We start from the raw sequence: 144,179 nt of genomic DNA, 5'->3' as shown, positions 1-144,179 counted from the left end.
TGAAAAAATCCTAAGGGGAACCATTAATGATCATAGAGAAATTAGTTATGGAGAGGAACTGCCAAAAAATATCAAGGACCTTAAAATAAAAACCAAAGGTCTTAAGCACCTTAAAGAGTAACTGCCAACTGACTCGATCATAAGCTTTTAATAGATCCAATTTGAGAAAAACACTAGAATTCTTATTACTTCCATGAGAGTAGATATTTTCATCAACAATAGTAAGAGAGGCCAAAATTTGGCAACCAGAAAAAAAAAATTATTTTACTAAGTTGGGATAATCACCAAAAGGAAATTTTGAAGACTGAGAGCCATGGATATAAAAAAGATCTTATAAATTGAGTTACATATTCTAATTGGTTTGAACTTGTAAAAGTAATTATCCCTAGGGATCTTTAGTACAAGCACAATAAAAGTATAAAATCAGTTCTTTAAGAAGAAGCCTTCTTTTGAAGAACTCCTTAGTAGCATTAGAGATATCCTTAGTGACAATGTCTTAAAAGATCTGAAAAAAAAAACATAAGGAACCTATCTAGGATTGGGGATTTATTACCTTCAAAAGATAAAATTGTTTTTTGTATCTTAGCATCAAAGGGGATGGCCCCCAACATCCTATTATAATAATCCCCCATAAGATTGGGACTAACATTGAGGAAGATCTCCTCACAATTAGCATCAAGATTACCTTCAATTGAAAATAAATAAGAGAAGAAATCAGAGGTTGTCTCAATGATATACTCTTCCTTAAACAATATACAACCATCCTTAACAATTTGGGTAATTTTTTTAGAGGATCTATGTTCCATAGTAGAGGGATGGAAAAAGAAATTGTTTTTGTCCCCACTTAGTAGCTAAATATATCTTGACCTCTACTTCCTTTATTCCTCCTCACTTGATATGACATAATGGAGTTGGGTAAGAATATTATTTTCCTATGATTGAATCTGATCATTATATCCATTCGATTGAATAGAAATTTTGATAAATTTTAACTCTCTTTTGATATAAAATGTGACCAAAGGAGGAATTATTCCACTTCACATTATATTTAACAAAGCTAAGTTTTTTAACCATTATGTATATAGAAACACCATCAATGCTAATGCTCCATCATTCATTAATCCTACTTCCGAGATCAGGATGCTTGAACCACATATTTTCAAAATGAAAGGGAAATAAATTTATCCTTCCCAAAAGATCCACCTTTAGAACAATAGAGAAGTGATCAGAATTAATCCTAGACAATGTTGTAAGAGAGTGGGAATATAACATAAGAAACTCCAAAGTTATCATAGCATGATCCAGTTTCACCTAATAAGATCAACTCTGACATGCCTGTTTGACCAAGTAAAAGTAGCTCTCTGAATATCCAAGTCCAAAAGAGCTTGATATTGAATAAAATCTATAAGATTAAGATGATTGTCTAAAATAGTTTGAGATCCTCCCATATTTTCATCTTGTTTAAGTGCCAGGGTGTTGAAATGTTCAATAACCATCCAACCAGAATCAGGATATGAAGATTTAAAATTAGATAGCTTAGACCAAAGTCCTCTTCTAGATGAATAATTATATTTGGGGCATAAATATTGATATGAGAAATAATCATGTAAATTATTAAACAAAGAATCAACATTGGTTAGAATCCTCAAGGAGAGGAGAACCTTTACTAATTCTAGGATTCCAAAAAGTAACAATCCCACCTGAAGCATCATCAACATGAGCTATGGAAACTACAATATTTGAAGAATAAATTCTTGAGTCCTTCTATCTTGTAATTCTACAAATTAGTTTCCTATATCAATAGGTTATCTAGTTTATGATCTCTAATTAGATTTGATGCAAGATCTTTTTATCAGGGTGATTTAAAGCTTATATATTCCAAGATATGATTTTCATATTTTTCTTTGAGGTGTGCTCTTCAAGCACATCTTTGGAAGAGTCTTTTGTATGCTTTCAACTATCTCCATTTTTTTCTCCCATTCCTTACTTTGTTGTAGAGAGGGTTTACATTTTCCCCTAGATTCACCACAATAAAAAATTTACCTATTTTTGGTTGTCACTCCTTTAGATGACAAAGGAGAAGTAGGCTTTCTTCTATTCCTATATTCGATCTTAATAAAAGGAGCACCCTCATCTTCATCAATGCACACACCATCAACCATTTTAGGTCCTACCATTGAGATTGACTCCATCAACCCCTTGAAATACAAAGAAGCAAGGGATACTTGCTCTGCATCCACACGTTCATGGAGAATATTCACCTTGGATTCTTCCTAATCAATATCGACTAATGGCATCCCATTACACTCAAAAACAACAATCTACAAGGGATGACCAATAACATCATCTAAGAGTATATAATTAGGTGGGGGGAGATCCCCCTTCAATAAAAAAATTTTAGAAGACAAATCCTTATGAGGAGACATATCAGACACCTCTTATCACAACCCAATGAGATCCAACTAGGAGAAGACTGAGGAATGAACACTATAGAAGAAGGGATAGCTAAGGCAAGAATCTTAGAGTACCCATGAGACAAAATCTCAATAGGAGGAGATGACGTCTAGGGTATATAATCACCCTTAGGTAGAATCACCATAGGGTCCTGATTACCTTTCTCACAACCCTTATGCAAAGCCACTTTTGGGTCTCTAATAGGTTAATCCTTCCATACCTTCTTTGGGAGTTGGGGTTTAGAAGGGAAGTTCTTAGCTGAGTGTCCAACAAATTTTAACAAAAAACATGCAAAGGGTAGAGATTCAAACTTAACATTTTGGACCCAAACATTAGCAAACCGCTCCACATTTACACAAATACAAGCAAAGACGGACCTCTTGTGGGAAGAGGTTATTTCATAAATAATCCTAGTTGACGAAAGGAACTTGCTATACCTTTAAGAACCTCTTCCATTTAAAAAAAACTAAGTTCAACTTGCCAATAAACCAAGGACCCCCACATAAAATAGACCATAAATACCCCTCACAAGAAAAAGAGAAAGAGAAGAAGCCCCTAGCCATAGTTGAAACATCAACTTGGCCCTTAGTTTTCCATTTGTTCTTTGTAAAAGATCAAAACGACACAATATTAAGGAAAGGACCCAAAAAATTTCCCACAAGAGAAATTTCCATTAAGGAAACAGTCTTATCAATTAAACTATTTGGAATAGAGATAGAAAACTCACTAGCCACTAGGTTAAAAAGGTTTTGAACTAGAGAAAAAGAGCTATTGTTCTTACGTTTAATGCCAAAAAAGGCAAACCACTTGGAATCTACACCTACACATCATAAAAACTCCTGACCAAAAGAGACCCCACTAGGAAGAGGAGCTTTAGGGTGAGAATATCTTGAAGTGCAACACAAATGAAGATAGGCTTGAGAAGAACCTCTAGGACCACAACTTGTCTCATCACATGCATTATTTAGGCCCAAGGGAATAGAGTTCTTGAGAACTAGGTTCCAATCCCCCCTGACAAGACCTCAACAGGAATAACACCACCCTACCCAATGCCAATATTAAGGCCTTTACCAACCTCACAATCCACACCATCAACACTACCATTCAAACTACCCAAATTTAAAATCATGTTTCTCACTCCTTCTTGATTCTGACATACCAATCCACCTAAGAGACCTCCATGTTTCTCATATTTTACTATTTTTATTGTATTCATTTCATAGTGTTGGTGCAACTCAAGAAATTTTTGTTATTGTAGTATTATTAAAACTATGGTAATTATTTTTTGATAGCTACTTAGATATTCATTGCCATTAAATTTAGTGTTTATGTTTGAATATTGGTTTGAGGTAGGCTTCATCCTTTTATGTGAAAATTTAAGTGGCATCTCTTTGGATGGGATCTTATCTTTTGTTCATTGGCATGATGGAGAATGAGGGAGTTCTTGTTTGAGATGGTGCTCACCTTGATTGTTGTTGTATGCATCTTGATGGGGCGTATAGAATACATGGATGTTCTAATGTTGCATGTTGTTTGTAGGGATTATTCCCTTGATTTTTGAATTTATTTTTAACCCATTATGTAATTTATACACATGGGAGAATGTTGGAAAAATGTGTGTTGTCCATCTTACATAATGTAATTAATTTGAAAATTAATATAATTTGTGGTGCACTTAGGGGGTCTAGAGATGTTTACACCACATAGAATAGACATTCTTAGGGCCACTTTCTATGTTGTATGCAACATTGAGATAAATATTTAATGTGGTTATATATTAGAAAAATATTTAATATTAAAGAAATTTAATACTTAATACCAAAAATTGAAGAAGGGGGATATGGTTTTGTAAGCTCATGGTATTAGACACATGGTTTATATAATACCACTTGGTGGTTTTATGCAAGCCTATTTCTATAAAAAAAAAAAATGAGTTGTTGTTGAGATTGAATATATTGATTATCATAACCTTTGGCTTGTTGGATAAACTTGGTTTGATCATCTCTTGTAAATTACATATGCAAGAGGAGGAAGCATCAATTGGGATGTGTAGTTATATGATTCTCATTTACATATTTAGATAAAATACAAGTAGGGAGCTTGATGTTTCACAACCCTTGAATGAAGAATCTACAAATATATTATAATATTTGTTTCAATGATAATAAACTAAGTGTGTGAGTGCTTTTAGAGGCTAATTTTTATTCATGATATTTTTCCCAAGGTACATCTTGGATCATCTTGATGGTATGTTTGTCTATTCTTTTTTATAGTGATTTTGAATACTTTTTCAAAAATTTATCTCTTATAGTTATGTGAGAAGAGCTCATTAATTGACTACAATTGCTGTTAGAAATGAACAATAAATTGTACAAAACACCAATACTAGGTGGGGGGAAACTTTTCAATAGAAACCCTTACAAGAACATCATTTCTTTACTAATAAAACCTATATAAACTTATTAAAAAACTCCAAAACTTGGCTTTCATTTTATGCTCTACTTTTGAATGTAGGTGTCAAATTTCTCTTGTAGATTTTTTCTAAATATAAAATCATATCCAATGATATTTTCCTATAGTGAATATTTCTTTATGTTGGCATTTGATCATTTGAACTAAACCGGTAATGTGTGTTTGCTTGATGCAACTAGTATATGTCTGTTAGCATAGAGATTAGATTTATGTATGATGACTATTTTGTATGTTGTCATTGATGGCAACTATGTTTCTTTGAGTCATCTTAGTCCTACAGTTCAATTAGCTAAACTTAACCAATAAACCAAAGATAGTTTTATCATATTAGGATTTCAACCAGTAAATAATAGACAGTGTTACATTCTGATAACCGGTACATGAAAACAATGAAGATTGAGATGATGTGGTTTTGTAGCAGCATTGAAGACTATCAGATGAAGATATGTTCATGACCACACGTGTTGAATCGATCAGATGAATGAGATTTGTTTGACATAACAGATTAGCTGATGGAGACTTAACATGTAGTGATTAAAATCATGCACATCGGGTAAAATGACACATAAGTGGATTTGTTATGTCGGTGGAAGACATAACTAAACAATACAATGCAACATTATCTAGGTACATTGAACCTAGGGAATTATAACAAGGTTCTAGCTAAGCTAGGTATGATAGTGTGAAAAGTGATGAGTGAATTTTGTATTTTTGATAGTGCAAAGATCAAAGGAGTTGAGAGATGAAGTCTTTGTGATGTTATAATGTTATGAAGTGGATCTTATTAGGCACATAATGTTTTATAATGAGATCATTTGTACTTGTTGTCTCCCTAATAGTTGCAACAAGAAAATCCTCTTACAAGGTCACTCCTAACAGGGTGTAGTCAAATCCTAACAGTTCTGATCAGTAAATCCTCTAACTAGGTGACACGTTAACTTGTGTTTGCAAATCCCATTTACTTGGGTAGCTCCTAACAGGGCTGGTCCTTACATGCCTTTTTGTAAAGCTCTTAATTGGGATTAGACACTTCTAACAGGGTGTGCCCCTAACCGGGTGTTGTACACCTTAACCGATCAGATCTCTATACTGCAGATAGTGGACCTTGTGGGTACTAACTCCTACTGTGGATTTTCCCATTTGGGTTTTCCACGTATAAACTCTTGTGTCATGTGGTTTATGCTTTGTGTGTTCATTGCATACTTGGCTTTATTTCTTACATGTCTATTGAGTTTTAAGTTGGTAAAATTGATATGTAGATTTTGATGGTTAACTATCAAAATCTGAATATCAATTTTACCAACTTAAAATTGTGTCATGTGGTTTACTATCACTGATTCACCCCCCCCCCCCCTCTCAGTGCCTTATAAGTTCATCAAATGGTATCATAGCCTAACTTCCTTAAGGCTTAACCACTTGGAAGGGATCTCTAATCCTAAGGCAAATATGGGTAAGGAATGAGCTATAGAGAGATGGCTAGAGAACTTGTTGAAACCAAGGATGAGTTAGAAACCCTAAGAGGCAAGTATAAGACATCACTAGCCAAAAGAAAGGAATTGAACGAACAATTGTTGGAGATCTCTAACAACATCTCTTCAAATGAGGTGAACATTTATGCATTGGTTGAAGAAGTGGAGAAGCTGAATGGTGAGAAGACTAACCTGAGAAGAGAGCTGGAAGCACTTACAATCCGAATGAGTGAGGAGCTTGAAGCTAGAAGAAAGGATGAGGATCAGATCCAAGATAAAGAGCATGAAATCTTTAAGATCAAGCAGGAGAATGCAACTTTGTATGAATATTGGCATGAGGAGAAAAAAGAAAAAGAAGCATTACAGTCAGATCTTGAAATGGCAATGTCTCTCAGAGAGACCCTCATGAAAACAAATGAAGATCTTACAAAGGAACTTGTTGAGGCCAATGCGAAGCTTCATAAATTCAAGAAAAACCCCTCTATGCTAGACGAACCGATCCAATCTTAGAGGATGAAAGGTGATACATTTGGGTTAGGATACAATACATCTAAGAAGGGAGAACCTTCTCGTACCAAGAGCAACACATATGAAGGTAAAACGGCTCCTAAGGCTCAGAAGCCTACCAGTAAGAAAGTTTACAAACATGTTTTCTTTAACTATCATAAACCAGGACATACTGCTAATGTTTGTAGAAGCAGATTTGATGCTAATATTGGTTATAGACCTAATACTAGATATGTGCCTAGGAGATTTGAAGGTTATTGTTATACATGCAACATGTATGGGCATAGATCTATTGAATGCAGATATGGAGCAAACAATCTAGCATCTCACATGAACCCAAGACCTATTGGTGATTGGAGAAGGAATTTCATTGACTAGAGGAACATAAATTGGCAAAAAGCCTATGTTAACCAGTTTAGTCCTTACGAGATGGAAAAGATAGTCAATGTGGCTTGTTCAATCATCAACAATTTTGGACTTTTGGCAGTGAACTACATAAGAAGAATAGGTAGAGGCAACTCAGGACCTTGGAGAGCATCTGGAATTGCATGCTATCATTGCAACAAACCGAGACACATTGCCAAGTTTTGCAGAACACAGAAGAACCAACCAATGAATTATCCTATAGACCGGAAAGGAAAGCAGAAGATTGATATTGAAGAAACTAGAGATGAGATGAATAAGACCTAGAAGAAGAAGAGTGATGACAAACCATCTAAGGAATCAGATTCTTCACCTAATGTGGAGAATCCATCTCTAGCAAACTAAGTTGTTTCTACAACTTGGGGTGAGCTTATTGTCAAATCTTGAGTTGAACCCCTGGATGATGTACTATAAGTTAAATCTGCATATTCTGATACATTTTTATGTTTTGATGTGTTTTTGGATCATAAACGGTAAATATCATTGATTTTTTGCTATGGTTAATATGCTTTAGATTATTTTAAGGTGTTTTAGGGTATTGTCGATAAATGCATTTATGGCAGTAATTAAAATGAAAATAAATAGAACTTTTTTAGTTTCATTTGTCACTTTGTGTCTTGAGAACTTTTGGTGAAGCGAGCAGAGAAAAGATAAGTTTGTGCTAGAAACATTCAGTCCATTTACCAGCAATCTAAGGCAATCGAAGTGAAGTTTGAATAAGTGATTGAGTATTAAAAGTTTTTGACGGTTGGAAACCCTGGTACCGAAGCAGAAGAGGTATTTATCTAAGAAATTTTACTCTTTACTTGGTAATTTGTATATTTGAAATGGATACACCTCATCTTGTCGATGTGACTAAGAGGGCAAGACTAGAATTCAAATGACATCCATACAAGTCGAAGGAAACTGACCCTGTCGGTGCCTTATCTAGTGTATCAAATGGTGTTTTTCATGTAGAGGATGTAAGATCCTTTTAACATTGCAAAATTGAAGCCTTGGGAGTTGCAGTTATTTATGAACAATAGAGATCTCTGTGTAATGAGTAAGGAAGATTGAAATAATAGTTCAGAAGTGTAGCCGATAAAGTTTTTCATCATGTGATCAATTTCATTGATGATTTTGATGATGTTGGTGAGATTTGTTTTGAGCCATATTCATGATCAATTCATGTGGTTGGACATGCCTCACAAAATCACTAAGGAAGCAATCCATGTTGTAACTAGTTTATGCTCAACCACTAAAATGTTATTGCTTAGGTCTATACCTAAGAATGATGTTGAGAAGTTAACTGGATCTAGATGGGATAAAAGAGCCATGACCATGAATGATATTAATGATGTTGCTATTAAATTTGCATCTATGGTGATTGGCTGTAGAATTTTCTATTCAAGCAAAATGAACAATATATCGACAACAACAATTCACACTGCATACCAGATGATTAAGGAAAATATGGACTATGACTTGACTGAATCTCTAAGGAGTTAATTAGTGGCAAATGTGGAAGCAGTCAAGAAGGACAAGAAGATTAGATTCAAGTTTGGACATCTTATCATGGGCTTATACTTTTATTTCCAAAACTTTTTCCTCAGTATTGGTGATGTACAATGGATAACTGAGACACCTGCCCTATTATAGATGAAGAACAACATTAGGATACTGAAAACCAAGTTTGATGATATTTCATGGGGATATTTTAAGAAATTTCAGAAGGAAATGCATGCTAGGGAACACATACCGACAGAGGTAGTCAATCAATATGAGGATTCTGTCTATTTTATGGTTGACATAGATACATGCTTGATGGAAGTTGTTATTCCCAAGACCACATGGGTAATGCCCATGGGTTATGATGTAGATAAAGATCTACTTGTTGCTTATGTTGATTATTTTGTTAGCTCAACTGATCGATACCACTGCTGAGAGGTTTGGAACCTACAAGGAGAAATCATTGAAAGTGCACTCTGAATTATAGGAACTGGTGATAGCAAAGAAAGTAAGAAAAGAGATAGAGGCCTTTGTTGAGCAGGCCAGATTCACAAAAGAATAGATAGCTACAACAAGAGCCAAATATGAGGCTCAACAAGGTGGAACCTCCAGTGTACCAACCAGTACACCCATCGGTAAGACCAAAGCAACCAAAGCAGCTGAGAAGAAGAAAGAAGAAGAACCTAAGGTGAAGCCTACTAAATCCCAAAGAGGGACACCCTCTAAAATACAATTCCAAAGGAAAGGTAAAACTGTTGAACCTTGTATTGTGCCTGCCCAAACCAAAAAAGGAAAGAATGAGAAAGCTCACAAACCTGTGACAAATATAGAGGAAATGGAATCGGAAAAAGATAAGAGAGCACTAAGGGAAAGTGCTAAGAAGCAGAAGACTACTCAAAAAGGTAAAGCAATGACGAAAAATATTGACACTTGAAGATTCTTTCACTAGAATGGCTAGAATTATTAAGGAGTATGGTATTTACAAAGGTTTAAACATACTGTTTACTCACCTGTCTGAAAATCAATGAAGGGAGATTGAAGATGTAGTCATCTTCAGTATGAACAAGTTTAGTATAACCCTCATTGAATTACAAGGGCAAATTCCAAATTCCTTATATAATTTGATTGATGCTAGGTGGCAAGGGGCAATTAGCCTAGATAAAGAATTTATTGATTGTACACTTAAGCATTTGCAACCAGAAGCAACTAAAGAGGAAATTAAATAGATAAAGTTTAATACAAAATCTTTTTTCAGATCAAAGAAGAGATTAAAAGGAATTCTTGTTGTAGAGACCGAATCAGTTCAAAAGGAGACTGAGATTTTGGTGAAAAAAGCTTTAAGTCTCATTCCCAATGAAGAAGAGGAGAAAGATGAAGTAATTGAGATTACCGAGACACTGTTGGAAACATGGGACACTAATCTTAAATAGTTGAAGTTTCATTACAGTGATGTTTTCTTGAGAATTGCATTGTAAAGACCTTAACACTTTTATTTCTATATATACATGCAGTTTTGTTGACAAATTTTGATGTAATGTATGTATTTTTATTCTTTATTTGGCATTGTTGTCAAAGGGGGAGTACAAATAGTTAAGAGAACAGTCAAAATTTTGTATGTACTATTAAGGGGGAGTAATGATTTCATTTTTATAATGGCATGCAATTGCTAAGGGGAATTTAATTCATGAAGTTTTTTTGTTTTGCACACTTGGTTGACAAAATTTTCCTAAGTGTTTCCATCAATGCCAATGGGGGAGATTGTTGGCATTTGATCATTTGAACTAAATTGCTAATGTGTGTTTGCTTGATGCAACTGGTATATGTCTATTGTGCATAGAGATTAGATTTATGTATGATGATTGTTTTGTATGTTGTCATTGATAGCAACTATGTTTTGTGAGATTTTGCCAAGATCTACAGGCAATGGAAAGCACAAATAAGAGAGAACAAAATATATGATAGGAATAAACTATATTCTATGAAGATGAATATACTGATCAACTGGATCATCAATCATTACATACAATGAATATGAGCCTACTTATATAGGCAAGGCTATGTGGAATATATGTGAGCACACAAACATGACATGTGGCTCAATAAGAAACAAGGGTAGATAGGAAATAGGTGTGGGTAGGTAGGAGAAACAATATAATATTCCACATGAGGTGGATCACCCACTGAATGTGGAGTGTAACAACAAGATCAACACCATAAAAGGTGGAAATTCTCCTACACACACTATCCCAATGTGGCACAAACACCCAAGTGTCTCATACCCAAACTACTATAACATGCATTTCCTATGTAAACTTAAGTAAGGTGTAATAATATCCAAGATGAATAATAATTTACACCAGCACCCCCCTTAAGTGCAACTTAGAGTAATGCACTTAAGTCTACAATGCAACTAAGAAATGCAAGATGGGTCTCGGCTACTAGGCCATGTTAGGTACCCATGTACAAATGCATGCAAACCAATGCAATGAAATCTCTCGCAAAGTGGGGAAAGAGAGAAAAACCCAATGGGAAAAAACCCTCCCCCCAAAAAGAGATGAAAACTAGATATAAAGAACTCTCATAGAAGTGTGTGAGGAACAAAATCCCATGTGAGGAAAAAGTCCCCCCCATATGAGAGAAGAAGAAGAGAGACTAGGAATCCCCCCTCAATGTGGAATCTGCACCAATGATAGAAGCTTGATGATGAATGAAGAAACTGCTCCATGAATCTTGAACCACGTTCCTCCCCTTAGGAAGAAACAAAACCAAAGGTGTATCCATAAAGTATCCCTAACCATGAAGGGAAGATGTAGGAAAAATACTCATGATGAAAGGAATCTTTGAAAACTGCTCAAGTGTCCCCATGTCGATGCTAAAGGTTACCCCCTCCAAAGGTGGTAAACTGCTCTACACTGCTGAAAAAGGCACTCCAAGATCTAGTGGAGAAGAATGTAGAACAATATCCAAAGACTCATATGTCTCCTCAAAAAATAAAGAGACCTCCCCCAAGTGTTGTACAAAAGTATCCACAATCATGTCAACCTCTAAAGATTGATCATGTAGAGAATGCACAAGAGGCTCAGAGTGTTCCCTCGCAAAAATTGAAGAAGGATCATCTTCATCAAAGAGAAGATGAATTTCATCAATGATGTATCCCAAATTTGCAATGTAGGACTCCACAAACAAATCTGCAATGTCTGTCAAGTAGGCATCCCAATCAACTGAAGCTAGAAGACATGAAATATCCTACTGCATTGAATCAAAAGAAGGCAAAACTAATGCACCAGCTGCATCATCAGGTGCAATAGGTGGTGTGATATCAATAAAAGGAGATGATATGCAAGTCTCAAGAACGGGGTCACAAGTGAGAATCCCCAAGTTCAAATGCCCAAAGTTCTCCTCAAAATCTGAATCATTAATAGGACCAAAATCTGAAAAAGAGTACAACCGAGATGAATGATCAACCACCCCAGTCGCAATGATAGCTCCACTCTCCAAGTCTCTAATGATAACTGAATCAGGTGTGAACTCCACAGTTTTCCTAGTTTCCCCATGTGTGATTTGATAGATGGAAAGAAGATTATTTGTCAAGTGGGGTACACACAACACATCACTAAAGGAATTATCCCCAATGGCAATAGATCCTTTGCCAATCACATCCATGTATGTATGATTGCCCATCAAAATATGTGGCATGTGGCAAGGCTCAAATGTACAAAACATAGATTGCAAAGATGTCATATGATGAGAAGCCCCTGAATCTAGACACCTTCTCCCTGAATCATGACTTGTAGTAGCACAAAGAGCTTGTCCCTTTCCTTTATCTATCCCAAAAGAGTGATCCTTTCCTTTATCCTTGGAAGAAGAAGCTGATGGAGACATTCTAGAAGGTAGGTTGATTCTATTCTTCTCAAGAAGATTCTTCAACTCATCAATATCCTTCTTATAACAATGATGTTCATCATGTCCTGACTTCCTACAATATCCACAAAAACAATTGTCTTGATATGATTTCCTCTTAGGTGAGAATGATTCTTGCCTTTTCCTTGATTACTTTGATTCCCTTTGTTAGCCACCAAAGCTTGTGACTTTGAAGATTTGAGAATCCTCATCTTGGTCAACTTAGATTGCTCCAAGTATCAACATCTCTATGAATGAATCAAATGAGGGAGAAATATATGAGGAACCTTGAGCTAATGTATGGGTGTGAAAGCTAGATACAAAAGCTACATACTTTGAAGGAAGTTTGTCCAACAAGTTATAAACCAATTGAGCATCTTTTTTGTCAATTCCACAATCCTTTAGCTTTTCTCTTAGCTCATTTGTTTTTGTGACATAATATTTGATTGTATCAAAATCCTTGGGATCTAAAGTTGTGAGTTCACTATCAATATTGTAGCCCTTAATCTCATCAACTTGATCATACAATTTCTTAAAAATATCCTAAGCCTCTTTAATTGTGGTACACTTATCAATGTGAAAAATGAGGTCATTTGATACATACTTTCTAAGAGTTTCAATTTCCATAGCATTTTTAGCGAGCCATTCAAGTTGAGCATTAGGATCAGCCTTAAGATCAGGTGGTGCTATAATAGTTTGATTTACATAATGAATGAGTCATTTTTCCATTAGTTTACTCCATGCCTTAATCTTCCATGATGCATAATTATGAGGAGTTAAAAGTGGAAATTTAGGAGAATCCATGGCACCAAAATAAAAAGACACAAGATAGAGAGAGGCACAATCACACAAGACAAACCCCCCCCCCAAAAAAATAAAATTACTCAATCAAGAAACCCCCCCAAAATGGTGATTTGACACTTTATACTTAGTGCGTATACAATGGGCCACTTGCAAAACAAGGCAAAGTGGACTTCTGATTTTAATTTACAACTTGTCAAAATGAGATCTAAGAGACTTCAACAAATACTGCTAGTGATCTAAACTAAGATCCAAGCAAAATGCAAGTACCAAATAGGCCAAAAAATGACCAAATACTAAAAGTGCAATTTCTACTCAAAATCACTGCAAACAAATGGCATATTATGAAAGTAGATGAAAAAATATGCACTTTCAAAAAAAATGGCACTTGAAAAGGAGTCCATATGAGCCCAAATGAACCCTCCAAAGTTGTAAAAATCGGGATTTCACGATTTCCGAAAAACCTGTATCCGAAAAATAGAAACCTCCTGTACCATTGTACAGTTCACAAAATTCTACCCCAAAACAAAAAAAAATTGCTCAAAAAAAGGAGTCCAGATGAGTGAGATATCAATATTTGAAAATTGCCTGCAAAAATATAATTTCTGGAAAATTTCCGCTGCAGCTTCAAACTTCAAATGCCTCTAGATTTGGCCTCTGAAGTCCAATTGGGATGAAACAAAAGGCAAAACTAACTTTCTTGGACCTCCTCAATCCAATAGTGACCTCATATTTGACCCATCAAGCTTCAATAAAAACCTTCAATAGAAATCTCAAAAAATGCAAACCCCAAATAGCATCAAATTTCTCTCAATTAGCAAACCAATGGCACTCTACTAGATCTGATACCATGTGAGATTTTGCCAAGATCTAGAGGCAATGGAAAGCACAAATAAGAGAGAACAAAATATATGGTAGGAATAAATTGTATTCTATCAAGATGAAAATACTGATCAATTGGATCATCAATCGTTACATACAATGAATATGAGCCTACTTATATAGGCAAGGCTATATGGAATATATGTGAGCACACAAACATGACATGTGGCTCAATAAGAAACAAGGGTAGGTAGGAAATAGGTGTGGCTAGGTAGGAGAAACAATATAATATTCCACATGAGGTGGATCACCCATGGAATGTGGAGTGTAACAACAAGATCAACACCATAAAAGGTGGAAATTCTCCTACACACACTATCCCATTGTGGCACAAACACCCAAGTGTCTCATACCCAAACTACTATGAAATGCATTTCCTAAGTAAAGTTAAGTAAGGTGTAATAATATCCGAGATGAATAATTATTTACACCAACAATTGCTTTGAGTCATCTTAGTCCTACAGTTCAATCGGCTAGACTTAACCGGCAAAGCAGAGATAGTTTTACCAGAATCGGTAATTAGGATTTCAACTGGTAAAAGACAGTGTTACATTCTGACAATCGTAACATGAAAATAATGAAGATTGAGATGATGTGGTTTTTCAGCAGCATTGAAGACTATCAGATGAAGATATTTTCATGGCTGCACGTGTTGAATCGATCAGGTGAACGAGATTTGTTTGACATAATAGATTAGTTGATGGAGACTTAACCGGTAGTGATGAAAATCACTCAGATCAGTAAAATAACACAAAATTGGATTTGTTATGTCGGTGGATGACATAACTAAAGCGTACAATGCAAGATTGTCTAGATGCATTGAACTTAGGGAATTTTAACAAGTTTCTAGCCTTATGATGATTTTAATTATGTGATGAGGTATGAAAGGATATATATATATATATATATATATATATATATATATATATATATATATATATATATATATATATATATATATATATATATATATATGAGCTTTATAGTGTGAAAAGTGATGAGCAAATTTTGTATTTTTGATAGTGCGAAGATCAGAGGAGTTGAGAGATGAAGTCTTTGTGATGTTGTAATGTTCTGAAGAGGATCTTATAAGACACAAAAGGTGTTATACTAAGATCATTTGTGCTTGTTGTCTCCCTAACAGTTACAACAAGAAAATCCTCTTACAAGGTCACTCCTAACAGGGTGTAATCAGATAATTCTGATCATTAAATCCTCTAGCCAAGTGACACATTAACTTGTGTTTGCAAATCCCAGTTACTTGAGTAGCTCCTAACAGGGATGGTCCTCACAAGCCTTTTTGTAAATCTCTTAACTAGGCTTAGACACTTCTAACAGGGATTGCCCCTAACCGGGTGTTGTAGACCTTAACCGGTCAGATCTCTATACTGCAGATATTGGATCTTGTGGGTACTAACTCCCACCATGGTTTTTACCATTTGGTTTTTCCACGTATAAACTCTTGGGTTATGTGGTTTATGCTTTGTGTGGTGATTGCATACTTGGTGTTATTTCTTACATGTCTATTGAGTTATAAGTTGGTAAAATTGATATTCAAATTTGTATAGTTTTTACTATCACTGATTCACCCCCCCTCTCAGTGCCTTATAAGTTCATCACTTTAAACATAAGATGGATGTCATCATCTACTACGATTTGGTGGTTTTCTCTGTTTATTCAAGTATACACTTAATAATTAATGTAATAAATTTTATATTGCATTATTGATTAATTAATCTACCTACCTTTATACAAGGCTTATAATATCATTATATATAAACCTAATCCTTACTTCAAGTAGAACTTTATTAATTTTATTAGGACCACTCCAAATAAGTGTGGTCTCTCCATAAATATTATATTTTATTGATTTCTTTAATACTTGTGATTTCAAAAGTAAATACATAATGAATATCTTTAAATACCATGACATAGAAAAATTATGCATTAAACATGTGGTATGTAGGCTTATAAAAACAAATAGAAATAGATGATAAAGTTCGTATTTGAACTTGAGGCTTTGGGAATTGATAAAATAAAAAATAAAATAAAAATTATGGGATGGACCAATCAATCCAAAGCCACATGAAAGTGATTACTAAGAATAGTGTAGCAACTCAAGAATGGGAATGAGCATTTAAAAATAAATGTAAGAGAGAAATAATAATATAGAATCTCAAACTAAATGCAAATTATACTATATTATTACATTAAAATGTCCCCACCAAAATAGTTACAAAATTAAATAGAAATAATATCATGGATGTGTTAATTTCTCCATTATAATTATATTAAATAAACTTGAAGAAAATCTCAAGGAAAATCAACTTTCATAAGAGGAAATGAAGTTGGCAAAATACTGTGACATATGACATAGAAATATGTTGCATTTTACATGTGTTATGTAGGTTTATAATGACAAATAGAAAGGGATGAGAACCTTTATGTTGTATTCAACAACCTTTTTAAATATTTCTTGAGATTGACTAATCAATCCAAATCCACATGAAAGTGATTACAAAGAATAAGGTGACAATCTCAAGAATAAAATTGAATGTTTAAAAAAAAGTGTAAGAGAGAAATAATAATATAGAATCTCAACTAAATACAAGTTATAGTATATTATTACATTAAAATGCCCCCATCAAAATAAGTACAAAATTAAATAGAACATGTCATGAATGTGTTAATTTCTACATTGCAAGTATATTAAAAGAACTTGAAGAAAAACTCCAGGGAAAGCAACTTTGATTAGATGAAATGAAGTTGGAAAAATACTATGACATAGCAACATGTTGCATGAAAAATATGTTATGTAGGAGTACAGTGACCAATAGAAAAGGTTGAGAAATTTTATACTTGAACTTGAGAGGCTTCGGGATTCAATGATTCTTTTCATACTTCTTTAGATTGACCAATCAATCTAAAGTCACATGCAAGTGATTATTGAGAATAAAGTGGCAATCTCAAGAATGAAAATGAAATTTTAGAAATAAGTGTAAATAAAGAGATAAATAATGATTTAAAATCCAAAATTAAACATAAATTACATTTTAGTATTACATTAAAACATCTCACCCAAAATAAGTACAAAATAAGATCGGAAATAACATGAATGTGTTGATTTATCCATACAATAATATAAAAAAGACTTAAATAAAACCTTAAGGGAAAGTAATTTTATTTTGCTTGATTAAAAACAATGTAGTCACTATGATTATATAAATATAAAAAGAGATACAACAAGGTTGACACTAAAAAGAAACAGGAAATGCAAAAATTGCATTTCTGGCATCAATTATAAATGAGGGAGAGTCCAAAACTAGACAAATAATTTTCCAAAGATTGACAAAGGGAGATCCAACAAGGAACCAAGTTAGCAACTAAAACTAGAACTCATTATGTCTAGAGGGGGAATAGAGTTAATAGGAGTATGTGTACCCAAATTCATACAGCTCAAAAGGATATGCAATGAAGAAAACTAGACTGTAGCATCCATGACAAACTTTGATAAAGGAAAATGAAGTTAGAAAAATAATGTGGCATATGACCTAGAAATGTGTTGCATGAAACATGTGTTATGTAGGCTTATAATGACTAATAGAAAGGGTAAGAAAGTTTATACTTGAGGCTTTGGGATTCGACAATTTGTTTTACTCTTTTTTGAGATTGATGAATCAATCCAAAGTCACATGAAAGTGATTACTAAGAATAAGGTGGTGATCTCAAGAATGAGAATAAATTTAAAAATAAGTGTAAGTAAATAGATAAATAATTATAAAAAATCACAAATTAAACACAAATTATACTTTATTATTATATTTAAGCATTCCCACAAGAATAAGTACCAAATTAAATAGAAACTATCATGAATGTGTTGATTTCTCCATTACAATTATATTAAAAAAACTTGAGGAAAACCTTAAGGGAAAGCAACTTTGATCAGACAAAATGAAGATATTGTGACATGGCAACATGTTGCACAATACATGTGTTATGTAGGATTATACTAATTGATAGAAAAGGGTCAGAAAGGTCATATTTGAAGTCAAGGCATTGGGATTCAACGATTTTCTTCATACTTCTTTATATTGACATAGCAACATGTTGCGTGAAACATGTATTATGTAGGCTTTGAATGACAAATAGAAATGCACAAAAAAATGTGCATTTGAACTTGAGGCTTTTAGATTTGTCATTTTATTTTTTTTCTATTTCTTGAGATTGACCAATCGATCCAAACCACATGATAGAGATTACTAAGAATGAGATGACAATCTCAAGAATGAGAATAAATATTCAATAATAAGTTTAAGTAAAGAGATTATAATGATAAAAAATCCCAAACTAAACATAGATTATAGTAAATGATTTCAATCAATCGCCCCCACCAAAATAAATATAAAATTAAATAGAAAATAACATGAATATGCTAATTTCCCATTGCAATCATATTAAATAACTTGAAGAAGAAAACCTCAAAGGAAATCAGATTTGACCAGAGGAAATGAAATGAAGTTTGGAACCCACTTTTTTTCTTATCATGCCTACCAATCTCTCTTCAAACATGAGGAAATTCCCAAGAAATATGGTATTAATTTGGGTGTGGATAGAGGTGCAATGGTTTAAACAGTGAAGTGACAAAGGTGAGATGAGTGTGTGAGTGCTTTTAGAGGCTAATTTTTTTTCATGAGATTTTTCCCAATGTATATCTTACGTCATCTTGATGGTATATTTGTCTATTCTTTTTCATAGTGATTTTGAATAATTTTTTGGAAATTTTTCTCTTACGGCTATGTGAGAAGAGTTCATTAATTGACTACAATTATTTTTAGAAATGAACAATAAAATTGTACAAAAGACCAATATTAGGTGGGGGAAACTTTTCTATATAAACCCTTACAAGAACATCATTTCTTTACTAATACAACTTATATGATCTTATTAACAAACTCCAAAACTTGGCTTTCAATTTATGCTCTAGTTTTGAATGTAGGTGTCAAATTTCTCTTGTAGACTTTTTCTAGATATAAAAGCATATCCAATGATATTTTCCCATAGTGAATATTTCTTTAAACATAAGATGGATGTAGTCATCTATTACAATTTGGTGATTTTACATGTTTATTTAGGTATACATTTAATAATAAGTGTAATAAAATATTATATTGAAACAAAATATATAAACATAATCCTTACTTCAAGTAGAACTTTATTAATTTTATTGGGACCACTCTAAATAAGTGTGGTCTCTCCATAAATATTATATTATATTGATTTCTTTAATACTTGCGATTTGAAAAGTAAATGCATAATAAATATCTTTAAATACCATGACATAGAAAATTTATGCATTAAACATATGTTTTGTAGACTTATAATAACAAATAGAAATGGATGAGAACATTCATATTTGACCTTGAGGCTTTTGGATATGATAAAAATAAATAAAAACTCATGGTATGGACCAATCAATCCAAAGCCACATGAAAGTGATTACTAAGAATATTGTAGCAACTCAATAATGGGAAAGAACACTTAAAAATAAATGTAATAGATAAATAATAATATAGAATCACAAACTAAATGCAAAATTTACTATATTATTACATTATAACGTCCCCACCAGAATAAGTACAAACTTAAATAGAAAAATGTCATGGATGTGTTAATTTCTCCATTACAATTATATTAAATAAACTTGAAGAAAATCTCAAGGAGAATCAATTTTGATCAGAGGAAATGAAGTTGGCAAAATATTGTGACATATGATATAGGAACACATTGCATGTTACATGTGTTATCTAGGCTTATAATGACAAGTAGAAAGGGATGGGAATCTTTATACTTGAACTCAAGGATTTGGTATTAAACAACCTTTTTAAATATTTCTTGAGATTGACTAATCAATCCAAAGCCACATGAAAGTGATTACTAAGAATAAGGTGACAATCTCAAGAATGAAATTGAATGTTTAAAAATAAGTGTAAGCGAGAAATAATAATATAGATTCCCAAACAAAACACAAGTTATAGTATATTATTACATTAAAATGTCCCCACAAAAATAAGTACAAAATTAAATAGAACATGTCATGAATGTGTTAATTTCTACATTGCAAATATATTAAAAGAACTTGAAGAAAAACTCAAGGGAAAGCAACTTTGATTAGACAAAAAGAAGTTGGAAAAATATTGTGACATAGCAACATGTTGCATGAAAAATGTATTATGTAGGACTATAGTGACTAATATAAAAGGGTGAGAAAGTTTATAGTTGAACTTGAGGCTTTGGTATTCAATGACTCTTTTCATACTTCTTTAGATTGACCAATCAATCCAAAGTCACATGCAAGTGATTACTAAGAATAAAGTGGCGATCTCAAGAATAAAAATGGAAGTTTTGATATAAGTGTAAATAAAGAGATTAATAATGATATAAAATCCAAAATCAAACACAAATTATACTTTATTATTACATTAAAACATCCCAACCAAAATAAGTACAAAATTCAATTAAAAAAAATAATATGAATGTGTTGATTTCTCCATTACAATAATATTAAAAAGACTTAAATAAAAACTTAAGGGAAATCAAATTTATTTTTCTTTCCTCCACTCCCCTCCCATCTAACTTCTTCCCCCCACCACCGACTACCCCTAACCCTTCCATCCCCCCCCCTTCCTCCTTGGCCCCCTCAATGGCTATCTCTATCATGAACTACAATAATGCTATTAAAGATGCCCTTTTCACCGCCCATCCCTCACCCTTCAACCCCTCTAGATTTGTTGATAACCCCAAATTTCTCTTAGGTGTGAGATCCCAGAATGCTCAACAACTTGTGTTGGAAAAATTGAGAAGAGCTGTCGAAGCTAGGAAAGTTCTTGAGAAAGACCTTCATAAGCAGAAGTTGGAAATTGAAGCCTCCTCATGGCAGATGCCTAGCCTTGAGGACATGGATAGGGGTGCTCCACTTATAATAGATACAATTAGCAGTGCCTCTAATCAGGGCCTTGAATTATCTGCATTTAGGGGTCTTACTAAAATTAAAACTAATGAGATCTATCATTCCACCCTAGATATGAAAGTTGGTGGTCTTAACCCTACTGTGAATGAGATCTTAGTAAATCCTCTAGGTGCATCCAATGGCTCAGAGGCCTCTGGATGAGACCCTGGTATTAGTACCTATTGTACTTCTAGCACCCCTATTGATGCCCTAAATGTAGAGCAAAGTATTACACAAGACAAGGGGATCAACATGGGCCCCTTCACTCCTGGATACACCAATTTTGAACAAGGCTTGGTAGATACACAAGAAGGGTTTACTATGGTCAAACACAGGAAGTCTAGAAGGAAGAGATCCTCGAAGAATAGTAAAGATAGCACCTCTAGGAAGGAATCCCTTGGCCCTGAACAGATATCTAAGGCAAGGAAAAAGAGAGGTAGACCCTACTCCTCTATTGCATTTGATGCTAGCAATATCACAAATAAAGAGGAGTGGCCTAAATTTTTTGAGGGATTTAAATCCCAAACAGACCCTGTGCAGCAAAGTGAGACATGCTAAAAACAATCTCTTGGAACATCAAGGGCCTTGAGGCTTCTGATAGGAAACATATAATCAAAAGATTCCTTAATGGACATAAAGGCATGGATTGCCTCCTTCTTCAAGAGCTAAAAGATGTTGGCCTCACCTTGCAAACCAACCTTAAATGTATTTGGAGGGAGGCTACATCCTTCCATACTAATCATACCAAGGGTAAAGGTGGTACAACCATATTACTTAGTCCTATATGGGCTAGAAAAGTGATCAATTGGGGGTAATCCCCCTATGCCAGGGCTATCTAGGTTTCTATTCAGCTAGATGACCAAAAGTTTGGAATCTGCTCTGTATATGCCCCTAATGACTATAGAGAGAGGGGGGAACTGTGGAAATGGCTAGCAGGATTATAAGACATCCCTTGGATTGTGGAGGGTTACTTCAATATGATTGAATTTTCCAATGACAAAAAGGAGGCAACAAGTTTGAATGGAAGGGTATGGAAAGGTTGCAATGGGACAAAATGATCAATAAACTACATCTTGTTGACCCTATTGTTGGAAGGAAAGGCCAACTGAACACTGTATGGTTCACTTGGTGTAATTACCAGTAGTTGAATAAGAGAATCTATTGTAGGTTGGACATACTTTACTTCAATAAAAACCACTTTGGTATTGGTAAAGGAGCTAATGGAGATCACTACTCTATCTCCCCATCCACACTATCAGACCACCACCCCATACTAATGGGAATAGACCTCTCCCCCTTTGGTCACCCCCCCTCTTCCAGACCTCCTTCCTTCACCTTAAACACTAGGCTCTTCGAGGATGAGGATCTTTGCTCTACCCTGACCTTCATCAGACTTTTTAATATGAAAGAGCAGAACCGGCTCTCTAATATTGATAAATGGAATCTGAACATTAATAGCTAGACCACCCTCTACCAAACAATAGGGAAAAAGAAAGCAAAGGATGTCAGGTGGGTTGAAAGGATGCTTGAGGAAGATCTTTGTAACACAAAGATGAATCTTCAAAACTCACCTAATGATGAAAGCCTTACTAACACCCCGGTGTCAATCAAAAACCACCTTAGGAAGATCCAGAATGAGAAAATTAGAGGGTTGAAAACCAAGACCAAATTAAAATGGTTGGACTTCGGAGACAAGGGCGCAAAATTTTTCTTCCAATTGCTTAAGGTCAAAGAGGTAAAAGAGAAAATCAATGATATCTGGGATAACAATACCCATATTACAGACTCAAAGGAGATCCTAAAGGGCTTCACCCAGTTCTACCAAAATTTATTCACTATTGAAGAGTTAAATGATGAACATAGGGCTGCCAGGGTGCTCATTAAGGAATTGATCCCACCTAAGCTTAATGTGGAGATCTCAAAAGAGAAAATTGAAAAGGCCATTTCCTCAATGGGCAATGACAGATCCCCTAGACCAGACGGCTTTCCAGTGGAATTTTACAAGAAGAACATTAGGTGGATTGTTGGTGACCTCCACAACCTATATCAGGAAGCTATTAATAAAGGAACCCTAGGCAAAAAAATCAACCAATGGGTTATCAAGCTCATCCCTAAGGAGGGGGACAAGACATTTCTAAAGAATTGGAGGCCTATCATGCTATTAAATGTCTCCTATAAGATATTGGCCAAAGTGGTGGCTAATAGGCTAATTAAAATCCTTCCAAAGATAATCAGCCCCACCCAAACAAGATTTGTTAAAGGAAGATATATTCAAGAAAATTTGGTAACCTACTGGGAATCTCTCAAGTGGGATAAGGACTCGGGACAGAACGGGGCCATGCTATTGATTGATTTTGAAAAGGCATATGATAGGATAGAGTGGAGCTTCATAATTCAAATGTTAGTAAGTTTGGGGTTTCCGGAGACATTCTATAGGATAGTTCAAACATTACTCTGTGAGGCCAATGTTGTTGTTGATGTAAAGATGGGGCTTCCCACTTGCCCCGACCTTATTTGTGTTGGTTGTTGATGCTATGCACTATGTTCTTAAGGATTGCAATATAACCCCAGGGTCAAAGGCATATCTCTCCCTAATAAAGAGGAAATCATCAATGTTCAGTTTGTTGATGATACAACTATTCCGTTAACCTTGGAAAAGGAGAACTTATCCTCTCTATTGTACAATATTGAAATCTTTTGTAACGCCTTAGGCAACAAAATTGCTCTCCATAAATCTACCTTGCTAGGATGGACTAATTCCCCTCCTAACTGGATGACTAAATTTGGCTTGAAATGGGGAGGATCGAACATGATCATTAGATATCTGGGTATCCCTTTCTCTCTCTCCCCAAATCTGAAAGAAATGTGGGAGTGGTTCAAGAATAAGGTGGATAAAAAACTCACCAAATGGAACAAGAACTTCCTCTCCCTAATAGGTCAGTTTCAGGTCTATCAAAAAATCTTGTCGTCATATAACATCTATAGCTCCGTAGCTTGGCTATTCAGTAATACCAGTTCAATTATCTTCAAAAACAAATCAAGAAATTTCTATGGTCAGATGGGAAGGGGAACAGGAAGCAGCATGTTATAAAATGGGAGTGGTGTGTTATATCTAAGATGCATGGGGGGTATGGGCCTCAAAGACCTCAAAATTTAGGGCATTTCCCTAGCTGCCAAGTGGATTTTTAAAGCCCTTGATGGCAATGAACCTTGGAAAGTTCTAATCAAACATAATATACAGTGCTCCACCCCTAAAAAGGAAAATAATTGGAAGAACTTTCCCATGTGGGACCCGATTGCTGGTAATTTCGAGATCTCTCCTACGGGATCACAAGTCTTCAAGTCTATATGGAGGGCTTGGAACCATGTCATACAATTCATCAGTAATAGGGGCATTGTTGATAATAAGGGTTCTCTCAACTTGGGCAGATCTATATGGTGGAATACTTTACATAATGGAAAGTAGTTGGCTTGCCTTCAAGGATTCTCTACCTTGAAGTGGCACAACTTAGGACTGGCTACTTTTGAACACATCTTGAAAGACGGTTCATTGATCTCTTGAGATTCCCTTAGCTCAAAATTCAACCTCCCTATTTCCCAAGCTAGAACCTACAATGTCCTCAAGACTGCACTCAAACACATCCTCTCCTCACTATCCCCTTCACTCTCCCCAATCTCCTCCCTTTGTTGGGGCGATGGCACTCCCCTCCCTCTAATGAAGGCCAAACTGATCTACTCTACCCTTTCTGACTCTGAAGATATCCTAACCCATCTCAACAATATCTGGAACCTCACCTGGGATTCTAAAATGTGGTACTCTAATCTCTTGAGATTCTGGTATGCTCTGACTGAACCAAAAAAGGTCTTTGCCTGGAAACTTTTGCTTCACAAGCTCCCTCTTAAGGACAATAATGGCAACCCCCTATTTTGTAATTTTTTTCGTCTCCCTAAGTCTATGCTACATATTTTTTTTTAATGTCATTTTTCCAAAGAGGTGTGGTAATTGTTTGGTTTTTCAGTTGATAATAAATGTATTTCTATTGATGAGGTGGTACTTGGTTATATTAAAGGTGGCAAGAAATGTGCTAATCTCTTTTGGTTTGTTCTCTCTTTGGAAATTCTTTGGATCATTTGGAAATCTAGGAATGATGATGTGTTTATTGGAAAGGGTAGATACCTCACTAAGTCTCTCAGGAGATTCATTCGTTACCTTGTTTCTATGCAGGTCAATGTGGTTCTATGATTTAATGAGGACAAATTTGACAGATGGTTGAATGATAGAACAACACATGTCTTCATCCGAGAACTTTCCCATGGGCTCAAATTGGGACCGAATGGGAAGCAACAAGTCACACTTTGAGTAGGTGCTAATGAGATTTATGTAGGAGATGGAGGCAAGATAGCAGAGAGTGGATTTCATTCAGATGGAACTGGAAGGACTGCCTACCCACCCCTATAGAGACCAATTCACCAAAGGAAATGTACTAGTGTGGTGCAAGGGAGATTTAGGATGGACTGCATGGCTCCCCCCCTTGGGAGATAATATTGATCCTGACTCCTCCTTCCTCTTTAGTTAGCTGACAACATGTTTCCTCTATGATATATTTTGTATATGGGACATCCAACTCTGTAACTTTGTGATTCAGCCACAACCCGTGTATAATGGTCACATGATATGGCCCATTGGCCTTCGTGCCATGGTTTTTTCTCACTATGAGGTCTATCTACCAGCTGGCAATGTGTTTTTCAGCCTGATCTGCTAAATTTTATAATGATATTTTATGATACTTAATACAAAAAAATATTTATTTTTCTTGATTAAAAACAATGTAGTCACTATGATTATATAAATATAAAAAGAGATACAACAAGATCAACAGTTAACACGCAATAGGAAATGCAAAAATTGCATTTCCAACATCATCCATACATGAGGGAGAGTCCAAAACTAGACAAACAATTTTCCAAAGATTGACAAAGGGAGATCCAACAAGGAACCAAGTTAGCAACTACCACTAGAACTCATCATGTCTAGAGGGGGAATAGAGTTAATAGGAGTATGCGTACCCAAATTCATACAACTAAAAAGGATATGCAATGAAGAAAATTAGACTGTAGCATCCATCACAACCTTTGATAAAGGGAAATGAAGGTAGAAAAATAATGTGGCATATGACATAGCAACATGTTGTATGAAACATGTGTTATGTAGGCTTATAATGACTAATGAAAATGGTAAGAAAGTTTATGCTTAACTTGAGGCTTTGGGATTCGATAATATTTTTTACTATTTTTGAGATTAATGGATCAATCCAAAGTCACACGAAAGTGATTACTAAGAATAAGGTGGTGATCTCAAGAATGACAATAAATGTTTAAAAATAAGTGTAAGTAAACAAATTAATTATAAAAAAATCAGAAATTAAACACAAATTATACTTTATTATTATATTTAAACATTCTAACCAAAATAAGTACAAAAGTAAATAGAAAATATCATGAATGTGTTGATTTCTCCATTACAATTATATTGAAAAAACTTGAGGAAAACCTTAAGGGAAAACAACTTTGATCAGACAAAATGAAGATATTGTGACATAGGAACATGTTGCACAATATATGTGTTATGTAAGATTATATTGATTGATAGAAAAGGGCGAGAAAGTTCATATTTGAACTTGAGGCTTTGGGATTCAATGATTTTCTTCATACTTCTTTAGATAGACGTAGCAACATGTTTCGTGAAACATGTGTTATGTAGGCTTTGAATGACAAATAGAAATGGATGAGAAGATATGTATTTGAACTTGAGGCTTTTAGATTTGATGTTTTGTTTTCCTACTATTTCTTGAGATTGACCATTCAATCCAAACCCACATGAAAGCGATTACTAAGAATGTGATGGCAATCTCAAGATTGGGAATGAATGTTCATAAATAATTTTAAATAAAGAGATTATAATGATATAAAATCCTAAAATAAACACAAATTATAGTAAATGATTACATTAAACCACCCCACCAAAATAAATAGAAAATTAAATAGAAAATAGAATGAATATGATAATTTCCCATTGCAATCATATTAAATAACTTGAAGAAGAAAACCTCAAAGGAAATCAGCTTTGACCAGAGGAAATGAAATGAAGTTGGAACCCACTTTTTTTTTCTTATCATGCCTGACAATCTCTCTTCAAACATGGGGAAATTCCCAAGAAATATGGTATTAATCTAGGTGTGGATAGACTTACAATGGTTTCAATAGTGGAGTGACAAAGGTGAGATGTATTAGCTTAAGAAATGAATGACCAAAGGAGGACTTATTCCACTTTTTCACATTAGATTTAAAAAAGATGTTTTTTAACCACTTTGTATATAGTAGTACCATCAATGTCGATGCTCCACTATTCCTTATACTACTTCCAAGATTAGGATTATTTAGCCACATCTTTTTAAAATGAAAAGGAAAGCACTTCATCCTTCCTAGAAGAACCATTGAGAGAACAATAAGGAAGTGACGAAAATGAATCCTAGACAATGTTGGAAGAGAGTAGGAACATAACATAAGTGAGTTTGGAGTTATCAAAGAACGATCTAGTTTCACTTGAATCATATGAACACCAACACGTCTATTTGACCAACTAAAAGTAGATCCTTGAATATCCAAGTCCAAAAGGTCTTTGATCCTGAATGAAATCCATAAGATCATGATGACTATCTCAAAGAATTTGAGATCTGTAAAGTAGAAAATCGCAATCGAACCCTAGTTGCACTCCCCTCTTCCAACTCCGAGGAGAGAGAAGGGAGGTTCGCTAGGATTCGATGGTTTTCACTTAGGGGAGAGACTTTACATTCAAAAGAGGGGTTGAAACCCACAAGATCCAATCCCACGCAATGCAAGATTGGATGCTAAATGTGTTTCAAGGGTTAAGACAGCAAGGCTACCCTCTTTCGTAAAGAATGTTGTTAAGGAAATTAAGCTAGGAATGCATAGAAAGTCATAAAGATTTGCTTATAAACTGAGTTTGGGTTATAGGATGAAGCTGCGGACCTAGAATTAGCAGTAAAATGTCGATACGGCGCTGTCCTGCAAATTTGAGCAAAACTTGTCGAGACGATGGCGCCCGGCGCCATGGTCCTCCGAAAAATCCGCGAAACGAAGGGGGATTTGTTCGTCTCTGCACAAGGATTCCAGATCTTCAATTTCAGCCACGTACCTGCAACCTACACACAGAAAAGCGAAGGGGGGGTTAGGGATTAGGGGTTTGCCTTTAGGTCAAACCCCGGTTTTGGAAATAACCAAGAAATGAGCAAGTGCTGCAAATGTAAATGTATGTAAAACAAGTACTAATACCTTGTTCTAAGGATGTTTGTATCCTTATGTGCGAAGGTTTAGATGTTGTATGTTGTATGTTGTATGTTGTATGTTGCATGTTGTATGTGATCTCCTCTTCAATGGTTGAATCCTTGTCTTGAATGCAACACTTAGCCTTGAATGGAGACTTAGAAGGAATGCTTGAATGCTTGAATGCTTGAGTATAGTTTCCATGCCTTTTTCATCATGTATATCTTCTATCTTTTTTCGTCCCAATGAGAGAGAAAAAATGTAGTTTATATACTTGTCATTTAGGGCTGATAGACTGATTTTCCCAACCTTAGGCCGACCAGGAAAGTTAATTTCCAATTTGCAAACAAAAAGACCCGAGACCCCTTAGGAGACCGGGCCCAAAATAGGACCCAGGGACCAGGGCGCTGGGCGCCATGGTCCTGGGGACCAGGGCGCTGGGTGCAAGGAGGTTCAGGCCAAGGTGCTTGAAAAATGCAGTTTTCAGTGTCGTGAGCAAGTTTCAGGGTCTCCATTCAGGTTGCGTGTTGCGTCGCCATCGTGAAGACCGAAATGCAGTCGAAATTGCAAGTGTCGCAATTTTAGGACGCTACATTTAGCCCCCACTTTAGCGGGAGTATGTATGCTCATACTTTCGGTAAAGTACAAGGAAACAACATTGAAAGACTTTCACCACGTCAAGGAGGCAAGATACACCAAGCCCCCAGTGGACTAAGGATCTTACGACTTCGATTGACAAAGTAAAAGGGAAGATCGCGAGGAAGAACCATGACTGTCAGTAGTAAGGCTCCCTCACTATGAGTCATGCAAGAAAGATATCAAAAATTTTCAAGGCAAGGCTAAATTTGCCAAGAAATTTTCAAGTATCTTGAAAAGATATGAACGGGATGTATGCCCCCCTACGTTAAAGCGATCGCACATGCCTCACCGGGGGTGATTGTTTTAACGTAGTGATACACATAAGAAATGAAAAAGGAAAGGAGCATGTTATTGCAAGGATTTAGCCCCCAAGTGTGAGATAAACACAAGGATAATAGACACAAAACACAAAGCACGAGGTGACTTCGCTTTCCTCGGGGTCAGTATGCTGTATGATAATTCATGTATATATATATCATATGTATGTATGCATAATTGTTCTTCATTCCCCAATCAAGGAAGGTCACCTAGAAGAAGGGAACACATGTGTCTTTTGAGTCAACATGAGAGAGATCGAGAGATCTTAATACTTTCCATCGTCCTCAAGTAGACAACACCAAGGACAACAAATAGAAGAATGAGAATAACATATAGAAGAAGTAACAAAAGAGAGGAGGAGAGAATCTGCTATGCTAATGTAACTAGTCTAGCATGTCATCTACCCCCCGATCTTGCTGATCAATGTTTCGGGAAGGCAGGGAACACGCTAGAGGAGGAACATCCAACACAGCAGATGGAGCTATCACAAGATCCAAACAAGGGCTATGTTCATGTTCCGAGCCACATTGTTCTTGTCTAGGAGCTAGGATAAGTGCTTTAGAAAATTCATTAGATAAATGGTTATCGACATCAACAAGTTCATATTCACTATCAGAAGCAAGAGGAGTAACATTTTCATCATGAATAACATTTTCATCTATATCATCATCAAGATTTATAAAAAATAGGATCTTTAACTCGCACCGGATCAAGACCATCATGCATCTTATGTTTAGGAGATTTAGGCTCAATGTCCGGATGAGGAGAAAATGGAATAATGCTTGTTGAAGGTGTTTTTGGAGATTGTAAAGTTTGAGCTCTAAGACGACGCTTTCGCCGGCGTTCACGTGCAGAACGATTTCATCTAGTCTTAGTAGGAAGTGGAGAAGATTGAGGAGGAGGAATGTTCTCATCCTTAGCACTTGGGTGTTTAGGTTGTGGTCTCTTAGGCTGGATAATAGGAGAAGAAGAAGGTCTCTTCTCTCTATAAAAAGAAGGAGGAGGAACTACTCCATATAAAGGAGGAATATTTGGTTTAGGGAGAAGACCAAGTCCATCATGACGAGGAGGTATAGGTCTACTCTTAGGAAGTTTATTAGGTATAGACATAGTCACATCCATAGGGATGGGTTGAGAATCTTCTTGAGGAAAGACATTAGTTTTATCTTTCAAAGGAAGAACTTCCTTCTCAAGAATGATAGGAATATCAAGTTTAGGTGCTCTAGGTTCACTTAGAGATAGGATCATATCTGTTTTCCACTTTTGATAAGATTTGAAAAGATGATCACTTCGCGGAGGAAGAGATTGGAATTGTTTAGGCCAAAAGTAATCAATAGGAACACTAGAGGTTCTTTCAGCTGGTTTAAAGAGACTATGATTGACAGTAACAACTTCACCATTATGGGGAAATTTCAAACACTTATGAATAGGAGAAGCAATAGCTTTCATGGAAGATAGCCAAGGATAGCCAAGCTTCACACGAAATTGTTCGGAAGATGGAATAATAGCAAAGTTCACATCAAGAGATTTGTTATGGACCTCAATAGGCAATGTAATAGAACCAATTGCAGGAGAAGAAAATGCATCAAATAATTTCACAATCACATCTGTTTTGTCATATATCACTTGATTCAATTGCAAAATAAAAAGAAATTCTTCAGTAATAACATTAACCATGCACGAAGGATCAATAAGCACTCCACGGCAAGGTGTATTCTTAACTTTTGCAACTATGTATAAAGGACCATCAGGTGCCCTAATGGTTTCACTGGAATCAAATGTGATGGAAGGTTCTTTAGGGATTTCTTGCTGCTCTACAAAGTTAATCATATTCGGAGTCATAGACACAAGACCATCAGATGAGAGAGAGGAATCATTAGCCTCAATTGCATTAGAGGTATGAGAAGGCAATGGATCAGTGAAAATCTGAAGATTTTGGTTAGGAGGAGCTACAGATGTGTTGCCTTTATCATTCACTCCAGAAACAGAGATAGTATTGTTATCAATCAAATCTTGAATTTTACCCTTTAAAGAAAAACATTTTTCAGTATCATGCCCAGGCTGACGATGAAATTGACAAAAAGCTTTGTTATCAAAATAAGGTGAAGTAATCTTTGCAGGATCAATTTGTCTTATAGGAGGAAGAGTAAGCACATTTTGTTCCAATAACTTATTCATAATACTATGCAATGATTCATTCAAAGGAGTATACTTTCTTTCTTTCTTGAAAAATTTAGAAATAGGAGGCACACCTGATGCTGCATTCACATTGTTGTTGATGATATTTTCATTGAATTTGATGGAATCTCTGTTCGGTTTAAACTTCCCAAATGGTTCTTGACTACTATCACCCTTATCACTCGGAGCCATAGGATGTGATTGTTCCATTTGACTCACAGTTAGTTGATAGTTGTGAAGAGTTGCACACAACTGTTGGAAAGAAGTAAACTCAGAAAACAGAAGTTTGTCTCGAATATCTTTTTGTAAATTAGAAATAAAGATTCTTTGAATATCATTGTCAGGCACTGGAAAAGAAATTTGAGCATACAAATGCTTATATCTACCAATGAAATCAGTCACTTTTTCTTTAACACCTTGTTTACAATGCATTAAATCAATCAAAGTAACTTTAGGACTTATATTGTTTTGAAATTGTTGAATGAAAGCATTTGCAAGTTGTTCGAAAGAAGTAATAGAATAAGAAGGCAACGAGCAATACCATTGTAGGGCTTTGTCTCTTAATGTTCTCGTGAATAGTTTTGCAAGCAACCTTTGGTCATAAGCAAAATCAGTACATATTGTTTGAAAAGTCTTAACATGTGTTAGAGGATCTCCTTTACCATTATAAAGTTCCAAATGCGGGATTTCAACATGTTTAGGAGGGATAGCTCGAACAATGTCAAGAGAAAGTGGGCTCGCAACATCAAATGTGGGCACACTAAACTTAGATTGATTCATAGAGGCAATTTGTTGTTGTAAAGAAGAGACAGTTTGTGCAAGATTGTTAATGGTCACTTCGGTCGAAGGGTTCATATTAGATGTGTTAGATTGAGATGGAGGTGTTATGTTATTGAAAGAAGGTAGAGAGTAAGGTGGTGGGACTCTATGATAATTAGTCATAGGAGATGATTGGACAAGAGGAATACTACAAGGAGGAATGGAATGGTTAAATGAATTGCCCCCTTGCGTCATGTTCATTTGTGGAGATGTAATAGGGACACTCATTGAAGGAATGAATGAAGAAGTCGGATTGAATGAAGGAAGAGGGTTAATTGAAGAAGAAGGGTTGCCCCCATGACTAGTAATCATGGGAGGAATGTCTTGTATAGAAGTAACCATGATGTTTGATGTAAAGGTAGGTATACTAGCAATAGGAGTTGTCAAAGGAATAGAATGATTGACTTGTGTAGGAGGTTGTGTATAACCTAAATTTTCAGCACAACTTTTCATAGGCATCACATTCGAATTCACAATGTGTGAAATACCACGCAAAATATCAATTCCATTCTTATCACTTTGAAGCATACGTTTTAGACCCTCAATTAAAGGAAGAGCTTGACTATCAGGGTATTCTTGAGACATCCATTGTCGAAAATCGTCAAATTGGTTATCCAATTTCGAAAGTTGTTCTTCAGAAACCTCATGGAGAGCTTCTTCATCATTAGGAGGATTAGAGCAATTACCCATGTCCTTGTTAAAAAGGCTATTCAAATTAGGTTCCATCTCCTTAGTAGTTAAACCTCGGAAAGACTTAATTCTACGGCTTCGTCTAACGGGAATAGTGTAAGTAGGGCTTATTGTTGTAAAACTCATGCACTAGAAAGAGAGAGAAGATTTTGAATTTAGAGGTAGCAATTTTCAGTAAAATCAGCCAATCTTCTGGATTTAAGCTGTTAAATGCAATCACAACAGTCTCCCGAAATTTCAGAAAAAATGCCCGGGACCGTGGCGCCCGGAGTGCAACACGGTCCTTGCAACTTTTTTCAAAATTTGCAGGGATGAAAGGTATGATGATTTTAGAGCTAATCTAAAAAAATTGAGTAATTTTATGATCTGTAGATAGGCCAAATTAAAGTTGTAATCTCAAAATTGAACCCTATCAAGATTGTCGAAAAATGCAAAATTTGAATTTTGAAAAAGAGAGGGAAACTTGAAATTTTGAATTTTATGATTTTAGAGGGAATGTCAAGAGCAATGTAAATTTTGAATTTTGAAAATTGACTCAATTTCACGCAAAATTCAATTTTGAAAGCGGAAATCAAAGTTGTTGTAATTAAGCACTTAATTTCAAAAGTCACAAAATGCAAGAATTTGAATAAAGCACTGAAATTTTTAATGAATGATAACACACTTTTCAGATTTAGGACAGTAAGAACACAATTTTGACACAAAATTTCAATTTCAATGATTTTTAAATGTTTAGAAGCCTTAATCCAAGCAATCACAAGACCAACTTTGACTATTATTTTGAAGGTGTTAAAATTGATAAAATCAGCCAAAATTCTGGATTTTAGCAAGAAAATACAGTAAGATCTCGCTCCCGAAATTTCGGAAAAAATGTCGGGGACGATGGCGCTCGGCGCCACGGTCCTCGCAACTTTTTTCCAAATTTTCAGGGATGAAAGATATTGTGATTTTATTGCGGAATCCAAAGTTACAGCTAATTTGGAGATGTTTTGATCAGTGAAATTGTCAGACAAAGGTTGAATCAAGAGGGTTTCAAAAATTAGGGTTTTGACACTTAACCACTTAATTTTCAGAATTAAAGCACAAATATGAATTGAAAATTTGTAATAGAAGGGCAGATCTGAAACAGGCATTAACATTTAGACATTTCGCAGGTTTAATTACTAAAAAGAAAATTTAGGGTTTTTATGCAATCACCTCTAAAATTTTGTAAAAGATCAAACATGGAAATGTAATCAATTTTTTTTTCAGATCTAAGCATGAAAAATCAGAAAGGATGTTCACGTCGGGTTCACCAAAATGTAAAGCGGAAAATCGCAATCGAACCCTAGTTGCACTCCCCTCTTCCAACTCCGAGGAGAGAGAAGGGAGGTTCGCTAGGATTCGATGGTTTTCACTTAGGGGAGAGACTTTACATTCAAAAGAGGGGTTGAAACCCACAAGATCCAATCCCACGTAATGCAAGATTGGATGCTAAATGTGTTTCAAGGGTTAAGACAGCAAGGCTACCCTCTTTCGTAAAGAATGTTGTTAAGGAAATTAAGCTTGGAATGCATAGAAAGTCATAAAGATTCGCTTATAAACTGATTTCGGGTTATAGGATGAAGCTGCGGACCTGGAATTAGCAGTAAAATGTCGATACGGCGCTGTCCTACAAATTTGAGCAAAAGTTGTCAGGACGATGGTGCCCGACGCCACGGTCCTCCGAAAAATCTGCGAAACGAAGGGGGATCTGTTCGTCTCTGCACAAGGATTCCAGATCTTCAATTTCAGCCACGTACTTGCAACCTACACACAGAAAAGCAAAGGGGGGGTTAGGGATTAGGGGTTTGCCTTTAGGTCAAACCCCAGTTTTGGAAATAACCAAGAAATGAGCAAGTGCTGTAAATGTAAATGTATGTAAAACAAGTACTAATACCTTGTTCTAAGGATGTTTGTATCCTTATGTGCGAAGGTTTAGATGTTGTATGTTGTATGTTGTATGTTGCATGTTGTATGTGATCTCCTCTTCAATGGTTGAATCCTTGTCTTGAATGCAACACTTAGCCTTGAATGGAGACTTAGAAGGAATGCTTGAATGCTTGAATGCTTGAGTATAGTTTCCATGCCTTTTTCATCATGTATATCTTCTATCTTTTTTCGTCCCAATGAGAGAGAAAAAATGAGTTTATATACTTGTCATTTAGGGCTGATAGACTGATTTTCCCGACCTTAGGCCGACCAGGAAAGTTAATTTCCAATTTGCAAACAAAAAGACCCGAGACCCCTTAGGAGACCGAGCCCAAAATAGGACCCAGGGACCAGGGCGCTGGGCGCCATGGTCCTGGGGACCAGGGTACTGGGCGCCCTGGTCCTGAAGGACTAGGGCACTGGGTGCTCTGGTCCCACCTCCCGGGATAGCAGGGTGCAAGGAGGTTCAGGCCAAGGTGCTTGAAAAATGCAGTTTTCAGTGTCGTGAGCAAGTTTCAGGGTCTCCATTCAGGTTGCGTGTTGCGTCGCCATCGTGAAGACCGAAATGCAGTCAAAATTGCAAGTGTCACAATTTTAGGACGCTACAAGATCCTTCTATCTTTTCATCTTCTTTAAGTGAGGTGTTGAAATCTCCAATAACCATCTAGCCAGAATTAGGATATGAAAATTTAAAATCAAATAGCTTAGACCAAATTATTCTTCTAATCGACTTACAATATTTGGGGCATAAATATTAGATATGATCCAAGAGGAACCATCATGCAAATGAGCTCTTGCTCTTAGGTTTAACACCAAACAAGATAAACCACTTGGAAGCTACACCAATGCATCCAAAAAAGTCTTGACCGGAGGACACCTTATTGAACACTTACCGGAATGCTAAGAGGAGGGATGAATCAATATAAACAAAATAAAACCAAATTAAAGTGATTCATCATTCATCCATTAAATGTAATAGTAGAAATTGCAGACACCTAAAATTGTCTTGTCTAATTAGATAAATATTTATTTATTTAATTATTTTATCCTAAATCCTCTATTAATTAAATAAATCTTTATTTATTTAATTAATTCATTTATCCTCTTCTAAGCCTATCCTCATTTAAATAAATAATTTTATATATTTAAATTGTCCTTTTCCTAAATTAAATAAATATTTTATTTATTTATTTAATTGATCCCACTTCCTCTATTGATTAAATAAATCTTTATTTATTTAATTAATTCATTAGCCTTTTCTACCCATGACACATGTCACTCATCTCTTAATTCCTACACCACCTACCCGGTGCAGGAGTACCCTTCTAAGGTCTTCCTCCATTTGGATTTTGTTGGGATTTTGCTTCTTTAAGAAGCCATGTAAATGTAATAAGAGCCAAGAGCTCATTGGTCTTGTTTAGGTCCTAGTTTAGGTCCTAGGTTCACAAGTCTAGGTTTGAGTTTTCTTTTGGAGTAGAGGGTATGTGTGCCCATTGATGAGTTTCGGGTCCTTTTAGCATGGTTGTGTCCATAGGATAGCCCAATGTAGGCCTAAAAGTCACGAAAAGCAACATTGCAAAAGTTGCTCAAAAGTTGCAAAAAGTTGCATGACAACTTGTCAAAGTTGTCATGCAATTTTTCCACCAAATAGTTCATAACCTTAGCTTGGCATTGGGAACCCTAACCATGGCACACAAACCAAGGCAAAGAAATTATAAATTGTTGCAAACCCTAAAATGATGGGTTGAATGTCAGATTGTACGACCAAAGGGTAAAGACCTTGACTATGACTGTGTTTTTATTCCCAGTCAGCACAAATGGAGCATTAAAAGATTGACAATGGATTGTTTTGGAGACTAAACTGTGTTGAGAGTCTTGTATTGTGTTTATACTTTCATTTTGAGAATTTAGGTTAGGTTTGTTGTGCAATTTTTGGTGTGTTTGTAAATACTTTGCAAATTTCTTCTTTACTGTCCAGTTTTGGACTATTTTGTGTAAATGGGTTGACAACTCCTATCCCCATTGTGGAAACACCATGAAACTATGGGGAATAGGAGCACAAACCTTGTATAGTATCTTAGAGGAAGCATCACCCTTGAAGATGTAGGAAGGTCTTTCAAAGACCCACTCCTAGGCGAGACTAGACTATGCCCAGCTAGGAAGGGTTAAGGTTGCAGAGGTCCGTGAGAGAAAGGAAGGACAAGGAAGGAGGAACCCTTTGTAGGAGTTGTAGAGGTGTGTGTGGAGCATCATTAGTGAGAAGGAGGAGCTTCCACCAATTTAGACAATGTGGTGAAGACAATAAACCATCACTGTGACCCTGGCAGGCCTAAAAACCCTCATAAAAACCCTCAGAAACCCCTAAATTCACCTAGTGTAGTGTACGAACACTTGGAGGCCCAAAACTAGGAAAATATTTGAGCCTTGCCAAATTAATAGGAGTCCCTTTGGGAAGTTTCACAAGTTTGGGCATCATTTGCAAGAGGGAGCCCTAAAAGCCTGGAATGGAGGCCTAATTAGGGCACATTCCTTGTAGCCCTATTTTGTAGGAAAGAAGCAAAATAGTGAGATCGGTAACAAGTAGGAAAGTCTAAACCTCTTGGGGGAACATGAATGGATGGAGAACTATGTCAAAGACGTATCCTATCTTTGCTAGGACTTGAGAAGGTGTAGGAAGAGTTAAACCCTTATTAGCCTATGTGAGGGTTTTAAGCTTGTGAGTAGGTGAGACCTTAGGAGAAGAATCACATGTTGTTGGTGGGTGGATTGGGCAAGGTCAAGGGATTCCACAAGAAAGGGAAGTCCTAGAGACCCTAGGGTGTGGTTGGAACACCTGGTGATCCAAGGATAGGATCAAAGAGCATAGACTAGGCTAGTCTATCCCATACCCTTTCCCATCAAATTGGTATCAGAGCAAGTTAAAGATTTGGTGGACCATGCATGTCTCTATATTCTAGTGAATCAATAGGGGAGAACATAATGGTCACTAATGCAGAGCTAGCTAGGGAGGTAGAAGAACAAAAGGAGAAAAATAGACTCCTTGAAGATGCTATGAGTGAGATAAGGGACAAGTTGCAAGAAGTTGTTGATCAGAGGGCACAAGGACTCTGGGGTGCGAACACCAATGATAGAGGCAAGAAAGCTATTGATCTAGATGACATCATACCTGAACTAGACCCCTTAATCAATGAAGAACCTTTTGTAAAGGTCATCAAGGCTTTGAATACAAAAGCTTTTGAAGGATTGCCACATTTCAGTGGAAGGATGGATATTGACATCGTCATGGAATGGATTGAGGGTATGGAGAACCAGTTTGATTGTGAAGGTGTGACAGAAGCTTAAAAGTTCAAGGTTGCTAAATCAAGACTAAGGGGAGAAACCTTGACATGGTGGAAGTACTTGCAAGAGGAGAGAATTAGCATGGGGAAGCTACCTATTGCAAATTGGAAGGCCATGGTGAGTAAGATCAAGGAGAACTACTTGCCAGAGGATTATGAAGTCCAACTTCATAAGAAGAGACAGGGATTGAAGAGAAAGATCTTGATGTGGCCTCTTACACAAAGGAGTTTAGAAGCTTTGTCTTATATCCAAAGTCCAAGAAGAGGAATCTATCAAGGTGGCTAGGTATCTAAGTGGCCTAAAGTGGAACATCCAAGAGGAGATAAGCCTATGGACTTCTACCACTATCCAAAAGTGTCATCAGCTTGCTGCTAAAGTGGAAGAGAGGAACAAAAGGAAGGGAGACACTAACAATAGGGGTAGAGGCAGAGGTAGAGATCAAATGAATCACCGAGGTGGTTACCAAAGCAAGGCAAGTGAGCAAAGGAATCAAGGAGAGTCCAAGTTAATTGAGCATAACAGTGAAACCACTCTTAGAGGAGGCCATTCTTGAGGAAGGGGTGCACAAGGGGGCCCAAATAGGGGCAGAGGTACCAGCAGGGGTAATTCCTACTTTGCAACCATGAAATGCTACAATTGTGGTCAATTGGGACACCCGGCCTATAGATGCCCTAACAAGCCTACCTCATCAAACAATGGAAAGAGGATTGCTTATGCCCATGAAGACACATCAAGTAGCAAAACACCTAAGGTGGACCATATTGAATCAGAAATTGGGGAAAATCTGATGTTCAATAGGGTCTTGATAAGACAACCGATTAAGGATGAACCTAAGCATAGGAGAGCATTGTTTAGGGTAAGATGCAAAATCCTTGGTAAGGTTTGCAAGGTGATAGTTGATTCAGGGTCAACTGATAACATCATATCAGATGAGGCAGCCAAGAAGTTGAAACTCATAAAGATGCCCCACACTAGCCCTTACAAGGTGACATGGTTGAATCAAGGACAGAGTGTGCTTGTCAATGAACAGACTTGGGTAGAGTTTTCTATTGGAGGATACAAGGATAAGATCCTTTGTGATGTGTTACCTATGGATGCTTGTCATCTGCTATAGGTAGACCCTGGCAATTTGACAGGAAGGTGATCTATGATGGAGAGGAGAACTCCATTTCCTTCAAGAAGGATAGCAAAACCTTTAAGATTCAGTCTCTGACAGAGAATGATGAGGGAACCTCAAGAACACCTAGTGTCTTACCTAACACTAGTAAAGAGTTCTTACATCTATTGCATGAAAAGGAGATAAAGGGATGTGCCATCTTTGTGAAGCCAAAGGAGGAGGAATATAAGTTGTAGACAGAGGTACCTAAGGAGGTAAAGCAAATGTTGCAAGAATATAAAGACATAGTGAGTGATGGAGCACCTGCAACACTTCCACCAAGAAGGTCTATAAGCCTTCAAATAGACTTTGTCCTCGGTGCATCCCTGCCTAATAAAGCAGCATATAAGCTCACACCTAATCAAAACAAGGAGGTGGCAAGGCAAGTGCAAGAGTTGTTGGATCAAGGATAGATCAAGAAGAGCATCAGCCATGTGCAGTCTCGGTAGTACTAGCAACAAAGAAGGGAGGCAAGTGGAGACTTTGCACTGATTCAAGGGCAATCAATAGGATCACCATAAGGTACAGATTTCGTATTCCTAGAATAGAGAATTTGATGGACTATTTAGTATGTGCCATGTATTTTACTAAGTTGGACCTTAAAAGTGGTTATCATCAGATTAGGATTAAGGAGGGTGATGAGTGGAAGACCGCTTTTAAGACCACAGAAGGGTTGTATGAATGGATTGTAATGCCATTTGGATTTACCAATGCCCCAAGAACCTTCATGAAGTTGATGAATGAGGTGTTGAAGGACTTCATAGGGAGATTTGTGGTGGTGTACTTAGATGACATACTCATCTATAGCAGAACCAAAGAGGAGCACATAGAACATTTGAGGTTAGTCCTAGAGAGGTTGCATGAAGAGAAGTTGGCAATCAACTTAGAGAAGTGTGACTTTCTGAAGCAAGAGTTAGTCTACTTGGGGTTTGTGGTGTCTAAGGGAACCTTGAAGATGGATCCAAGTAAAGTGGAGGCAATCTTGAATTGGCCTACCCCTAAAATAGGGACTGAATTTAGGAGTTTCCATGGTTTAGCCCAATTCTATAGAAAGTTTGTGAGAAACTTCAGTGGCATGTGTGCATCGGTACTTGACACCATAAAAGGAGGCCTTAAAACTAAGTTCAAATGGATTGAACAAGCTAATGAATCATTCCAACTATTGAAGCAAGAAATAACCACAAAACCCATCCTACTCTTACCTACTTTTGACAAGCTATTCACATTGGAATGTGATGCAAGTGGAATTGCAGTAGGGGGTGTGTTGAGTCAAGAGGGAAGGCCTATGGCATTTTTTGGTGAGAAGATTAATGAGGCAAAGAAGAGTTATTCAGCATATGATCTAGAGTTGTATGCATTAGTTCAGTCTCTCAAGAAGTGGAGGCATTATCTACTCCCAAAAGAATTTGTGGTGTTCACATATAACCAGGCTTTGAGTTACATTAACACTCAAGAGAAGCTTAGCAATAGACATTTGAAGTGGATGGAGCACCTCCAATCCTTTACCTCTACCATCAAGCATAAAAAGGGGCTGCTCAACAAGGTGGCAGATGATTTAAGCTAGAAGTTATTGATTGTCTAAGAATTACAATTACAGAGCATAGGGATAGAAGGTTTCAAGGATCTCTATGAAAAAGATGAGGACTTCTCATTAGCCTATTAGGTCTGCAAGGAGTTTGAGAATCATTTTAATGGTGAGTATGCAAATTACACTCTTGAAAATGGTCTCTTGTTCAAAGGCAATTAGTTATGTGTGCCTAGAGGATCGATGAGAGAAAATCTCATACAAGAGAAACACAATGGAACTCTCAGTGGACACTTTGGAATCAATAAAACTTTGGATCTAGTACAGAGGTACTACTATTGTCCTAGGTTGCCAAGGGATGTGAGAAGGTATGTGGAGTAATGTGGTGTGTGTCAAAGGGCAAAAGGAGGATCAAGCAATGCATGCCTCTATCAGCCATTACCGATCCCAAATAGGCCTTGGGAGTGTGTGAGCATGGACTTTGTGGTAAGACTCCCCAAGACAAAGATAGGTATGGATAGCATCTATGTGGTGGTAGACAGATTTTCTAAGATGGGCCATTTTATTCCATGTAGAGCTACTCATGATGCTAGTTATATTGCACATCTCTTCTTTAAGGAGATTGTAAGGATTCGTGGACTTCCATTAAGTATTGTTTCAGATAGGGATAGCAAGTTCATGGACCATTTTTTGCAAACCTTGTGGAGAAGACTAGGGACTAATTTATCATTCAGCTTAGCTTACCATCCACAAACTGATGGTCAAACTGAAGTTATTAATAGGGTGTTAGGCAACTTGTTGAGGTGTCTAACCAAGGAGTATGGGTAGACTTGGGATCTAGTTATTCCACAAGTTGAGTATGCCTACAATGACAGTGTAAATAGGACCACTGGAAGGAGTCCTTTTGAGGTTGTCTATGGTAGACATCCAAGAGGGGTGTGTGAACTAAGAGAACTTGGTTCAATGGAGATGAAGAGTGGGCAAGCAGAGGACTTCACTCAAACCATGAAGGAAGTCCAAGAATAGGTCAAGAGAGCCATCCCAGAGTCTACTCAAAAACTGAAAGCTAAAGTGGATGAGAAAAGGAGAGAGGTTCAGTTCAAAGTGGGTGACTATGTGATGGTCCATTTAAGTAAAGCTAGAATGCAAAGAGGCAAGCCTACTAAACTACAAATGAAGAGGATTGGACCTTGTAGAATTCTATCAAAATATGGTGAGAATTCCTACAAGGTGGATCTTCCTTCAGATTTGGCTATATCACCAATCTCCAATGTTGCTAATCTGATCTTATACAAAAGTGAAATAGTAGGGCAGACTGAGAATCAAGCCAAGGTACTGCAGGACTTGGATGTGAATGCCTTGCCTCAAGTGAAGCAGCCCATAGTAGAGGAGATCTTGGAGTCAAGGGTGAAGAAGTCTACTAGACACCAGGTCTACATGGAACACTTGGTGAAGTGGGCAGGTCAACCTGAGTCTGAAGCCACTTGGGTTGAAGAAGGCAGGTTCAAGAAACTTGGTATTGACTCGGCTCTCATCTCTCCCCTAATTCCTTAATTTTGTAAAAAGGGGGAGTATGGTGCAGGAGCGCCCTTCTAAGGTCTTCCTCCATTTGTATTTTGTTGGGATTTTGCTTCTTTAAGAAGCCCTGTAAATGTAATAAGAGCTAAGAGCTCATTGGTCTTGTTTAGGTCCTAGTTTAGGTCCTAGGTTCACAAGTCTAGGTTTGAGTTTTCTTTTGGAGTAGAGGGTATGTGTGCCCATTGATGAGTTTGGGGTCCTTTTAGCATGGTTGTGTCCATAGGATAGCCCAATGTAGACCTAAAAGTCAAGAAAAGCAACATTGCAAAAGTTGCTCAAAAGTTGCAAAAAGTTGCATGACAACTTTTCAAAGTTGTCATGCAACTTTTCCACCAAATAGGTCATAACCTTAGCTTGGAATTGGGAACCCTAACCATGGCACACAAACCAAGGCAAAGATATTATAAATTGTTGCAAACCCTAAAATGATGGGTTGAATGTCATATTGTACGGCCAAAGGGTAAAGACCTTGACTATGACTATGTTTTTGTTGCCAGTTGGCACAAATGGAGCATTAAAAGATTGACAATGGATTTTTTTTCAGACTAAAATATGTTGAGAGTCTTGTATTGTGTTTATACTTTCATTTTGAGCATTTAGGTTATGTTTTTTGTGCAATTTTTGGTGTGTTTGTAAATACTTTGCAAATTTCTTCTCTACTGTCCAGTTTTGGACTGTTTTGTGTAAATCGGTTGACAACTCCTATCCCCATTGTGGAAACACCATGAAACCATGGAGAATAGGAGTGTAGACCCTATAAAATATCTCAAAGGAAGCCAGGCCCTTGAAAATGCAGGAAATCCTTTCAAAGACCCACTCCTAGGTGAGACTAGGCTATGCCCGACTAGGAAGGGTTAAGGTTGCAGAGGTCCGTGAGAGCAAGGAAGGACAAGGAAGGAGGCACCCTTTGGAGGATTTGTAGAGGGGTGTGTGTAGAATAATTGTTGAGAAGGAGGATCTTCCACCAATCCAGACAAGGTGGTGAAGACAACAAACCATCACTATGACCCTGGCAGGCCTAAAAACCCTCATAAAAACCCTCAAAAACCCCTAAATTCACCTACGGCAGTGTACGGACACTTGGAGGCCCAAAACCAAGAAAATATTTGAGCTTTTTACAAATTAATAGTAGTCCCTTTGGGAAGTTTCACAATTTTAGGCATCATTTGCAACAGGGAGCCCTAAAAGCCCGGAATGGAGGCCTAATTGGGGCACATTCCTTGTAGCCCTATTTTGTAGGAAAGAAGCAAAATAGTGAGATTGGTAACAAGTAGGAAGGGCTAAACCTCTCAGGGGAACATGAATGGATGGAGAACTATGTCAAAGACCCATCCTATCCTTTCTAAGACCTAAGAAGGTGTAGGAAGAGTTAAACCCTTATTAGCCTATGTGAGGGTTTTTGAAGCTTGTGAGTAGGTGAGACCTTAGGAGAAGAATCACATGTTGTTGGTGGGTGGATTGGGAAAGGTCAGGGGATTCCACAAGCAAGGGAAGTCCTAGAGACCCTAGGGTGTGGTTGGAACACCTGGTGATCCAAGGAGAGGATCAAAGAGCATAGACTAGGCTAGTCTATCCCATACCCTTTCCCATCACTACCCTCTTATTATTTTCTTATTTCCTCTACCTACCCTTTAATCCTAGCCGACCATTTATCCTCTTCACCTCTCAATCTTATCCCTTCATTTCTTACAATTTTCTTCTATATAAGAGGATGCCATCTTCATTATCAACCCTGATCATCTACTCACCTCACAATTGCATCAATCAAGTCTTCTTGCAATCAAGCTATCAACCACAATATGTTCTTTGTTGAGCTCTTATGCACACATATAATCTGAGAGCAAATATATCAAACAAGATCAATGGAGATTGAAACCCTACTTGACATGTGAATGGTAATATTATTTTATTTAGTTGATTTACATGATCTTAGGTATCTCTATTAGTATTGGTGAATGTTTCATTGTAGGACCTAGATTGTTTGTGGTTGAATCTTTATGGTTTTACAATAGTTTATCATCATTTTTAACCATATACATTTTAGCACTACTGGTGGAACATGGATTTTTGTTAGATCTATGTTTTTTGCAGGTTTTTCTAACCCTATAATGTTGTTTTGTAAAACAATTTGGAGAATAACCTTGTCCAGCTAGGGTTTTGGACACAAGATTAAGATTTTGGAGAGATTTGATTAGATCTCAAAAAGGGCTTGGAAGTTTTGCACCAAATTATTTTTGTATGCTAGGGACAGTATCAAGAGTGTTCAATCCAAAATTCAGATTTTTTGGATCCTATTTGAATTTTCTATGAATTTTTAATGATTTTTCATTAAAAAATAGTTTTGAGAGAAAATTAGTGCATTTTTTGGATTTCTTACATTTTTGGAAAGGTCTCATAATTATACAGGGGGTCTTATTTTCGTTATTTTAATTTGGGTGCAAAAAAAATCGTGAAAAAACAAATCTTTAAAAATTAGGGTTTTGCAATGATTTGATCCGATCTCACAAACAACATAGAATTTTGGCTTGCCCCCGGGGCTCCTTTCTATAGTAGGGCATCATTTGAGCCCCCCTATGACTCAATTTTTTAATAATTTTTCATAAAAAATTAATTTTAGAAGTAAATTAGCATATTTTTTGGATTTTCTTATATTTCTGGAAATTTCTCATAATTCTATAGGGGATCTATTCTTTATGAATTTAATTTTGATGCAAAATAATTCATGAAAAATAAAATCTTTAAAAATTAGGGTTTTGATCATATCTTACAAACTTCTTGGAATTTTTGTAGAAATTTTTTGTTTGCAGGTTGGGAATTGTATCAGAAGTTTCCAGTACAAAATTCAAATTTTCTAGATCAAGTTTGAATTTTTTATGATTTTTCTTTAAAAGTTAATTTTGGAAGCAAATTAGCAATTTTTGTCGATTTCTTACATTTTTAGAAATATCTTAAAATTATACAGGTTGTCTATTCTTTATGAATTTAATTTTGATGCAAAAAAACTCGTGGAAAATCAGATCTTTGGATTTGTCAAAAAATGTATTGTCGAAGGCCCCTATTTCACAAAGTCTTTTTGGATTTTTTTTAAATTTACTTAACTTGTGTGCTTGCAGGAGGGGTATTATTTCACAACTACTAACAAGTTTGGTGCAGGACCTTTGGCAAAGATTTGATTTTGAAATTGCTTTCTTTGTCTTCTTTAGTCTAGCAAAACACTTCAATTGGTGCTCTAAAATTAACAAGTGTCTTTTGTGTCTTGAGAAATAGGCTCTTTTTGTTTTACCTTTTAGAGGGTTTGGCTCCTAAGTAGCCCATAAGGCCAAGTGAGAGGGAAAAACCCAAGTGGTAACAAGCTAAAGCCAAGCTCTTCCAAGCCACTATAAATAAAAGTGTTTGTGATGAAATTTGCAAGCAACGGGTGTCACATGTTGCTATAACGGTGTTATGAGTCCCCATAAACCCTATAAAGTGCAACCTCTATAAGCTGGGAGGTCTTCCATTTAATGAAGCGTAACACATTACTGATTATAGCCACCCGAATGGATGCCCTTACTAGACACCATTTTGTGTTAGAAGCCAAAAACCTTCTAGTTGTTGGCGCAGGAGGTCGGACCTCTGAAGCGGTTCACATTCTTACGGTTCTTAGTAGAGATACAAAGTTTTCCATGAGGAGTTTTCATGGGGACTGTATCTTGGCTGCCCCAAAGAAGTGAGTGTCAAGGGTGGAGCAAGTGGGGTCAAGCATCTAAGTATCTGCCCTGAATCGCATAGCTTGGGGTAACCTCCCAAGAGAGATTCAACAACTATTGTCCCAGCCAGCCTTAGGATTTGTGCTTGCATGATCAAAACACACAAACATTTTCAATCAAAACAAAGAAACATTGTGTCTATTGTGTTTTCAATTGTATGCAAAAACATTTCATATTATTGTAAAGCGGAAAATCGCGATCGAACCCTAGTTGCTCTCCCCTCTTCCAACTCCAAGGAGAGAGAAGGGAGAGTAACTCTAGGGTTGATGGTTTTCACTTAGGAGGGACTTTACATTCAAAAGAGGGGTTGAAACCCACAAGATCCAATCCCACACAATGCAAGATTGGATGCTAAATGTGTTTCAAGGGTTAAGAAAGCAAGGCTACCCTCTTTTGTAAAGAATGTTGATAGAAGAATTAAGCTAGGAATGCATAGAAAGTGACAAAGATTCACTTATAAACTGAGATAGGGATATAGGATGAAGCTGCGGACCTGGAATTAGCAGTAAAATGTCGATACGGCGCTGTCCTACAAATTTGAGCAAAATTTGACGGGACGATGGCGCCCGGCGTGCACATGGTCCTCTGAAAAATCCGCGAAACGAAGGGGGATCTGTTCGTCTCTACACAAGGATTCCAGATCTTCAATTTCAGCTGCGTACCTGCAACCTACACAAAGAAAAGTGAAGACGATTGGGGGGTTAGGGATTAGGGGTTTTCCTTTAGGTCAAACCCCGGTTTTGGAATTAACCAAGAAATGAGAAATTGCTGTAAATGTCAATGTATGTAATGTAAAACAAGTACTAATACCTTGTTGTAAGGATGTTTGTATCCTTATGTGCAAAGGTATAGATGTTGTTGTTTGTTGTATTGTTGTATGTTGTATGTAGCATGTAGTATGTGATCTCCTCTTCAATGGTTGAATCCTTGTCTTGAATGCAACACTTAGCCTTGAATGGAGACTTGAAATGATCAATTACTTGAAGGAATGCTTGAATGCTTGGATGCTTGAGTATAGTTTCCACGCTTTTTCCCTCATATGTCCTTCTTACTTTTTTCTACCCAAATGGGAGAGAAAAATGGAGTTTATATACTTGTCACTTAGGGCTGATAGACTGATTTTCCCGACCTTAGGCCGACCAGGAAAGATAATTTTCCAATTTGCAAACATAAAGACCCGAAGTCCAAAAGAGACCGGGCCCAAAATAGGACCCAGGGACCAGGGCGCTGGGCGCTCTGGTCCCACCTCCCGGGACAGCAGGGTGCAAAGGAGGTTCAGGCCAGGGTGCAAGAAAATGCAGTTTTTAGTGTCGTGAGCAAGTTTCGGGGTCTCCATTCAGGTTGTGTGTTGTGTCGCCATTGTGAAGACCCAAATGCAGTCGAAATTGCAAGTGTCGCAATTTTAGGATGCTACATTTAGCCCCCACCTTAGCGGGAGTATGTATGCTCATAGTTCTGGTAAAGTACAAGGAAACAACATTGAAAGACTTTCACCACATCAAGGAGGCAAGATACACCAAGCCTCCAGTGGACTAAGGATCTTACGACTTCGATTGAAAAAGTAAAAGGGAAGATCACGAGGGAGAACCATGACTGTCAGTAGTAAGGTTCCCTCACTATGAGTCATGCAAGAAAGATATCAAAAATTTTCAAGGCAAGGCTAAATTTGCCAAGAAATTTTCAAGTATCTTGAAAAGATATGAACGGGATGTATGCCCCCCTACGTTAAAGCGATCGCACACGCCTCACCGGGGGTGATTGCTTTAAGGTAGTGATACATATAAGAAATGAGAAAGGAGCACGTTATCACAAGGATTTAGCCCCCAAGTGTGAGATAAGCCCAAGGATAATAGACACAAAACACATAGCATGAGGTGACTTCGCTTTCCTCGGGGTCAGTATGCTATATGATAATTCATGTATATCATATGTATGTATGCATAATTGTTCTTCATTCCCCAATCAAGGAAGGTCACCTAGAAGAAGGGAACACATGTGTCTTTTGAGTCAACATGAGAGAGATTGAGAGATCTCAATGCTTTGCATCATCCTCAAGTAGACAACACTAAGGACAACAAATAGAAGAATGAGAATAACATATAGAAGAAGTAACAAAAGAGAGGAGGAGAGAATCTGCTATGCTAATGAAACTAGTCTAGCACGTCATCTACCCCCCGATCTTGCTGATCAATGTTTCAGGAAGGTAGGGAACACGCTAGAGGAGGAACATCCAACACAGCAGATGGAGCTATCACAAGATCCAAACAAGGGCTATGTTCATGTTCCAAGCCACGTTGTTCTTGTCTAGGAGCTAGGATAAGTGCTTTAGAAAATTCGTTAGATAGATGGTTATCAATATCAACAAGTTCATATTCACTATCAGAATGAACAGGAGTAACATTTGCATCATGAATAACATTTTCATCTATATCATCATCAAGATTTATAAAAATAGGATCTTTAACTCGTACAGGATCAAGACCATCATGCATCTTATGTTTAGGAGATTTCAGCTCAATCGTCGGCTGAGGAGAAAATGGAATAATGCTTGTTGAAGATGTTTTTGGGGATTGCAAAGTTTGAGAAGCAGCTGCCTAAGCTGTAAGATGACGCTTTCGTCGGCGTTCACGTGCCGAACGATTTTGTCTAGTCTTAGTAGGAAGTTGTGAAGAGTGAGGACGAGAAATGTTCTCATCCTTATCACTTGGGTGTTTAGGTTGTGGTTTCTTAGGTTGAACAATAGGAGAAGAGGAAGGTCTCTTCTCTCCATAAGAGGAAGGAGGAGGAACTGCTCCATATAAGGGAGGAATATTTGGTTTAGGAAGGAGACCAAGTCCATCATGACGAGGAGGTATAGGTATACTCTTAGGAAGTTTATTAGATATAGGCATAGTCACATCCATAGGAATGGGTTGGGAATCTTCTTGAGGAAAGACATTGGTTTTATCTTTCAAAGGAAGAACTTCCTTCTCAAGAATGATAGGAATGTCAAGTTTGGGTGTTCTAGGTTCACTTAGAGATAGGATCATGTCTTTTTTCCACTTTTGATAAGATTTAAAAAGATGATCACTTCGCGGAGGAAGAGATTGGAATTGTTTAGGCCAAAAATAATCAATAGGAACGCTAGAAGTTCTTTAAGCTGGTTTAAAGAGACTATGATTGACAGTAACAACTTCACCATTATGGGGAAATTTCAAACACTTATGAATAGGAGAAGCAATAGCTTTCATGGAAGATAGCCAAGGATAGCCAAGCTTCACACGAAATTGTTCGGAAGATGGAATAATAGCAAAGTTCACATCAAGGGATTTGTTACGGACCTCAATAGGTAATGTAATAGAACCAATTGTAGGAGAAGAAAATGCATCAAATAATTTCACAACCACATTTGTTTCATCATATATTACTTGATTCAATTGCAAAGTAAAAAGGAATTCTTCAGTAATGACATTAACCATGCAAGAAGGATCAATAAGCACTCCACGGCAAGGTGTATTTTTGACTTTTGCAACTATATATAAAGGACCATCAGGTGCCCTGATAGTTTCACTAGAATCAAATGTGATGGAAGGTTCTTTAGGTTTTTCTTGCTGCTCTACAAAGTTAATCACATTCAGAGTCATAAACACAAGATCATCAGGTGAGATAGAGGAATCAGTAGTATCAATCGTATTAGAGGTATGAGAAGGCAATGGATCAGTAAAAATCTGAAGATTTTGGTTAGGAGGAGCTACAGATGTGTTGCCTTTATCATTCACTCTAGAAACAGAAATAGTATTATTATCAATCAAATCTTGAATTTTCCCCTTTAAAGCAAAACATTTTTCAGTATCATGCCCAGGCTGACGATGAAATTGACAAAAAGATTTGTTATCGAAATAAGGTGAAGTAATCTTTGCAGGATCAATTTGCCTTATAGGAGGAAGAGTAAGCACATTTTGTTCCAATAACTTATTCATAATACTATGCAATGATTCATTCAAAGGAGTAAACTTTCTTTCTCTCTTGAAAAACTTAGAAATAGGAGACACACTTGATGCTGCATTCACATTGTTGTTGATGATGTTTTCATTGAATTTAATGGACTCTCTATTCGGTTTAAACTTCCCAAATGGTTGTTGACTACTATCACCCTTATCACTCGGAGCCATAGGATGTGATTGTTCCATTTGACTCACAGTCAGTTGATAATTGTGAAGAGTTGCGCACAACTGTTGGAAAGAAGTAAACTCAAAAAATAGGAGTTTGTCTCGAATATCTTTTTGTAAATTAGAAATAAAGATTCTTTGAATATCATTGTCAGGCACTGGAAAAGAAATTTGAGCATACAAATGCTTATATCTACCAATGAACTCAGTCACTTTTTCTTTAACACCTTGTTTACAATGCATTAAATCAATCAAAGTAACTTTAGGACTTATATTGTTTTGAAATTGTTGAATGAAAGCATTTGCAAGTTGTTCGAAAGAAGTAATAGAATAAGAAGGCAATGAGCAATACCATTGTAGGGCTTTGTCTCTTAATGTTCTAGTAAACAATTTTGCAAGCAACCTTTGGGCATAAGCAAAATTAGTACATATTGTTTGAAAGGTCTTAACATGTGTTAGAGGATCACCCTTACCATTATAAAGCTCCAAATGTGGAATTTCAACATGTTTAGGGGGAATAGCTCGAAAAATATCAAGAGAAAGTGGGCTCGCAACATCAAATGTGGGCACACTAAACTTAGATTGATTCATAGAGGCAATTTGTTGCTGTAAAGAAGAGACAGTTTGTGCAAGATTGTTAATGGTCGCTTCAGTCGAAGAGTTCATATTAGACGTGTTAGATTGTGATGGAGGTGTTATGTTATTGAAAGAAGGTAAAGAGTAAGGTGGTGGGACTCTATGATAATTAGTCATAGGAGATGATTGGACGGGAGGAACACTACAACGAGGAATGGAATAGTTAAATGAATTTCCCCCTCGCGTCATGTTCATTTGTGGAGATATAATAGGGACACTCATTGAAGGAGTGAATGAAGAAATCGGATTAAATGAAGGAAGAGGGTTAATTGAAGAAGCAGGATTGCCCCCATGACTGGTGATCATAGGAGAAATGTCTTGTATAGAAGTAGTCATTATGTTTGATGTAAAGGTAGGTATGCTAGCAATAGAAGTTGTCAAAGGGATAGAGTGATTGACTTGAGTGGGAGGTTGTGTATAACCTAAAGTTTCGGCACAACTCTTCATAGGAATCACATTCGAATCCACAATGTGTGCAATACCACGCAAAATATCAATTCCATTCTTATCACTTTGAAGCATATGTTTTAGACCCTCAATTAAAGGAAGAGCTTGACTATCAGGGTATTCTTGAGACATCCATTGTCAAAAATCGTCAAATTGGTTATCCAATTTTGAAAGTTGTTCTACAGAAACCTCATGGAGAGCTTTTTCATCATTAAGAGGATTAGAGGAATTACCCATGTCCTCGTTAAAAAGACCATTCAAATTAGGTTCCATCTCCTCAGTAATTAAACCTTGGAAAGACTTAATTCTAAGGCTTCGTCTAACGGGAATAGTGTAGGTAGGGCTTATTGTTGTAAAACTCATGCACTAGAGAAAGAGAGAAGATTTTGAATTTTAGAGGTAGCAAATTTCAGTAAAACTAGCCAATCTTCCAGATTTAAGCTGTTAAATACAATCAGGACAATCTCCCGAAATTTCAGAAAAAATGTCCGGGACCGTGGCGCTCGGAGTGCACACGGTCCTGGCAACTTTTTTTGAAATTTGCAGGGATGAAAGTTATGATGATTTTACAGCTAACCTGAAAAAATTGAGTGATTTTACGATCTGTAGATAGGCCAAATTAAAGTTGCAATCTCAAAATTGAACCCTACCAAGATTGTCGAAAAATGCAAAATTTGAATTTTGAAAAAGAGAGGGAAACTGAAATTTTGAATTTTATGATTTTAGAGGGAATACCAAAAGCAATGCAAGTTTTGAAATTCAAAAGTTGTCTCAATTTCACGCAAAATTCGATTTTGAAAGCGGAAATCAAAGTTGTTGTAATTAAGCACTTAATTTCAAAAGTCACAAATTGCAAGAATTTGAATAAATCACTGAAATTTCGAATGAATGATAACACACTTTTCAGATTTAGGACTGTAAGAAACACAATTTTGACCCAAATTTCAATTTCAACAATTTTTGAATGATTAGAAGCCTCAATCCAAGCAATCACTAGACCAACTTTGACTATAATTTTGAAGGTGTTAAAATTGATAAAATCAGCCAAAATTCTGGATTTTAGCAGAAAAATACAGTAAGATCTAGCTCCCGAAATTTCGGAAAAAATGTCGGGGACGATGGCGCTCGGAGTGCACACGGTCCTCGCAACTTTTTTCCAAATTTTTAGGGATGAAAGATATTGTGATTTTATTTCGGAATCCAAAGTTACAGCTGATTTGGGGATGTTTTGATCAGTGAAATTGTCGGACAAAGGTTGAATCAAGAGGTTTTCAAAAATTAGGGTTTTGACACTTAACCACTTAATTTTCAAAATTAAAGCACAAATATGAATTGATAATTTGTAATAGAAGGGCAGATCTGAAACAAGCATTAACAATTAAACATTTCACAAGTTTAATTACTTAAAAAGAAAATTTAGGGTTTTTATGCAATTAACCTCTAAAATTTTGCAAAAGATCAAACATAGAAATGTAATAAAGGAATCCAATTTTCAGATCTAACTATGAATAATCAGAAAGGATGTTCACGTCGGGTTCACCAAAATGTAAAGCGGAAAATCGCGATCGAACCCTAGTTGCTCTCCCCTCTTCCAACTCCGAGGAGAGAGAAGGGAGAGTCTCTAGGGTTGATGGTTTTCACTTAGGAGGGACTTTACATTCAAAAGAGGGGTTGAAACCCACAAGATCCAATCCCACACAATGCAAGATTGGATGCTAAATTTGTTTCAAGGGTTAAGAAAGCAAGGCTACCCTCTTTTGTAAAGAATGTTGATAGAAGAATTAAGCTAGGAATGCATAGAAAGTGACAAAGATTCGCTTATAAACTGAGATAGGGATATAGGATGAAGCTGCGGACCTGGAATTAGCAGTAAAATGTCGATACAGCGCTGTCCTGCAAATTTGAGCAAAAGTTGACGGGACGATGGCGCCCGGCGTGCACACGGTCCTCCGAAAAATCCGCGAAACGAAGGGGGATCTGTTCGTCTCTGCACAAGGATTCCAGATCTTCAATTTCAGCCGCGTACCTACAACCTACACACAAAAAAGTGAAGACGATTGGGGGGTTAGGGATTAGGGGTTTGCCTTTAGGTCAAACCCCGGTTTTGGAATTAACCAAGAAATGAGAAATTGTTGTAAATGTCAATGTATGTAATGTAAAACAAGTACTAATACCTTGTTGTAAGGATGTTTGTATCCTTATGTGCGAAGGTATAGATGTTGTTGTTTGTTGTATTGTTGTATGTTGTATGTAGCATGTAGTATGTGATCTCCTCTTCAATGGTTGAATCCTTGTCTTGAATGCAACACTTAGCCTTGAATGGAGACTTGAAATGATCAATTACTTGAAGGAATGCTTGAATTCTTGAATGCTTGAGTATAGTTTCCATGCTTTTTCCCTCATATGTCCTTACTTTTTTCTACCCAAATGGGAGAGAAAAATGGAGTTTATATACTTGTCACTTAGGGTTGATAGACTGATTTTCCCGACCTTAGGCCGACCAGGAAAGATAATTTTCCAATTTGCAAACATAAAGACCCAAAGTCCAAAAGAGACCGGGCCCAAAATAGGACCCAGGGACCAGGGCGCTAGGCACCATGGTCCTGGCGGACCAGGGTGTTGGGCGCCCTGGTCCTGAAGGACCAGGGCGCTGGGCGCTCTGGTCCCACCTCTCGGGACAGCAGGGTGCAAAGGAGGTTCAGACCAGGGTGCAAGAAAATGCAGTTTTTAGTGTCGTGAGCAAGTTTCGGGGTCTCCATTCAGGTTGTGTGTTGCGTCGCCATCGTGAAGACCCAAATGTAGTCAAAATTGCAAGTGTCGCAATTTTAGGACGCTACAATTATATTTCACATTTGGGAAACACTTTATCATTTTTGGACAAAAACACCTTCACACATTGTGTCTTCATTGTTTGTTGTTCTTTCTTGTCACTAAAAGTCAAAACACTGAGATTTGGTCACATTCAAAAACTTCACAATTGGACATAATTGCAAAAAAAATTCAAAATCATGTATGGGTTCACTTAAACTATGTCTATGTTCAGAACTAAGAAATTGCAAAAGATTTGTCAAGAGAAAAAGGACTTAAGTTTTCAGATTCAAAGACCTTCTATGGTTGCTTCCTATAGGGCTTCATTCTTGAATCAAATTGTCTTGGTCACACAAAGTCAATCATTTTCCTTCACTTTCATTGCCCTCATACATATTTTCTGAATTTGAGTCAAAAGGTTAGTTTTCTTGTCCTCATCAAACTTTGCAAACATACTACAACACCACACTAGGTGATTCCTGCATCAAGATCTATCATCTTAGGGTCTCATTTGGTCTTCTTGAGTCAAAGTCAACTTACCTCATAAAGAGATCCATCATCTCTTTGGAATCCACACCTTACTCTAAAAACATGCATACTTTGGTATTACACTCTTGGACATTGCAAGTTTACTCTAGATTCGTCTACACTTCATACACCTCTTGGTCTTCCATAGTCTTTGAATTTTCATACTCCCTTTCATTTTGGTCAAGACTTTATTCCATGGTTGAAGCCCATTCACAAAGGTCTAGAAGGAAAGTCGAAGACTGTTTAAGGTCTTCAAACATGAGTACTTATGAATTTTATGGAGATGGATTTTACAATCCATTTGAAAATCGTAGTAATATACCAAACAATGACAATGACAACAATGAGAACAACAATGGAAATGATAATGACAATGACAATGACAATGCATCTATGGATTCTGCAGAAGTTGAGGAAACTATCATGGATCCCCATTTTAATAAATTAGTTAAAGAAACCATGAAGAGGGATAGACAATATTTCCTACAAGTTATGGCACAAAGTGGAACAAGATTATCCCATGATTTTGATGTGCCACAAATTTTGGAGGATGATCCAAATCAAACAAATCAAATTAATACAAGGCGTAGGAGGCTCGATAATGGTGGTAATAGAAGAGAGTGTCCCATGATTCAATCACCTTCCTCCCTATTTCAAAAACCTAAAATTCCAAACACATACACTCATTCTCATGCCAGTTATGATAGAACCTCTCATGAACAACCCCGCAGTCATCCTTTCCCATGGAGAAGAACTACCACCACATATGCTCATGATGATACCCAAGATCATACCATTGCATACAATTACAATCAAGCGAATATTCAAAATCATGACACGGGGAGACCCTGTGTCAAATTTGGGGGCAATACTCAAGATCACTCTTATGATACCTCCCATCTTCATGGTCATGACATGTATCGACCTAGACCTAGTGCTCCTAATTACAACAGCATACCAAGTGGTCCATATACAAGCTATAACTATGTTCCTCCTCCATATGAACACATCTATGATCAATACCATCAATATATGCATTATATCCCTCCTCCTCCACCTAGTGGATCAAGCATAGGACTAGCTCAAAGAGAAAAGACACCACCCAAGAATGACTTGCAACAACAGATTAAGGATTTACAAAAGCAAATGGCAGACATGAATACACCAAAGCAACAATACACAATGAAATATATATGTCCTTATCCCTTTGATAGAAGCATTCCAATGCCTCCATTCCCTCCACATTTTGTGACACCAAAGTTTGATAAATATAAAGGCAAAGGGGATCCTAAGGAACACATAAGATAGTTTTTCACAGCTTGCATTGAGGTAGCAGTAGAAGAAACATACTTGATGAGATTGTTTCCCCAAATCTTAGGCGAACAAGCAATGGAATGGTTCTCCCAACTTCCACCTGGAATTAAGTCATGAGGTAATATAGAAGAGGCTTTTATAAACATTTCTCATACAACATTGAAACATATGCGTCAGTAGCCACCTTATGCAATACTAAGCAGAAACATGGGGAATCTTTTGCTTCATTTTTACAGCTATGAAGAGGTCTTTCTAGTCGATGCTCCTGTGATATACCACAAAATAAAATGGTAGAAATGTTCAAACAAAATGTCAACATGGATATAAGATATGAGCTAAGAAAAGCATTTTTGTCAACCTTCAAAGAGGTCATTGAGAAAGGAATGACAATACAAACAGTCCTTATTGAACAAGGTATCATCAAGATATTCAAAGAAAATAAAGAAGAATCAAATGGGAAACAAAAACCCTGCTTTTAGAATAAGAATAAGAACATAGTCAATGATGGGGTAGTAGATGCAAATGTTGTTAAACCTAAGATAATATTCCCTAGTGCAAGTTCTTCTAATACAAACAATTAAGTGAGCAATGAAAGGCAATCAAAACCCCAAAGAAAATACAATCCATTGGGAGAGCCAGTTGAAACAACATTTAAGAAGTTAGTGGCAAACAAGCTCATAACACTACCAGATAATCCACCATATCAGCCGAAAGTAAAACCAAATTGGTGGAATTATGATGAATATTGCAAATATCACAAGAGTAAAGGGCCTTTAACTAGTAATTGTCACATATTGAAGAATATCATACAAGATCTCATTGACAGAGGTGGCATAGAAGTTGATGGTCACACCTCCAATGAAGAGCATGCAATGTTTAAGGAGCCATTTCCTAAAGATGACAAGGTAAAATCCAAAACTACAGACAATCAAGCTAATTATACCAGGACGCCCTATGATTATGATTCTTCTATTAATCATATCTTAATGGATAATCATGTTTCTACCATCATCATAAAGGAAAAAACTCCTAAAGGTCCTACCCAAAGGAGTAAAGTTATTTTAAAAGGTATTGGACCATCTTCTTCATCTTCTAAAAATGAAACCTGTGAATGTAATGTCACAAACCGTCAAGGTAAAGTCACCTAGCAAGGTGTTACACCCAAGACCATAGCCTCATCATCTACCAAGAATGAGTATGACCTTGTAGATCAGTTAGGGAAGATACCCGCTCTCATTTCCATCTTGAGTTGTTACGCATATCCCCTTCACATAAGGCCATCCTTTATAAGACTTTGACAGAAACTTCCTGATGCAGGACCATCCCTAGTTCATAGCAGTCTTGCATCAACCAAAAACATTTTCCTTTGTGTTTGCAGTTTCAACTTTTATTTTTGTATGTACCGGTTTTGGCTCATCGGATCCTATGGAGTTGGATTCTACTTGAACACTTGATCATCTTTCTTATTTCCAGACCACATCACATTTGGATCATTTTTCGGCAAGTTATCGTTGTTGGTTTCCTTGACAGTTTCCTGTTATGGTTGACAGTTTCTTGTTACTGGTTGCCTGGACCTATTTTGGTGATCTATTAGAATCCCTTCCAAATCTTGTGGAGCCTTGGGCGTTGATTTCGATGTTCCTTGGCATGTGGAAAACCTTTTCCCACTATCTACACTTCATCCTTTGTATTTTCTGGAGGAATCTCTTGTTGGAGGCCGACCTTGTTGATTTTACACATTAGGTCTTGTTCTTTGGGTTTTGATCCCTTTTTGGGCCGACTAGATCCCCTTGGATTGTATATATAATTGTAATTGTGCATTTGAATGTAACAATAGAAGAATCAGGTAGCTAGACCTAGTGTACACGATAGATCTTAAGATTAAAGGTCTCGGTTGTGACCTATTGTGTACTTTGAGCATGTTCTAATAGGCTAGTGACCTGGTTATGTTGCAACCTGGTTGTTACAGGTTGGTTGTAATAAATTTTTATGTTATAATACAATCTGTTCTACATTGCCTCCATCATATCTTTGTGTTTTTGTTGTCTTTACTCTTGCTAACCAGTCTTGATTGATCTCTTTGAGGTCCCTCCTAACCGATAACTGCTTCAAGTGGTATCAGTGCAAGTTTTCATTCTGGAGGTTTCATGTCATAAGATTTTCGTTATAGGGTGGTGGATTTTGGATCTAAGCTGCAGCTGCAGAGGACTGGCATGAACAATGGCACAAAGAGGAGCTAGGAATGGTGCAGCGTGTGGGAATACAGACCCTATTGTGATGGAAATGTTGTGAGGCATAGTAGCCCATTTGGAAGCAATGGAGACAACCCAGAGAAGAGGTTGACATATTGAAGATGTAAGTGATGATGAAGGATAAGAAGCCCCGACAGAACAAGTAAACCCACTAGTGGTTGATCTGGATGAGGAAAGGTTTTTGAGGGTTTTGAGTAGGGTGAATTCTAAACCTTGTTTTACCCCACCGAAATATGATGGAAAGTTGGATTCAGATGAACTGGTGGATTGGATCTCAGAGATGGAGAAGTATTTTGATTTTGAAAACACTATAGAAGAAAGGAAGGTGAAATATGCATGTACTTGGTTGAAAGGTCATGCATCTCTTTGGTGGGAGCATTTTCAAGTTGATAGACATAGAAGAGGTAAAGAGTAGATCAAGACATGGGATTAGATGATTGCTAAGTTGAAGTCAAAATTTATGTCAGATGATTATCAAGTGAATCTGTTCTTGAAGTTGCAAAATTTGAGACAGAAGGAATCTAGTGTGAAGAAATAAATTGAAGAATTTTACAAGTTGAATATTAGATCCGGACATGTTGATAATGAAGTTGAACAAGTTACAAGATATTTCAATGGATTGTGGATGTCTATACAAGATGAACTTAATTTGATCAAATTAGAGAGTGTTGAAGAGGCTTACTGTATGCCCTAAAAGAAAAAGAGAAGTTAAACAAAAGATATGAGTAGAGGCAAAGAGGTAGAGGTGGAAGGTTTACCGGAAGAAGATTTCAAGAAGGAAGAGGATATACCAGAGGTAGAGGAACCTATACAGATTAGAACAAGGACAAGGAAGTGAACAAAGAAGGTAATTCATACTGGAAACATGATAAAAATTTCTACCGGATGGCTACCGAAATGAGAATTTTGGAAGACTAGACAAGAGAACATTTAGAGGAACTTTCTATAAGTGTGGAGGAGAAGGACATCATGCTTTTGAGTGTAAGAAGACAAACAATACTGGAAGAGCAATGGTGGTGGAAGAAAACCCCACCAGATCAGACAATAAACTGAAAGATGGAGAATTATTGATGATGAGGAGAGATTTGTGTCATACTGGAGGAGATGAAGAGCCCTTGCAGAGGAAGAATTTGTTCAAGACTAGATGTAAGGTATCCAATAAGTGTTGTAAAGTTGTTATTGATAGTGGTATTTCAGATAATCTTGTTTCAGAAGAGATGGTGAATAAGTTGAATTTGGAGAGATTGAAACACCCTAAGCCTTATTAGATAGCATGGATTCCGGATGAACATAAGTTGTTAGTAAGTGAGCAATGTTTGGTGAAATTAAAAATTAGGAAATATCATGATGAAGTCTTGTGTGATATTATGCCTATGGATATTTGTCATCTTTTGTTGGGTAGACCTTGTCAATTTGATAGACAAATAGTACATGATGGGAGGAAGAATACATACACTATTGTGGCCAATGGGATGAAGCAAACCTTATTTCCCTTGGAGGAACCTTTGAAGAATGAAGTGTGTATGAATGCTAGAATATGTTTGGTAGATGGAAGTAAATTCCTGGATGGATTGAGACATGAGAATGTGTGTTTTGCCTTAATTCCTAAGAAGACTAAGAATCCAAAGCATGAAGAGGAACAACCGGAAGAGACAAAAGATTTGTTGACAGAATATGAAGACATCATTTCAGATAATGTACTTGATGGATTTCCACCTATGAGAAGTATTAGTCATTGCATGGACTTGGTTCCCGAAGCTATTTTGCCTAACAAAGATGCACACCAAATGACACCAATAGAGAATGAAGAATTGAATAGACAAGTGCATGAGCTATTGAAGAAAGGTTTGATCAGGGAAAGTCTAAGCCCTTGTGTAGTACCAATAGTATTAGCACCTAAGAAGAATGGAGAGTGGAGAATGTGTACTGATTCTAGAGCAATAAACAAGATCACAGTAAAATACCAATTTCCTTTGCCTAAGATGGATGACATATTGGACTATTTGAGTGGAGAAAAATACTTTACAAAGATAGATCTGAAGAGTGGATATCATCAAATTAGGATCAGAGAAGGAGATGAGTGGAAGACAACATTTAAGACAAATGAAGGACTATATGAATGGTTGGTGATTGATGAGTGGCCTACACTATAAAGCATTGGAGAGGTAAGATCATTTCATGGATTGACTTGTTTTTACCAGAAGTTTATCAGAAACTTCAGTTCAGTTTGTAATCCTATGACTGAGACCATGAGAGGAGATCGGAAGGAATAAGTGGACCACTAGAGAAAACAAAAGTTTTGAACTATTGAAGCAAAAAGTAACAGCGTAGCTCGTGTTAGATTTACCGGATTTCAATAAAGTATTTCAAGTGGATTGTGATGCAAGTGGAACAACAATAGGATCAGTCTTGAGTCGGGAAGGGAGAGAAATAGCTTATTTCAGTGAGAAATTGAATGATGCCTGAAGGATATATTTAGTGTATGATCAGGAGTTTTATGCCATAGTGAAAGCCTTGTAGAAGTGGAGACATTACATGTTTCCTAAGGAGTTTGTGTTGTATACATATCATCAAGCTTTGCAGTATTTGAACAGTCAAAGTAAGTTGAATCAGAGACATATGAGATGGGTATAGTTCTTATAGAATTACACCTTTGTGTTGAATCATAGAAGTAGAAAATCTAACAAAGTTATGGATGCATTAAGTAGGAGAAGGAATTTGCGGACAGAGATGAGAGTGACAATATTAGGATTTGAGGAATTGAAGACTTTGTATGATGATGACCGGATTTTGCAGAACCTTGGAAAGCATGTAGAGAACCGGTTATGGTAGATAGAAGAAAGTGGCTAGATTACTTCATTCAAGATGGGATGTTATTCATTGGAGTTTAGTTGTGCATACCTAAGAGTTCTATGATGGAGAATCTGATAAAGGAGAAACGCGGTGGAGGATTAGCTAGACATTTTGGTATTGACAAAATAGTAACATTAGTGAGTGAGCAGTACTTTTGGCCCCAGATTCATAAGGATGTTAAGAGATATGTGCAGAGTTGTAGAGTTTGGAAAGCTGCAAAGGGTAGTAGTCAGAACGTGGGATTGTATAAACCTTTGACAGTACCAGCAAGACCATGGGAGGATATAAGCATGGATTTTGTACTTAGATTGCCTAAAACATCAAGAGGGAATGATTATATATTTGTGGTAGTGGATAGATTCTCAAAGATGGCTCATTTCATACCTTGTAAGAATACATCAGATGCATTACATGTAGCAGACCTATTTTTCAAGGAATTAGTGAGATTGCATGGGTTACCTAAGAGCATAGTTTCACACAAAGACACTAAATTTGTTGGCTATTTTTGGAGAACACTTTGGAAGAAGATGAAGACAAATTTGAAGTTCAGTTCTACTTTTCATTCATAGACTGATGGATAGACATAAGTAGTTAACCGAAGCTTGGTAAATTTGTTGATATGTTTAGTTGGAGATAAAACTAGAAGTTGGGATTTGATCCTTGCACAAGCAGAGTTTTCCTACAACAAATCGGTAAATAGGAGTATCAGAAGAACACCTTTTGAGATTGTTACGAGAGTGCATCCTAGAAGTATATCAAAATTAAGAGACATTAGCAGTGAAGACCAAAGAAGTTCAGAAGCAGAAGACTTTGCAGATCATATGGAAGCCTTGCATATTCAAGTTAAGTAACATTTGGAAGACATGAACAATAGGTATAAGGAGAAGGAATATTAAAAGAGGAGACAAAAGGAATTTGAAGTTGGTGATGAAGTGATGGTATGTTTGAGAAAATATAGATTCCTAGTTGGAACTTATAACATTTTGCAGATGAAAAAGTTTGGACCTTGCAAGATTTTAAGGAAGTCTAGTTTTGGGAATGCATATGAAGTGGAGTTACCAGATAGTTTGAGTATTTCACCTGTGTTGAACATTATAGATATTCAAGAGTATCATGAACCAGAATTCAGTGAGGATAGTATTGCAGACTTGGAGAAATAGTTGCCTTGGAAGGAATCAAATCAGATTGAAGAAATTTTGGACAGTAGGATTGGGAGTAGTACCCGGAGCAGTCAGTATAAGGCGTATCTTGTGAAGTGGAAGGATAGACCAGTTGAAGATTCATATTGGATTTCTCAGGCATAGGTAGACTGGCTTGGTTTTCCTCTGACCCCAACAAAATGAGAGGCTCACTTTTTCAATAACCCCAGATGTTTGATGCAGGAGAATCCCTGACTCATAGCAATATTGTATCAAACAAAAACATTTTCCTTTTTATTTTCCTTTTTGTTTGCAGTTTCAGCATTTCTTTATGTATGTACCAGTTTTGGCTCATCAGATCCTATGGAGTTGGATTCTACTTGAGGACTTGATGATATTTCTTATTTCCAGACTGCATCGCAATTGGATCATTTTCCAGGAAGTTATCACTATTGGTTTCCTTGACATTTTCCTATTATCAGTTTATAGTTTCTTGTTACCAGTTGCCTGGACCTATTTCAGTGATCTACCAAAATCCCTTCCAAAGCTTGTTGAGCCTTGGCATTCATTCTGATGTTCCTTGGTGTGTGGCCGACCTTTTCCTACAATCTACACTTCATCCTTTGAATTTTCTGAAGGAATCTCTTGGTGGAGGCCGACCTTGTTGATTTTACACATTAGGTCTTGTTCTTCAGGTTTTGATCCCTTTTTGGGCCAACCGGATTCCCTTGGATCGTATATATAATTGTAATTGTACATTTAAATATAACAATCAAAGAATCAGGTAGCTAGATGTAGTGTACAAGATACATCTTAAGATTAAAGGTCCCAGTTGTGACCTATTCTATACTTTGAGCATGTTCTAACAGGCCTGTGAGCTGGTTATGTTGTAACCCAATTGTTACCAGTTGGTTGTAATCAATTTTTATGTTATAATACAATCTATTATGCATTGCCTCCATTATATCTTTGTGTTTTCGTTGTCTTTACTCTTGCTAACCGGTCTGAATTGATCTCTTTGAGGTTCCTCCTAACTAGTGACTACTTCACTTCTGTACCCACTAATTTGAATGTGGACCAGTTTCAAGCCATGGTGGGATACCTTTCTATTCCACATACCCTCATATTGATAGAAGTCGATGATGCATCTGTAACCCAACCTCATAATGCACCTTTACATATTGAAGCCTTTATCTAGAAAATTTCTTTAGTCCAAATCAAAATCAAAAGCCATTGGACAATGCAAAAATCAAAGTCAAGGATAAAAATCCTATGAAGAAAAAAGAACAAGAGTCGATCTCCCCTAATATCAAAATAACTAGGCACAAATGTTCTAAAATTTCAAGTCAAAAAAAATACTTGTTGATCCTAAGTCTCCATCATGCCATCCTACTTTCACTTATTTTCACAATCATAAGCCTTCATAACTCATCCACTTGTTACACACATCCATTCTCTTTTAGTGATATATCACATCAGTGGATCTTTAATGGAACTTCCTCGAAGGAATTTCTTGTCAAGGCTTTCCCAAACTTCTTTGGGTGACACACACATGGGCCTACATAGTTCACACATTAGTAATTCTACCTTAGTTCCTTAATCAAGGAAGACAATCAAGAGAGAAACATATCATTTAGTCAAGAAACAATGCAACTACAATTACAAGGTGAAGCCTCACACATTTGAGGTGGGTGACTTAGTTCTCAGAGAAAATCCTAAGAATTAGCAAGACAGAGAGAAGAAGGGAAAGTTCGAACCAAATTGGATTAGTCCTTACGTCATCACAATAGTCTATGGATCAGGTGCATATTAGCTCTCAACACCAGATGGAGAACCTTTGGAAGATCTGATCAATAGCATGTACCTTCGTAGGTTTTACACATAGCTTTTCAAAATATCCCATTATCAAAAAAAATAAAATAAATGAAAAATACAAAAAAATTATCAAAATTAAAAAAAAAAAAAATGAAAAATGAAAAATACAAAAAAAGTCATAAAAATAAAAAAAATCATTACTTGGTGAAAACCTGGCAAACGGACGCCTTGTGACACAAAAAATAAAAATAAAAATAAAATAAAATAAAAAAATAAAATTGAAAAATCGGAAAAAAGTAAAAAGAAATAATTTCGTCCAACAGTGAAAACCACTTCAGTGGCACCCTAGGCAAGTACCATGGTGAAAACCGGGTTACCAATGCCATGTGCAGAGACATTTCTCCTCCCTTGTTCAATATTCAATCTCTTTTCCCTTCACTTTGCACACACTCATAGCCTATCCATCTATAATAAACCTACCCATTCTCATCATGGCTTGTTATTGATCTACCTAAGATTGGTTAGCCATTCATAATAAACCCTCCCTTTTCACTTCTTTCCTTCCATAATAAATCAAGTTCAATACAACTAGGGCAAAATCTTAAATCTAGTGATGGAAGTGGTACCCTGAGCATCACATGTTTTGAGGAGCATCATCTTTTCATTCCTCCTTTTCATGCACAATTCACAATAAAAAGATTCATTTGCATCGCCAATCCAAAATAAATTTATGTTCTTCGCAATAAAGTATCAATTTCATGGATTTAGTCAATTTCAAATGAGACACAAGCAGTAGTGAGCTTTCAACAAATCAAATCTTTCAGTAGACTTTGGCAGCAACATGGTTTTCAACATGATATGTCCTTTTATCAGGATGACAACATTGTGACCAAATCAAACATGTTAACATATGTGGCAAGTAGTATATATGTTTGTGATATTGCACTATATTCTATTTTGCTAGAGCACTTGCCGGATTTAATCAATTCGATGACTTATCCTACACTCAACTTAGCAAAGCTACCTATTCTAGGGCACCTGTTTGATTGAATCCTCTCAGTAGCTTATCCAATTGGCAACATATGTTTATCACATAATTGTCAATTCTAGCCTTCTTTCCAATTTTCCTTTTCTAGGGCACCTGTTGAGTGAATCCTCTCAGCAACTTATCCAATTGGCAACGTACGTTTATCACAAAATTGTCAATTCTAGCCTTGTAAAAAAGTTGTCTTTTCTACGGCACTTGTTTGAGTGAATCCTCTCAGTAGCCTATCCAATTGATAGCGTATGTTCATCACAGAACTATCAATTTTGGCCTTTTAAGACATAGACACTATTCTGTTGATTCCTCTCGAGTTAGTCTTTTTCCTGCGTGACCTTGTCACCCTATCTTGTCAGTCCTTTCTATCCTTTCTTTCTTATCCATGTCTGCGATATTTTTAAACATTTTCATCCAATCTCTAGAGGGGGCATATCATTCCCATCATGGGACAACTTTGTATTAGTTTATCTTATCTTCTTTGAGCCAACGCGACAAGCTACATTGTCTCAAAGAGGGGCAAAATGTAGACACCTAAAATTGTCTTGCCTAATTAGATAAATATTTATTTATTTAATTATTTTATCCTAAATCTTCTATTAATTAAATAAATCTTTATTTATTTAATTAATTCATTTATCCTCTTCTAAGCCTTTCCTCACTTAAATAAATACTTTTATTTATTTAGATTGTCCTTTTCCTAAATTAAATAAATATTTTATTTATTTATTTAATTGATCCCACTTCCTCTATTAATTAAATAAATCTTTATTTAATTAATTAATTCATTAGCCTTTTCTACCCATGACACATGCCACTCATCTCTTAATTCCTACACCACCTACCCTCTTATTATTTTCTTATTTCTTCTACCTACCCTTTAATCCTAGCCAACCATTTATCCTCTTCACCTCTCAACATTATCCCTTCATTTCTTATAGTGTTCTTCTATATAAGAGGATGCCCTCTTCATTATCAACCTTAATCATCTACTCACCTAACAATTGTGTCACTCAAGCCTTGTTGCGATCAAGCTATCAACCACAATCCATTCTTTGTTGAGCTCTTGTGCACACATAAAATCTGAGAACAAATATATCAAACAAGATCAATGGAGATAGGAGACAATGGAGATTGAAACCCTGCTTGACATGTGAATGGTAAAATTATTTTATTTTGTTGATTTACATAATCTTAGGTATCTCTATTGGTATAGGTGAATGTTTCATTGTAGGACCTAGATTGTTTGTGGTTGAATCTTTATGGTTTTACAATAGTTTATCATCACTTTCCACCATATACAGTAACCATAAAGACATCCACACAATAACACTAGAACTTATGTGGAAAACCTGAACTGGGAAAAACCAAAATGAGAATCAAACTCACAATATGTATATTTACTATTTATAATAAATGTGGCCACCGACCAAAGAGATTACTACTCTGTACTTGTAGACTAAGGCACATTGCCTTAGGCAAGATACAAAAGATGAATTGCACAGCTGAAGATCACTTCTTCAGGGCAAGATATAAATAGTTGTTCAATACAATATGCAATATGATTTAAACTGTAGAAAGAGCATCTATACAATGTTGATATAAATTCTAGTTAAATCATTCTCTAAGGCTCTAAATCTCTTATCTACTCCAAATCTATACCACCTTCACTCTATTCCCCTTTCTCATATCTGTACACACACATACACACACACACATATATATTCAATTACAAAAAAAATCTGACTTTCTTATACCATCTAGATCATAAGACATATACTATGAAGTCGAATAGAGGGTGATGTAATATGTATATTACCACCAGACCAAAACACCTAATTTTGTTAATGCAAAACACATAAGAATATGTATATTATTGGCTCCAACCTCTACAAGAGATTCATTCATTCACACGTGCTATTGCACATCCTCAAATGTGATTAGTCATTCATTATCCCTTGACCCAGACCAAAAAGTGATTATCATATACTCCAGAAAAGCTATCAAGATATATTTATTCAATCTTCTAGGCCACTTAAGATAAAACATGAATATTCAAAAGTTGACTACAAAATCTGTTCATTAACCAAACCAAGAAGGAGTACCAGACAACCTCTAGTCAAGAGGCGTTGACATCAATGAGAAGCCAGAGGGTAATATTGCAACATACTCTCCCAAACCAAAAAAATCTTCCAAAATCTCTCCCCCTTTGACAACAATGACAAAAAAGGAGGCGCATGTTACAATAAACTGACTCTCCCTAAGGGTAACACCTTATCAACATTAGGAAAAAAAAATTGTACAAAGAAAAGAAAGAGAATAGTCCAAAGGATATTACAATTTTTGTAGGATAGGAAGAATGATAGATTTATTCATCAATTTCAAAGGTCTCTAGGCAGTGGCCCAATCATCTTCAATGAAAACCAACACCTTCATTTGACTTTGAATCTCAAGAATGAATTGCTCGGCAACATTGCAGTCCGCTAGAATTAACACAAATGTACTCAACTTTTGCGAGTCTTTTAGAATTTTTACCATGCCAATGAGATGTATGTCCATAATGTCTCGCAACTTGTAAAAATCTTTCTTCATAAGTTCCCTTTGATTAAAAAATTCATTCATCCTCTTGTAAAGTTCTTCGATCTCCAATCATTTAGTAGAGCCTTCATTTTTTTTCAAAATAATAGACTTGGATGACTCTTGGATTTTTACCTCAATAGTGTCAATCTCCTTTTGTATTAGACTAGTGGATTTAGGCCATGTGTGGAAATATCTATAAAATTGAATTACATTGTTCACACTTTTCTCAAACTTAACAATATAGTCTTTTAGACAATTATGTGCTTTTGCACACCTGTTCCTTGACCAAGTCCATTAGTTTCCTAACAAATTCTTTTCCAAAGTTTTTTAAATTTACACTTCCGCTTGAAGCCTAACCTTTCAAATGTTCGAAAGATAACCGTAGTTGATCCTCATTAGATAAATAATCACCAATTTTCATATCCGGAAACTTCTCATGGACAAACTTCAACATGTCTTCTACTAGGCTTCAAGACACATAGTTCTTTTTAGTAGCTTCTGATGCTTTGTGAAATAGGTGAAGGTTAGACTAGAACCTGTGGTGGAATAACACACAAAAAACCAAGAAACTGTCAGTGTTAGTCAACCAAAAACTAATCTAAGCAGGCATATCAAAAGAGACACCAAAAACATGAAAGAATATTTAACTAGGAAAGTAAATATAACAGGGCATCTCCAACTGCCTCCTACCATGCTCTTAGCTCCTTCTCCTTTATTCCTCTCCTCTCCAAGTTCCAAACCAGTGTAGCTCTCAACAACTTTTTGCACTATGGATGCTTATGGAGGTTCAAGATTGAAATGTTTACTCTAAAATGCTATGCAAGTGTGAATAAAAACTAATATTAGATGCTATGATGCTAAAATGATTTATTTTAGACCAAAATAACAAGATATTAGTGATTTATGCTAAATGCTCTCTAAAATTCTCTATAACTTAGATGCATACAAGTTTTCAGGATTTGGATTATGAAGAAATGGGCTCTATTTATAGGAAAAATGGAGCAATGGATGGTCAAGATTGAATAACCTTAACAAGGGTCAGGATTGAATGATATTCAATCCATGTGAGGGCTTTCGACCCAATCCCAAGATGACAAGTGTCAATGTGAGATAGGTTGAGAGGAGAGGGAATAAGCATTAAATGCTGACATGACCTGAGAGTTAACTTGGGAGTTAAGGTCAAGGTTAGGTTGAATGAATAAATTCTTTATTCAAAAAATAAAGCTTTTATCCAATGGATAAACTCTTGTGCAAAGGCAAAAGGGATAACCATGGTCAAAATAATAAATGCTCAAGGAGACACATAAGTGCAAGTTGAATTAACCATAAATGGTTATGTAAGAGCCATTAATGGTCATGTAAGTTTTGGAAGACTTTACAGGTTAGATTGTTGAACACACAAAGCATTAAATGTTTTTCAAAGACTTTGAAGTCTTTGAGAAGTGACTCCAAGTTGCTTAGGAATGTGACAATAATTAGGGGATGGATTACGTTAATTAGGAAGGGTTTAGAAGAATCTAGAAAGGGGGTTTAGGAATGCAAGCGGATTTGGTGGGTGATGGAAAATGGGATTTTAATTAAAATAAAATTCATTTATTTCAATAAATGTGTGCAAGTTACATTTGTAGGAAAATGCAAGTGGGGGGGATAGATTATTTAAATAAATATCTTATTTTATTTATTTAAAAGAGGAAAAAGGGGATTAAATGAAATAAATATGATTTATTCATTTATTTGATTGTGAATTTGGTTTAATAAATTAATTAAAATAAATTGAATAATTTATTTAATTAATAGGAGAATGATTGAAGATGAATTAATTAAATATTAATTTAATTAATCGATGGCTAGTGGATTTTTATTCAAATAAATAGGAAATATTCATTTAATTAAAGTGGACAGATTTATGTGACTACATTTGCCCCTCTTTGAGACGATGTGGTTTATCGCGTCGTTTCAAAGAAAGAAAAATAGGTGTGAGAAAATGCCCCATAAAATATTAATTTAATGGGTGGTATGCCCCCTTGAAATATGGGCCGAGAAATTTCAAAAAATCGAGCGATCGCTCGAAAAAAAATAAAAATTGGTAGGGTGATATAAGAGAAGAAGTTAGCCAGGTTAGCAAAAATAGAAGAAATCGGAGATAAAATGGAGAAATGGGAGGCTCGAGAAGTTCACGGGGACCACAGAGGTGAGCGGGGGAAAATAAAAGTTATTGTGAAGGGTTTATATGGGGAGAAAAGGGTGAAAACAGGCTCATTTGTATTCGTTACCAAAGTGAAATTTGAGCTCTGATAGTGACTTTTTGGAAGACTAAGGAGCAGTCAGGATGTTGGTACTTGTAGCAGAGCATCAATTAGAGCGAGTCTGACTATTCCAGTGGCCAGATGACTACGGACCAGCGGTATGTGAATTTAAGTTTTTGAATTTTACGCATTTTTTATGTATTTTTAACTAGGTCCAAGTTGAGTCTAGACAATAGCGCTAAAACTGTGTTTTGGTGCTTTTGTCGATTGAAATAGTGCTTTTATGTTGCAATGGCGTTATTGTGCAGTCGTTTGAGCGCTTTTGAAAAGAGTAGCATTGAAACTATGTTTTGGCACTTTTGTCGATTGAATTAGTGCTTTTGTGCTGCAATAGCGCTATTGTGTAGTCGTTTGAGCGCTTTTGAAAAGAGTAGCGCTATTGTATAGTTGTTTGAGCGCTATTGTTTGTGTAGCGCGATTGAGGAGTTAATTGAGCGCTAGTGATGTGAAGCAGTGCTATTGCCTAGTTACTATAGTGCTTTTATAGTTTAAGCATTGTTGTATAGTTTATGGAGTGCTTTTGTTAGGGTATTAGCGCGTTTGTGAGGAAATAGTGCTTTTGTGTGCAAAATAACGCTTTTTTACAGAAAAATAGATGCCCCAGTGTGTGAACAAATAATCTCCAAATGCCAATGATGGATGGATGGAGATGTGAAGTGAGAGTTGTTTCGAACCATAGCAGCCCTGATAAGACTTAGGTCATTAGGATAAATGTCGGTTTGAAGTCTAGGTGTGCCATGATTGTTTACCTGTTGAGACCTGAAGATACTTGATCATAGTATCTGTTGATAGTCTAGGTTTAAACTTAAGAAAGTTTGAAACAAAACAACTAATGATGATGGTTGATGCACTTATGTAGGAGGATCTTCACATCTTACAGTTGCGCAAGAGGCATCCTACCACATAGGGGGTGCACGATCGGCTGACAGAGGCCGAGGTGGATTGCATTGTAGCAACCGGGCTGTATGATATGATGTATATGCCTATGATTCATATGAATCATAGTTTGATGATAGCATTGGTAGAGCACTGGCATAGTGAGACATGCATGCTTCACTTGGCGCAGGGGGAGATGACTGTGATACTAGAGGATGTATGGCGCATCCTACATATTCCTATTCGAGGTGAGCTGGTGACATACGGAAAAGCATGGGGGACCCTTGCGGTATAGAGATTTTTGAGGACATGTATATTAATGATGGTTTGATAGCCTAGGAGGATATCGCCACATTGTACGAGCCATTACCAGCAATGTTGTCTGGATAGACGATCATATGGTCTGGTCGTTGGTTGGGGGTAGGTGATTCAGAAGATGATGACAGAGGGGACCCGATTTGCCTAGGGACCATGTGTGTTAGCTCACCTATATCAGGAGTTGCATGAGGTAGTATACTGCGGGAGGGGCTCATTGATAGTGGGAGTGACGTTGTTGCTGTGTATTTGAGCGTGGGAGCACTTAACGGTTACCCAACCACTAAGTCTGAGATTTTGGGCAGTCGACCAGCCCTATGTATTTATGTATAGCGGTATGATGAGTCAGCCCCACCTAGGGAAGTTAGAGTGGTGGTGGTGGGGACTAGATGATATGGATGCAGTAATCTAGAGACCCTATATTGAGTGTGAGCCATAGGAGGATGATGCGGAGGCGTGGCCGTATGTATTCATGACTTGATTCCTCATTGGGAGGATAGCCTACCATGTAGAGAGACAGGTGTCGAGCAGAGTTTTGAGACAGTTTAGACAACGGCAGGGATTGCCTAGGAGATCGAGCGAGTATGTCAGGGTGGTACGGGAGAGATATGCATGGGGGCCATTATTACCTTATGATCAGGCATTGGTAGAGTTTTGGATGCTACAAGCAAGACCATGGGATATACGGTCGAGAGTAGTAGATGCAGGGGTGTCGAAGGAGTATACGCAATATATGGCTGCTCATCCGATTCCTCAGATATCAGATCCGATAGATTCGATTCCCAATTTTGAGGAGGATAGGCGATCGAGATGGAGGAGAGGAGGTCAAGGACTGATAGTAGGTGGATGAGGGAGAGGGGATGGTGGTGATGGAGGAGGTGGTGATGGAGGAGGAGGTGGGGGGATGGTGGAGGTGGTGGATTCGGAGGTGGAGGTGGTGGTGGTGGTTGGGTTCAGCGGAGAGGGAGAGGTGGTTTTCCATTGCGGATATCACAGGGACCTCTGATGCATGGAGGAGTTAGATTGGGGGGGAGAGGAATGGAGAGGGAGGTACCGATGGATAGAGGGGAGGGAGCCACTAGAGAGGGAGCTACAGGCGAGGCACCTATGGATATAGGGGAGGGAGCCACTAGAGATCTTCAAGATCATATGATATTACATTTACAGACTCAACTTACAATAGTCGAGACACAGGTGGAGGATCTAGAGGTGGAGGTTGCAGCTAGAGATATGTATCTATTTGCATGAGAGTCAGAGTTGACTGTAGTGCTGCAAGAGAGGGATGGTGCGGTGGATAGATTAGCAGAGCTGCAAGAGAGAGTCCGGGTTGGAGTAGGAGCATAGGGTCCTACTAGGGAGGTGATGAGGGAGATCTGGCGAGCACAGGCTAAGATAGAGTATTGGTGGGGATTATATGAGCAGGTGGTGCCAGCTAGTCAACGAGCACTGAGCTATTCACAGATGTGGCAATCTAGATCAAAGCGGTCTCAGAGGGTGCAGAGTAGTGGAGGTGTGATGGGTCCTCTTCAGAGAGATAGGTCAGGGGGTGCAGGAGCTAGTGGGGGTTTGATGGGTCCTCCACAGATAGATAGATCGAATGGTGCAGGGACTAGTGGCGGAACAAGTGTTGATGGTGGTGCAGCATCTGGTCAAAGTGGCATCTGAGAGAGCATTTTGCATGCATGTATTTATATTATCATTTTGGACTGTATCTTGGATGGCTCTTGGTAGCCGATTTTTTGGACTTCATTGTACTATGAGATATGAGATGATATATATGAGGAGATCCCATTTTTTGCTATATGTATGTGTTTTTATGAAATGATTCCTAGATGTATGTTTTTATGATGATTTATGCCTACATGATGTCTATATGCATTTTGTATGATGTGATGCTAACATGTATATACAGGTTTATATATGTGTGCATGATGTGTTGGTGATGTAATGCCTTATGCATGTAATGCCATGATGATTATGTATGCATAATAAAATGATGATTATGATGTTTGTTTGGATTTTTAATGAGACAAATGATATGCAATGTTTTTTAGGATTTTATGCGGTGAATGAATGATTTATAAATGTAAATGCATCTAGATGTTGAATGTAACAAATGTAAAGTACAAAATGTTGAAATGATGATATCTAAATGAACGTATATGGATAATGTATATGAACCTATGTGGAAACAAATGGTTTTGTTTATGAATCTAAATGGTGATGTGAAATGATAATGTAATGATAATGTGACTCATGAATAACGACACCTTAATGCAATTAAAAAAATGAATGTATGTTTGTAATGAATCGTAAATGAAAATCATTGAAAAAATAAACTAAATGGATAAATGAATTCACTTAACTTAATGGATAGATAAATAGATGTATGCAATGATAAATGATGATAAATGATATAATAAGACTAATGTCAATAAATGATAATGAACTATATGTAACTTTATGCATCTAAATGATATAAAATGCACTTGATGTAAAATGCAACTAAATGTAATGATAATGATATGATCATGATAGATGAATGCAAGGTTGTTTATACTTTTCATGATGCACTGATGAAGTATCAGAGTTCTCTATCGTGATTGTATCCAAGACCAGCTCAATTTCCACATAATTGTTCATATATTAACTTTGTTCACACTTGCATGCAAAAAACTATGTAGATGAATAATGAATGAGTAAATGGATGGATGATATGCAACGGAATGCAATATAAACAGATGAGATGAAATGATGATCCATAGTGCTTTATTTTTCATCATCGAGCTTTTGAAATGTTGTAAGAGAATACAAGCAACTTGACATAATGATTCAAGATGACTTGAGTATTCCTTACATGGATTTTGATATAGCAAGTTAATACAAAAAACTTGATATAATGGGTCAAGTTGACTTGAGTATTGCTTGCAGAACAGACCAGGATCATCTCCTTTCATGCATGACTTGGATTGTCCTCCTTGATCTTTTGTCGTTCATATCCTGAGACAAGTTCATACTGTAATAAGAGATAAAAACCTTTATCCAGTTTGGATGAGGTAGGAGGAACCAAAGAAAGAGCATCATACCTGTAAGCAAACAACATATATAAAGAATAAAGAATATGGATCCTTGGTAATGGTTCATGCTCATATGGTTGAGGTATACGCTGTAGTCAGCAAGCCGTAGTGATCTATGACTGTATTTTTGCCTATGATCACATAGCTTAGTGAACTTCCCACGTAGACACCATTAGGACATGCCCCAGTACTTCATCGGAATAATTTGCAGAAGATACACAAACAATGTTGTACGAACCTAGTATGAATAAATAACCCACAAATCAACCAAGTATTTGATAGCCTAAACAGAATTTTCTTGTCAAAGAAAAATGTCATCTTGTCTTTGTTTTGGTAAGGAAGGATGTATCCTTGTTGAAGATAGTTTGAGTGTTAATGTTGATTTTTTGGTTGTTTTGATAAGTGATCATCATTTGAGTGTTTCATAATGTTTGTTTTGTATCTGCTAAGATGAGTATGTACAAGGTGTTTCCATGTTTTTAATTGATTTTTTATGTTTTCCGATGTTTTTGGATTTTGTGATTATTTTTTGAATGTTTGTGGATTTTGTGAGATAGTTTTAAAATGAAGAACATTGGTCAATCTTAAAACAATGTAGTGTCCACTTCCATCAAACTTGATTAAGGGTATTGCCCCTAGTTTCTAGACATGACTATGAAAAAGCAGGATGGAAGATGCATGAAGTACTTTCTTGATTACAGCTCCATAAAAAGCCATGGTTTGGATGGATGGATAAGTGTATGAAATGAATGCGATCATAACAAGCCTGAAAGACAATGAAGCCATAGCCTTTACGAGTGGTGCCTGTTTGCCAGGTTTTCACCATTGCACTTACCCAAGGTGCCACCGGAGTGGTTGTTCACCGTTTGGATGTATGATTTTTCTTTTATTATTTTGATGTTTTTGTATGTTTCTTCAGGACATTTTTCTGAATTTTTTGGGTGTTTTTGTTGATATACATGAGAGCCTGATGCTCTGTGCAGCTTATGAATAAAATCGTTTGAGGTGCATGTTGTTGATCGGATCTGCTAGTGGTTCTCCTTCTAAAGTAACCAACTGATATGCCCCAGACCCAAATACAATAGTAATAACATATGGACCCAGCCAATTTGATTCAAACTTTCCTTGATGTTCTCTATTTGGTTGGTTACAAGGATTTTCTTGAAGAACAAGATCACCTACTTCGAATGTACGAGGTCTAACCCGATGATTGTAGCTTCTGCTCATGCACTGCTGATAGGCTTTGAGGTGATTGTACACAGCTTGTCATTTCTCATCAAGTAGCTCTAAGTCCTGAAGATGTGATACTCTATATGCTTCATCATCAATGATATTATGCAATGAAACCTGTAGAGATGGTATCTCGACCTCAATAGGAAGGATAGCTTTTGTACCATAGACCAGTGAGTAGGGAGTTGCGCCTGTAGGGGTTCGAATACTAGTTCGATATGCCCATAGTGCTGGATTCAATTGAATGTGCCAATCACAACTGGCATCATTGACTATCTTCTTGAGGATTCTTAATATGTTCTTGTTTGATGCTTCAGCTTGACCATTGCCTTGTGGGTAATAGGGCGTGGAAAAGCGGTGTTGGATGTGAAATTTCTCAAAGAGCACACGAACATCTTGATTCTTGAATGGAAAACTGTTATCTGTGATGATGGACATGGGTACATCATACTGGCAGATGATGTAATTAAGGATAAATGAGGCGATCTGCTTGCCAGTGACTTGGGTAAGTGGAACAGCTTCGATCCACTTTGTGAAATATTCAGTGCTGGTAATAATGAATTTGTGGTCGTTGGATGAAGATGGATAGATTTTACCCACAAGGTCAAGTCCCCATTGACAAAAAGGCCATGGTGTTGTAATTGGTTGCAATTCCTATGCTAGTGCATGTATCAGGTCTCCATGAACTTGGCATTTCTTGTACTTTCTGACAAAGTAGTAGGAGTCTTTTTCCATGGATAGCCAATAGTATCCAGTGCACATGAGTTTCTTGGCTAGTGATGGACCACTTGCATGAGCTCCACAAATTCCTTCATGTACCTCTTCTAAGGCCTTTGTTACCTCATGCTATTCCAAACATCTAAGGAGAGTACCATTAAGACTACGTCGGTATAGGGTTTCAGCAATAATGGTATATCGAGTAGTTTGCCGAATGAAGGTTTTACCTTGGTTATTCGATTGGTTAGGAGGAAGTGTGTGATCGTGGAGATAGGTGTAGAACTCACCGTACCATGGGGATTTGGAACCAACAAGGCAACATATCATCTCAAATTTGGGGATATCATAAGCGGGAATCCAAAGTTGTTCTACCAAGAACTCATAGTGTGTTGAATTCTGTGGAAGTTCTAGGAGAGATGCAATGGTAGCCATAGCGTCACCTGCTCGATTCTAATCTTTGGGTATCTGCTCAAAGGTGATAGTAGTAAATGATGCCTTTAGCCTATCTACCATTTGTTTGTACGACATGAGTTTGTCATCCTTGGTCTGATATTCATTGGTTGCTTGTCGAATGACTAGTTGGGAGTCTCCATATACTTGCAGCTCTTGTAACTTCCATTGTTTGGCTAGTCTGATTCCTATGATCAAGGTGTCATATTTAGCTATGTTGTTTGTGAATGGAAATGAAAGCCAGTAAGACTTCAGGATACTGTCACCTTGAGGTGTGATAAATAGAATGCCTACCCCCGAGCCATGCCTAGTGTATGAACCATCAAAGTAGAGTTTCCATGGTTGTGTTGTTGTGATCATGAATATCTCTTCATCTAGAAAATTGGAAATGAGAGGATGACTGCCTATGAGTGGTGCATTGGCCAACTGATCTACAATAACTTGTCCTTTGATAGCCTTATGGTCCACATACTCGATATCAAATTCACGGAGAATCATAACCCATTTGGCCAAACGGCCAGTCAATGCAGCTTTACTGAGTAAGTACTTGAGTGGGTCGATCTTTGCAATGAGATGTACTTTGTGTGTTAACAGATAGTGCCTCAATTTAGTGGCCACCAAGATTACTGCTAGGCAAGCTCACTCAATAGGGGTGTAATTGAGTTCATGGCCAACCAGTGTACGAGAGATGTAGTAAACATCACACTCTTTCCCTTCTCCATTGTGTTGTGCCAATAATACACCTAATGTTGTACTTGTTGCTGATATATAGAGAAATAGAGGTCTACTTGGATCTGGTAGAATCAGTAATGGTGTATTCATGAGATAGTCTTTAAGCATCTGGAATGCTTGTTGGCATCTAGCATCCCACTGAAAGTATATGTTTTTGTGTAACAGGTGTGTAAACGGGTGACACTTATCTGCCAGTTGTGCAATGAATCTTCAGATTGAAGTTGCCCTTGTAGTGTTCTTAGCTAGCTGATGTTCTTGGGAGGTGGCATGTCCATGATTGCCTTGACCTTTGTTGGATCGACCTCAATACATTTGCTTGAGACAATGTATCCTAGAAGTTTCCCTGAGGTTACTCCAAAGACACATTTCTTTGGGTTAAGTCGAACATGATATTGTTCTAGTCTATCAAATATTTTCTCTAATATGTCCAGATGACCTTCTCTTGTGAGTGATTTTGTCAGTAAGTCATCAACATAATCTTCCATTATAGAATGCATCATGTCATGAAAGATGGTGGTCATTGCTCATTGATAGGTCGCTCCTACATTCTTTAAACCAAAATGCATGACATTCCAACAGTATGTGCCCCATGCGCAGTAAAGGCCATCTTACATTGATCCTCTGGTGCGATTTTTATCTGATTGTACCCTAAAAAGCCATCCATGAGTGAAAGCATGGCATGTCCTACTGCTAGGTATACAACCATGTTGATATTTGGTATGGGAAAGTCATCCTTAGGACATGCCTTCTTCAGATCTCTGAAGTTAGTACAAATACGGATGCCCCCATTTGGTTTGCCGACAGGCACAATGTTGGATATCCAATCTGCATAATCAATTGGTCTAATAAAACCAACATCTAGGAGTTTCTTAAGTTCTTCTTTGACTAGTACTGCAATCTGAGGATGCATCTTGCAAAGCTTCTGCTTGACAGGTTTTGCTCCTTTTGCGATGGTGAGGTGATGCATGACTAAATCAAGATCAAGCCTAGGCATGTCTGCATATGACCATGCAAAGTTGATCTGACGCTTTTAGAAGAATGCTACAAAATTAGGTTGTTACTCTGGAGTTAAAAGAGATGCCAAATGTATGTGGTGGGGTGTGTCAAGAGTCCCCACATTGTATTATTTCATGTCCTTGATGAGAATCATTGATCTTTCTGACTATGTACTAGAGGGAATAATGTCAAACCTTTCATCCTCAGGCGCCTCAGAGAGGTTTTCAACATTGGATATGCTCTTTCTTTTTACTTTTATGGGATCAAATAGTGCCACAGTGTGGTTTTCACTGTAAGATCCATGTTTTATTGTTATATTTTTGCAGCTAAAAGGTTTGGCATCCGCCTCAAAGTATGTTGCGCTATTAAGTTCAATGGCGAATCCATGTTTGTGATCCCTACTTGGTATGTTATCCCATAGTTCCAGAAAGTCAATGATCGCCTCATCATTTTGGAAATGGTCAAGACATGGGGGATTAGGTTGATTCCATTCGATGACGTTAGGATGGATAATGGGCATTATTGTATCGATTAGGTTAAGTTTGTTAGATGTATTGGTGAAGGTTAAGATGTTATGGTGAAGGTTGTTGATGGTACTCTCCCTGTCAGAATTAGGCATAGGATGTGACGTAGGGTCTGTGGAAGATGTTTCCAGCTCAGGAACCCAAGTTTATCTGTGCTTCTCTATAAATAGGGATTTCTTTGTGGGGTGGTGGTGGTGATGTGTCTTCCTCATCTGAAGTATTAAGTTGTATGGAATTGAATTCCCACTCATGTGAGTCAGTCTCTGAGTCACTTTCCAGTAACCAGTTACTGTACCATACTGGGATATCCTTTGAGTTAAATATTGCAGGTGTGATTGGTTGATGTACATTTGTATATGAAATGATCGGTGTTGCAGGAAGGATGATGGGGATCAACAAATCTAATATGGGGAGTATCGGTAATGTTGACTCTATTGCTTTTGTTGGAACTGCTGATGTCATAGATATTGCCATGGGTTCTGATACAGTAGCTGCTGCTAATGGTGTTATTGCTGGTTTGTTTGGTGGGATGAATGGCGTTGTGGATGGTTTTGCTGGGATTTTTAGCCTCGATGGGGTAGTTGCTTTGGTGTTTGATGTTGCTTTTATAATCAAAGGTGCCCTTTTTGTATTAGGCTGATATAGAGGTTGGTTGGGTTTTCCTTTGAATCTGAGCTTAGGAAGGATCTCCTTTTGAAAGCCTAGGCCAGTGTTATCCTTGGGCTTTAATTCTGGTTGTAGTGGTTCATGGCATCCTTGCTTGCAATGTCCCAAAGCACTCTGACCATCATAACCCATTCTTTGCATAATGAGAAGGCCTTTGTCATACTGGTCTGTGGGAAGCTTAGCTTGCGGAGTGTCAAAAATGATAGGATCTTTATAGATCCATTTTGCTAAGTCTTCATCTCTGGTCTCGTCTTCTTGACTCTTTCCAAGGATAAAAGGTGTCAATGTACATGCCGATTTGGCTAGTGACAGTTGAAGTAACCGTCAAGGTTTGCCATGTGTTTGAGGAGAAGTGGGCATCTGTCCAACACAAAAGAGCTGGCTGAGATTGTATTCCCTAGGACCTTCCTCTACTATTTTCATCTTGATCTTCTCTTGCTTGGGTATAGTAGTGTTTGAACTGGAAAGAGAGGTTGGACTTACGTATGATGTGGAGGAGATGGCTTCTCTATTATTGGGAATGGTAATCTCTGGTTGATGACTTATGTTATGACAATATGCAAAGGGGTTTGAATCGCCCAAGATCGTGATTTCTACACCATTATGTGGGAACTTGATACACTGATGGTAAGTGGATGGAACAGATTGCATGGCATGTATCCAAGGTCTTGCCAACAACAAATTGTATGGCAGAGGAAGGTCCAGAACCTGACATATGATGTGTTTCACCATGGGGCCCACTCAGATTGGTAGTACAACAGCTCCTTTGGATGAACGCTCTGCATCATCATAAGCTTTGATTGTGATCTTCTTTCGGGGATCCACTGATTCAATTGCATATCCCAATGCAATGACTAATTATAGTGTACAAATATTCAGGCCTGCTCCATTGTCGATCAAGACTCGCTTGATCCTATGCTGATTGATGAATCCTTCAATGTGTAGTGAGGTGTTATGAGGTTGCTAGAAGGAAGAGTTGTCACTTTTAGAAAAAGTGAGACAAGGTGATGAACTTAGATTTCCGACCATGGCTTGGAATTGATCTATGTTCAAATTGGCAGGGACTGATGCCTCTTGGAGAGCTTGATCCAATATTGTTTTATGAGATGGAGATAGACACAATAGCTCTAAGATGGATATCAGTGCAGGCATTTTATCTAATTGGTCCATAAGGTTATACTGCTTTGGGATAGATGTGGTGCCTTGTGGAGCTGCTTTTATGGTAATCTTGCCGCGACGTGTAACAACATTGCAAGTGGAGCTGGGATTTTTGATAGTTATAGTTGCAATTTGTTCATTGGCATCGTATAGGTGATTCACAGTGTAATTATATGTGGCTTGTGTATAATTGGTGGTATCTGTGTTTCACCCTGAAGTGGAAGGACCCCTTTGATCTTGCGATGGAAGTGGATTTTTTACCAGTAGATGATCATTGTTTGTTGTCTTTGAGTCATGTCCTTCGATTTCAATTTCACCTCAGTCAATTAGATCCTGAATAAGATCTTTCAATTTGTGACAATTGCTTGTTTTATGCCCTTTCCCTTGATGGAAATCACAAGTTTCAGTATCTCTCCACCATGAAGGTTTGACTTGAGGTTCATAATTTGATGTTTTGGGTAAGGTAACCAGATTTTGAGAAACCAGCTGTCGTAACATTGTTTCGATGGGTTCCCCTAAGGGAGTGTATGTTCGCTTTGGTTTTTGTTGACGCTGTCTGGGTTCATCTTGAGATGTGATGCGGCCTTGATTTGGAGGAGAAACTATGTTAGTCTTAGGTGGGGGATTTTGTCCTGCAAATCGAACTACAGGTTGTGCACTTTTGATAGTTCTTGCATCCACAACCCCGTCATTGACGACATTTTTATTTTTGTTCCAGAAGTTTGGTTTGTCACTATTGAAACGTGGATGAGGGCCATCCTTTGGTTCATTGTAGATTTTGACAAGTCCTTTCTTGATGAGAGCCCACTCACACTTTAAGCCTTTGGTGATCATGTCATTAAAAGAGTCTGTGTCTTTTACGTCCAGGTGAAATTCCATCTCTTCATTTAAGTTGGAAATAAATATTTCCACCAGTTCTTGTTCAGGTAACTGAAGAGAGCGTCTGCTAGACATTTGATGCCATTGTTGTAAAAAGACTAGGAATAGTTCACCTGGTTTTTGTTTAGTGTTACCTAGATCAGCCATGGTGATATCATGTTCAATGTTGTGTGAGTAATGTGCCAAGAACTTTTAGATGAGTTCTTCAAATGTCCTAATGCCACCTGGTAATCGAGAAAACCATGATGTGGTTGTTCCTCCCAAGCTTTGGGAAAAAAGGTGCATGAGGTACGTATCCTCGTATGCCACTTCGAGGCAAGCTGAATGGAATTCTCTAACATGATCGTGAGGATCTCCTTTTCCTCTATATTTTTCAAACTTGGGTGTTTCGAACTCTCATGGAAAAGGTGGCATATGAAGATTCCTATCAAAGGGATAGGGACAAATGTCGTTGAGTGAAAATTGATTGGTTTTTATACCACTATGAAGTTGTTGAGTGATATTTTTAACTTGTTGCTACAACATGTCAATTTCATTTGGAAGAGGAGGGGGGTTACCTTAAGGAATGTTATATCTGATGGGATCTCTACCTCTTTCTTCCTCATTGTGACTTTGTCATTCTAATGCTTGTCTTAGTTGTGCAAGATCAAAGTCAGAGGGTAGTTTAGCCCCTTCTTGAGCAAGTCTTAAAAAGTGAGCATCAGCATTACTCCTGATTATTTCGTCAAAAATTTTGTTAAAGAGAGGGTTGTGTTGTGCCCTTTCTATTGTCGCAGAAGTAGGAGTACTTGGGTTGTCATCATTTGTGTTTCCTCCAAGGGATTCTTGGAATTCATTGATATTTTCTTCCTCTTCTTCTTCAATTTTTGGTTGTCTAGATCATGATCTGGTATGAGCCATTTTGTTTACAAGCTTTTGTTGAAGTTTGATGAAAATGATGATGAGGTGTTGATGAAATGAGAGATATATGTGTGATGCTAAAAATGTTGTTAGTATAAGAGGCATACACATATAATGAGACAATAAAGTATAATTGAAAAGCTTAATTTCAAAACTAAATCAAAGATGCAAAGCCTTCCTTAAAATATCCCATTTTCCTCTATTCTTGAGGACCTTGAAGGTGTTGGATTGATGGGCTCTTAGCGGAGCAATGACCTCCAAAGTGGAAACTCAAGAGTTGAGTAGCTATTTGATCATGATTGACAATGGAGATGATATGAAATGCATGATTTAAGAAACTAGATTAACATGCTATGATAAATCCAAAAGCTAAATGCTAGATAATTGAAATGCAAATTGCCTATAGTAATGATGCCTAAATTGATATGAGATGGGATCCATATTGCTCCAAAATGGGGGATATTTATAGGAATTCCAAGGCCAAAGCTGAGGTGGCAGGAATCGACGATCTAGATTTGATCTGAAGATATCAAGGGCCAAGATTGAGGAAGTTAGAGAAGAGGTTGGAGGAAGGGACACTTGTCATATCTGTGGTGACAAGTGTCAAGGAGCCTTGCTCATGAGAGAGCAAGTGTCCAAGGGAGGAGACATGTGGAAAAAGTGCCATGTGTCTCAAGGAGAGAATATCCACACCATGGGAGGTTAGGATAAGGAGGTTAGAATGTGCAAGATAGGATAGGGTTACTTAGACCCAAGATTAGATTGAATGGGTTAAGTTAGGAGATGGTTAGGTTAGGTGGTTAAAAGTTAGAAGCCATGTGCTCATTTGAATTTAGAAATTCAAATAATTGGAAAATGACAATTAATCTCAACAAACTTGAGTTTGTTAATCTTAATTAGGGATTAGAAGAATTGATTAATATGGGGAGACATTAATTAATTTAGAATTAATTAATCAAAGGGGGATGTGAGATGAACTATATAAATAAATCATTTAGTTTTATTTACTAGTAGATGAATAGGGAAATTAATTAAATTGCTTGTGAATTCAATTAATTGGGAAGGGGAATTAATCAAATAACTACGTATTTAATTAACTATCTTCAAACCATTTTTAGGTGTATACATTTTGCCCCTCTTTGAAGCGATGTGTGACGACGCGTTGGTTCAAAGAAAACTTGATTGATGATGTTGTTGATTCGATAGAATGTAGATTTGATCTTGATTTGATGCAGATTTGGTTTCAATGTGATACTGATTTGATTTGGAGATGATAAATCTCGATATGATGCGGTTTCAATCTTGGAGATGATAAATCTCGATATGATGCGGTTTCGATTTTGGAGATTATAGACCTCGATATGATGCGGTTTCGATCTTGGAGATGATAAATCTCAATATGATGCCCCAGACTCTGATTGATAAAAATTGATGCGAGGATGCCCCCTCGGGAGATGAATCGGATAATTTTCGAATGTTTTTGAATTTTTCATGATTTTTTGATTTTTTTGAAATTTTTTCGATTTTTTTATTTTTAATGATTTTCTAATTCTTAGAGATTTTTGGAGTCAATCCAATTCATTTCCCGATAAGAAATTTGAAAATGCTGCCCTGCCAAGCTGGTTAGTTGATTAGATGATTAACAATAAGTGGAATAAAAATCCCACTTAAATGCCCCATTATGAGTTTTAAAAGGTGACCTCCTTTTTCCACTCCTCATTCGTGCACTGCAGTTGTTGGAGAAAAATTTCTCTGGAGGAAGGAAATGGTGATCTCATACAACCAACATAGGTTCGAGCGAGTTTGGCAAAATGAGTGTCCTCCGACATACGGTCCACAGATACGTACTTCGAGAAAACCCAGCTTTGTTAATTTTTAGTTGATTTTTGAAAATTTTAGCTATTTGCATAAAAAATCTTTTTTTTAGCATTTTCACCAGATGGATTGGGAATAAAATTGTATTTTTGAGATGGGTTTTTCAATTAGTGAAATGGGTTTTTCCAGATAAAAATTTCCATTCATATCCCCAAAAAAAAATTTATTTTATTACATGTATGCATTTATTTTGTGTTTTGAGTTTTTGAATTTGGAGCGGGAAAAGGTGGGGTGGCGGAGAGGAGGGTTTTGGTGGAGGCAAAGCCCCGGTAGCAGCCGCCACCGCGGGCACCACCACGGGGGGAAGGGCTATTTTTTTTTTTCCAGTTTTTGATGATTTTTTTTATTTTTTTGGTTTTTGACGATTTTTCGATTTTTGATGATTTGTGACTTGATTTTTGGAAATTTTTTATTTTTTGATGATTTGTGTCTTGATTTTTTGATGATTGGATTATTCTTGATTTAGGTGATTTTGAGAAAATGATTTGATTTGTCAATTGGTTGAATTTGTGGTCGATTTGATTTTGATTTTTAATGGGTAAGATGTGATTAGCTATCTAATTGATAAAATTAGACGCTACTGATTGATAAATTTGATAATCAGTTCTGATTATCTCGATGCATGTGCGAGATGAGATAAGTTTGATAATGACATCATGATAGATGAGCGTCATTGATAGGGGGCCAATGAGATTTGATAAAAATCTCAATTGAGCAAAATAGATCGATAGATTGATTAATTTGATAGATAGATAGATCAAGAAACTGATATGATGAGATGATTTGATTGTAGGAGCACTTTACCATTCTTCAGTCTCGGGAACATTTCCCAAAGACATAGATGTTGATACCCCACCTTAGCCAGGCGAAGCAAGACCACATTGGCAGGTGTGGTTTATCTTCCCTCCTTGACATGCCCCGACCTTTGATAAACCGGGGATTACTAACAACTTTAGCAGAGCATTGGCATAGTGAGGATAACACATTTTATTTGCCGACGAGAGAGATTACGGTGACACCTGAGGATGTCTACCAGATTCTGTGCATCCCTGTGATGGGCAATCTAGTATATTATGATCTCAGTGAGCGGGGTGGGATAGAGACACTTTGTTGTGTATTTGAAGATGATGAGATAGGTGGATATGATATTGCATGGTAGGAGATGCTAGAGTTAGGATATGCCACATTACCAACTGTGCTTGCCGGATTTATTGGAGGCTTCCTTTGTTCTGATCACAGGTCAAAGGGATTATTTGTTGGATGGGGTCGTATGCTTGAGCAGATGGTGACAGAGGGGACCTTCTTTGCATGGGGGTCATGTATGTTGGCACATTTGTATCATGACTTGCATCGAGTTGTGTATCATGGATCAGCTGTGTTATCAGCTGGGGTGATTGTGCTTCAAATATGGGCCTAGGAGCATTTACCTATCACATGACCATTGGCTGACAGAGATAGACCTGTAGGGAGGCCTTATGCGGAGGGGTATCCAGGTATTATTGTCCAGCGAAAGCTGGGAAAATTAGAGTACTGGCAACGGACCTTGGATGATTTCGATACTATGATATGGAGACCATACAGGGACAATGAGATTTGGCCTAAGGATGCAGTAGAGATGTCGTATGTATTCATGATGCGATATCTTATTGGATCGACACCCTATGTCATCGAGTGATTCCTTTATATGAGGGTGTTTAGACAGTATGGTAGGATACAGGGTATGCCACAGGGTACAACTCATTATGCTTGTCAGAGATTGGATGTGGCTACTTGGGGGCCTTCTATTTCATATGACCAAGCCTGCGTAGAGTATCGATCATTGGAGCCAGTTGATTGGGATCATCTTCCAAGCGTGATGGATACTGGGATGACACATGAGAATGCTATGCACTGTACTGTACATAGGTTTCCGAGGCTGACATGTTTGGATGAGCCTGAGCCAGTTTTTGATGAGGATGATGAGAGGCTACAATGCAGAGCTCCTAGACGATGGAGGGATGGTGAGGGGAGAGATTATAGCGGATATGGGGATGGATATGGAGGAGATGCAGGAGATCATGGTGTTAGAGATGATGAGGGAGAAGATGATGATGGGGGAGATGGGGGATATGACAAAGGGGGAGATGGTCGAGCAGTGGCAGTGGTAGCGATAGGCACACCAGGAGCTAGTAGTTCTAGATCTGCTAGAGATGTATACACAGATTGGATGGCTCAGGTGGTCAAACATAGGAGATCAGGTCCAAGGGATTAGGGGCATTAGGTTCCAGAGCAGGAGGGACTCCCAGTTGAGCAAGTACCTACGACAGTATCACAGGCTGAGCAGCCATGGGCAGAGGCACCTTGATGGATCCTCATTAAGATGTCTTCGCATCAACAACAGACTCAGATTACAGACTTATAGGCTTAGGTTCAATAGCTAGAGAGTCAAATAGCAAAGAGGGACTCTCAGATGGTCTAGTTAGAGACTTAGATGGCTTCTCTCCTAGTCGAGAGAGATGCAGCTATGGATAGGTGTCAGCAAGCCGAGACACAGGTACAGTTGTCAAGAGGGTCTACTTCACGGAAGACCACCCTGAAGATGATGCACTAGGGGATCTGAGAGGCTGAGTATTACAGGACATTATACTTTACTGCTATTTCTCTTGATCAAAGGGCTCTGAGATTTTCACAGCTGAGCATGAGATCGGGACATAGCCATACTAAGAGTCGAGGAGTGATAGGGCCACTTTAGAGAGCTCCCCCAGGTGGGGACTTAGGTACAGGGGTACCAGCTAGTGCTACTCTACCTGTCGCATCAGGACAGAGTTCCGCTCCACGTCCGAGTGGTCATCCTGATATGGGACATTGATCTATTTATGTACACACCTTGTTGTGATGAGATATTGATGATTCCTGTGATTTATATTTGTGATGTATCTCATATATTTTGTGATTTCATTCTACCTTGGACATTGATCTTGTTTTGATGATATGATATGCAGTCGATCTTATTCGCTCTACATGACCTATGAAATGATGGATGCATTCTATTTGACATATGATTATGATGTGAAGTTACTTTCATGATGTATGCTTGATGTATGCTTTAATTTCTATATGCTTATGAATTATAGATGATGGATATATGATGATGCAATATTTACATGATGTGTGCAAATATGCATGGTGATATTTATAATTGTTACGTGATACATGTGCAATGTAATGCTTTCTATGTTTATGGTATTTTTATGATTTTCTCATGTATGTTAATATGAGATGGATGCAATGCAATGCAATGGTGCTATTTTATATGATTTGATCTTACTAAATGAATGAATGATTTGATACTTTATATGAATGATGCCTTGGTATGCAATGGTTACATGAGATGAACTAACTTATCATGCAGGATGAATGAATTGGTTATTTTTGTTATTGTCCAATGTACTCAATCACATAATAAGAGAGATAACACCATGTTAGCTTTGGCCTTGGAAAAAATGAGTATTGTGATCCCATGCAGAAAGAAATGCAAATCTATCTTAAAATGCAAGTGCAAAACATGAAATGCAATGCAATGATCGGACCGGTCATGGAGTCATTACTTTATTTCATCATTGAGCCTCTAAAATGTGGGAAGTGAGTGCAAAAATCAATGGTATAATTGAACCATGATGACCTAAGCACTACTTTCCTGGGTTTTGATATTGCAAGTTAGCACAAGCATCGAGGTATAATTGAACCAAGATGACCAGAGTGTTGCTTGCGTAAAACAAGCAGTGTTAACCATTTCTATATGCAAGTCCGAAATGTCTTCCATGATACTCTGATGATCATGTCCTTAGACAACTTTGCACATATTAATGATTAATTTACAGATAGTAGACAAGAAAAATATCATGTTCCTTCCTCATTCCTCTAGTCAAAGACATCCTGGAGTTACTCAGAAATCATGATAGAGAAAATCAAAATAAAATAGTTGAACCATTATTGCCAAAGTGTTAAAATCACGAGTCACGATATATCATCCATTGATATGTGATAGTTAATGGTTGACGATGTGATCTAATGTTCAATGTTGGATGTATCTCAGTTTTTCGCTTGACAAGCATTGTCTGACTATTGTTCTACCTGTTTGATTAAGCTCAAAATGATCAAAAAAAAATTCCCCTAGCTAGGTTTAGGATTTTGCCCCCAGTCTAGAAACAAACCTTTATTATGATATAGTCAATGATCCAAACCATGATGAGAAATCACCTGGGATGCCTGCGTATGTACAAAGGCCTTATGATGAATATGAACAATGCTGATAGAAAAGAATGCAAGTAGAAGAATGCATGAACCAATAGATGGCAAAGCTAGCCGACAGATAGCACCTGTTTGCTAGGTTTTCACCATCTATTTTTATTGCACTTTTTCTTATATTTGATTTTTTTTTGTTTTTTTGTTTTTTTCATTGGTTTTAGATTTTCTATTTTTTCACTGTTTTTGGGTTTTCTGCTTTTTCACTATTTTTAGATTTTTTAGACATAAAACTTCTTTAGACGCATGCTATTGATGGGTTCCTCAAGCTGATCCCCATCTTGTGTTGATAGTTGATATGCTCCTGACCCAAATATTGTTGTGACCACAAATGGACCTAACCAGTTTGGTTCAAATTTTCTCTTCTTTTCTCGATCTGACTGATTTCGTGGATTTTCTTTTAATACTAGTTCTCCAACTTGAAAGATTTGTGGTTTGATCTTGTGATTATAACTTCGGCACATTCTTTGTTGATATACCTTTAGATGATCAAAGGCATTTTGTCTTCTTTCATGGATCAGTTCTAACTCTTGTAGTCTAGATACTCATTGTTCTTCATCTGGGATAAGACCTTTTAGTGATACACGTAGAGAGGGAATCTCTACTTCGATTGGCAATATGGCTTCTGATCCGTATACAAGAGAGAAAGGTGTGTGGATACTAGTGCGGTAGGCCCAGAGAGTAGGGTTTAGTTGAATATGCCAATCTTTCCTAGCATCATTCATTGTCTTTTTGAGGATTTTCAGAATAGTTTTGTTAGATGCTTCTACCTGCCCATTCCCTTGTGGATAATAGGGTGTGGAGAATCTATGCTGGATCTTGAACTTCTCACATAGCTCTTGTATATCCTGATTCTTGAATGGTCGCCCATTATCAGTGATAATGGTCATTGGTATTCCATAGCGATAGATGATATAATTCAAGATAAATGTAGCCATTTGTTTTCCTGTGATATTTGTGAGAGGTATTGCTTCAATCCATTTTGTGAAATATTCTGTAGCTACAAGGATGACTTTGTGACCATTAGATGAGGAAGGATTTATTTTTCCTACTAGATCAAGACCCCATTGACAAAAAGGCCAAGATGTTGCCAAAGCATGAAGTTCTTGTGCTGGTGCATGGATCAAGTTTCCATGGATCTGACATTGTTAGCACATTCTAACTATCTGAAAAGAGTCTCATTCCATAGTCGGCCAATAATAGCCCAAGTGTATGATTTTTTTTGAAAGGGTAAGACCACTTGAATGAGTGCCACAAATGTCATTATGGACTTCCTTTAAGGCATTCTTAGATTCTTCTTGTTCAAGACATCTTAAAAGAGTACCATCTAGACCTCGTTTAAATAGGGTATCTACGACAAGAGTATAATGGGAGGATTAGCGAATAAAGTTTCTCTTTTGATTTTTCAATAAGTCAGGAGGTAAGATGTTATCTTTCAGGTTTGTGTAAGTTTGGCCATAGCGGGAGGAATCAAGTCCTATAAGTTGACAAATGGTTTGGGAATCAAGACAATTATGAGATGGGTAAAACAACTCTTCAACTAGGAATTCATAACACTCTTGATTTTCCTATGTTTGCAATAGAGAAGCAAGTGTTGTCATGGCATTTGCTGCTTTGTTATCATTTCTTGGAGTTTGTTCAAAATTGATTTCAACAAAATATTTCTTGAAGTCATCCACCATCTTTTTGTAAGGCACGAGTTTGTCATCTTTTGTTTGATAGTCATCATTGATTTGATTGATGATGAGCTGAGAGTCTCCAAAGACCTGAAGTTGTGTAATGTTCCATTCCACAGCCATTTTGATACCTGTAACCAAAGCTTCATATTTTGTGGTGTTAATGGTGCATGGAAAGCTTAATTTGTATGCTTTCGGGATGGTATGACCTTGTGGTGAGATAAATATAATTCCTGCTCCTGATCCGTGTTGCATATATGAACCATCAAAGTATAGTTGCCATACTTTTTTTGTGACTGTTAGGATATCAGCATCAGGAAACTCAATCTGTAGAGGATCATCTTGAAGTGGTGCCTCTGCTAGTTGATCTATGATGACCTGTCCCTTGATAGCTTTTCTATCTACATACTCAATATCAAACTCACTTAGGATCATGATCCATTTTTCTAGTCATCCTATCAATGTTGCCTTGCTGAGAAAATATTTCAATGGATCGATTTTAGCTATCAACTTGATGGAGTGAGATAGTAGATAGTGTCTTAATTTTTGAGAAGCAAAAACTACCACTAAGCATGCTTTTTCTATTGGGGAATAGTTGAGCTCGTATCCCACTAGTGCTATGTTGATGTAGTAGATGGCTCCCTCTTTTCCTTCATTATCCTGTTGTGCAAGCAAAACTCCTAATGATACTTCAGTGGTCGATACAAAGAGCAATAATGGCTTGTCTGGAATTGGTGACATTAGAATGGGTGGTTGCATGAGATATGCCTTGATCTTGCTGAATGCATCCTCACATTGATGGTCCCACTTGAAATGAACATTTTTATGTAATAGATGGGTAAATGGTTGACAATTATCTGCTAGTTGAGCCACAAATCTTCTGATTGACTGCAGTCTTCCTTGTAGTGATCTGAGTTGACTTATATTCTTGGGAGATGCCATTTCCATGATTGCTTTGACCTTAGTTGGATCTACTTCAATACCTCTAGCTGAAACAATGTATCCCAATAGCTTTCCTAAAGTGACACCAAAGGCACATTTCTTGGGATTTAGCCATAGCTTATACTGTTCTAACCGATCAAAGATCTTTTCCAGTATTTCGATATGTTCTTCTCTGTTGTATGATTTTGCCAAGATGTCATCCACATAGTCTTCCATGAATGTATGCATTATCTCATGGAATATCATTGTCATAGCTCTCTGATATGTGGCACCTGCATTCTTTAGTCCAAAAGGTATGACGTTCCAACAAAAAGTACCCCACGGACATGTGAAAGTTGTCTTTTCTTGATCTTCAGGTGCTATTTTAATCTGATTGTATCTGGAGAAACCATCCATTAGAGAAAACATGGAGTGTCCAGCTGTTAAATCTACAATGATGTCAATGTTAGGCAAAGGAAAGTCATCCTTTGGACATGCATTATTAAGATCTCTAAAGTCTATGCATACTCTGATACTTTTGTTTGGCTTTGAAACAGGAACAATGTTTGATACCCATTGAGGATATGCTATAGGTCTGATGAATCCTACATCCAGTAATTTTTTTAGTTATGCTTTGACCAAGAGAGCAATATGTGGATGCATCTTTCTTAATTTCTATTTGACTGGTTTGGCTCCTAGATTGACATTCAAGTGATGCATAATAAGCTCTAGATCCAATCCTGGCATGTCTACATATGACCAGGTGAAATTGATTTGTCATCGTGTAAAGAATTCCATATATTCTTTCCTTTCTTTATCTGATAGAGAAGTTGATGGATGTAGGATCTTTGGTTGCTCTGTTGTCCCAATGTTAACTGCTTCTATTGGTTCAATCAAAATTGATGACCTTTCTTGATAGTACTCAGGTAAAGTGATAAATCTCCCATCTTCCGACACCTTAAGGAGGTTTTCACCATTAGATGCGTCCTTTCTTTTTACTTTTTCCTGATCTAATGTTGCCAAGAAATGGTTTTCAACATTAGACCTGATATTGTTTTCTTTATTTTCCTTTTGCGACTAGGAGATTTGGCACCCACTTGATTGGAAGATGCATTGCTGAAATTCCTAGTGGAAGTTGTTGTGGGTTCAATTGCATTAAGATATACGGATATGGCATAGTCATTTGGAAAGGTATCAATGGTAGTAGGTCCTTCATTTTCCCATTCAATAAGTTCGGGGTGAATTAGAGGTAAAGGATCATCAGGTTGAGATGCTTCAAGAGTATTTAGGGTCATGATTGAGTTATCAAAGTTTTTGATACGTATGTCAATGTCTAGAATGACACCCTCATCAGAATGACCTCGCCCAATAAGTTCTTGATCGTCCTCAATTAAGTCTAAGTCAGTCAAATGTGATTCTAATTCAAGTGAACTAGTTCCTAACGTTTGCCCTACATACGTGTGAACTACATCGAGTCCTACATCTTCTTTAAAGCAATTTTCTTCAGCTAATTCTTCAGAATTATAGGAATCCCATCCCATTCATCAGAATTTGTCTCACTTGCAGCTTACAATCTACAAATTTGTTCATATAGCTTTTGATGTGTTTCTTCTATTTGTCTTGCTATATCCTTCTTCTTTCATATTCAACTTCTTCTGGACTGAGATTGAGTTCTATCAACTTTACTATCAGTTCTCCTTGATTAGTACTAGGTTCATGCTTGTTTTGATTGAGAGTTAATGTTGCTTGGGAGGTATTATTGGTTTGTTTCTCTTGTTGATTTGAGGATTGTTTCTTTTGCCATTTCATGTTTGGTTGTGCTCGTTGCTTTGCAGATGCTTCTTCCCTTTCAATTGCAAGTTGTTCTTGTCTGTTTTCATATTCTTCTTTTTGTTGGTTAGAAAATATGTCTTCTGGTAGAGAAACTTGTCCATACCCTAAGCCTACTTTGTCTATAGCTTGCTAATTATGAGGTTGGATAGGTTCTAAGATACCTTCTTTTCTTTTTCCTATAGGTCCTGTTCCAATGTATCCCATCTTTTGAAGAATGTTGAATCCTTTTCCATATTTTTCTGTAGGTATTTTGACATTGTTGACCTTTTTTTGAATTTCTTCATCTTTGTATAGCCACTATAGCACATCTTTGTCTTCTGTCTCCTCTGATAAGGTTCCAACACTAATGAATGATCCATCAAATATCAAAAGATGTTTCACAATTGGTTTTTGTCTAGAGTTTGATGGTTTTCCAAAGGATTTAGGAGAGAGTGGTAATTGTGATATTGAGTATTCTCTGTTTCCTCGATCTCTTAATTGCATTTGTTTTTCCATACTTGATAAAATAGAGGCAAAAGATTGTTCTTTGGATTGTGTGTTCGAAGATTACACCTCCCTGTTATGAGGAGCAATGACTTCTTGAGCCATTTTTAGATTGTTGCAATACTGGAATGGATTTGAATCTGCAGATATTGTGATTTCTTGTCCATTATAGGGAAATTTGACACATTAATGATAGGTTGATGGGACAGCTTGCAAGTCATGTATCCATGGTCTCCCCAGGAGTATATTATATGATAAGTCCAAGTCCAGAACTTGGCATGCTATGTTTTTCTGTAAAGGTCCCACTCTGATGGGTAGTATCACAATTCCCTTGGAGGAACGTTCTTCTTCGTCATAGGCTTTTATGGTGATCTTTTTGCGAGGATCAACTACATCTTCTGAATATCCTAAGGCACGAACAAGACTGAATGAACAAATATTTAGGCCAGCTCCACCATCTATTAGAACATGTTTAACTCACGTTTTGTGAACGAGGACTTCAATATGAAAAGGAGCATTGTGGGGATGTTGCAAGGACATGTCATCTTCTTCGGTAAATGATAAGCAGTGAGGAGTTGTGAGGTGTCCCAACATGGTTTGGAATTGATCAATATCAAGATATTTGGACAATGTGGTATCTACTAATGCTCGTTCAAGAATTTCTTTGTGTGCAGGTGAAAGCTTTAATAATTCTAAGATGGATATTTGTACGGGTATTTTCTGTAATTGATCCACCAGATTATATTGTTTGGTAGTGGACGACGTGTTTGTTGTAGGACCCGACAAAACCACTTTGGCTTTACTTCGTGTGATAACATGAGCAGGTTCGTGATGTTGTTGCTCTTTAACCATGATTACATTTACCACAGTGTCATATGCATGAGCATAGTTTACCTTTGCTTTACCTTTACCATTTTGCCCTATTGATAATTCACCCTTCTCATAATTAGGAAGTGGAGTTTTGAAAGTTGTATGAGATTTATTTGTTGTATGTCCATCTATAGTTATTATTCCATTATCAATCAAATCTTGGATGACATGTTTTAATCATTGACAAGCATCTATTTGGTGTCCTTTGTTTCGATGGAAATCACAGTAATGGTTCTCATTCCACCAAGCAGGTTTTACCTTGGGTTCAAAGTTTCTTTCTTTTGGTAAAGTAATCAATTTGTTTGTGATAAGTGTTTTTAATGCGGACCCAAGGGGTTCACCAATGTTTGTAAATTGTCTTCGAAAGAAATTTTTGATAGTTGCTTTTTGGTGATTGTTGTTTTGTTGAACTGCTGCTGAGTGATTGGATAAGTTGAAAACCGGTTGCTTTGGTTTTACATTGTTGTTATCCACTATCCCATCATTGATGACATTACGATTTATAAACCAAAATTTTTGGTTTATCATTGTGATTGTTGTTTTTATTGTTGTTAGGAGGGTGAACTCCTTCTTTGAATATTTTCAACTCACTTTTCTTTATCATGGCTTCCTCCATTCTGATTCCATTATCAATCATTTTTGCAAAACCTTGATTTCCTTGCATTTTTAAGTAATAACTCATTTGATCATTTAAGTTGTTGATAAATATGTCCATTTTTTCATACTCCGACACTGTATGAGGATACCTCAAAGCTAACCGCCTCCATCATTGTAAGAATGTCATGAAGGGTTCTCCGCTCTTTTGTTTTGTGTTACACAGGTCTAGCATGGTGACTTCATGTTGAATATTGTAGGAATATTAGGATAAAAACTTATCCACAAACTCTGAAAATGATCTGATTCCTGGTGGAAGTTTGGAGAACCATTCCATAGCTAATCTAGTTAATCTTTTTGGAAATAGTCTCATTAAGTATGTATCTTCATGTGCAAACTCCATGCTCATTGTGCAAAATTCTCTTATATGATCTTGAGGGTCAGTGCTTCCATCATATTTTTCATACCTAGGAGTCTCAAAACCTATAAAAAATGGTATCATGTTTAGGTTTCTGTCGAACGGATAAGGACATATTTCTTGAAGCGAGTATCATCTAACATTTCCTCTTTGCATATCTTGAATTTGTGTTTGCAGTGTTTGTAGTTGTTGTGTGAGAGTCATGATAGGATTATCAACATGATTTGTTCTAGCATAACCCTGATTTTGCATTCTAGGAGGATCTCGATCTCTTCTTGGTTCATCCCTCGTCCTTCTTTTATCCTCATTAGATTGAGTGTTATTTAGAATTTCTACTTCATCTCTGTTGGGGATGTAAGTCTCTTCATTGGTTCTGGAGTTATTAGGAATTAATGTCTTATTTATTTTGAGACCAAAGATGTCCTCATATTGTTCATTATTAGGAGGAGGATCACTTTTCTTTTGTGTCAATTTGTTTACATCAAAATCTTGGGGGAGTGTAGCACTAGATTTGGCTAACATTAGGAAATATTTTTCTTTTTCTCCCTCCAATATTTTTTGCATAAATTTTTCGAATTGAGGATCTTTTTTAATGTCTCTGCCATGTTGTTCTGTTATTTCCTCTTCAACTTGTATTTCATCTTCATGTTCCATGTTTCTATAGTCTTTAGTTATTTCAAGCATTTCTATTTTTGTTTCTGCAATCTTTTGTCTCTAAGCCCTGGTTAGTTGAGGTGAAAGTTGTGGATGTATAGACACGAAATGATTTTTTCAAGTATTTGCTTGTTTGCAAGTTTTTCGATCTTAGTTTTGGAGTGCAGATTTTGTGATTTTTGATATGACCAAGCTCAATAGGAATGATATATCCTATGATAGAGAATGAGGCTATTTTGACCAAGCATTGTAGTTTCATGATTAAAGGATGATATATCCTGATGAGAAACTATGTTTGAACGATCAGTTTATCAAAGACAATGTGAAGTTGCACTTTAAGGTGTTTGATCTTTAACTTGTTTGAGGTGAATACTTGAGACCTTTGTGTGTCTTGTTCTTGAATCTGTTTTGACAGAAGATAACCTGATTGAATGACCCAACAAGATGACCTATTCTCTATGTTTGATTGTTCAAGAAATGGGTTATTTTTGTTTTCTGATTTTAATGCAGTTTATCAGAAATGCTGCTAAAATGACCAGGAACTCTGTTATACTGACCAGAAATTACCAGAAACACTGTTCTGCACCCCCAAAACGCTAACAAATAGACCAGAAATGCTAATAGAAAGACCAGGAATGCTGACAAATAGACCAGAAATGTTGACAGACATACCAGAAACTCTGTTCTACTCACCAGAAACGTTGATAAACAGACCAGAAACTCTGCTCTGCAATACAATGACTCTAAAAGTCAAATGATGATGTGTATACTTAGCAAATTGGGTGTTTGAACTTAGGAGATTGTTGTTTTGACCCAATTTTGTGATTTTCAGACTCAAAAAATGGATATGTAGACCTAGCAAGCACAAACTAGTAGATTTGATGTTGCAAGATGAGCAATTTTATATGCAACTCACAAGAGTTGTTGATTAGATGAAGGAATCTAACCTTTAGACCAAGAGAGCTACTATTTAGACCAGGAACTCTGTTATAATGACTAGAAATGTTTCCAAATGGACTAGAAATGCTAGCATTATTACCAGAAACACTGACACAATTACCATAAACGTTGACAAAATTATCAGAAATGTTGATAGACAGACCAGAAACACTGTTCTGCACACCAAAAACACTAACAAACATACTAGAAACTCTGTTAACCTGACTAGAAACTTGAATGTTTAGACCAAAAACTCCAATGTGTTCAACCTTGGAGAGTTAATGTTAAACTATGAGAAATTTGACCTTCACACCAAGAGATCCGACGTTTGAACTAGAAATGCGACTGTTTGGACCATAGCTACGACTGTTTGGACCATAGTTGCGACTGTCTGAACTGTAGGTGCGACTGTTTGGACTAAAAAAGCTAATGTTTGGACTATGAATACAATTGTTTGGACTAATAAAGCTAATGTTTGGACCAAAAGAGCTAAGGTTTGGACTGTGAATATGACTGTTTGGACTGAAGATGTGACTGTTTTGACTGAAAGAGCTAACCTGTTGTGCAACTTGTGAATTTGACAGTTTGAAGTTTGAGTTTTCAATGTTTGTTGTATTTCAAATGGATGATATCTTGACTTGACTTACAAACACGGAATTCAGATTGTATTTTTGTCCCAAAGGACACAAAGTGTATGTTCAAGAAGCTTTAAAGAAAGCCCAAGTTTTCACGGGTTTTGAACAATTTGAAAACACATCAATCAGTCTATCCTAAGGAGATTGGCTTCATTATTAGTTCTTAGCCCACAACTTGGTACCCTGTCAGCTCACACAACCTTGTCACCCCCTAAAGGGCACCCGTGTTTTTGCCTTTGTGAGAGCTAGTGGAGTCCCATTATGAGCCTAGCAATAAGGTCTCAAAAGGGGAGTTCGCACATACGCTCAAGAGGGACATATGGTGAGTATCTTAAGGAGAGATTCTTCCCCCTCCATGCACTAAGAATTTAATAATGTTCGGAGGTAAACTGGGTAGCTTCTAATTTACTTGGAACTAGTAAGGGGTCCATTCGGTTTGTTGGGGTATAAACTCAATTAAGAGGTCTCCCAGCCTTGAAAACCAAGGTTTGATATACCTGAAGGTACGAAGGAGAGATATTCCCGAGCATTTTCGTTGCTTTGATTTTCATCAAAAACACATTTATTTTATAGTGGGTTGGAGTACTTGGCGTTAGCCGTTCCCACTTAGGTCATTCCCCTCTCACCGGCCTTAAGGGCTAAGAGTTAATAACTCCTTGGGAGGGCAGACCTACTAAAGAAATGCACTATTGAAAGCAAAGGATGAGTCTGGCTTTCTGATCACCTAAGAAAGGTGAGAGCATACTCACCTATCATCAAAACACATAGGACATGTTTGTTCATTTCCATTGTAATTAGTCTATTGCCTAATTTAACAAATATAAGTGCAAAATCTCGTGGCTGCAAACAAAGTTAGTAGTTTATATTGCATTCTTTGGCAGCGAAATCTCACGGCTACAAACAAAGTTAGTAGTTTATATTGCATTCTTTGGCAGCGAAATAGTTTATGACTCCAGTCTTTCACAACGAAATAAGTACCTACAAAACCAGCAATCTACAAATTAGGTTTGGGAAAATGACAGTCCAGAAGCAAAAATGAGGAATTCAACATACAATATTTGCAAAATTAATAAAAAACTGAAAACGCCATCAAATTGACCAAGAATGCCATCATATATGCCAAGAATGCTACTCTGCACACCAGAAACGCTGATCTGCACAACAGAAATGCTACTCTGCACACCAGAAATGTTCTAAAACAAACTAAAAATGCTGACAAACCTACCAAAAATCCCACAATGCCATCTCCTCATATATATCATCTCATGTTTCAGAGTACAATGAAGTCCAAAAAATCAGCTACCAAGAGCCATCCAAGATACAGTCAAAAATGACAATTTGTGAAACAACATGATATCGCAGAGCATCTTTAGATGAGTGCAAGTTGAATTAACCATAAATGGTTATGTAAGAGCCATTTATGATCATGTAAGGGCCATAAGTGGTTTTGGAATACTTTAGAGGTTAGATTGTTGAACACACAAAGCATTAAATGCTTTTCAAAGGCTTTGAAGTCTTTGAGAAGTGACTCCAAGTTGCTTAGGAATGTGACAATAATTAGGGGATGGATTAGGTTAATTAGGAAGGGTTTAGAAGAATCTAGAAAGGGGTTTACAAATGCAAGTGGATTTGGTGGGTGAGGGAAAATGGGATTTTAATTAAAATAAAATTCATTTATTTCAATAAATGTGTGCAAGTTTTTTGGTTTTTTGTGTGTTATTCCACCACAGGTTCTAGTCTAACCTTCCCCCATTTCGCAGAGCGGTATGGGAAAATTGATTGGTTTTTATACCACTATGAAGTTGTTGAGAGAGATTTTCAACTTGTTGCTGCAACATGTCAATTTCATTTGGAGGAGGAGGAGGGGGGTTACCTTGAGGAATGTTATATCTAATGGGATCTCTACCTCTTTCTTCCTCATTGCAACTTTGTCATTCTGATGCTTGTATTAGTTGTGCAAGATCAAAGTTAGAGGGTAGTTTAGCCCCTTCTTGAGAAAGTCTTCAAAAGTGAGCATCAACATTACTCCTGAGTATTTCGTCAAAAAGTTTGTTAAAGAGAGGGTTGTGTTGTGCCCTTTCTATTGTCGCGGAAGTAGGAGTACTTGGGTTGTCGACATTTGTGTTTCCTCCAAGGGCTTCTTGGAATTCATTGATATTTTCTTCCTCTTCGTCTTCAATTTCTGGTTGTCTAGATCGTGATCTGGTATGAGCCATTTTGTTTACAAGCTTTTGTTGAAGTTTGATGAAAATTATGATGAGGTGTTGATGAAATGAGAGATATATGGTTGGTGGGGTGTGTTGCATATGGATCTCTAGCACTTTAAAGGTAGATGTGACCGAAGTTCTTTCTTGAATTGCTTGTTGTTTTTGATAAGGTTTAGAGAAATATGAGATGTGTTATAGACTTAATTACCTAGTAATGAGAGGATGCACTCATAGACTAGTTTTAACCTGTGTATAAATTTCTCTTAGGATAAGTTTATCCTAGATGTAGAGACACTCTAAAAAGTGATGTGTTGTGTTTGATTCAAGCAATGTCGAAATAGAACTTTAGGACAAAAACCTTTTGATGTTTTGAGAGTTGGAATGGATTTGATGAGATATGAATAGGATAATGGATGAGATGTTTAACTTCAATAGAAACTCTGTGTTACAAAAGGAAAAAACTCTGCCTCTTCTTGTTCAGGAGTTGGTGGTTCTTCTCTAACTACGTTATATGTGATGCAAATATCTAGAAAGAAGTCAGGGTTGATCTTGCCTCCTTTGTTTTTGTGATAACTCAAAGCGCGATATTGCATAAAAGCTTGGTGGTTTAATGACTCTTGATCAAACTCGTTTGATTTCCCTTGAAGATAGAAATGCATGTGACGTAGAAAAGCTCTATTAGAGACAAAGATTTGTCTATTAGGATAGAAGAATTTCCTCCTTTTGATAAGAGCCTTTGAGCTCAATGGTCTTTTCTCCAAGTTGATGTGTTGATGAAGATTCTTCTTTCTCAAGATGTGAAGAATGGTCATATATTTTGATACTTTTGTTCTTTTGTCTTTGATCTTTGTTGATGTTTGGAAATGTTTATGTTGGATGAATACTTGTTTTTTTGGAATTTGATTTTTTATTTTTCTTTGACAAGAAAACAAACCAAGCACACAAACACAAGAATGTTGCCTCAAAAGGCACAAATAAGTATGGGTCTACATCAACCCAATCCTTTGACTTTTTATGACCCTTTTCCTTTAAGTGTATTTTTAGGTGTTTTTCCAAAGCTTGAAGTCGGCTCAATTTGCACTTGGTCTTGACTAAAAATGGTTACATGACTGCAAATTGAATTAACCATAAATGGTTATGTAAGAGCCATTAATGGTCATGTAAGGGTCATAAGTGGTTTTGGAAGACTTTAGAGGTTAGATTGTTGAACACACAAAGCATTAAATGCTTTTTAAAGACTTTGAAGTCTTTGAGAAGTGACTCCAAGTTGCTTAGGAATGTGACAATAATTAGGGGATGGATTAGGTTAATTAGGAAGGGTTTAGAAGAATCTATAAGGGGGTTTAGCAATGCAAGTTAATTCGGTAGGTGAGGGAAAATGGGATTTTAATTAAAATAAAATTCATTTATTTCAATAAATGTGTGCAAAAAATGGGATCTCATATATATCATCTCATATGTCAGAGTACAATGAAGTCCAAAATATCGGCTACCAAGAGCCATCGAAGATACAGTCCAAAATGACAATCTGTGAAACGACGCGATATCGCAGAGCATCGTTTATGTAAGAGCCATTAATGGTCATGTAACCGCCATAAGTGGTTTTGGAAGACTTTAGAGGTTAGATTGTTGAACACACAAAGCATTAAATGCTTTTCAAAGACTTTGAAGTCTTTGAGAAGTGACTCCAAGCTGCTTAGGAATGTGACAATAATTAGGGGACGCATTAGGTTAATTAGGAAGGGTTTAGAAGAATCTAGAAGGGGGTTTATGAATGCAAGTGGATTTGGTGGGTGAGGGAAAATGGGATTTTAATTAAAATAAAATTCATTTATTTCATTAAATGTGTGCAAGTTTCTTGGTTTTTTGAGTGTTATTCCACCACAGGTTCTAGTCTAACCTTCCCCCATTTCGCAGAGCAGTATGGGAAAATTGATTGGTTTTTATACCACTATGAAGTTGTTGAGCAAGATTTTCAACTTGTTGCCACAACATGTCAATTTCATTTGGAGGAGCAGGAGGAGGGTTACCTTGAGGATTGTTATATCTGATGGAATCTCTACCTCTTTCTTCCTCATTGCAACTTTGTCATTCTAATGCTTGTCTTAGTTGTGCAAGATCAAAGTTAGAGGGTAGTTTAGCCCCTTCTTGAGCAAGTCTTAAAAAGTGAGCATCGACATTACTCCTGAGTATTTTGGAAAAAAATTTGTTAAAGAGAAGGTTGTGTTGTGCCCTTTCTATCGTTGCAGGAGTAGGAGTACTTGGGTTGTCGTCATTTGAGTTTCCTCCAAGGGCTTCTTGGAATTCATTGATATTTTCTTCCTCTTCGTCTTCAATTTCTGGTTTTCTAGATAATGATCTGGTATGAGCCATTTTGTTTACAAGCTATTGTTGAAGTTTGATTAAAATTATGATGAGGTGTTGATGAAATGAGAGATATATGGTTGGTGGGGTGTGTTGCATATGGATCTCTAGCACTTTAAAGGTAGATGTGACCGAAGTTCTTTCCTGAATTGCTTGTTTTTTTTTATAAGGTTTGATGTGATAAGGTTTAGAGAAATCTGAGATGTGTTACAAACTTAATTACCTAGTAATTAGAGGATGCACTCATAGACTAGTTTTAACCTGCATAGAAATTTCTCTTAGGATAAGTTTATCCTAGATGTAGAGACACTATAAAAAGTGATGTGTTGTGTTTGATTCAAGCAATGTCAAAATAGAACTTTAGGACAAAAACCTTTTGATGTTTTGAGAGTTGGAATGGATTTGATGAGATATGAATAGGATAATGGATGAGATGTTTAACTTCAATAGAAACTTTGTGTTACAAAAGAAACAAACTCTGCCTCTTCTTGTTCAGGAGTTGGTGGTTCTTCTCTAACTACATTATATGTGATGCAAATATCTGGAAAGAAGTTAGGGTTGATCTTGCCTCCTTTTTTTTTGTGATAACTCAAAGCGCAATATTGTATAAAAGCTCGGTGATTTAATGACTCTTGATCAAACTCGTTTGATTTCCCTTGAAGATAGAAACGCATGTGACGTAGAAAAGCTCTATTAGAGACAAAGATTTGTCTTTTAAGATAGAAGAATTTCCTCCTTTTGATAAGAGTCTTTGATCTCTATGGTCTTTTCTTCAAGTTGATGTGTTGATGAAGATTCTTCTTTCTCAAGATGTGAAGAATGGTCATATATTTTGATACTTTTGTTCTTTTGTCTTTGATCTTTGTTGATGTTTGGAAATGTTTATGTTGGATGAATACTTGTTTTTTTGGAATTTGATTTTTGATTTTTCTTTGACAAGAAAACAAACCAAGCACACAAACACAAGAATGTTGCCTCAAAAGGCACAAATAAGTATGGGTCTAGATCAACCCAATCCTTTGACTTTTTATGACCCTTTTCCTTTAAGTGTATCTTTAGGTGTTTTTCCAAAGCCTGAAGTTGGGTCAATTTGCACTTGGTCTTGACTCAAAAATGAAGACACTTCAAACACTTTTTACCCCTAAGGTCAAATGGCCAGTTGTGATAAATTCAGCCCACATCTTGATATTTCTTCGACTTTGGTACTACATACTGTTAGGGTTCCCACAGATACTAAGAGGTGGGGGTGAATCAGTATCTGACTGGTAATGAGATTTTCTTGAAATAGAACATGCAGAGCATAAAGTAACAGTATACTGGTATGCAAGAATTAATGTAAATAATAGAATCAAAAACATCCACATGAAAAGAACACCATAACACAAGATGTTTAATGAGGAAACCTGGTGTGGGAAAAACCTCGGTGGGATTTGTGACCCACAATATTCACTTACTAGCCAATAAGAGAATATTACTTACAATAGGGGCTTGCACATGCAAGAAGGCCAACTGCCTATAGCACACTGCTCAATAAGAAGTCACACTGACTTACAATGAGGATTTACACAAATCCAATATTCTGTACTGCTTTACAATAGCATCTTCAATGCCAGATTCAGTAGCGGTTCTTGCTCTGTTCTTTACATATACCCTTGACCTACAATTCGCACATTAGGTCTGCCTTATAATTATCTTTATACTTCCTATCCATACTTTTCAAATGTCTACAATGATCTCTTTTATATACAAGAGTCATTTTACAATTTGCCAAGTCGGCTTACAATAATAAACAAAATATTACATATCAAAAATCATGTCAGCCTCTGTGCCGGTATACATGTTCTCTTCTATGTCGGTGCCGGTGTAGAGTGATCTTGTTGATGTCGGTGCACTGTCTTGCTTGAATAATGTTTTGCCGGTATAAAGTCTTGCTGGTGCCATAGGATTGCAAGGTTTCCTGTGTAATGTTTTACTGCTATAATGTCTTGTCAGTGCCATAGGATTGCAAGGTTGCCATCAATGACAAAACCTTCAATCACACACAATGTCTCATTGGAGTGTCCATATGCCAACAATCTCCCCCTTTGGCATTGATGGCAACACTCATGAGAAATTTCAAAAGATATCCAAAAAATGTAGACCAAAAATTTTACCAAAAATGTGAGAGCTCCCCCTAAGCATGTGATCCCTCTGTTTTGAATTTTCTCATCCTACTACACCCCCTTTGGCATCAATGACAAAGGTTAGTATATTTTGTAGTTGTACCAATCCATAACCTCAACCTTGTAGTTGGGTAGTTATTATTTGAAGAATATCTCCCAAAATTAAGTTTATACCATCCATAAACTTCTTACTATCTTTTATTGTTGTCTCAGTTCTGTATACTATACCGATGAGATGTTGCAAGTGCTCTGCTGATGTTTTGCTTCCCTGTGTTAGTGCCTCTGAGATTTCCTTCCGCAAAGATGCTAAATAGTCCAATCTTGGACTAAGCTTAGATCTCAAGAATTTTGCCTTGTTTATTATTTTCTCTTTCTCTCTTTCTAATTTGAGCAATTCTTCCTCAAAATTTGTTATCTTTTCCTCAAAAATTGATAATGTATCGAGTGAGTTAACAAAATTATCTGCAAGTTTATTGATCTCTTCCTGTACCTTGCTCATCTTTTTGTCTACATCTATTGTCAAAAAGTTTATCTTATAGGTGTCTTTGTACAGAATTTTGTACTCTTTCAATAAATTGCACAGTTTCGGTAGAAGTGTGTCAAATTCCCTGTTACACTTCTTTATTCCTTCCTCAAAGAATTTATGTTTCTCTTTTTCTACAATTTCCTTTACAGATTCTACCTTTGTTTGCTCAAAATTTTTAGAAATATATTTACAAAGTGTATCCAACTGGCCTAAAGAATCTTTATTGTCTATATTACAATTTGGAGCTATTGATTTCAAAAATGGAATTGAATCATCTATTGCTTTATAAGCTTGTGAGCTATAATCAGTTATTTTCTTGATAGATTCAAGTAATACCTCAGTTACATTTGATGGTGTCCCAACAAACTAAATGCCGATGGAAGTGACTATGCTAGTATTGACCTCTGGTAGGTCTGTTTGTGTCTCCATCTCTTTAAGCACTGGTTTTCCTACTTCATTTCTTACCGGCGGCATCTGTTCTGGAGCCTTTAGCTCTAATGGTTTCTCTGTTTGTGTTCCAGATTCCATCTTTTTCTCTGTATCTACTGCCAGTTGCTCTGTCTTTCCTGATTTATCTGGTGTATCCTTATCTACCACTATGTTGATCTTCTGAGTATCAACATTCACAGTATATAGGACTTCAGGATTAGGATTATTATCCTTTGTATCCATACACTCAGCTATCGGTTGATCTTCTGTAGTTGTTGTTTTTACCAGTGGAGTATTTAAAGGAGGTGGGGGTAAGTTGTCTCTAATCTTGATACTTGGTGGTCCACCAACTTTACCTTTCCCTTTGTCCTTCTAATATACTAGAATGGGCTTGGGATTCCTATATTCTTCTTGTTTTTCTTTTTCAACCAAGGATATATCCAAACCATTTTCTGTTTCCTCTGAAACCTCTGTAACTCTACTTGCCATTAGTGAAATTTGCCAATGTGCAGTGGAAATAACTGTCTGGATGGCCTGAGCTATCAAATCATCAATTTCCTTAGGTGAGTTAACCAGGTATACTGCAAGTAGTTTTTCTATTTTAATTTTCTTATCCAATTCAATTATTCCTTGCCTTCTGGCCTCAAGTCTTTTATATAGTTCATCAAGAATTTCATTTAAGACTTGCAACAAAAACTTTTTATACATATCCATGTGTAATATAACACTCTCCTCAACTTGTCCTTTCTCATCATCTGATAGGGTGTCAGATTTTCCCTATGTTTTTCAATTTACCTTCCTCTGTGATCTCATTCAGTAATATGTCAAGAGGGGCCAAGATAGTGTTTGTCTTCTTCTTCTTTTTGGGGGTCAGCTTCTTCTTAGGTGTGACTTTCCTGACCGGAGATCTTACGGCTTGTTTCATTTGTCTTGTCCTTCTAGGTGAAGGAGTGGTTACCGGTGAGGGGTCTCTTTTCCTAACAACTCTTTTGAAAGTTGCTGGCATATCTCCTTCTGAGGAAGTACATACCGGTGATAGATGAGTTTCAGGTTGTTTGGCTGCCAACTCATCTTCAATTATGTCAATTTTCTTTAATACATCTTCCTTTATGGTTTTTGCTTGTCTGGTTCCTTTTCTCACAAATGCCTCAACCTTTTTCACTCTCTTCTTAGATTGAATTTGACTTTCAATGGTCTCAGCTCTACCAAATACTTCTTCCTTTGGTTCATTGGGGGCTTCCAGAAGTGCTTTGGCATAAGTTTCCACTATGTGGTCATCTGTTTCATACCCCATCTTTGTTACCCAGATTGTCCTTGGGATGACTACTTCCATCCAGATCTCATCCTTTTTTATTACAAAAAATATATCATCCTTGTATTTGTTGACAATTTCTTGTGATAGTCTGATTCTCTTATTCATTCTGACCTTTAGTGCTTGAAAATACTCATTTATATTCTTTTCTCTGTTTTCACCCATGTTGTTGAATAAGTCAGACAATTGTTTTCCTATCGGTATGTCAAATCCAAAATCCTTGTTGCCTATACCGGGAGCCTGTTTGGTTATATGTAGCATTAAGCATACAAGTAAATTTCCAAATCTAAAGGTTCCTTTCTTATCCTTCTTGATTTTTGCTAAATTGTCAATTAACTCATCCTTTAACCATTCACAGATATCAATTTTCACATTGTCCTTAACCATGTCATAAGCACTCTTTATGCATAAACTGGAAACTAAGTTAAGCCTATTAGCATGAGTTTCTTTGTAACCTAAAATCATGCTAACAAATCTAACATTTGTATCAGTCACATCATTAACCCTTAATGATCTCTTGTCAGATGTTGCACCAGTTAAGTTTGTTACTAAGTCATTGGAGACCTTCTTGGTTTTGTCAAGTCTGTTACCGGTGGAAGGTAACCCTGTTATTGCTTTCACAACTTCCTTGGTAATTTTATGCACTGAGTCAAGCCAAAAGAATGAACCATGTACCTTGCTCAGAACTATCCGAACCACTTCCTTGGGAAATTTAGGAATGCAGAGGATTTCAGTGAATCCTAGGGTTTCAACAATTTTATGCTCAGGTTTCACATTTCTGGAATTGTCACATATGACAGACTTATACATGTTTTTAATTTCTTCATCACCTAATTCTTCTATGTTGCAATGAATATACATTCTAGGGTCTTCTGTATAAACAACACCTTTTGGAATTTTTGAAAAAGCACCTGTGTTGTCATCTTTCTTAGCTACCTCGGGAACTAGCTGAAACACGGGCCTAGGTCATTTTATAACTTTGACTACTATAGGGTTTGCTATGAATTCAGGTGTAGAGGAGAATGCCATGATGATAAATACCTTTTTCTGCCTTTGGATGGATTGATTGCTGAAGTGCTTTGCCTCTTTGCTCAGAAATCTTCGCACTCTCTAAAAGTTTGAATTCACAGTGAAATGAAATGGAGCCAAAAATCTTATTTTATAAAGTCTTTTCTGCTACCTACCACATTAATTGCTTGTCGGTAATGTATTAGCTTAACTTTATTTACTGGTAATGAATGATTTTCAACTTCTTTTCTCTAACCGAGGGAATAATAGCACATGTGTCATTAGATTGCCAAACCCTCAAGATAATTTTCTTCAATTTGATGAAGAACATCCTACCGGTGGAGTATCATATTGTCCTGCCAGTGGAGCATTTGTTGGTTCTACAGGTGGAGGAGTATCCCCAATATTTAGATCACCTTTTCTAATCCATTGCTTTGAGAATTCTTGCTTAACCTCTTCAACTTTTTCTTTACCTTTCAAACTAGTACTTTTGTTGTCTACCAGTGTACCTTTACTTCTACAAAATTTAGCAATATGACCAATCTTGTTACATGCATAACAAGTTACATTATTTTTCTGAATAGCTTTCCCATAACCTATGTCGGTTTGTGTTCTACATTTATTTGATAAATGACCAAATCTTCCACAAACATAACATCTTACATTCATTCTGCAATTTTCAGAGTTATGACCAATTTTGTTGCATTTGGAGCATTGACCGGTGGGAGGATTGATGTTCTGATAATTCCTAGATCTACATTCATTTGCCTTATGACCATATTTATTGCAGTTAAAGCATTTTCCATTGAATTTGTAAGTATTAGAAGGTCTTACCGGTTTGCTGTGATCCTGGGTATTTGCAATACCGGAGCTTTCTCCAACTTCAAATCCAATTCCAGAAGTGTCACCTTTGGGTTTTTGATTCTTCAATAAGGTACCAAGTTCTTCTGAGCTTTTCTTGAATTTTTCTTTGAGTTGATTTGCAGTTTCCAATTCCCTTTCCAAGATTTCTTTTTGTCTCATTAGTTCATTTGAGTCATTCTGAGTATGCATCAGATCTATCTTCAACATGTCATTTTCATAGCTAACTCTTGTGTTCTCATTTGCTACATCACTTAGTCTTCTCGTCAATTCTTCTTCATTCTTCTTTCTATCCTCAATCTCTTTGCAAAATCTCATAGTCATATCCTGCATTTCATTTTTTGTTGTCATGATCTCTTGTTTCAATTTGCTTATCATATCATTTAGTGATTCCTTTTCATCATTCTCATTTTTCAATTTTTCACAAAGTTCTCTTCTCTTATTTCTTGTAACAGTAAGATTTTCTTGAAGTGCCTGAATAATGTCCTGAGCTGCTTTTAAATCATCTTCTAATTTGATATTTTTCAACTTCTCTGCATCATAGTCAGTAAGAGCTCCTTCAAGTTGCTTCATTAGATTTTCCATCTTTACCGGTGTCAAGATCTTCCTCAAGCTATTAGGCTTCTGAAAAATAGAGGACCAGGCTCTGATACCAATTGTTAGGGTTCCCACAGATACTGAGAGGGGGGGTGAATCAATATCTGACCGGTAATGAGATTTTCTTGAAATAGAACATGCAGAACATAAAGTAACAGTATACTGGTATGCAAGAATTAATGTAAATAATAGAATCAAAAACATCCACATGAAAAGAACACCATAACACAAGATGTTTAATGAGGAAACCCAATGTGAGAAAAACCTCGGTGGGATTTGTGACCCACAATATTCACTTACTGGCCAATAAGAGAATATTACTTAAAATAGGGCCCTGCACATGCAGGAAGGCCAACTACCTGGAGCACACTGCTCAATAAGAAGTCACACTAACTTACAATGAGGATTTACACAAATCCAATATTCTATACTGCTTTACAATAGCATCTTCAATGCCAGATTCAGTACCGGTTCTTGCTATGTTCTTTACATATACCCTTGACCTACAATTCGCACATTAGGTCTGCCTTATAATTATCTTTATACTTCCTATCCATACTTTTCAAATGTCTACAATGATCTCTTTTATATACAAGAGTCATTTTACAATTTGCCAAGTCGGCTTACAATAATAAACAAAATATTACATATCAAAAATCTTGTCGGCCTCTGTGCCGGTATACATGTTCTCTTCTGTGCCAGTGTCGGTGTAGAGTGATCTTGCTGATGCCAGTGCACTATCTTGCTTGAATAATGTTTTGCCGGTATAATGTCTTGTCGGTGCCATAGGATTGCAAGGTTGCCTGTGTAATGTTTTACCGGTATAATATCTTGCCGGTGCCATAGGATTGCAAGGTTGCCATCAATGACAAAACCTTCAATCACACACAATGTCTCATTGGAGTGTCCATATGCCAACACATACCTTATGAATCCCATTGTGGCAGGTAAGGATTTGATATACTAAGTCTTGCGTGAGAATAACAAATAGATGATCCCTATGATGGGGGAGTCACCACTTTCATCAAGCCACAAGTGACTTTTCAAAAAGCTATGTTTTTACTCAAGGAAATATGTATGGTGAGTATCTTGGGAGCAAAACCATCTATGTTCTTACACTAAATTGTATCACAAATATCCTCAATCAATAGAACGGGTGGGCTACTACTTAAAGGTATTTAGTAATGTTCGATGTTTTTGGACATAAGTTCATTCTGCAGTGACTCACTTAAGAGCCTTGTAACTTGTGGTGGGCCTATTTGTCCTTTCGGCAAATTACACTGTAGGAACAACTATACCCAAGACTACAACTTTCGCTCTCACCTGATTTCTATAGTGGCTCGAAGGATTTACCGCGTCAGTTCGTTCCCAAGAGTGATGTGTCTCTTGGTATGCCTCTCTTAAAAAGATAAAACTTTGAGTGTCACTAACACTTTTCTCTTGCACCTAGGACCACGAAAGCAAAGGGAGAGGATAATGTGTGTTAGAAGTAGGACCACTCGACAAATTCTTTTGCACAAGTGTGCCAAACACAAAATACACTTGTTCTTTTTAACTTGTCATTTGCAATGATTTTTTATCTATTTGGAGATGTTTCCCCAGCAACCATGATGTTCTTTTTAACTTCAAAAGCAACGTGTTTGAGTAAACTAGAATTTGAAATCCTGGTCAACTGAAATAAGAGCACGTATGCATGAAATAAATTGTTTTGTAAAATAAGACAAATTGATTGTTCTTTTTATTTACACCAAAATTTTGAAGTGTTGATTGTAAGTTTTGCTTAAGTTTGATGCAATAAAATGAAATTTGTCTTTGTCTTATTTTAAGTACCAAAAAAAAGAGTGTATCCTAACTTGAAAGAAATGAAATTTTGTGTTGTTCATTTTTAAAGCACCAAATGCAAAATTTTTCCTTTTAAACAACACAAGGAGTTAGTCTAAATCTGCACAAGAAATGAATAGTTAGGAAAATCCAAACATATGGCGAGCTTCTACAAGCCTAAGAAAAATTTACTTTTTCGGTTACATGGTCTTTTTTACAACGTTCTGTTACAATAGCATTACTCTGTGTGCAAACAAAAGCGCTATTTAACACAAACGCGCTAATACGAAGACAAAAGTGCTAAAAGTAAAACCTTGACAACAAAAACAGAAGCACTAAAACATGTACAAATGCACTACTTAAGCCTCAAAAGCGCTAAAAGATGGGCAATAGCACCAAATTTGAGACAATGGTGCTATTGTAAATACAATAGCGCTAGAATATCAAATTACAATAGCGTTACAATGCAATCAAAAGCGCTAAAGCGCAACCTCTATGTCAAGCTAAACATTCAAACAAGTTAGTTTTATTAAAAAAATTGTTTTTGGGTGTTTGGATTCACGTCGGGTTCACCAAATGATGCTCTGCAAAATGGGGGAAGGTTAGACTAGAACCTGTGGTGGAATAACACACAAAAAACCAAGAAACTGTCAGTGTTAGTCAACCAAAAACTAATCTAAGCAGGCATATCAAAAGAGACACCAAAAACATGAAATAATATTGAACTAGGAAGTAAATATAATGAGGCATCTCCAACTGCCTCCTAACATGCTCTTAGCTCCTTCTCCTTTGTTCCTCTCCTCTCCAAGTTCCAAACTAGTGTAGCTCTCAGCAGCTTTTTGCACTATGGATGCTTATGGAGGTTCAAGATTGAAATGTTTACTCTAAAATGCTATGCAAATGTGAATAAAAACTAATATTAGATGCTATGATGCTAAAATGATTTATTTTAGACCAAAATAACAAGATATTAGTGATTTATGTTAAATGCTCTCTAAAATTGTCTATAACTTAGATGCATACAAGTTTTCAGGATCTGGATTATGAAGAAATGGGCTCTATTTATAGGAAAAATGGAGCAATGGATGGTCAAGATTGAATAACCTTAACAAGGGTCGGGATTGAATGATATTCAATCCATGTGAGGGCTTTCAACCCAATCCTAGGATGACAAGTGTCAATGTGAGATAGGTTGAGAGGAGAGGGAATAAGCATTAAATGCTTGACATGACCTGAGAGTTAACTTGGGAGTTAAGATCAAGGTTAGGTTGAATGAATAAATTCTTTATTCAAAGAATAAAGCTTTTATCCAATAGATAAACTCTTGTGCAAAGGCAAAAGGGATAACCATGGCCAAAGCAATAAATGCTTGAGGAGACACATGAGTGCAAGTTTAATCATCATTTTATTATGTATACATAATCATCATGACATTACATACATAAGGCATTACATCACCAACACATCATGCACGCATATATAAACCTACATATACATGTTAGCATCACGTCATACAAAATGCATATAGACATCATGTAGGCATCAATCATCATAAAAACATACATCTAGGAATCATTTCATAAAAACATATTGTAGCGTCCTAAAATTGCAACACTTGCAATTTCGACTGCATTTGGGTCTTCACGATGGCAGCACAACGTTGAACCTGAATGGAGACCCCGAAACTTGTTTGCGATACCAAAAACTACATCTTTTTGCACCTTGGCCCGATCCCTTCTTGCACCCTATTGTCCCGGGAGGTGGGACCATGGCGCCCAGCGCCCTGGTCCCTGGCCCTATTTTGGGCCCGGTCTCCTTTTGGGCATCGGGTCTTGAAGTTTGCAAATTGGAAAATATTGTTTCTAGGTCAGCCTAAGGTCGGGAAAATCAGTCTCTCAACCCTAATTGACAAGTATATAAACTACATTTCCTCTTCCAAAAGAGGGAGAAAAAAAATATGTGCGCAAAAGGTGGAAGCGATATTCAAACATTCAATCATTCCTTCAAGCAATTGAGCATTCTAAGTCTCCATTCAAGGCTAGGTGTTGCATTCAAGACAAGGATTCAACCATTGAAGAGGAGATCACATACAACATACAACATACTACATACATTACACCTTCGCATGTAAGAATACAAACATTCTTACAACAAGGTATCAGTACTTGTTTACATTACAAACATTTACATTTACAGCATTCTCATTTCTTGGTTAATTCCAAAACTGGGGTTTGACCTAAAGGCAAACCCCTAATCCCTAACCCCCCAATCGTCCTCTCTTTTCTGTGTGTAGGTTGCAGGTACGCGGCTGTAATTGAAGATCTGGAATCCTTGTGCAGAGATGAACAGATCCCCCTTCGTTTCGCGGATTTTTCGGAGGACCGTGTGCACTCTGGGCGCCATCGTCCCATCAACTTTCGCTCAAATTTGTAGAACAGCACCGTCTCGACATTTTACTGCTAATTCTAGGTCCGCAGCTTCATCCCGTATCCCTATCTCTGTTTATAAGTGAATCTTTCTTACTTTACATGCATTCCTAGTTCAATCATTCTATCTACATTCTTTACAAAAGAGGGTATCCTTGATGTCTTAACCCTTGAAACTCATTTAGAATCCAGTCTTGCATTGTGTGGGATTGGATCTTGTGGGTTTCAACCCCTCTTTTGAATGTAAAGTCTCTCCTAAGTGAAAACCATCAACCCTAGTGACTTCCCTTCTCTCTCCTTGGAGTTAGGGGGGGGAGAACAACTAGGGTTCAATTTTTCCGCTTTACATTTTGGTGAACCCAACGTGAACATCCTAATTCTGATTATTCATAGTTAGATCTGAAAAATTTGCTTCCTTAATTACATTTTTCATGTTTGATCTTTTGCAAATTTTAGAGGTTAATTGCATAAAAACCCTAAAATTTTCTTTTTAGTAATTAAGCTTGTGAAATGTTTAATTGTTAATGCTTGTTTCAGATCTACCTTTCTATTGCAAATTGTCAATTCATATTTGTGCTTTAATTATGAAAATTAAGTGGTTAAGTGTCAAAACCCTAATTTTTAAAACCCTCTTGATTCAGCCTTTGACTGATGATTTCACTGATCAAAACACCTCCAAATCAGCTGTAACTTTGGATTCCGCAACAAAATCACAATATCTTTCATCCCTGAAAATTTGGAAAAAATTTGCGAGGACCGTGTGCACTCTGAGCGCCATCGTCCCCAACATTTTTTCTGAAATTTTGGGAGCTAGATCTTACTGTATTTTTCTGCTAAAATCCAGAATTTTGGCTGATTTTATCAATTCTAACACTTTCAATATTAAAGTCAAAGTTGGTTTAGTGATTGCTTGGATTAAGGCTTATAATCATTCAAAAATTGTTGAAATTGAAATTTGTGTTAAAATTGTGTTTCTTACTGTCCTAAATCTGAAAAGTGTGTTAGCATTCATTCGAAATTTCAGTGCTTTATTCAAGTTTTTGCAGTTTGTGACTTTTGAAATTAAGTGTTTAATTGTGGCAACTTTGATTTCCGCTTTCAAAATTTGAATTTTGCATGAAATCGAGTCAACTTTTAAATTTCAAAGCTTGCATTGCTTTCAGTATTCCCTCTAAAATCATAAAATTCAAAATTTCAGTTTCCCTCTCTTTTTCGAAATTCAAATTTTGCATTTTTCAACAATCTTGGTAGGGTCAATTTTGAGATTGCAACTTTAATTTGGCCTATCTACAGATCTTAAAATCACTCAATTTTTTCAGATTAGCTTTAAAATCATCATAACTTTCATCCTTGAAAATTTTGAAAAAAGTTGCGAGGACCGTGTGCACTCCGTTCGCCACGGTCCTTGACATTTTTTCCAAAATTTCGGGAGATTGTCCTGATTGTATTTAACAGCTTAAATCTAGGAGATTGACTGATTTTATTGAAATTTGCTACCTATAAAATTCAAAATCTTCTCTCTCTCTTTAGTGCATGAGTTTTACAACAATAAGCCCTACTTACACTATTACCATTAGACGAAGCCTTAGAATTAAGTCCTTCCAAGGTTTAATTACTGAGGAGATGGAACCTAATTTGAATGGCCTTTTTAACGAGGACATGGGTAATTCCTCTAATCCTCTTAATGATAAAGAAGCTCTCCATGAAGTTTCTGTAGAACAACTTTCGAAATTGGATAACCAATTTGATGATTTTCGACAATGGATGTCTCAAGAATACCCTGATAGTGAAGCTCTTTCATTAATTGAGGGTCTAAAATGTATGGTTCAAAGTGATAAGAATGGAATTGATATTTTGCGTGGTATTGCACACATTGTGGATTCGAATGTGATGCCTATGAAGAGTTATGCCAAAACTTTAGGTTATACACAACCTCCTACTCAAGTTAATCATTCTATTCCTTTGACAACTCCTATTGCTAGTATACCTACTTTTACATCAAACATAATGACTACTTCAATACAAGACATTCCACCTATGATCACCAGTCATGGGGGCAATCCCTCTTCTTCAATCAACCCTCTTCCTTCCTTCAATCCAACTTCTTCATTCATTCCTTCAATGAGTGTCCCTATTACATCTCCACAAATAAACACGACACAAGGGGGCAATTCATTTAACCATTCCATTCCTCCTTGTAGTGTTCCTCCTTTCCAATCATCTCCTATGACTAACTATCATAGTGTCCCACCACCTTACTCTCAATCAATGCCTTCTTTCAATAACATAATACCTCCATCACAATCTAACATATCTAATATGAACTCTTCGACTGAAGCGACCATTAACAATCTTGCACAAACTATCTCATCTTTACAGCAACAAATTGACTCTATGAATCAATCTAAGTCTAGTGTGCCCACATTTGATGTTGCGAGCCCACTTTCTCTTGACATTATTCGAGCTATTCCCCCTAAACATGTTGAAATCCCGCATTTGGAGCTTTATAATGGTAAGGGTGATCCTCTAACACATGTTAAGACCTTTCAAACAATATGTACTGATTTTGCTTATGACCAAAGGTTGCTTGCAAAACTGTTTACTAGAACATTAAGAGATAAAGCCCTACAATGGTATTGCTCGTTGCCTTCTTATTCTGTTACTTCTTTCGAACAACTTGCAAATGCTTTTATTCAACAATTTCAAAACAATATAAGTCCTAAAGTTACTTTGATTGATTTAATGCATTGTAAACAAGGTGTTAAAGAAAAAGTGACCGATTTCATCGGTAGATATAAGCATTTGTATGCTCAAATTTCTTTTCCAGTACCTGACAATGATATTCAAAGAATCTTTATTTCTAATTTACAAAAAGATATTAGAGAAAAACTTCTGTTTTCTAAATTTACTTCTTTCCAACAGTTGTGCGCAACTCTTCACAATTATCAACTAACTGTGAGTCAAATGGAACAAGCAAATCCTATGGCTCTGAGTGATAAGGGTGATAGTAGTCAACAACCATTTGGGAAGTTTAAACTGAACAGAGAGTCCATTAAGTTCAATGAAAACATCATCAACAACAATGTGAATGCAGCATCAGGTGTGCCTCCTATTTCTAAGTTTTTCAAGAAAGAAAGAAAGTTTACTCCTTTGAATGAATCATTGCATAGTATTATGAATAAGTTATTGGAACAAAATGTGCTTACTCTTCCTCCTATAAAGCAAATAGATCCTGCAAAGATTAATTCACCCTATTTTGATAACAAATCTTTTTGTCAATTTCATCGTCATCCTGGGCATGATACTGAAAAATGTTTTGCTTTAAAGGGTAAAATTCAAGATTTGATTGATAATAATACTATCTCTGTTTCTGGTGTGAATGATAAAGGCAACACATCTGTAGCTCCTCCTAACCAAAATCTTAAGATTTGTATTGATCCATTACCTTCTCATACCTCTAATGTGATTGAGACTAATGATTCCTCTTTCTCACCTGATAGTCTTGTGTCTATGACTCCGAATGTGATTAACTTTGTGGAACAGCAGAAAATTCCTAAGGAGCCTTCTATCACATTTGATTCCAGTGAAACTATCAGGGCACCTGATGGTCCTTTATATATAGTTGCAAAAGTCAAGAATACACCTTGCCGTGGAGTGCTTATTGATCCTTCTTGTATGATTAATGTCATTACTCATTACTGAAGAATTTCTTTTTACTTTTCAATTGAATCAAGTGATCTATGATGAAACAAATGTGGTTGTGAAATTATTTGATGCATTTTCTTCTCCTGCAATTGGTTCTATTACATTACCTATTGAGGTTCATAACAAATCCCTTGATGTGAGCTTTTCTATTATTCCATCGTCCGAACAATTTCGTGTGAAGCTAGGCTATCCTTGGCTATCTTCCATGAAAGCTATTGCTTCTCCTATTCAGAAGTGTTTGAAATTTCCCCATAATGGTGAAGTTGTTACTGTCAATCATAGTCTCTTTAAACCAGCTGAAAGAACTTCTAGCGTTCCTATTGATTATTTTTGGCCTAAACAATTCCAATCTCTTCCACCGCGGAGTGATCATCTTTTCAAATCTTATCAAAAGTGGAAAAAGGATATGATCCTATCTCTAAGTGAACCTAGAACACCCAAACTTGATATTCCTATCGTTCTTGAGAAGGAAGTTCTTCCTTTGAAAGATAAAACTAATGTCTTTCCTCAAGAAGATTCCCAACCCATCCCTATGAATGTGACTATGCCTATGACTAATAAACTTCCTAAAAGTAGACCTATACCTCCTCGTCATGATGGACTTGGTCTCCTTCCTAAACCAAATATTCCTCCTTTATATGGAGCAGTTCCTCCTCCTTCCTCTTATGGAGAGAAGAGACCTTCCTCTTCTCCTATTATTCAACCTAAGAGACCACAACCTAAACACCCAAGTGATAAGGATGAGAACATTCCTCCTCCTCAATCCTCTCAACTTCCTACTAAGACTCGACGAAATCATTCTACACGTGAACGCCGATGAAAGTGTCGTCTTAGAGCTCAGGCAGTTGCTTCTCAAACCTTGCAATCCCCAAAAACACCTTCAGCTAGTATTATTCCATTTTCTCCTCAGCCGAAAATTGAGCCAAAATCTCCTAAACATAAGGTGCATGATGGTCTTGATCCTGTGCAAGTTAAAGATCCTATTTTTTATAAATCTTGATGATGATATAGATGAAAATGTTATTCATGATGAAAATGTTACTCCTGTTCATTCTGATAGTGAATATGAATATGTTGATATTGATAACCATTTATCTAACGAATTTTCTAAAGCACTTATCCTAGCTCCTAGACAAGAACAACGTGGCTTGGAACATGAACATAGCCCTTGTTTGGATCTTGTGATAGCTCCATCTGCTATGTTGGATGTTCCTCCTCTAGCGTGTTTCATGCCTTCCCAAAATATTGATCAGCAAGATTGGGGGGTGGATGACGTGCTAGACTAGTTTCATTAGCATAGCAAACTCTCTCCTCCTCTCTTGATCTCTTTTGTTACTCCTATGTGTTATTCTCATTCTTCTATTTGTTGTCCTTAGTGTTGCCTACTTGAGGACGATGCAAAGCATTGAGATCTCTTTTGGTCTCTCTCATGTTGACTCAAAAGACACATGTATTCCCTTCTTCTAGGTGACCTTCCTTGATTGGGGAATGAAGAACAATTATGCATATATACATATGCTATACATGAATTATCATACAGCATACTAACCCCGAGGAAAGTGAAGTCACCTCGTGCTTTGTGTTTTGTGTCTATTATCCTTGGGCTTATCTCACACTTGGGGGCTAAATCCTTGTGATAACGTGCTCCTTTCTCTTCTCATTTCTTATATGTATCACTACCTTAAAGCAATCACCCCTGATGAGGCGTGTGCGATCACTTTAATGTAGGGGGGCATACACCCCGTTCATATCTCTCCAAGATACTTGAAAATTTCTTGACAAATTTAGCTTTGCCTTGAAAATTTTTGATATCTTTCTTGCATGACTCATAGTGAGGGAACCTTACTACTGACAGTCATGGTTCTCCCTCGTGATCTTCCCTTTTACTTTGTCAATCGAAGTCGTAAGATCCTTGGTCCACTGGGGGCTTGGTGTATCTTGCTTCCTTAACGTGGTGAAAATCTTTCAATGTTGTTTCCTTGTACTTTACTGGAAGTATGAGCGTACGCTTATACTCCCGCTAAAGTGGGGGCTAAATGTAGCGTCCTAAAATTGTGACACTTGCAATTTCAACTGCATTTGAGTCTTCACGATGGCAGTGTAACGTTGAACCTGAATGGAGACCCCGAAACTTGTTTGCGATACCAAAAACTGCATCTTTTTGCACCTTGGCCTGATCCCTCCTTGCACCCTGCTATCCCGGGAGGTGGGACCATGGCACCCAGCGCCTTGGTCCCTGGCCCTATTTTGGGCCTGGTCTCCTTTTGGGCATCGGGTCTTGAAGTTTGAAAATTGGAAAATATTATTTCTAGGTCGGCCTAAGGTTGGGAAAATCAGTCTCTCAACCCTAATTGACAAGTATATAAACTACATTTCCTCTTCCAAAAGAGGGAGAAAAAAAATATATGTGCGCAAAAGGCGGAAGCGATATTCAAACATTCAAACATTCAAGCATTCCTTCAAGCAATTGAGCATTCTAAGTCTCCATTCAAGGCTAGGTGTTGCATTCAAGACAAGGATTCAACCATTGAAGAGGAGATCACATACAACATACAACATACTACATACATTACACCTTCGCATGTAAGAATACAAACATTCTTACAACAAGGTATCAGTACTTGTTTACATTACAAACATTTACATTTACAGCATTCTCATTTCTTGGTTAATTCCAAAACCGGGGTTTGACCTAAAGGCAAACCCCTGATCCCTAACCCCCCAATCGTCTTCTCTTTTCTGTGTGTAGGTTGCAGGTACGCGGCTGTAATTGAAGATCTAGAATCCTTATGCAGAGACAAACAGATCCCCCTTCATTTTGCAGATTTTTCGGAGGACCGAGTGCACTCTGGGCGCCATCGTCCCATCAAATTTCACTCAAATTTGCAGGACAGCACCGTCTCGACATTTTACTGCTAATTCCAGGTCCGCAGCTTCATCTCGTATCCCTATCTCTATTTATAAGTGAATCTTTCTTACTTTACATGCATTCCTAGTTCAATCATTCTATCTACATTCTTTACAAAAGAGGGTATCCTTGATGTCTTAACCCTTGAAACTCATTCAGAATCCAGTCTTGCATTGTGTGGGATTGGATCTTGTGGGTTTCAACCCCTCTTTTGAATGTAAAGTCTCTCCTAAGTGAAAACCATCAACCCTAGTGACCCTCCTTTCTCTCTCCTTGGAGTGGGGAAGGGAGGAACAACTAGGGTTCGATTTTTCCGCTTTACACATATACATATAGCAAAAAATGGGATCTCCTCATATATATCATCTCATATCTCAGAGTACAATGAAGTCCAAAAAATCGGCTACCAAGAGCCATCCAAGATACAGTCCAAAATGACAATCTGTGAAACGACGCGATATTGCATTTTCTCACACCATGGTGTGAGAAAATGCAATAAATTCATTTATTTCAATAAATGTGTGAAATGATGCTCTGCGAAATGGGGGAAGGTTAGACTAGAACCTGTGGTAGAATAACACAAAAAAAAACAAGAAACTGTCAGTGTTAGTCAACCAAAAACTAATCTAAGCAGGTATATCAAAAGAGACACCAAAAACATGAAAGAATATTTAACTAGGAAAGTAAATATAACGAGGCATCTCCAACTGCCTCCTAACATGCTCTTAGCTCCTTCTCCTTTGTTCCTCTCCTCTCCCAGTTCCAAACTAGTGTAGCTCTCAGCAACTTTTTGCACTATGGATGCTTATGGAGGTTCAAGATTGAAATGTTTACTCCAAAATGTTATGCAAGTGTGAATACAAACTAATATTAGATACTATGATGCTAAAATGATTTATTTTAGACCAAAATAACAAGATATTAGTGATTTATGCTAAATGCTCTCTAAAATTCCCTATAACTTAGATGCATACAAGTTTTCAGGATCTGGATTATGAAGAAGTGGGCTCTATATATAGGAAAAATGGAGCAATGGATGGTCAAGATTGAATAACCTTAACAAGGGTCGAGATTGAATGATATTCAATCCATGTGAGGGCTTTCAGCCCAATCCTAGGATGACAAGTGTCAATGTGAGATAGGTTGAGAGGAGAGGGAATAAGCATTAAATGCTTGACATGACCTGAGAGTTAACTTGGGAGTTAAGGTCAAGGTTAGGTTGAATGAATAAATTCTTTATTCAAAGAATAAAGTTTTTATTCAATGGATAAACTCTTGTGCAAAGGCAAAAGAGATAACCATGGTCAAAGTAATAAATGCTTGAGGATACACATGAGTACAAGTTGAATTAACCATAAATGGTTATGTAAGAGCCATTAATGGTCATGTAAGTTTTGGAAGACTTTAGAGGTTAGATTGTTGAACACACAAAGCATTAAATGCTTTTCAAAGATTTTGAAGTCTTTGAGAAGTGACTCCAAGTTTCTTAGGAATGTGACAATAATTAGGGGATGGATTAGGTTAATTAAGAAGGGTTTAGAAGAATCTAGAAGGGGGTTTAGGAATGCAAGTGGATTTGGTGGGTGAGGGAAAATGGGATTTTAATTAAAATAAAATTCATTTATTTGAATAAATGTGTGCAAGTTGCATTTGTAGGAAAATGCAAGTGGGAGGGATAAATGATTTAAATAAATGTTTTATTTAATTTATTTAATAGAGGAAAAAGGGGATTAAATGAAATAAATATGATTTATTCATTTAATTGATTGTGAATTTGGTTTAATGAATTAATTAAAATAAATTGAATAATTTATTTAATTAATAGGAGAATGATTGAAGATGAATTAATTAAATATTAATTTAATTAATTGATGGCTAGTGGATTTTTAAACAAATAAATAGGAAATATTCATTTAATTAAAGTGGATAGCTTTATGTGACTACAGCTTCAAAATGTAATACATTGCTCAACTCAAGCATTTGTCGGGAGGATAGTTTCCCCAAGTCCAATCTTCCCTAAGAAACTGGTACTTGCAGTACCTTAGACAAAATTTTTGGTTCAATAACTATTTTCAATTTTTCTAAGTCCAATACAATATGTGATTTTTCTATCTCTTTACAGAATGAATCCTCTTTCTGATCAACACTCTTTTCTAAAACATTTTGTAATGTGCCAATATCAATATCCTCATCTATGCTTGAATCTTTATAGGTGTCTACCAGTGATTCTAGGACTTCATTTAGAACATGATCGAATGTATCATCATGAGCATTTTTTGTAATATTGTCATTCTACTATTCTACTTCATCCCTTGATTCTTTTGTTGTAGGAAATGCTTGTTCAAGATGATCTTTTCTAACCGGAATAATTGTCGATTGAAAATTGTCTTCATTTTATTTTTCTTCTACTCCTGTCATAGGAGTACTCCCATTGGTTTCACCAACACAAGTTCTTATATGCTTGCTTTGAAGGAGCAATTAAAGATTTTACCACTTCCAGGGTGACTTCAACCACAATATCATGAGTCTCTTTAATGACTTGTTTGATATCCTTTGGGTCCTCACACATTATTAGATTTACTCTTTCCTTTTTGTGAAGCCTTATATTAAGAGAAAATTGAATCTTTCCTCTGGCTTCTTTAGATAAAGGGATACAAACTTTGTCAATGGTAGCAATTTGAATATCACTTTCTTTCTATATTGTCATACTACTTTTCTTTGTCAAAGCATCATACAGACTAGTAGGAACAAACTTTTGAATATCATACAAATTTTTGTTACAGATAATCAAATATTTTACAATTGTACTTTCCATTATCTTTTTATCTACAAGTTGTGCATCATCAGAGGAATCTACAACATTTTTTATGGATCCATTTTCATACATAATATCTACATGACTATCTACACTAAGATAAGGTTCTACCTTTTGCTCCTTTTTCTTTTCACATCTCTTTTGATTTGGATTCTTTTGGGTACTCTTCTTTGATTCAGTTATGGCAGATTGTCTTTTGGTTTTCTTTGCAGGAGTAGTAGCATCCCTATCCTTGATGTCTTCCATCTTAGTCCTCTTGGTCCTCAGACTAATGGCAAACTTTTCTTTTTCAACTTCTTCATCACAACTACTATTCAATTCCTCAACATCCTGAATATTGAGCTTCCTTTGAGCTTTTGTTTCTTTCCTTGGGGTTTTCTTTTCACCGGAAGCAGACTAAGCAAGAGTTCTTGAGGAAATTTGTATCACATGGGGTGATGCCAAAACAAATTTGGTCAACGTTTGTCCAAAGGAATCCACAACTCTAGGCAGTCCAATATCATCAAACATTTTGTCTACTCTTTTTTGCAATCATTTCTTAGATCTTTTCTCACTCAAGTTGGCTTCCAATTCTTCAATTGTTCAAAAATGAGGTTCATTGGGATCCTTCCCCGGTTTGATATTTAAAAAAAAAAAAAACTTCTGCCAACTCTTTTGAAACTTCATAGGGTAGTTCAGTAATTTAAGATACTCGTGGTTCAATGGCCATAATGTAGCAATTATCTCTGCTAACTAGAAATGTGAATGTCTCCTTATATTTCAAGACATTATGTGGAGGAAATTTGTATCTTTCTTGCATCTTTTCCTTCAATTCCACAAACCATCCTCTGATTTCACACCTATAGGTCTGAGTATCAAAACCCTTGATATACAACCCCATTTGTGCTCCAATGGGTGTGGATTTCTCCCATGCATAATTATCCCTTCTAGGAAGATCATTCAGATACATGAATGCAAGACAAATAATTAAAGATCTAAATTTGAACAAATACTTCCTTTTCCTTTGTCCTCTCGAGATTCTCCATCAATTGTTCATACAAAATTTCATGGAGATCAAATTGATCTCCACACACAACTATTAAATAAGTAGTGTGAATGGAAATTATAGTCACAGTACCCTCACGATTCTAAAAATAAATATTATACGCAAGCACCTTTGTAGAAAATTTGACTCCTGGATCAATGTCTTCAATTTTCATGGCTCTTCCATCCATATTTGCTCTTGTTAGCTCACTCACAGTGTCAGTTTTCACATATTTTTTTGCAGGAATAAAACCCTTTTCACAAATGGCAGTCAAACCCTAATGCCATTCTTTGTAATTTTATAGGGTGTGTCTAAGTACATGGTATCTTGATGAATTCTACTCAAAATAACCCTTTTCCAATCAGTATCATAAGAAAAATTGGGAATAACCCTCCAAATGCCTAACAACCCTGACTTAGTGATATTTCGATACTCACATTTGAGCATTATCCCATCATTTTTTAGACATTTTCTCCTAGAGGTCAATAATGTAACTTCCATGACTCACTTCTCTAATGTCTACATGAATACAGGCTCAAACATCTTCAATGTATAAATAGTGAATTGTAACACTAGAAAACACACCTTTTTTATCATTTACAACTGGAACATACAAATATGGCTTCAACCTAGGTCATGGCTTGAGAGAATCATCAACAACATGAATCAACATCGTACCTACAACTAGGGTTTACTTCTTTGATATAGGATGCACTCTTTTTCTTCTTTTCATGGGAGCTCTCGAAATATCGAATCACAAGTGAACAAAATGAGCTTGAAAAACCAATACATCCACTTTTCAATGTATTGACATTAAATGCATAGGAACCTTAAAAAGATGAAAAAAAACTCAGTTCCAACTGTAGACTCAATATATATCCGAAAATCACTGGAAATCCCCTCCCAAACACCAAAATATTGAAAATATTCCTCCGCATCTCATAACTCAAGGGCTTGTATGATATTCCTTCAAATCTCCCCTCAAACATTGCTATTTGATTAGTTTCCAAAAGAAGGTACAACACCTTATGTAGGTGCAAACTCACCTTTAGTTTTTACTTTAGTCTTGTCCTCTAATTTATTCACCCAAATCTTCTTCATTTTCTCTCTTTCTTGGTTAATATCAATTTTCCTTGTCATGCCTTTTGACTTCTATGTTTTGCTTCTGCAATGTTTTGCAGTATGACCTATCTTATTGCAGTTATAACATATCGATATTCTCTGAAACTTCTCATTATTCATGTTGTTATTTTTGGACCTCTAGTTTGGCCTACACTCAACTACTCTATGTCCATACATATTGCAACCAAAGCATGCTCCATTAAAAGATTGATTATAACCCCTGTTTCTATAGCCATTCATCATTATCCTACTTCTGCATTCAACAACTCTATGTTGAAACCTATTGCAAGAGTAGAATCTCAAGTTACTTGATTGATTACTAGTTTGACTTCTACATTCACTAGCTCTATGTCCAAATTTATTGCATGAAAAATAGTTGCCTTTAAAGGAATACCTAGATCTCCTATCATTCTTCCTGTCAAGTTTTGTCTGATGTTCTTCTGATCTGGAATGCGGTTAGTATCTTCAATATTTTCCTTTCCTTTGGATTTTTTTTCTCTTTCACAACTGAGTCCATCCTTGTCATTATTTTGATTCTAAGCACTGAGCATAACATCAAGCACTTTACTTCCTCCTTTAAACTTCAAGCTTCTATCAATCTGTTCCTGAAGAAGGCAAAATAGATTAGAAGGTTAAATGATCAAAACATAATGAAATAAACATGCAAAATGCTAAAATATCATTAAAAGACCATTTCACCTTTCTATTTTACCTTCTCCTTCGGATTGAGCTTGATGAAGTGAAGGTGCCCCTTGATAATGCTCCACTTGATGTGATCCTTTGATTGCTGGATGTGGATGGCTCTCCAATGATGTGCACAACATGAAATGGATTTCAGGAGGATGATAAGGATGAAAATGATGAAGCTGCCAAGATAATTTCCTGGGCTCAAAAGGGCAGCATAAGCTTACTGGATTTCGAGATAATTTGAATGAAGGGATGGAGCCCTATTTTATAGGAAGAGGAGAGGAAAACGGATGGCTAGGATGAATTCGAGATGAAGGGCTAGGATTTACTTGTGAGCTCACACAAGCTCCAAGAGAGGGTGTGGAGACCAAGAAATATGCCTTAAAGGCATTTCGTATCTCCACACTCCACAAGGTGCATTGGAGGAATTAAAAATTCTCCCAAACAGGATGTCATGGGGATTGGAGGAATAAAAAAGAATTAAAAATTCCTTGGGAGAGGGAATGCCTGGAGGAATGTGAGATTTCGAAAATCTTGCATTCACCTAGGAAAAGAGTATTTAAAAGCAAGGAGTTGACTTTGTGGCTAATCATGTTGATTAGCCATTAATGATTCATTAAGAGGGGGATTAGAGGAAATGTTAGGTGGGATTAGGATAATTTGACTAGGAGAGAGAATGAGTGGAGGGAATAAAAAATTAGAAGAATAATGTTAAGTGAGTTTAGGGAGTTTCTAGAAGAATTTATTAGGTTAATGATGAATTAAGAAGATGATTTGTAGGAATCATGTAGGTTAACTAATTAATTGAAATTAATTAGCTAAGAGGAAGATTTGTGAGGATTTGATTTTTTTAGAAGAATAAAGAAAGGGATTGATTTATTAAATAAATCAATCATATGCTATAGTGACAATATTAATTATATTTAATTAATATTGAGAGGAATTTGAATTAACATAATTAATTAATTAATTATGCGAGGAATTAAAAATAATTAAAATAATTATTTTTAAGTGTCTACAGTTCCTTTGCCTCCTTTAGTTCCTTCCTTAATTTATGCACTTCCTTTTCAAGTTTAGAACATTTCTCTATTTTGTCGTTCATTTTTGTATCAAGATCATCCATCACGCTTCTTCCTTCATCAAGCAATTTTCCTAAATAGGCAATTTTGTCTTCAGCCTTTTGCACATGAATCTGCTCTCATCTAGATCAACTAAGGTAGATCTCAATTATCCTTCCATGTAAACCACACCTTCAATTTCCCAGTTATGATGACTCTTAGTATCCATATCAAGTGTTCAATTCTTGAACCTACCTCAATGGTTAAACTACTTCTTTAGGAACCATTCCTCTAATACCAATTGTTGAACATTTACTACAATGTTGAGAGGGGGGTGAATTAGCATAAACAAAATATTACCAAATTAAAGTGATTCATCATTCATTAATTGATAGTAATAGATGTAACCGTAAACACATCCACACAATAACACTAGATTTTTACATGAAAAACCCAAATTGGGAAAACCCATGGCGAGAATTAAACTCAAAATATGTATATTTACCAATTTACAATAAAAGTGGTCACTGACCAAAGATCTGACTGCTACAGACTTGCAGACTAAGGCACACTGCCTTAGGAAAGATACAAAAGATTACTTGCACAACTGGAGATCACTTCTTCAGGGAAAGATATATATAATTGTTTAGTACAGTATGCAATATGATTTGAACTATAAAAAGAACATCTATACAATGTTGATAGCAGTTCCAATTAAAGCACTCTCTAAGTCTCTGAATCTTTGATCTCCTTCAAATCTATACCACCTTCACTTTGTTCAACTTTCTCATATATATGCACACACATATATCTATTCAATTACAAAACATTTATGACCTTCTTATACCATATGGATCATAACACATATACTATGAAGTTGGCTAGAGGAAGATGTAACATGTATATTACCTCCAGACCAAAAACACCCAATTATGTTAATGAGGAACACATAAAAACGTGTATATTATCGGATCCAACCTCTACAAAAGATTCATTTGTTTGATACCACATATCATCTAATGTGATTAGCCATTCATTATCCCTTGATCTGGACCAGAAATTTATTACCATATACTTTGAAAAACTATCAAGATATATTTATTGGATCTTCTAGGCCACTTAAGATAAAACATGAATATCTAAAAGCTGACTACAAAATTTGTTCATTAATCAAACTTGGAAAGACTACCAAACAACCTCCAGTCAAGAGGGGTTGACATAAATGACAAGCTAGAGGGGCATATTGCAACAAACCCCACCAAGAAGAGGAGCTTCAAGGTGAGTATCTCTTGAAGTACAACCCAAGTGAAGATGGGCCCGAGAAGAACCTTTAGGACCACAACTTGTCTCATCAAATGCATTATTTGGGCCCAAGAAAATAGAGTCCTTGATAATTGAGGTACATGTCTCCCTTGACAAGACAACATAAATAACACTACCCTATCCAATGCCAACATTAAGGCCTTTTCCATCCTCAAAATCTGCACCATCGGCACCACCATTCGAACCACCCAAATTCAAAATCAAGATTTTTTCTCCTTCTTGATTCAAACATACCAATCCACTTGAAGAGAGCTCCATGTTTCTCATATTTTACTATTTTTCTTGTATTCATTTCATAGTGTTGGTGCGATTCAAGAAAGTTTTTTTATTGTAATTATTATTACAACTATGGTATATTTTTTTTATAGCTACTTTGATATTCATTGCCATTGGATTTAGTGTTCATGTTTGGATATTGGTTTGAGGTAGGATTCATGCTTTTATGTGACAATTTAAGTGACATCTCTTTGGATAGGATCTTATCTTTAATTCATTGACATGATGGACAATGAGAGTTCTTGTTTGAGACGGTGGTCATCTTGATTATTTATGCAAGCATTTTGATGGGGCATATGGAATACTTGAATGTTTTGATGGTTCATGTTGTCTATAAGGGTCGTTCCCTTGATTTTTGAGTTTGTTTTTGACCCCTTATGTAATTTATACAAGTGCGAGAATATTGGGAAAATGTGTGTTGTCCACCTTACATAATGTTTTTAATGTAAAAATTAATATCATTCATGGTGCACTTAGGGGATCTAGAGATGTTTACACCACGTAGAATAGACATTCTTAGGGTCACTTTGTATGTTTTATGCAACATTGAGATAAATATTTAATGTGGTTGCACATTAAAAAAATATTTAATATTAAAAAAATTAATACTTAATACCAAAAATTAAAGAAGGGGGACATGGTTTTGTAATCTCATGGCATTAAACATGTGGTTTTATATAATACCACTTAGTGGTTTTACGCAAGATTATTTCTATAAAAATAGGAAAATGAGTTGTTGTTGAGAATGAACATATCAACTATCATAACCTTTGGGTTGTTGGCTAAAATTGGTTTGAGCATCTCGTGTAAATTACATATGCAAGGAGAGGAAGCATGGATTGAGATGTGTAATTACATGGTTCTTTTTTATATATTCAAATAAAATGCAACTAAGGAGCTTGACATTTCAAAACCCTTGAATAAAGACTACAAATGTATTATAGTATTTGGTTTTAAGATAATACATTTATTCTTTAGTGTTTTTGCAGGTTGTTTTTTTTAAAGAGATTTTTCCCAAGTTACATTTTTCTTCATTTGATGGTATGTTTGTCTATTCTTTTGTATAGTGAATTTTAAATACTTGTTTGGATATTTTTCTCTTACAATTATGTGGAAATAGTTCATTACTTGACTACAAATTTCCTTTCGAAAATGAACAATAAAATTACAATACAAAATACTAAAATTAGGTAGGAAATGTTTTTCAATAAAAACCCTACAAGAATATTTTATTTTTCTTAATAAAACTTATATGATATTATTAACAAACTCCAAAAGTAAACTTCTAATTTTTACTCTCCTTTCAAATGTAGGATTCAACTTTCTTTTATAGATTTTTGCTAACTTTAAAAGAGTATATCCAATGATATTTTACCACACTAAAAATTTCTTTTTATATAAGATGGATGTAGTCATCCATTACAGTTTGGTGGTTTTACCTTTTTATTTAGGTATACATTTAGTCTAATATTTTTTCTATATTGAATTATTTATTAATTAATCCACCTAACTTTATACAAGGTTTATAATGTCATAATATATAAACCTAATCCTTACAAACCTAATCCTTACATCAAGTAGAACTTTATTAATGTTACTGGGACCACTCTAAATAAATGTGGTGTCTTCATAAATATTATATTTTATTGGTTTCTTTAGTACTTGTGATTTGAAAAGTAAATGTATAATGATGATCTTTAAATACCATGACATAGTAAAATTTTGCATGAAACATGTGCTATGTAGGCTTATAATGACAAATAAAAATGGATGAAAAAGTTCATATTTGAACTTGAGGTTTTGGGATTTGACATAAATAATTAATAGTTTGTGGATGGATTAATCAATCTAAAGCCACATGAAAGTGATTACTATGAACAAGGTAGCAACTCAAGAATGTGAATGAATGTTTAAAAATAAATGTAAGTAAAGATTGATGATGAGGATCGATGTATGCTTATGTTATGTTCTCTGCCTGACACATGGGATCATTTGGTAATGGCCATTGGGAGTACAACAACCACGCTCACAATGGAAGGTGTGGTTGCTTCGTTACTGTCAGAAGAAACATGAAGAAAATCTTCTGAGATGGTCAAGGAGGTTGTCGTTGTTAGAGGCAAGCAAGAGGACAAGAAGTCTAAATCCAAGTCAGAGGAAAGCTCTAAGTCTCCTGGAAAGAAGTCCAAAGCGAAGTGCTAGAATTGTGGGCAAACTGGTCATATCCGAAAGGATTGCAGAGAGAAGAAGAAAATCAAGAGTTCTTCAGATTATGGGTCCTCTCAGAATGATGATGGAGATGCCTTCTGAGATGCTTTGGCAAGTCGGACATCTATTGATGTCTGGTTCAATCTTCATTAAGAAGATGTTTATCACAATGCCATGAAAGACTTGGTACCATGTTTGGCAGTGATGTATATTCATCACTTGATGGTGGATGATCTTCGTGTGACTGAAGATGTTGACATCTTGAGGATTCATAAGTCCTGGGTAGAGATGTTTATGTTTTAACATGTTATTCTTGTTAGGTTTTTTTTTTTATTGTGTCATGGTACACTCTTGAGATGCATTTAGAGTTATGGCATGATATGGAGGTTCTCATATGGAGCATGTTATCTCTTTGGATGAGATGTTTTAGATCATGGTTGTCATGTTTAAGTTCCTGATTCTGCAGTTGGAATTTTGACATTGATCTTGGTTTTTTGTTTTGAGGACACTGATCATTTGCTTGATACTTCATGATATTGTGGATTTTCATTTGGAGTTTTGGCATAGGTTGATTAGTTAAAGGTATTCATGGATACATGGAAATATAGTATACCTTGGAGGTATGTATAGTTGGATGTGCTAGCACTTGCTATAGGTGTTTTTCTAGCTATGTTTGTGACAAATGTTGGTACATTCGGTTAACCTATTTGGATCGAGAGTTTTGTATTCTTGGGAGACAAAGTTATGTTTTTCTATGAGATAGATTATATGGTTTTCTTAGTGGATAGCTTCTATGTGTGTCCAATGGCAATGGCATGGTAGAAGGTAGGTATGTCCATGAATGAGATGTGACTACTCTACAAGTATCTCAATGATGCACACAATAAACTCTATTTCCTGATGGTTTATGATCAAGTGGTATATCAACATTGATGGGCTTTAGAGTCCATGTTTCTCGGTTATGTCTGTAACTGTTTGGCAGTCCAGTGAATTCCTCTTCAAGTGGGAATTTGTAGGAAATATGTGCCTTGAATTAACTTGACTTGTGTTCAGACTAATCGGAGTAACCTATCCTGATGGAACAGTTGTCGGTGTGACTCTTACCGATGGGCTGATGGAACCCTCTTCTTGTGATCAGCTATCGCGTGAGCAAGTTCGAGATGATCCAACAGCTGTCGCTATACCACAATGGGAAGATGATCGAAAGTTATTCCCTGCGACTTGGCAACAAAGCAAGTTAAAGACCATGCAGGTTGAAGGTGGATCAACAAATGTCGCTAAAATGCATAATGGAGATGCATGAACATTATCCATCACGGCTTGGCGACCACGTGGTGGGCCTGACGGAAGGATTGAGCGGCCCAGGTGAGATAACGGTCGAGCAGATCAAGGTTGATCCAACAATGGTCACTAGGTCGCGATGGGAAACTGCTCATTAGAATATCCATCACGACCCAGCGACAAAGAAGAGTTTTATTCTTGGCTGTTAGTGAGGCCATGCTAAGGTGGCAGGGTAGGGACTCCGGAGCTAATCAGGGGATGCCACGTGGTGGAGCACAGAAAGAGGAAAGGGAATCAGTCCAGTGGCGGATGAGGCAGTGCTCAAGTGGATCATGTGGCAAACCAAGGAGTAACACCATGGAAAAAGAGAGATCGAGCAGATCAAGGAAGATCAGACAATCGGGATAGCTATTTGGTTGTCCTGCCGATGACCCAATGGAATTGCCTTCCGTGATTGAGGTGATGAGGAGGTAGAGCAGAAGTTGGTCTTCTTTTGAGGTTGGTGGGCTTTTGTTTTCAATTTACTTCCCAAATCAATCCCTAGGCTCAAATGGGATTCTTCTAAACCTTTCTCCTATCTCCTCCTCTCTATTCAACACTACTTGCACCCTATTGTATTGCACATCACTCCTCCTTACCTTCCATGCTAAGGCATTCAAATCTGAAATGAGGTCCTCTTGTGTGTCACTAAAAATGAACAAGTTTGGTTGTCCAACTGGCTGAATCTCCTCTCTTCCAGGAATGGGCAACTGTTGGAGAACCATGGTTTACCTAACCTTGTTTGCACCTTTTAAATATTTCAATCATATTAATATGTTGGATGAGCATCTAGACAGGTTTGCAAAGTCTGATGACTGTCCCTCACCTTTTCAAGAGTGAAAATATCCAAGTTGGATGCAATGAGCGTTGTTCTACTCAAGGCAACTTCTAGGTTCAAAAGGTCATCTTGATCAAATGACTTAATGCAATGCTATGGAGCTTTTAGTAGGGTGTCTTGGGTCTTAACTTATCAATTTTGATGGTTTGAAACAATCATTTACTTCTCCTTCCTTACCGATTTCATGAAATTGTCAAATTAGCCCCAAAAAGGCTACTAGGATTAGCCCTAGTTTTTAGTGAAAATTGTTCACCTTGCTCAATCTGCTAAACTTCATGGAAAACCCTTGGAGATGTGGTCAATTAATGATGAAAACTCAAGGATTTTTTCTATGGCAAGTACTGTACGAACTGTTTGAGGACTGTCCCACAAAATAGGCACTTTTCAAGGGTTTATGATGGTTTTAGTGAGGGTTTGCAATTTAAAGGCCTTCTCCATGATACTAGACCAAATTAAATTTTTCAAACCTTGCTATGACATATACCAAACACTCCCAAGGATTCAAAACCTATCTTAGAATACTGTCATTATGTCAAACAAATGCCATACTGCTGTTTTTACATAGAAATAACAGTCTAGAGGACTGAGACAACAATTTTTTTAAGGTTTGCATACATTTTCAACATTGGTAAACCAAATACAATGAAAGTCTGTCAAATATAGATGCAACAATGACTTGACATAAGTTGGAACAACCTGCAAAACATATAGGAAATGATTTTTGATAACTGTTGTTCATTCACCCGCCATCACTGCACTTTGACAGTATTAAAACTGATACAACTTTCTTTCTTTATTTTGATAAACTTCTTCACTCTGTCCCTGGCCTACAAAAAGGTGTTAATGGAAAGGTAAAACAATGCATATAGCCTCTTCAAAGATCTTGTAATTTTGAACACTTAAAAGATGCCACAAAGCATGACAACATTATAAGACTGTGACAGAGAATACACTTTTCTAGGATCCTTATTTAGGTCCTTTACAACCAAATTGTGCACCTTGTCTTCTTAGCATTGAAAACACTTGTAAATACATTCCCATGATGCATAAAAGAGGAATCCATCATTCCATACTGTCCATTAGGAAGGTTGGCAATGAGATTTCAACAATGAAACAGTGACACACTGTTTTACAGTCTGATTACACCTTTGCTTCTTGCATCCAACCAAGTCATGAGAGAGACAAGGATGGTAAAATGCAATGATAACCCTTGCCAACTCAATTCTTCTTCAACATTTCAAAGTACAGTGCTATGAACAGCAAAGTACCATTCAAACAACTTTAAGAATACCCACGCTAAGTTGTCCACTTCACATACTTGCCATGGGCTTACAAACACTTGTGCATTGCTAGAAAAGGAAAATAGATGTATGATGCAGTATGTACAAAGGGTCCAACAAATTTCCTCAAAGCCATGGATGAATAGACTTTGAAGAAACTAGTTGGACCATGAATGACCTTCCATTGGAACCACAAAACAATGCCTTTCTTAAGAGTACTTCAAACAAAACTTGTTCCAAATCACTACTCAAACATCAAAGGAGATCACACCAATTAAAAATAGGAGTAGTACAGACTCATGAAGCCATGGTACGGACTGTACTCTCAAAAGTGCAGGAAACTAGTTAAAACTCACAAAAACAAGAGCAAAATAAGTATTTCTTTTACTTTTCCAACATGACCCACACATACAATGATGGGAACATGGTTTTTATACATGTGTCAACTTATTGAAGCCTTTGTATGGACAGGTATAGGCTGGAACTAACCAAAACCACCAAAAATCACTTTTTTGCACTTTTTGACAACTTTTTGGACAACTTTTGACAACTTTTGTTGCTCAAAAGTTGCATTTTGACTCCCAGTGACTTGGCACTCAAACCAATGACTCAACATCATTAGAAACACTAAATAAACATGCTCCAATGCCTTTCAAGGCTTTACAACATCAAAAATTTCAAAAATGCTCATTTGGACCCAAAATTGACAGTTTTTGGCCCACTAAGCAAAAAAAACCAAAAAATCTTGGAAACTCTTAAACAAAAATGAGTTCCAAACCTTATTACACCACAAAACAAACCTATTAAACCTACTAGAAGCATAAAATAAACACACATGCTTAATTTGCAACAAAATGCTATACCTGCTAGGATTTGAGCATTCAGGTGCTCAGGTGCTCCTGCACCACGAGGTATCATCGAAGATTAGGAGAATTGGTTGTTTGCTACACTGATACCTGATGAGGTCGCCTTTGGCGATCGGGTTGATATTGGTGATCGGGTTGACAATTTGGAAGCTATGTCGATGGCCTGATCAAGTCACCGTGGTGTCATCGGGAGATCAAGTCTACCTATTGAAGGCTATCCTGATGAGCTGATGGAGCCGACCTGTTTGGAGCCGCATTAGTGGAATCATCTACTGGTTCATCAGGAGATCAGAGCAACATATTTGTGGTCTTTCTGAAGGCCAATGTAGTAGAGACCAACTACGGGTGTGCGTTCGAACCGAAGTCCAAAAGGTGAACACTTGGACACTTAAGATGGTCTTGTCGGTGTATATGAATACGAATCAACCCGACTTCCTGACGAATGTGAGATAATGGATGAATCATGAATACAGGACGGTTGACGGTTAGACTTCCTGGTGGTTGGAGCAACTAACTATTGTGTGAACTGCATTTAACAGATGTAATTAGAGTAGCCAGAGGAAACTGAAACACAATTGTAGTTAGGTGGATGAATGTTACTGAATGAAAAACCTTTGGACTCCATAATGGTTATTCTTAACCGATACGTTGTAATCGATGGCTAATATATATGTTGCCAGAGATGTAACTGATATGGAGAGAGAGGTTACTGTGTGATGTATGGTGTGGAGTCCTGTTGGAAGCCTGAGTGTTCTGCATAGGTGATGACTGTGATCGGAACATAGATTATGAGATCAAATGCCTGTGAAGAGGATTTGTAACTTTATTGTAACCTTCTATTAACTGTGAATAAAGTAATCTCTCTTTGGTGGTGGGTTTTTTACCCGTAAGGCTTTTCCCACGTAAATCTGGTGTTAACTCTCTGTTGCGTTTTCTATGTAATTAGTTTTTCATTAGTCTATGTATATATTAATGTTCTGCAAAATAATTTAAAGACATACTTGCTTGATTCCTCTTAGAATTGGTGTTAGGAGAGTGTTTTCCGCACTGTGCTTTCCTTACAAATATCTTGTGAGACTTGGTGCATGGTTCCAGTTGAGACTTAGATTGTACACAACTGTGCATGGCTCCCATGAGACTTAGATTGTACCAGTATTTCTGCCATTTATGAGTATCTAGTTGATGCTCAAAGTAGGTTGTCTCCATGCCTGATCTTCATTTTGTTGCAGCGAGTGATTCATCGTCATCGACATGGTACCTGGTTTTGTCACACTTTGAAATTATTGGTGCAACATTGACTCTCTTTCTTCCTAATGAGGAGGTATTTTGGTCAACATCATTGAACCGTCTTTCCAGGAGATTTTACATTGAGGGCGGGCTTCATGGTCTCTTCTTCTCTCTTATTCATCATTGAGAGCATTGTGTGCTTTCATCATCTCTCTTTTGGGGGGGATTTTTTTCCCATGTGGTTTTTCTCTCTTTCCCCACTTTATGGGAGATTGCATTTGCATTTGCACATGGGTACCTAACATGGCCTCGTAGCCAAGACCCATCTTGCATTGCTTAGTTGCATTGTAGACTTAACTGCATTCCCCTAAGTTACAATTAAGGGGGGTTGTTGTTGCAATTATTTATTCATCTTGGATATGATTACAGTTTACTTAAGTTTACTTAGGTACATGCACCACATTGTAGTTTTCATATGAGACACTTAGGGAGATGTGCATACATTGGGAGTGTGTATGTAGGAGAATTTTCACCTTTTATGGTGTGATCTTGTTGTTACTTTATCATATCCACTTATTGTGGAGTGATCATTCCACCTTCGGTGGGTGATCCACCTCATGTGGAATATTCTACTATTTCTCCTACCTACCCTTGCATCTCATTGAGCCACATGTCATCATTGTGTGCTCTCTTGTCTCTTAACCTTGCCTTTATAAGTAGGCTTATCCTGCATTGTATGTAACAACAACTTGTAATTATCTTAGTTGATCAGTATTTTGCATCATTGATAGGAATACAGTTTATTCTTGTCACATTTTGCTCTCTCTTATTTGTGCTTTATGTTGCCTCTAGATCTTGGCAAATTCTCACAACACCAATTATACTATATTATTACATTAAAACATCTCCACCTAAATAAGTACACATTTAAACAGAAAAATATCATGAATGTGCTAATTTCTCCATTACAATTATACTAAAAAAGCTTGAAGAAAATCTCAAGGGGAAGCAACTTTGGTCAAAGGAAATGAAGTTGGCAAAATATTATGATATATGACATAGCAACATGTTGCATGGAACAAGTGTTATGTAGGTTTATAATGAAAGATAGAAAGGGATGATAAAGTTTATACTTGAACGTGAGGCTTTGGGATTCAACTACCTTTTAAAATATTTCTTGAAGTTGACCAATCAATCCAAAGTCACATGAAAGTGATTACTAAGAATAAGATGACAATCTCAAGAATGGAAATGTATGCTTAAAAATAAGTGTAAGTAAATAGAGAAATTATAATATAGATTCCCAAATTTAATACAAGTTATACTATATTATTACATTAAAATGTCCCCACCAAAATAAGTACAAAATTAAATAGAACATATCATGAATGTGTTTATTTCTCCATTACAAGTACATTAAAAGAACTTGAAGAAAACCTCAAAGGAAATCAACTTTGATTAGACGAAATGAAGTTGGAAAAATACCATGACATAGCAACATGTTGCATGAAATATGTATTATGTCGGATTATATTGATTGATAGAAAGGGGTGAGAAATTTTATACTTGAACTTGAGGCTTTGGGATTCAACGATTCTTTCATACGACTTTGGATTTTGGCCAATCAATCCAAAGTCACATGCAAGTGATTGCTAAGAATAAGGTGGCAATCTCAAGAATGAAAATGAAAGTTTAGAAATAAGTGTAAGTAAAAGGGGAAATAATGATATAAAATCCTCAAATAAACACAAATTATACTTTATTATTACATTAAAAAATCTCCACCAAAATAAGTACAAAATTAAATAGAAAATATTGTGTTTTTTTTTTCTGCATTACAATTATACTAAAAAGACTTGAAGAAAATCTCGAGGGAAAGCAACCTTTTTTTTAATCAATAAAAAGTGACATTGTCTCTATGATTATATAAATATAAAAAGAGATACAACACGATCAACACTCAAAAAGCGACAAGAAATGCAAAAAATTGCATTTTAGACATTGGCAATACATGAGAGAGTCCAAATATGGACAAACAATTTTACAAAAAGTGACAAAGGGAGATCCAACAAGGAACCGATTCAACAACTACCACTAGAACTCATCACGTTTGGAGAGGGAATAGAGTTAATAGGAGTAGATGTAATGAAGAAAACTGATCCATAACATCCATGACAACCATTGATAAGAGGAAATGAAGTTGGAAAAATATTGTGACATAGAAACACATGTTATATATGATTATAATGACAAATAGAAAGGGCTGAGAAATTTTGTATTTAAATTCGGGGCTTTGGGATTCAATTATTTTTTTCATACTTCCTTAGATTGACGTAGCAACATGTTGCATGAAACATGTGCTATATAGGCTTATAATGACTAATAGAAAGGGGCGAGAAAATGTGTATTTGAACTTGAGGCTTTGGGATTTGACAATTTTTTTGTACTGTTTAGATTGACCAATCAATCCAAAATCACATGAAAGTGATTACCAAGAGTAAGGTGTCAATCTCAAGAATGGGAATGAATATTTAGAAATAAGTGTATGTAAAGAGAGAAATAATGATGTAAAATTTCAAACTAAACACGTGTTTATGTAGGTTTATAATGACTAATAGAAATGGTAAGAAAGTTCATACTTGAACTTGAAGCTTTGGGATTCGACAACATTTTTAAATATTTCTTGAGATGGACCAATCAATCCAAAGCCACATGAAACTAATTACTAAGAATAAGGTGGCGATCTCAAAGATGGGGTTGCGTATTTAGAAAAAAAGTACAAGTAAAAAGATAAATAATGATATAGAATCTTAAACTAAACACAAAACCATCCTACTTATAAATATATTATTACATTATAATGCACCCATTTGAACTCAAGGCTTTGGGATTTGATGATTTTTTCATACTTATGTAGATTGGTGTGGCAACATGTTGCATGGAACATGTGTTATGTAGGCTTATAATGACCAATAGAAAGGGGGAAAAAAATGTCTATTTGAACTTGAGGCTTTGGGATTCCATGATATTTTATTGTTTCTTGAAATGGACAATCAATCCCAACCACATGAAAGTGATTGCCAAGAATAAGGCAATGATCTCAAAAATAGGAATGAATGTTTAGAGATAAGTAGGTGCAATGAATAAAACCGATCCATAGCATCCATGACAACCTTTGATCAAAGGAAATGAAGTTGGAAAAATATTGTGAAATAGAAACATGTGTTATATATAATTATAATGACAAATAGAAAGGGATGAGAAAGTTTGTAATTAAACTTGAGGCTTTGGGATTCAATGATTTTTTTCATGCTTCTTTAGATTGATGTAGCAACATGTTGCATGAAACAGGTGTTATGTAGGCTTATAATGACTTTTAGAAAGGGGTGGAAAAGTTAGTATTTGAACTTGAGGCTTTGGGATTCAATGATTTTTTTCACACTTTTTAGATTGAAGTAGCAACATGTTGCATGAAACGTGTTATATAGGATTATAATGACAGATAAAAAGGGACGAAAAAGTTTGTATTTGAACTTGAGGCTTTGGGATTTGATGATTTTTTTCATACTTCTTTAGATTGGCGTAGCAACATGTTGCAAGAAACATGTGTCATATAGGCTTATAGTGACTAATAGAAAGGGGGTGAAAAGATGTGTATTTGAACTTAAGGCTTTGGGATTCGACAATTTTTTTACTCTTTCTTGAGATTGACCAATCAATCCAAAATCACATGAAAGTGATTATTAAGAATAAGGTAGCGATCTCAAGAATGGGAATGAATGTTTAGAAATAAGTGTAAGTAAAGAGAGAAATAATGATATAAAATTTCAAACTAAATGTGAGTTTATGTAGGTTTATAATGACTAATAGAAAGGGTAAGAAAATTTATACTTGAAGTTGAGGCTTTGGGATTCGGCGATGTTTTTTAATATTTCTTGAGATGGACCAATCAACCTAAAGCCACATGAAACTAATTACTAAGAATAAGGTGAAGATCTCAAAGATGGGGATGGATATTTAGAAACAAGTACAAGTGGAAAGAGAAATAATGATATAGAATCTCAAACTAAACACAAAACCATCCTACTTATAAATATATTAATACATTATATATATTATTACATTATAATGGGCCCATTTGAATTCAAGGCTTTGTTATTCAACAACTTTTTCCCTACTTTAAATTGGCGTAGCAACATGTTTCATGAAACATGTGTTGTATAGGCTTATAATGACTAATAGAAAGGGACGAGAAGATGTGCATTTGAATTTAAGGTTTTGGGATTCAATGATTTTTCTTAATATTTCTTGAGATTGACCAATCAATCCAAAACCACATGAAAGTGATTACCAAGAATAGGTGGTGATCTCAAGAATGAAAATGAATGTTTAGAAATACGTGTAAATAAAAAGAAACAATGATATAAAATCTCAAATTAAGTACAAATCCTACTATATTATTATATTATAATGCGTCCATTAAAATAGATACAAAATTAAATAGAAAGTAACATCAATGGGTTAATCTCCCCATTCCAATCATATTAATAAAAACCTTGAAGAAAACCTCAAAGGAAATCAGCTTTGACCAGAGGAAATGAAGTGAAGTTGGAACCCACTCTTTTCCCCTTATCATGCCCGGCAATCTCTCTTCAAACGTGGGGAAACTCCCAAGAAAAACGGTATTAATCTGGGTGTGGACAGAGGTGCAATGGTTTTCAACACTGAGTGACAGAGATGAGATGAGTTAGCGTAAGAAATGAATGAATTTGAGCGGTGGAGGATTGACGGCAACCGACAGAGACTATTAATACTAAAGCCATTTGACGGAAGTTAAGAAAGGCCGCCAGGTAACGCGTTCCTTGGCTCCCGTCACAATCTCTGCCTTTCCACACGCGCTCTGCCTGCCGGGGCGCCGACGTCACCTCTTCTCGTGAATAGAAATTAAGCGGAACTTCGTTCGGTAAGCCCCCTTCGGCGCTCCATGTGACCGTCGCCAGTGTGAGCGGGGGCTAAGCCTGTCGACGTCACCTCTTCTCGTGAATAGAAATTAAGCGGAACGGCGTGCTGTAAGCACCCCCCTTGGGCGCTCCATGGGACCGTATCCCAATGTGACCGGGTGCTAAGCCTGTCGACGTCACCTCTTTAAGCGGAACAGCGTGCTGTAAGCCCCCCTTGGGCGCTCCATGGGACCGTGGCCCAATGTGACCGGGGGCTAAGCCTGTCATTATGTGAGCCATGTGAGGGAGGGGAGTTTTAAAGAAGCAGCTTCGTTATACGGAACTTTGGGCGGGGCCCACGTGAGCAGGGACACCCGGGTTAACTCGGGGTTAGTTACCTTAGCCCCTGCACCGCCGCGGATTTAACCGTGCGTTTAAAGAAAGGGAAAGTCTTCTCGAACCGGGGTTGGATTAAAGTCAAAGGAAAGCGGTTAAAAAGGGAATAATAAGGCTGGATTTTTAGTATTTGCCGGTTGTTATAGGTAGTTACTTTGTTTTTTTTAATATATAAAATGATGTGTTGTAATGAGGTGGAGAGTCACAAGTCACATGTAATGACTGACAAATGTTGCAGACCCTTCACGTGCAAGCTCGCCCTTCCTTTACACCAATCACACTGCTTAGGTAGTAACCCTTATCAGAGTAAAAAATAAATAAAATCCATCCATTCTTTTTTTTTTGACACTTTTCGAAGGGCCATCATGTGTTGCTTCTTGCTTACAACATCTTCAAATCTTTGAAATCTTTTGGAGTTTAATGCTTGTGTATGTTTGTGGGAAGAAAGTAAACGCCTTCACTTTCATTGAATTTAATTTTTTTTTTTGGGTATTTAATATGGAATGGAAACACACATTTATATTTGTTAAGAATTGAGGGGTATGGAATGGAAACACACATTTATATTTGTTAAGAATTGAGGGGTATCCATTTCATTAAAGTTTTATGTGACACAATTCTGGTCGCATATGTTTGTTAAAAGTCAAAGATTGAGGGGTACCCACTTCATCTGGCCTATACCTTTAGGGGTTTGAACCTAGATGGATGTCGTAATCAAGGAACATATCATTACCCTCATTGATTGTGTTCAACCAATTGAGCTACAACTCTTTGGTACTTGAAACAATATTTAAATCTAAATACATAGTTGGGATTTGAGAAGTTGGAAAGAGATGTGAGTACTTGGTTATTTTCTAATGATGTAATAAAATTGATCTTGTAGATGACTTTTTTTTATTGTACTCTAGTGTGCAATTATAGTCAAGGGTTGAGATTTAATAGTGGTTGTAATAGTTTGATAGGGTTGTATTGTGCAACTTAATTTGTTTGGTGCGGCCTTGTTTTGCATTAATGGAGCCTATAGAGTTTAATTCACCTTTGTTTTCTAACCTATTGCATAAATAGGGGTTGTTCTTATAAGCATGGTGGGGCTTATTTTCAAGGAAATAGGTGACAACCTATGGTTATCTTGATATCAAGTTAAGCCATTATGCTTATAAAATGTAAATTAACTCTAACTTGATAACCAACTAAAGATATCTAGCAAAAAGAATAGAGAAGATTTTCATCTTGAAAGATAAATTATCAAGATTACCAAAGATGGGATCCAATTGGCCCACAAGTCTCAACAACAACCTCCAACCACCACTCACACTACCACCTCTTTGATTTTCTCTCTCTAGACAAACGATCATCTAAACCAACCCCTCCACTCTCTTACCTCTTTGTTTTTCCATCTACCATTAGACAAAGGATCATTTGAATTAATCCCTCTACCCTACTCCTCATGTTCAATGTTGACCCTATCTGAAAGTCCATTCACCGTGATATTTCCAAACTATATACCAAATAATTATTATTAACGTAACTAATTATTGATACATCATAATCACTATTAATAATTGGCATCCCTATACATATGTATGTTTATATATAAAATGGAGCATCTCTTTATAACAAAATGTAAAACAAATTAAGAGATACATGTGTGATTGTGAATATGATGGGCTTGTCCCATTAGAGTTAACCCCTCTATCATACTCCTTATATTCAATGCTTACTCTAGACCAAAAAGTCCATTAATCTTAATACATCTAACTACATATCAAATAATATTATTAATTATTGAACTCTAATTGGTATTCCTATATATGTGTCCATTTATAGAATGAAATATCACTTTTTAATCAAAGATAAAACAAGTAAAAACATAAATATGTGATTGTGAATATGATGGGCTTGTCCATTTAGAGTTGAGGAATAAATTGCAAGCAACATAAGAATGAGACCAACCAAACAAATTGAGAAAGAAAGCAACATATCAAACATTTGGGATTGTCCTAAGGAGATGAGGAAAAGTAAATTGCAAGCAATATATAAAACTAAAAGTGTCACCCAAACAGGTGAGCATTGATTTATTCAATTATGAGGGCATCTACTAACATTTTCAAACTCTGCAAAATGTAACTTTATTTGGCACAAGAACGTGACAGTGCTAGGACCTTTATTTGGAACAAGAAAATGATAATGCTAGGGCTTTTGATTCTTGAGAATCTTTCTAT

Source organism: Cryptomeria japonica, chromosome 6, assembly GCF_030272615.1.
Source record: "Cryptomeria japonica chromosome 6, Sugi_1.0, whole genome shotgun sequence".
Classification (NCBI taxonomy): Eukaryota; Viridiplantae; Streptophyta; class Pinopsida; order Cupressales; family Cupressaceae; genus Cryptomeria; species Cryptomeria japonica.
The sequence above is the reverse complement of the archived record's forward strand: the minus strand, read 5'-3'. Positions refer to the sequence as shown.